The following is a 144,179-nucleotide window of genomic DNA, read 5'->3' on the forward strand; positions in this document are numbered from 1 at the left end:
TTTAAATTGGACGTTTTCACAAGACTAAAAAAATAATCAAGGACAGGTGGTTGTTTTTATGGGCTGCATGTTGTTTTTGCAGGAACAACATGACTTGTTAAGTTGTCCTTGGACAAAACACTCAACAATAGCTAGACCCAGAGGTGCTGCTCAGTTTAACCTCTGACCTCTTCGAAAACAAGAGGATTTCCCTGGGATGAAAAAAACCTTTTATCAACTAAAATTCTTTAGGATAAAAAATATACTACATCTTCTAAAATCCACAATGAAGGAGGCTTAGTACTCTCACTGGCATGTGTTCATGTGTTACTACTTCCCCTTCAAACCCACAAAACTCCCAGTTTACCCTCCACCTGGGCACGCCTGCTTCTATCGTGTCATAACATTAAGGTCCTATAAGAAGCACGATTGGACAAAATGATGTAAGGGTCATTAAAATAAGTCAAATAAAGCACCTGCAGCAACCTATGCAGTGTGTAACTGGGCATCTCCCATTAGTTTACATTCATCATCTCAGTAAGCATTGACTTAAAGTGGGCCTATATGCAACGTTTGCTGTGGACGTTCGCGGCACATGCTTCAATGTAGAGAAGAGTCATATTGATGTCATATTGATGTTGACTGAAGCAAACATTAGCCATAAGATATTGTTGGTACCAGACCAAGTGGTCCCTGAGTGAAATGAGCAAGGGCGTGTTTTATTAGCTATTAATTCAACTTTACATTTGTAAGATGATGAATGTGTTATTTCTAATTTTAAAAGTCACACATTCTCGCTTTGAATTTGAATAACTGCGGAGCAAGAATCCCCAGTGGTAACGCCACTTTAAATGTACTGTTTAGAAATTGTGGCACTTAGTGTTTTAATTTTTTTTAAATGTACTTTTCTTTGACAGGTCAGTCCTGTCCGGGCTTTAGAGTGGAGCTGCAGAAAGTCTGGACCTCGAAGGCATCCAGGAAGAAAGATGTGGAGTCCTGCAAGGTAAGTGAAAAAATGTCCTTACTCGAATCAAAAATGATGAGATGGCTTTGGGGAGAAAAGACCATAAAGATTTGATAATAAGAGATGCTTTAAATTTGGGGAAAGTTAATTGGACTTTTTAATGGAGCGGGAAAACTCGCACAGCCAGCGAAAAAAAGAAACCCTTTAGATGTCCCCTCGAGGAGTTATGAACTCGGCAAGTCCACTCCTCTCTTTGTTTGTGTCTCTGACTTCAGTTGGTGTGTTTCTACAGTTAGTTCTGAGCTCACATCAAGGTAGGAGATCCTCCTGGGCCCCTTTTGTCTGCAGACAGACATTATTAATCTGCCATCCGTTCCCTTGTATTCATCTCTCTCTCTCACGAGCCAGACTCTTCCTGTCCCTGTGTGTGTGTGTGTGTGTGTGTGTGTGTGTGTGTGTGTGTGTGTGTGTGTGTGTGTGCGCTATTCAAGGTGTTTTCAGTTCACGCCACTTGATGAAATGAAAATGGAATTTTGTTGTTGTGCAAAATCATATTTAATTTATCTGTTCTGAGTCAGGCAGCTATTTTAGGTCTTCATCCGTGACATGTAAAGCTTGCGTCGGCTCGTCATGAAAGAAAAACAAAAAGGAGTTTACAGCGAGAGAGATAAGTAACCACGAGTTCCACTGATACAGCTATTAGCCGCTCTCCACAAGCGCCTGACATTGATGAATTACAATGCTCCGAATATGCTGCATCAGCCATGTGGGTACATATTAAACTTTGACCCCCCCCCCCCCGACCCCTACCTCTGCACGAAGACGAAGTGACTGGACCGCAAGTAACGTGTTGCTAAACCTGAGAATATGGTCACAACATGCTTCCAGCCTTGTGCACGTCTCAGGTCTGAAACTGTCCTGGAAGCAAAAATATGAAATAAAAGGCCTTGTTTTCTCCACACAAAGCGGGGCGACGAATTGTTTGCAGTTGCTTAATGATGCATGCACCACCTAATGTACGCCAAAATAGACATCCCTTGGTCTTTAGGGATCATTAGCCACGTTTTTATTTCAGGGCCATAGTGGTGCAAACCTGTCATGTTCCAAATTAAGTATTCAACGATGTAAAACCAGATATTGTTTTTCATACAACATAACTGTCAATGTTTAGGCTGGTTAGGTACATTTTGCATTTGCACTTGTGGTACTTTGTACTACCACTTAGCTTATTATATCAACATGTTAGCTGTCTATTTGAACCATTTATTCATTATTTTTAGTTACTTTATCAATTTAAAGCTATGTGAATCATTATGTGTTCATTTAGGCCATTTATGTAAACCACTTCTATAACTATTACACCTGTTAGCTATCTATTTCAATTCGTCTGTTACTTGAACTGTTTATTAACTTTAGCTTTAGCATAGCTCTGTCACTTGCTAATTACTTTTCACACATTACGTCCTAACACACAGTGTTACGGTGTTACTGACCCTGTAGATATATTCCAATCAGTTTGTAATTTCAACTTTTTTTAGGCCAGTTGAGCTACTCTACAATCTTTTCACGCATTCCCTGGCAACTGCAGAAGTACCTCATGCTGGGAATATGCTGCGAATTAACACTCTTGTTGCCTGAGTTGTTGAAAGCAGGTTATAGGTTATTCTTTTTTAATATTTATGCTTTCCTCACAGGGTCGATTAAATATATCGTTCTTTGTAAAGTTGTTGGCCCCCGGAGGGGATATTGATCCGTATCCTCTTCACAGTAGGTTGTTTTTCAAGGGCACTGCTTCTTAACATGTGCAGCCTCCTGGCACAATGCACATTATGTATCAGCCAATACAAGGTTTTGGCCTCGTGATTATGACCTGCTGTCGTAATGAGATGCTCACCCTGCGGACGATCTCGTTATGATCCGAGGCCGACAGAGAGGGCTTCAATATTAATGACACAAGCTGTTGATGAGTATCTACCCGTTGGTCCGCTGGGGCTCCGCTCACAGCTTGTTGATATCAGGCAGAGCAGAGACCTTCAGGTGAAGGGAAAAAGAATCAAAGTCTTCAGAGGGACATGTCCTTGCATATTATCAGTAAATCTGATGTTGTCTATAAGCTCACAGGCAAAGTCGATCTGGTTTGAAAATGCCCACCAGACAAATTTGGTTCAATCAAATTGTGGTGTAAGTCATAAGTTGTGTGTGTTTGTGTCAAATGAAATCAATTTAATTTAAACTGATTGATTAGGTAAGAGCCACAACAACAGGAGAGCTGCTGTGCGGTTGTAAAGAGTGAGAGGAACTACCAGAGGAAGCATATTTACGGGTATAAAAACATCTGTTCTGTCATTGGAGAGCAGACGAGGAGTGATGCGAACAGTCACGTCAGGTGCATTCAAACAAAGAGGACGTTCGTGTCTATCTGTTCAATCTTGGCTGGATTCAAGTTTATTTAAATTCTGTCCAGTGAATAAGGTTCTTATTGATACATATTCGTTACTGTTGTACTCCAAGTTTTAGTTGCACAGACCTGAAATATCTTCAAATTTATTTGCTGTTGTCGCCAAAAACATTTCTTCAAATTCATGTGTTTTATGCTACATTAATAGATGACGTGGCATAAAAAATGTAAAAAAGAAATAAATTAATATATATATTAAATTATGTTGCACTAGGCTCCAATCGTTGGGATTAATTGGAAACCTGGAAGAAATAATTGGAAACCTAAAGGTTGAATGACGCTTTTCTTCATGATTCGGTTGCACCTGTTAAACAGTGTTTTAGGAAACATTTTAAACCTTTCTTTAAAATCTTTGTTGAGTCTTCTTCTTTACTTTTTCAACTTTTAAATCAGGTTCATTTAACATTTCATTACTCTACCAAGTATTAAAAACCAGAGCCCATTTCCAACAACATAAACTTTCAACTTTGCAGATTCCTTGTGCATGTTTCCACTGCCACACACACACCAATGAACACATTTGGACGGTACAATACACAGAGGAGACACAGAGATCTAATCACAAATAGACATGCAGATATCATTTGTCAAACATAATGAAATAGAGTTATTCCATTATGAACACCATGGTGAGAAAAGTGTTCACTGGGGCAAAAGCTAATGGGGATCTGAGCTGAACTAAAACTGTAAAATAAATGCTTACACGGAGAGGATGAAAAGCCAAATGTCACCTCTGAATGGCATTTAATCCCACATCAGCCTCGCAGCCTTTTACCGTTCTTGCTGCATTTTCCTTCAAGTGAAAAGATGAATTCTTCCTCCTGCAGACGCTTGAAATTATGAGATAATGAGTCATAATGGTGAAATTTAAAAAAGAAAAGGCTATTTAGAGTTGAATACATTACATAAATGCATTTCAACCTGAGCACTTTCCCCCTTTTTATAGAATGTATTCTTAAATGCCATTCAACTTTAAACAGGAGGTGGGCTCAGGAAGTATCAATCAAGGCCGCACAGAGAGAAAGGTGCTGAATCCTGCTCTGTAGCCGAGGCTGTACGTGGTGATTAATATGCTCTTATTTATCATTTAAAGCTGCACTAATCAATATTCTTACAGTAACAATGGATCAAATGACTGTGTAGTGTGAAAGAGGTGGCTCATAGTGATAAAACCCACAGAGAATTATCACCCAACTCTGCAGTTCCTCTCGTTTTAGAGCCTTTTAGCGTCTTTTAGCTCATTGTTTTGGGTATATATCCTCTCAGCTTTATTAACCAATCCACAGAGAGACAAAGCTAGCGATAGCTGCCAACAACTAGCTCAACAGCCCACATGCATTTCCCCTTGTGAGTTAGCTGCCATAATGTGATAAAATGTATTGACACTGGTGTGTTATTAGCTGGCTTTCTCATGGCCAACATGGATTAATCATGCTTTAAACCCCTGCCTTGAAACAAGATGAAAGTGTTATCTTACGTTCAAGGCCATGAAAAGCTTTTGGGGAGCAGAAGCTTTCATCGCCAGACCTGCTGTGAAAGCAGACGGTCCGTTTGTTTAGACTGTCTACGATTTTAAATATACGGGCTATTTGCTCAAAGAAATACCCTCAAGCTGTATATTTTTAAAGGGATGAAAAGCAGAGGAGCCAGGTGCCTTTATCCCGTAAGGCTGTGCAAATAGCATCCTCATGAATTAGAGCACTGCAGGGTCCTCTTCACGGTCCCAACTTTTTCTTTTTAAATAATGCATTCATATTATTCAAGCAGGCTGTTCTCATCCAGCACTCGACGAGCACTGAAAAGATAGTAACATGCGAAGTGGCAAGGATGTGGAATTCTGAGTAGCTGTTTGTGGGTTTGTTTGGCAAGAAAATCAAACACGGATTTGAAGCGTAGTCCAGCTCAAAGTAACCTCCGTGGTGTAGATTGTTTCATCTGGTGTTGCAGACGTGAGGTTGTTGCAGAAAGTAAATGATGCTCGAATCTCCTGGCGAGCTTTTCCTCGTGGTATCCCATCCCATCAGAGAACAGGTCTTTCTCTTCCTCTCTCTGCCTTCATTGGCCCCATCAGGGTGACAAGTGCTCTGCTGCTGTTGTGCAATATTGAAGACAGGGGAGAGGAACAGAGGGAAGAAATTCCCACACAAACCGCCGTCCTACAATACTGCGACATGCTTTCTTATGTCATTATCACGTCTTCCTCGGATGGAAAAATCGAATCTTTTCAAAGCCTGGTTCTGAAGTGACAGAGGATAAAACAATCTCTCTGTCCACCACAGACAGAAGCGCAGAGATGGAACTTCTCAGAGGCCGTCTTTAATGATGCCTGAATGTGGCGTTGGTGTATAGACACGTGAGTGCTTTGATTTGTGGAGAAAACAAGGAATTCGAATTAGATTCGAGACAGATTTCATTTGATTTGGAGAGAGACGGGCAGGAGAAGGAAGCACAACAAACAACAAACAGGGCAACACAGGGCAACACAGCCCATCAGCTGTTCTGTACCGGCACATCTTCAGCTTGCAACAGTCCCACAGGTCAAAGATGAAAAAAGGGAAGTGCGTGCAGAATCTGACATCCCTCGTCAAACAGCGAGCAAACGGAGGAGCCCTGCCAGCATCAGAGAGCAGCCTCAGCAGCAGCCGGATCTCTACATGAACCTCTGACCGCTGACAACCTGCACTGCTGTGTTGATCACACACAACAAAAACAGCTTATTTTATTTTTCTTGAAACTAAAATGGGTTGCCAGTTGTACCAGGAGCACTGACATCTTGAGACAGGATAAAATGAGGGAGATTGCTGTACTAGCAAGAAGAAAATTCTTCAAACAAGCTGATTTGTTTTGCAAAGAAGGAGCATAATTTCCCCCTATTAGCAGATGATCTATACTTTTGTAAAGAAACAAAGATTTTGGGACTCATTAGTAGCCTTAATGAATGGACAGGGTGGAGATTTTGGCGGTCGGATCACGTTACAAAAAAACGTTTGACTAAAAATAACTTGAAATTGGATTTTCTTCAAAAATATATATTCATAAATATATTCACCAGTGTGGTTTAATGGAGCATTCGTCCAGGCAGAGTCAGAAAGTGGTGCTTGTACCAGCTAATTGGCTTCAGCTGTAACATTTATGTGTCGCCATCAGTGGCAAATTCATCAGCTGCTTAGAAACCAGCCGACTAGTAACAACTGATCCCAATCATATACTTTGGTATGGCAACCTTTATAACCTGACACTTCTCTATTACTGCTCTGGTGATGCCTTTATGCCTTCAGCCTTCATGCTGCTGCAGCTCCATCTGTCACCTCCACCTACACATCATATGCTAAGCTTTTGTTGTTGTTGATTCAACTAAGACCTGATGTTCATGTGTTTTTTTGTTAAAGGCGACTCAGTTCTTGAACATAATGCTTGTTGTTGTTGTGATTCTTTGAGAGCCGCCTCAAAGAGCAGAGCCTTTTCCACCAAATATATTATTAATTAAAGCTCGTTTCTGTAACGCACATAAACTCGACAAATAGCACTAAACGTAGCTACTGCAAGGAACTTTTCCTTTTGTATTGATTTTGGAGGTCCAAAGCAGTCGTGTCCAAAGATTCGTGGTTTTGAGTGAAATGCCTCGCCAGCTATTGGATGGATTACCATGAAATTAGTTTGATGACCAAATACCAGCCTCACATGGACTTTGTTTAGTGCTAGTTAGCGAATGTTAGCATGTACGTGAAACTAAACTGTACGTGCTAAAGTTCTGCCTCACAGTCACTATGGATAGACTCCAAATACAAACTTTTTACTACTTTTTGCAACCTGAGAAGTCGCCCTCTGATTGGCCAGTAGGAAGAATACAAGTTTAAGATATTTTCGCATTGTCTTCACTGTTCAGAACCGGAGATTGCGACTGATCGTCATTCAAATTACTCTGAAGATAATAGCCGAGTTTGATTTAATTATTTTAAGTCAAAGTTTTGGGAATCTCAAAGTCACTTGGAGGGTCCCCCCCCCCCCCCCCTCCCAGCCTTTCACAGCAATTGTGTTCGATGCCCTTCACCGCTGCCACACACAATCAGCCACGGATTCATGGGATGCCACTGCCTGACACATTTGTTACTCCTGTCACCAGCTGCAGGAGACATCTCATAAATGGGGTGGACTGTGTCTGTGGGTGTCAGTGGATGTCTGTCTTGTCACACAGCAACATTCAGGATTGCTTATGCCTACACCACCTCTTACCTTCACCACCACCTACCCCCACCTCCCCTCGCCATCCGCCTCCTTCCCTGCTCATTGTTACTGTATGATCAGACGAAGCCATGCAGGTTTCACCAGAAACTCCTTCAGCTCAGATTCCAGCAGGTTTTGGCTATAAAAAATAATTTACTTAATTTGAATGTAAACGAGCCAGGGTTAGGAAATTACTAGCTTTCATCTTAGCATGATGTCAACATGTTCCTACTTGCAAATATAACGAACTGATTCACTTTCATTGATTTGTTTTACCCGTGCTAGCTGCATATGGATGCAATGTTGGGCTGTCGGTCAGTCTCCAGAGGACGACGTGTATAAATAATGGATGGATTAACTCATACATTTTCAAGGTGTTTCATATCCAATCCTTAAAGGAGCTGTATTTAACATTCAGAACATTAATATAGCAGCAAACAACTATTTTCTGTGTAAAGGTAAAGTGATGTACATGAGCAGAGAGTGAAGTCACACCCCCTGTGTGTGTAATGGTCAATACGGCGGTATTCCTACTTCACTTGACAAATCTTAAAAGGCTGAAACAGGCCAGTGAAGCATCTTATCACCATCAAGGTGTAGAGAACGATGTAATGAACACGTGGTCAACCAGGCGGTTTGCTGCAGTTGCATTTAAGAGTCATAAAATGCCCTTTTACAGCAAACCAATAACCCCTGCAGACATTAAGGCAATCAGGGCTGAGCACTGAGCATGACTTGAATTGCTGGAGTTATAATAACCTGGTGAAGAAAAGCCGCTTTCTGATTAATTAAACCTGGTCTGCACGCTTTGCTATCTACAGCTGAGACATGAGAGGACTCGCTGTGGCTTCCACTGAAGCCCGGGGCCACATGGCTTTATGAGGACTGTAAATCAAAGTGGTGCTGAAATGTAATTTATATATTTTTTTACTAAGTCACAAAGTTTACTTTTTTATTGCAGAACTGCCGGGATGGATTGTCCTGGTGGTGTACCTGCTGCTCATTTTGGTGAGAAAACAATGAGTCAAATATCAACTTAAGGGCCGATGATATATTTTCCAGCGTCGGCATCAGCTGCTGTGTGAAATCATAATTAGCAATATATATATATATTACCTCGAATATGATTTTCTCATTAAATATCAACCATCTAATCAAACCAAAGATTGTTTGTATCATCAAGGGTGTGCGGTTAACTCATACACTGCAAACTCTGCTGATACCAAGACAGACATGGAAACACAGATCTGATGAGTGAAATATTTAAAAGAGAACATTTTCTGCTCCCTTTAGTGTCAAACTGCTTTTTAGGATAGTGATGGGAATAGGAAAGATTGGAATATGTCTGAGTCATGATATTGCTGATCTCCCAGATACAGAACCTGGATTTAAAGGTCATCAGGAAGCGGCTCGTGAAAGCCTGTGAAGAAGCCACGAGTCAGTGATCCCGGGCTGAGCCTCGTATCCCACCGACAGAGAGCGGCGGAAGATACGATTGGCTCGTCATAAAGCTGTCAAGCGACCGGTCTGATTATGTTTTCTTTAAAACCGAAGGCTTTCTTTGAATAGTTGACAAGAAGCATTGACGCCATTGTTTTTTTTTGTCTCTCCGCCTCGTCCCGCTCCTTCAAATCGGTTTATTTGGCTATTTAACCATCACGTTTGGTTCTGGTGCAGAAATTGAGCTTTGTCAGTTAGAATAAATCATCTTAGCAGTTTTCAGTGCAATTTCACCTGTTTTGCAAAACTGATATGCGGTGACATCCTCTAAAGAAATAAAAATGCTGATTTGCATGGCAAACAGTTAATAATCCACCCAATTATGACCGTATTTCATATTTTAAGACTTATTACTGGACAAATTGACATGCAAATTTGGGTATTTTTGCTCTATAGGAAGCTTAGTCAAGCTTTGTTTCTTTGCAAAGCTCCCGTAGTATTTTTTGAAAATCCCTGTTACATAAAAAGTGCATAATGGCACACGGAGCCATGGAGAAATCTGCCAGTACAATAAAAGATATATAAAAGTCTTGATGTTTTCAAAAAAGAAGCACAAAAGATAAACCACAGTAACTACACGGCACTGGACAAAAATACCCTGAGTGCTGTATTTCTGGAGGAGCGGAAATTAGCTGAGGTGTGGGATTGTGATTAATATTTTCAGTCACTAATGAGTCATGACCAGAGAGCTACTCGCTGATGAAAGCTAGATAACCCTGTGAGAGGCGCCTGATCTGGATATATGGAGAACCGTTTACTCATTATCATTTGTTGCAATCTAGCAGTGACTTCCCTTTTCATGACACTAATTCAGTGAAAGATTTAAAGCAATGGTGGGAATAGTTAGGAAAACCCTTAATTGCTATCTTGCAGAGTAAGAGAGGTAAGGAGATTGATACCACTCGTGTCTGTGCACTAAATATGAAGCTAGGGCTGGGAGTTGATTAGCTTAGCTTAGCATAAAGGCTGGAAGCAGGGGGAAACCGAGACACTTTAGTTTCGGGACTGTGACATAACCAGCAGACTCCAGGATTATGTACGGATTCTTTTTATATATCTTCTTCCTCTTGCTTCCAGACTTTATGCTAAGCTAAGCTAATCTTCTTCCGGATCTAGAGCTGTATCCGTCTTCTCATCCGCCTCTTGGCAAAAAGCAAAAATGTCAAAAGTAATGAAAATGCTCACTTCAGGCTCCCTATTGAGCGAGAACAATAGGACGCAATATCCAGCAGGACGTGGTTAGCAGTACAATGGAAGCCGGCACACAATGCTGACCTGGCCCAGTTATCCGCTCCACATTTCTTAGATTTACATATTTTATTAAAATAGTGCCCCTCATTCATTTCTGGAACTTATTAAAAACTAACTTTATCAGTAACTTCATTGACCTTTTTTTTAAAAAGTTTGCAATCTTTGCCTTGAAGTAAAGTTGCTTGGAAAAAGAACACATCTGTTATTCTGAACATGCCCTCAAGCAGTCAAATGACACGTCTGACTTACTTTATCATGTTTCATTATGCAGCTCTCAGCTCATGCTGTTATCTATCTTACTAACTTACACGGGGGACGACTAATTAGCGTGCTCATGGACCTTGTGTCAGGACTTGCCAGTAAAACCATGCCAGAGATTTTGAAGGATTACATGTCTGGAAACATGTGCATCATGCAGGGTATAGGCAGCGATAGTCAAAGGGCCTCTGCTCAGACGGGGGTTTGAAGCTCACAGGCTTCAGTGTGCTTCCTGCAACCGGTGATAACCGAAGATGGGATTTACTGTAGCGTCGGTATATTTTAAAAAGAAAATGAATGATGCTCTGATACCGAGTGTCTGATCAAGTTTACACCATTTGTTTTCATGACACATCACGCTTATTTAACAGATGGAAGCAATAACTGCGCGGGGTCCTGTAATAGCTTGCCAAAGTCGAGGTAATCAGTCCTTTTCATGAACTTATTTATGGAAGCTCTCACCGAATCACAGCCACCCCCACCTCCCTCTGCTGCCCTACATACTGTACTCTAACAGCTGCTGCATGTCTGCACTCTGGTAATCAAAGGTAAGAAAGGTTTGGGCAACCTTTGATCAGAGCCCCCGTAGTTTTCTTCAGCTTTGAGATGCACTCGCATGACACAAGATGCAGAAATCCACCATAAAACACAGGGTTACATCTAGTGGAAAAAAACAATGTAAAATATCTCAAAAATGCTTGGCTGAGGTGCAAAGGTTGGTGCATTCATAAAAACTGAATGTGAAAAGGTTCAATGGAGACTGTAACCGTTCTCAAATTGATATAGGAAACAAACAAAAACAAAAAGAATCCAAATTTCTATCACGTTATCCACATTGTTTTTCTTCATTTGAGGTTTGATTGGCGCACCTTCAATCATCAAAAGAGTCATCTTGTTGTGCTCTCTTCTTCTGCAATAGATTAATGGCATTAGCTGCTTTTCTGATCACATTTGCACTACATTATATTATAATACAGTATAATGCTCGACTGACGTGACAAAACGTCAATGTCCTCTTTTAGTTTAGCTCAGGACACAGGCAGCGGTCTCCTGGATGAAAGTCCTGTGTTTCTCTGACCCACCCGCCCTGTGTGGACTATTTCCCACTATGTCAGTTGCTCTGACCGTGAAATAATGACGAGGGTGGGTTTACATTATTATTCAGGCTGGTGTCATCCGGCATTCGTAGCAAGAAAAAGCATAGTATTATGTTATATATTATCCAGGTAATCATGAATGATGAAGAATAAAGAACCCCAAAAGCAGACAGAGGGCGGGCGGGAGTGGAGGTGGATGCGTCCAACAAACGGCGATCTTTCAGCCAGGAGACCGCAGCTCGTTCCACACGTGAGACAAGAAGTCAACGTTGATGTTTTTGTCACGTAGCTTTCGTACTTCAGTAATGACATGGCATGATCTATTCCTAAACTTACCAAGTAAGAGTTGTGAGTGACACCGGGTTGAATAAGTCTCCACTTATTTGAATGGATGTAAAACTATTTATTTGGCAATCAAATCTGTCAACAGACCGTGTACGTGGACACACACAGGGAAGGTAAGTGGAGGACTCACTCTCTCTCTCTCTCTCTCTACACCCTTTTTGTTGTTTCCCTTTTCTCATCATTTCATCTTATTTATTCCCTCATCAGAATATTTGTACAGTACATCCTTGAATGCACCTTAAAAACATACTCTCCATTACGTCTGATGATGATGATGCCAATCACAGATGTTAATTGTCATGATGATAATGATGATGAGGATAATGACTGTCATGATTACTCTGATCAGGTGCATTTTGTGTGGAAATGGGTGATCATGATGATTATGATTAATATTACACAATTATAAACTTCACCTACTACACATGACTTTCTTTGTATTCATTAAGCTCAGCACAAAGTGTTCCCTGATTGTATTTGGTACAAAACTAAATTACAAACTACACAAAGTAGAATTAAACCAGAGGGCCAAGGTCTCCATAAGCCCATTTCTCAATAAATTAAAGACCATTTCGTGTTTTATTGCCCATTATATGCCGATTTAAGGGTTATTTAAGTAAAATATCCTTCAACTCTAATGGCCATTTCTGGAGGAATTATTTATATTTTTAGTTTTTATTTAAAAGGAGTTTTTTTGGGGGGAATTTTTATTTGTCGGCCTTTAAACAGGAGACAAAAGTCTTGCTTTGCAATATACTGTAATGTGTCAGAAGTTGTGTGAGTTTCTGACAAATGTTTCTGTATTATTGGTACTACAGTATGTGCACACTAACCAACCAACCAGCTACTATTATAAACACAGACACGCAAATAGACAAAGGGAAAAATACAACACCTAAATACATTTTCACATCCTAACTAATCATTTGAATCTGTGTCTATATGTCCTGTTTTTATAACTACTTCAGAGCTCTGTCTGACCGACCTTTTTTTGTGTTGTTCTTGCTGTGTCTTCCCTCAGCGCCCTCAGTTCTTAGGACCGTAAAAAGCAACAGCACAGAGTAATGCTGCTGTACAGTCATCACACCACAGCTGACACCTCTGTTAAGGTGGGATGCAGTAGAAGGTCACGTAAAGGGCCGACAGGCCCCGAGGGTTCCTCTCTGTTCCCGTCTCCTTTCTTTTCCTGTCAAAGGAAGCCATCAGTCATCAGAACTGGTGCTCTCACCTTTAAAGCTGGGGCAGGCAGTATATTTCTTTGTCATCTTTTGGCAGACAATTCCATCATAACTTTAATAATTATAATTCAAATGGTCTGAAAGAAAACTAGACTTCTACGCCTCCTCTCGGCTCTGTTTCGGGAGACTTTGAACAACTGCAGGTCATTTCAGAGACAGGGCGTTCCTATTGGCTGTTCTACAAATGCAGATGTGCGTCCCTTCAGATGCTGAAAGTGACAGCGGACTTACCTGCAGGGATCAGCATTGGCAGCAACTGCATACACTGCAAAGCAACTCCAAAAAAGGAAGACGGACTTATCAAAAAGAGAGACTGGCATTATTGGCGAATCGTTTCAGAGATGGAGAGAAACTGTTGATGGTTCAGCAGCATCAAAGTGAGGCTCACGGCTACAGTAGCTACAGTAGGTTGAGGGAAGCCTCATTTGGTCTCCATCTTTGTAATAGTTCAGCCCTCTGCGAAGGTCACAACAAGCAATGTTTTCTCTCCATCTCTGAAACGTTTCATCGATATTGTAGCTCACTAGAGCCTCATGAGTACTTCATCTCAAAGGGCTTTATAGGCCCATAAGTGTGCAAAGAAAACACAAGTCGCTATGTAACGACACCAGGATCACGATCATGACGGGATGATGTTTTGAGATAAATGACTCGTACTAGTATAACTTCCTCTCTTAAAACTGACCGACTCTCTTCACCATCAACCCTGAGCAGAGCTACTCGCGGAGACACTGCAGGCGGAGCAGATATCTGACCTCAAGTGCCAATCAAACCAAAGCTTCTCGTTTGGCTTCATGGCTGATCAATCACATCTGTGACTCATTACCAGTGGGAGCAGCTGTCACTCACCAGTGAGCACAAGCTTTTTTTTCATGTTGGCTAAGCTTTAGGTTAAGACATCTGGAGAAAAGAGTGCAGCCTCATCTGCATTTCCAGGCTTCCAGCTTAACAGCGAGAGGTTTGTAGGTTAATCCACGATAAAGCACACAACTTCAAGCAAGTCTGACAAAATGATTTAAACGTCCATTTACCGGCTTTTCCAAAACCTTTCTTGAAGACATAAAGGCGCAAGATTGAAGATTGGGAGCATTGCTATAGTTTCTTAATGGCTCTCAACATGTAGACGACGAGCTGGAAGCTCATAGCTAACGGTGCTAACAGCGCAATGTACGGCACAAGTGCTGACAGAGCTGTTTACCAGAAGGGGAACCGGAGGGTGGGCACTGCACGATGACACTGTCAATCAGGACGGCGTTATCAGCTGTAACCGCCATACGAGAGCAGTGCAGAGCGGAGGCCATGAGCCAACCAGCGGGGCACGCTCACATGCACGAACATCAACTCGAAGCATGTCAAAGAAATATTTAGTATGTCCCCAAAACAGACTGTGTCAAATGCAGTGTACCAAAAAATACCAGGATGTCCTCCTGCATCCGCTCGCATTTTGCTGTATAAAAGCCAGCGTGCTCTTTCTGACTATTCTGACCCACAATCCTCTGCGCAGCAGATACATGAGCGACAGGGTCAAAGTTCAAGGTGCAATGTTTTGACGAAGCAGTCTGTCCCAATTGAATACTGGATGCAACAGTACGTACTTTGTAAGGCAGCTGCAGTAGGCAATAAACGTAAAAAGAAAAATAATGTGTTCAACAATGCGCCAACAAAGACGGGGAAGAAGGAGACTGCTAGATTGTAAATGCAGGATTCATAGTATAGTATATAGTATAATATATACTATATAGTATATAAAAACACATTTCAACTCTCAACACATTTATCAGAACCCAAGGATACAATTAACAACTAAAATACTCGTTAACTAGAAAACTCAATTAAGATCCTGTTTGTAAAAGCTGTCACACTCCCGCTTCTTAAAGTCATGGTTCCACTTTGACATCTGGAACTCTAAACAAAATAAATTCACTAAGTCAAAGACAATACAGCAATATAAAAAATGAGAATATCAGATATTTTTTATCAGGGAGGATCAGGTCAGGAGTCATTCAAAATAAGGACAAGAAGCAAAGAGAAACCACTTAATTGGAAGTAAACAGTCACATGAAAAAAATTGTGCTTTTGTTCTTAATGGGACAGTTTCTGAACCATGAAATATATAAAAGTATTAAACAGTACTCTCCTTCAAATTCCGATCTGTATTTTGCAGAAAAATGTAAAAACGAGAAACAGTGGGAAGTATGGTCATCAGGACATGAGGTCCAAAGGAGGACCCACAGTACCCGAGCGTCAAACCTCCACACAGGTGTCAAAGAAACTGGGCTGCAGTGAGACAAAACAAAGTTCAAGCAGGCAAGTGAATTATAACCAAAGGTTCCTCTAGATTAGAACAAAGGCTCGCTAGACAAACAAACCGTGCTGAGACGCACAACACACAGAGGAAACCAAACTACAGCAAAACTCTCACCAACAGAACCAGAGCACACACATCAGAAATGTCAGCAATGAAAGCAGTGCGTGGATGTGGAGCATGTGTGCTCTTATTCCTAATCAAAAGGCATTTTGTGTATATTGATTATTCAAGGTTGAAACCATTTAACACCAAGTCAGCTAGCAACTTAAAAAGGTGGCATGCCAGTGGATCTTGATTTACTGTCTGATTTTCCAACTCATATGTAATTAAACAAAAGGTCAAATTAACCCATTAATTCTATAAAAACGTTGTAAATGGCTTCGCTTCCTGTACATAGTAGCTTTTAGCACCTCTGTGTCTCCTTTCAATCCACTTTGTGGATCATAAATTAACAAAAAAACAGCTGCAAAATTGAAATTAATTTACATTGAAATGTGGACTCAAACCACTGCGGCTCTGCAAATGTGAGGGAAACAATCCACCCTGGAGGAAAAATACCTGCTTTCATCAGAGGATGAACACCTCTCTGTTTATTGCTGTTGGCTTTTAAAGGCAGCGGCTCATCAGGCGTTCCGGGAAAGAAGCGCACAGAGTCACGCTTTTAATAGACTTTATGGCTGTGATTTATCCTGCCGCTTCCTGTGTGATCAGCACCACACCGGCAGGCCTGGTACTCTGACTGAAGGCGCAAGATGACAGAGTAAACAAGCCCCCGAAAAATGTACACCAAAGACCTCATTTTCAGAATGAAATGTTGCGCTTTTCGCCTGCAGAAGTGAGTCTCTGTCTTTTACTTTTTTTGCGTCTAAAATTGCAAACGGACGGCTTGTGGCGTCCGTAAAGCAGGTTGCAACACGTTTGGTACACATGCATCAAACTAAGCGGCGATATGGCACGACGCCTAATGGTTCCGCTATTTTTTTCATGACGCAGAGCCTCTATAAACATCCACGCACAGAGTCCATTAACTGAGGAGTATTTCCTGCTGGGAGCCTCATAGTGCCATACGCATTATGGTCCCCATGTTCTAAACGCAGCACAGACGAGGCAGGCTAATGGACTCCATCTGCAGAACAAATTAATGATCGTGTTCAGGGAATACTGGATGTATTTCATAGTCCCCTGAAAAAAAAAAAAAAAAAAACATTCCAGTCGTGTTACTTAGAAACATTTTTATTTTATGAAAGTATTTTTCTCTCTCAGGGTCAAGTAGGAAATAGACTTTACAAATACTATACAAGTCAGTTGTTCGATTGAAACTGGAACACACCGCAAACACAAATAAAAGAGAAACGGGACGACTGTCACACTGTGAAAGGATGAACTGGATGTGCTGTTGGTTGCAGCAGGTGAAGGTGAGGGCAGAGACTCAACCAGACATCTGCTCTGCTGCCGGACAGATCCTTCACTGTTTGGAAGCTTTGTCCAGATGCCAAACATTAACGGTTCAAATGGCAGCGAGATGGAAGCGTTTGATAAAACTCCCGCAATGTGTGATGTTAGTAAAGTGCACGCAGCATTGGTTATCTTTACCAACCAAAGGACACCCCTCTCTGCTTGCTGCTCGTTACTTTGAGGTTATCTTCCTCTGGACAGACAACTAAAAAACTTCAATTGTGGAGAAAATAATTGTCTTTTTGGCTCATTTTCGGCAGCTTTACACTGTATAAGCATCTTGCCTCGTGCAGGTTTTAAAGGGTTCGCTCACCCAAATAACCAAAAACATATTTTCTCTCTCAAGCTATATCTCAAAAATAAATCATCTGCTCGCTTAGTTTAAGTTCCATATTGACGTTTATTTGTTTTCTACCACATGAACCTCCTGGTGGCTCCGTACCTTTGTTCTTAGGTCAGACATCTCAGAGAGGAAAACCTTAAAACAAGACTAATTGAACACTAAGATAACACTAAAGGTAAGCGAGAAAACATGTTTTGTAATTTGGGTAAACTTACCCCTCGTGGTACCGAGGCTTCACAAGGGGTTTAAGCTCCAGTGTACACAAGCAGAGGCTGAGTGAGAGACGCCTGTCCTCAACTGTACGACAGCAACAGAAGAGACGGGTCGACAAAGGTGAGCCGACACGTATAGAACACATGAAAAACGGACACAAACTTAAGTGCGATCCAGTCCACGGCGAATGGAGAAGCTTACCTTAGCATAACGTTATCAAACGTAGAAACACAATGAGGAAGAAATGACTCAGAATAACCACATTCAAACGTCTAGATCGGCTGGTTGCATGTATGAGCCTAACAAACTGCTGCGGAGGCCAGAAAGAAAAGTAAAACTGGAAGTCCAGAGTAAAATATTTAGCTGCACGCCTCGACAAACCTGTTCCAAACTCTTTGGCATGTACGACCACCTTATCATTTCATTTATCCTTTTCTCACCAATATAAAAATCGAGATAGTAAAACAAACAAAAACAAGAAGTATCAAATGTTATGCCTCCTACGGTTTATCTTACAATAAAATGTGAAACATCAAAATGTTTTCTGCCAAAAGAGGCCATACATCAATGCTACAAAACAACCTAAGCCTTTATTTACACGGCAACACTTCTGTACAGGACATTCATCGTGATCGCGGCACACATTCATGGCTCATACATCCTAAACACACCGATTCCAAAAGCAGAAAAATAGGATTTTTAGGTACCACTTCTTCTTGTTGTCGCTGTCCTTTTACTGTGAATGAGTCTCTTCATTTTCCACGTCACATAAAGTCGTTGAGCTCCAACTCCAAGGCTGCGGCCATCTCGTCCGCCTCCGAGCTGCTTCCTCCTTCCTCCTCGTTGGAGTCTTTAGAAGACTCGTCGGCAGATTCCTCCGCCGCCGCCTCCTTAATGTCGTCCTCTTCCTCCTGGGCTTCATCGTGCTTACGTTTGTGGCCCCTACAAGAAAAGCACAGAAGACGATTTAGAAAGAGAAGTGTACAGCTTTAACCTCACAGGAGAAACATGAAGGTATCATTTAAAACATCGATACCTAAATGCTGCATGTTGTTTTTTATAGAACAAAACCAGTCAAATTGAACAAAGCCAAGGATTACAGTCATTTACTTGCTCTGTTACTTTCAGGAATACTTTGATAGATAGATGGAGTATACCAGCATCTGTAAAGATGAATCATTACGGCGTTATCTTCTTTGTTTAATCTCTATTATCTGTGGAGGCGTTTAGGATCATCATCAACTCTATCCAGTTAGTTTTTATAGTGTAACGTTTGGCTTCTCAGCAATAATTTATAATGTTTAAACAGGAATAAACTGACAGAGACACAAACACCCACAGTCCTCCTCGGGTGGTAATTCCCCCAAAAAAGTAAACAGTGACACGTTGTGAATTACTCCCGGCCGAGTTTAGGTCCAGCTTACAACAATAGCTTTTTACCTTAACTTGGGCCCTGAGGACCGGACGATTCACTCGAAGATGTTGGAACATATTCGAAGTGTCGGACCCCCGTGTGAAGTCACTTTTCAACGCCACGCTTTGCAAATTGGATATCCATCTTCTACAACTCTCTGGTCTGGTCTTGTAGATATCTACAAATGCTCCCACCGTGCCAATTTAAGGCACTTTCTGGTGGACACAAGGCTGGAATGTCAGTTTCCTCCAACGCTCCAAACCAAACGTGCTACGTGACGCCACAATAGATATTGTAGCTTCCATCGTTCTGACGGTTATGAAACCGTCCCGGCAACACTAACCCTAATCACGTTGCGGTTTTATTGGGGTTCAGATTTACTAACTCTAACAGATTGATCCTAGAATAATGCAAACACACAAGGAAGCAAACATGTCCCCTTTGAGAAAGTGAAACAAATATGTCGACTGATTTAACATCATTCGACCGTTTAAAACAAGTTGGACAGAAATCAACCTCGTAGAACGGAAGATTATTCGGAGAGCTTTGAGAGACTTGTGCTACGCAACATGTTCCCCGAATCTCAGCAACAAGGACGGCGAGGGCAACATGAGAACAACAACTATGAGAATAAGACCAATGTTGAGAAAAACAAACAACATATTTTCCTTGAAGGCAGACCATCATCCCGTCCCACACCTGATCGGATGACTGCGGCTCCACCAGCTGTTATTGGTGCAGAAATGCACGGTGTCCGTTCAGGAAATCAATGTTTCTCTAACCCGCCTTCCAACATCTGTTTCTGAACGAATGCGATGCAAGAAAAAAAAAAAAATGCCTGGATTTAATATTTTCAGAGGCGATGATGACGGCTTCTGAATCTAAACTAAAGTGGATGTTTCTCCACCGAGCAGCGAAAACTGAGCTCTTGAGATGTTTGATAGTGAATAAAACAAACAAACAAAAGAACAGTTGTTTCACATGAACATGAAAGCACGACGGTATACTCCCCAGTTCAAAAAAGAAACTAGAAAAGGAAGGGAATAACGTGTACTGCACCGCATGTCCTCTTGAGAATCACACAAAGCAATTAACATTAACGAGCTAAAGACATTCACAAAGGACTGAGAGGAGCTGCTGGGAGATGGGAAGGCCCTTCCATGTTGAAGAACAAAACAGTGCTGTGGTGGTGAAGGATTCAGAAGAGTCGGTAAAGACGGATAGGCGGAGATACGAGGAGGAGATACGACGGTAACACCTTTCATGAGACGAAAGTCACTTTGGAGAAAACAAATCTCGTTTGATGCACCCGAGCTGCACTACAGCTCCAAACCCGTCTGGAGATGGTCACATTTAAAAGGGAAGATGCCACGTCTCCAATTAACCAATTAAATATTCCATTGCAAATCAATCGGGCACCTTTGTTTGTAAAGTTTGCTGCTAAACACCACAAAGAGACCAGAACAAAGCCGTCCTCTGAGGAGTAACAACTGAACGCTCTCGAATGATTCAAATGTGAAAACAAAAGAAAAAGCTCAGCATCCTGACAAACACCTCTCAACTAACACGTTGTGTCTTGTTTGTTTAACCTGGACACAAACACTAAACAGTGTTAACAATGGATCTACTTTCTTGCTGCATATTTGGTGACTTTTAAGACGCCGTTGGCGCTTTGCGATGTTTTGGGCTGTGGCTCTCTGGAGCTGAGCTCTGTGTCTACTGTAACAAGCAGACATGGTTCTGTTCCATACCCAGACCTATGCTATGTTCTTTCTCTTAATATATCCATTTTAGTTGAAGTGGGTTGGAGATTAAAGCGCGTTGTTCCTACGTGGCTAAAGAATTCTTTCGTATGGCTGTAAACATGCCTCTTTCCACTCCAGCTTCTCCATGACATCCTCTGCCTAGTGGCTCATCAGCATGATGCTAATGAGGCGTGTAGGTGTCTTTCTTTCTCTGTGGTTATCGTGGAGGACTGACACCGGCTCTGCTGAGAGGGCCTCTCTCATTAGGCCACACTGCTGTCAGACGGCCTTCGCTAACCTCCCACAACAGCACGGCTCTGGCTGAGTGTTCATTAAAAGGTCAGATGTCGGCTGACATCGGCGGAGAGGCTCGGTTGACATGTTTACAGCGGACCCCTGCGGACTGCGTGCTGCGTGTGGGAGGGAGAGGGTCGGGTTTGTGTCGGACGTTTCATTTTCAGAGCCGCAAGACCGAGGCTCCGGTCAGAGGGTAATGTGAGGCTGGGAGAGGGCGAGCGATTAATGATTACTTATTTGGCAACAATGTGAGAAAATGAGGGGAATCCCCGATGTGCCGCCATCACCGACACCGTATGAGTCATTGCAGTGTGCGCATATATATATACACACACACACACACACACGGAGAGGATGAGTAAAAACCCACCAGCCTGCTCCTATTTCCAAATATTAACAGTTGAGACAGCGGGGGGGGGGGGGGGGGCGCGTTCCTCCGATGCTTTCTGCTTCGCATCATTTCATCCAATCGAAATCCTCGTCTATTAATCCAACCGCCCACAGAAACAGACAAACACTTCCAGCACGTTCACTCACGCCAGCTTCAGTTGTAATCCACTGTTATTAGATCTGTGCTGGTTTTAAATGCTGTTAAACTGCAATGCTACAATACTAAATGGATACTAAATAGTAATGTTCAGGCAATAAATGGTTAAAGAGTAGATGAAAATATTGCAGGAGGAGAAGCAGAGCTGGACCTTCTCACCAGATGAAGAGGTTTTATCCTAATTCTGGTGAGAATCAGGGACGCACCCTTTCAAAACCGCTGAATGGGCATTGTGACAGATACTGATCTTTTTAAGGGTCTTTTTTAAGCTGTCAGTGTAGTTCAACACTCCACTCCCTCTTCACAGAATACAGTCCTGTTGTTTTAAGTGTCTGAGCCACAAACCAACTTTGAGGAGATGAAAGTGAAACGGTTCACAAGCGTGAGAGACAACACAAGGGGAAGCTGAGGCTTCCAGAAGCGCTTTGCGCAGCAATAGAAGCAGTACAAGATGAAAATGGGGCTGTCAAGAATAATCTGCCATCACAAATTCAGCAAGTTGCTGCAATTGTAGGTCTGGGGCAACTCGTAGATTTATCTTGAGAAGATGTCTTGAACTAACGTCACAGACTCTAAAACGTTTCCCTTGTCCCACAATGATGCCATTAAAGGTTTTAACTGCATATTACTCCAAAAATCAATCCATGTCATAACCACTTCAAGAGTTTCTATCACGTACAGTGATTCAATGAATCGGTGCGTCGCAGCAATCCTTTCGAATTTAAGGTCCAGTATTTTTCTGATCATCAAACAAATATACAATTTACATTTGTTTCTTCATTTAGAGGATCGATCCCCGGCTCCAATAGTCCATGTCGATGGGTGAAGACACTTAAACCCAAATTGCTCCCGTAAACTGTGCCTGCGGTGTATGAACGGGTAGGAATGGTTAGTTGAAGTCCTGATGGACAGGTGGCACTTTGCATGGCAGCCCCTGTCATCAGCGTATGAATGGGAGTGAATGGGTGAACGATGACATGAAGTGTTAAAGCGCTTCGAGTGCTCGGAAGACAAGAAAAGTGCTACACAAGTACAAGCCCACTTACTGTTAACTGTACAGAAACACTGGCCTGTCCGGAAGTTGTAAAACGTTGAACGACTCGAGTCAAGAGGAAGGTCGGCCCCAAGCCCCGAGAGAGCACTTTAAATCAGGCTGCTGTCAACGACACAAGAGGCCCAGCAGGCCGACCCGTCAGGTCGTAATCATCAACTGGACTTCTGGTTATTTATGCAACTATTAGGAGCTCTGTTTGGGTGAAAACGGAGGACCAGATCTACTGATTTATTGGTGACATGTCACATTTCCTGCTCTCTCCAGATGGTTTTTTCGAAATTATGTCACAAAAATGGCACAAATGTCTGTTTTGTGGGGGCAAAAAAGGTAATAAGGTGTCGGTTACTATAGACAGGGATGTTAAGGTCATCACTTGGAGATGTTATTATCCGTTTGCGCTATGGGAGTGTGATTGCATTAAGGGGAGACGAGAGGACAACGCCACAGAGCGCCTGGCTGGTGAACAAACAGCCTGCAGCTACAGCCGCCTAAACGCATCGTTAGAGATACATAAGTGATATAAAATGACTGATATAAGTCAGGCAACACGAGATACATTTCTACCAGACTGTGTGTTTAGGTCCAGACAGCAAGGGAGCGTTCAGAAGGGCTACGATGAGCAAAGACGTTACATATCGGGCTAGACTACGGTTTAATCTCCCCACGCCGAGTAACTATCACTTCTGATGAAGAAGTGAGCTCTTACTGAAGTCTGAGGCTGTGAACTCCACCTGAGGCATCGGTTGAGGAAGGAGGCAGAGAAAGACGAGGAGAGGAGGAAGCCCTGCAAAAAGAGACTTCAAACGCTTCTGACAACTCTGCTTACAGCAAGAAGGGAAGGAGGGGCCGAGGGAGAGAGGGAGTAAAAGAGGCAAATGGAGGAACTAAAGTGTGAAAGAGGAGGAAACGGAGCATGGGCGAGTGGAGGTAATGAACTAAATAATGAACTAAGCGTTTGGGACTCTGACCTTCTGGGTTCCCCTGCAGAGTTTCCTCTGGTGTAGGGGGGTCAACATGCACTGACCTCATCAAGATCAAGAGATCTCACTGAAACAAGGACACGAATAACTCCCCACGAGGAAGAGCAGTGCTACATCTTTTCACACTTCTCAATTGTTTTCCATTCATATGAAGTAATTAGTGACAAAAGCAGCTGCTGTCTCTGTATCAGCCGCCAAAAAAGGCGGTTAGCGAGTTATTAAAAGTAGTCTAACAAGGGCAGAAGGGATACTCCAGGTCACCTCCGTCCCGTGTCATCGCTCCCTCTCCCCCCATTATCTCATATCATAGACAGCAGATGTGTCAAATACAGTTGTAGTTAGATGCATCCCCCCCGTCCCTCATGCTTCTAACAGCTCCATAATGCAGCGAGCTGATAAGCGGTGCAGTGAAACGATCGGCGCTTATCTCCCCCTCCTGCTCCTGAATTAGATTATCTTACTATGAAAACTGACAAACAGGAGGACAAAAGGACGAGCGCCGTTGTGTGTGTGGTGGTGTTGTTGTTGTTTTTTCCTTCTTCACGAGGGACGTGTCAGTTTTGCTTAACGAGGTTTCAACAACAAGCAGACGTTCAACGGCGTTGCAAGGAAATGAGAGGCGGAAATGCACGACGGTGCAACAACAAGCTCTCAACACAAATGGCGACGTTGGAGTTCTTTTTAAGGCCAAAAGCTTTTTAAGGCTGATGGAGGAGATGTGATGTGCTTGTGTCAGAAAACAAAGCGATGACAGATGTTGTTTTACAGCACATGTGCTGAATTTTGGATCAATTTGATCCAGTGCCTTTTGACAAGACCTCCCCCCCCCAATTGCCACCGGGCATTCCGCACACTGATGGTGAATGTCAGGTGAAGTTTTATGAGGCTTCAGCAGCGCGAGCTACAAAAATAAAGTGGATGTATTCCAAAGTTGGTCTTTTTAAAGCAGAATTCCCTCTTTGTGTTACGATCCCTCTGCTGTGACTCAGCGCTGCACACAGAGGGGATCTAATGCCAAACGCAGAAGCTTGATATTAGGTTCAGTTCAACAGAGACGGTAGATTTTGTTGCCCATCATTTGGAAGTCTTGAAATCATTACAGCAAGCAATATCCGTTTCTGTACATATGGGTACGTTAATATTGTTTTAGGACCGACTGGAGACATTGTGATTTAACATTAGACTGGACTGAATACTTGCTGTATTGCACATAAACCAGTAGCAGTTTGGATATTAAAATAAAGGCGAATTAGGGTTATTGTCCTTCACAACGTTTCACTAGACTGTACTAGACTAGACTACACATGCAGAAAAAAACCCACCCTTGCCAAGGTAACGTCCCCGAGCAACGAGTGTGACAAAGGTGTGATGCAGCTTGTCAACTGTGTGATTCACTGTCAGTGTCATTTATATCTCCCCAGTCACCCATGTCTGCATCAAACCACCCCCCATCGCTGGCTCAGCCACAGGCAGCAGGATCACATTAAAGCTCCCGGGCGTCCTTTCATACGAGACGCTTCTTTTCTCTGTGTTTTGACAAGGCTGTGGGCATCTTTCCGCAGGAGCTGGAGACGGATTTGGACTCGGAGCTCTTGACCCTGCAGCTGCTTCAAAGAGTACAAGGAGAAGAGAAAAAGAAAGGAGCCGCCTGCTTACCTTTTACAGGTTGGCACGGTGGGACATAAGTCGTAGACGTATATCCCGTAAACTAGTAGATCCTTGTGACGGCGCGGTTAATGCGCAAATAAACAACAATAAAATGTCAAAGGAAGTTCTGTTTGGGCCAGCTCCAAAGCTGCTTTATTCATTTGATTGCTCATATTGTTCCCTGCTCATAAGATATTAGAGTTTTTGCTTTGGGGCTTTCCATCGCTAGACTTTACCGGAAGTGTGCAAACGTGTTAGCTTGTTAATTTAGCTTGCTATCAATGGGAATTACAATGAGTTCACACAGTTTGTTCATAAGACGTCTTTGTACCATCGATGAAGTAGATAACACTCCGAAAGTAAAATAAAACATAAAGGACCGCAACACAGCTAATATGCTACGGTAGCTTTCTCCATTTTGAAGTCAAGAAGGCTTGCTATTGGTCAACGGTGCAAATCTACAAGTGAAAGTTCAACGAATATGAAGTCAAAGCCAAACAGCATTGTGCGTACAGACTGCGCCTCTGAAAACCACTCCGATAATCGTGAGGATTACATTTAAACGAATTAAAATCGAAGCAAAGTTTTGCAAGCCCTTAAGCCTCCAAACCCGTGTATGCGTCACTGTATGCATGTCTCATTGGTACCTGAAGCCCACACCAACGCAGCCTCCTTGTGTCGTTTCAACACAAAACATCAATGGTGCACAATGCACCACTGTTAAGGCTGTGGGGTATGTCATGACTCACACTCATCGTAGTCATGGTATGTATATATATATATATATATATATATATATATATATATACACATATATATATAGACTTTTGGATGATAGGTGCAGCGCCCAGTTGTGAGGCACGTCGACTTAATGCACATCCAGAAAAAACTACATTTTCTCACAGAATAACCCTTCATATGCACTGTGTACATACCCTGGTAACATGTGACAGAGGTGCATAAAGCTGGAGAATAAAGGTCATCACATGCAGAGCAAAAGCTGATTTTCCTGCATACTGTATGCACTTCTGTGTGTGAGGAATAATAGCTTACGTCCGAGTGATAAACAATGGGCCAGCCTCCCCCTGAGATGCATCTCTTTGCTTCACAGCGAGATCAATCCGAACCAGGAGCATAAATAGAAAAACTGCCTGCATCACCAGGTTGGAGCCACGAGCCAGCAGGAAACTGGGTCAGATTACTTGCAGTTTTATTTTTTCTACTTATGTATTCCTCCTTCCTCCTCTTTGCAAATATATGAAAAGGCTGACTAAGCATTCCTATCCCACACAGCCTGCCGCCTCTCTCGCACCGCTGAGCTTTGTTTATTAGGGAGCGCCGGGATCATTGTGCCGCTTCTCCGTGCTGCTCCGCTGGAAAAATCACATACTGTTGGATTCAGAGTGCTCACAAGGGGAAGCCGAGCAAAGCGGACCGCTGTCGGTGTCTTTTAAACCCATGTTACATGTGGCATCTTTTCAAGGCACCTGTCGGGACTCAGGTGTCAGGCTTCATTGGCAGTTTAACAGGACGGCCGTGTGTCGCCAGACAGACAGTCCCAGCCAGAGTGACGGACTGATCGACTCCGTTATCGCTCCCAACACATTCACACGGTTTACTCACACAGTACTTATGAATACCTTGAAGGTTTTTAGTTGCGGCGCTCCACGCCACACTGCGTAAACCAATAAAAAGGTGAAAAGCCATCGTCCAACACCGATAAACTGTGAAATGGAGCACAAATACCGTCACTTATAGTTGTGTTTTATGTGAGTTACAACTCCGGGAGCTGTCGGGAAAACATAATGGTAGAGCAGGAAACAACAGCGGAGGAGCAGAAAGAACAGTTTCACATATTTGATCGAGACTGAAAGCACTGAATAACTTTACAGCTAGACTTTCAGCCTCGGGGCTGTGTGCCTCCGCCAACCAGACAAGTTCCAGTTTACATCCATGTCTGTTCAAAACGCCATCAATTGCTCCTCGTAGACAGTTATTTATCTACATGTATATTTGCCTCATTGTGAAGAACTTTGAAACTGTTTTTAAAGGCGATATATATTATCTATAAAATCATCTGTTGACCACATGAGCAGTCGGGAGTTCGGAGGCTTGCTCAAGGGCATCTCAGTGGGAATGATGAGGGAGGCGCAGGTGCTGCTGTTGTACTTTTGTCACTTTAGAATATCCTAAAAAATCTCTGTGGATGAATATATTTTTCCTTCTTTTGTAACACAGATGTATACATTTTGTTTTCCAAACATTGCAAACACCTGAACTCTAACCCCCACCTGTCTGCTACGATGCAACAATGTGACCCTGTGGTAGAAGATGTTGTTAACCATGCGGTTTGTAATCACTATTTCTAAATCACCTCAAACATGTCTGTGCTGCAAAGTAGTCACTTATTGGCGGATACTTACGCTAAAACGGATATACCTGCGATTGAGCTTAAATAGTTCCACAATGCAGATGTGTTAGTAGGGCGTTAATGGGCAACATCTGCTGTAGCAGAGTTCCAGTTTTCAACCATCCAGCAGCAAACCCTGTTCTACAGTCCTGCAACGGTTGATGTCTTGGGGGAACCACTGTGCACACTCACACAACTTACCAACAAATCTGACAGCTGACCTTATAGCGACTCCAACAAACTGCAATCCACCTTTCCAGCAGCCGCTTGTCTGAATACATGGCAGAAGGAAATGGAGGCTTTGTTCACTGAAACAGCAGCGCAGGCTACAGCTGCCGAATAGTGTCCGTACCTGACAAATCACATAATCACAGAGCCCAGCGTACCCGAAGCAGCTCCCACTGCATTTCACACAACACAAAAGTGCAGCCAGCTTTGTTTGGACATAAATCAGATGACGAGGAAACACCGTTTTAAATGACAAGCTAAATTCAATTAAGCTGTTTGCTTCACACCGTCCGACACCTGCATAAATTCCAGCTGTAATGGCGTACATTTAATTAATCTGCAGGAAGCAACGTGCCCTGCAGCGGGGGGGACAGATACAGGAGCTCCGTCTTCACAGAGAGAGAGCGATTAAAATTAAAATAAAAAAAGGAGAAGCTGTGGTACGACAAAGTCACGTCTATCTATGAGCTGGAAACAGTGTTCAAGAATGCAAATAGAATAATTTGAGCACATACTGGAGCGATGAAGTGCTATTACAGCAGTCTTAAGGGGTCTAATTCTTAAAAACAATTACCCACAACATGGCCCTCGGGTACAGACGTTCTAATTGGAAATCTCATGGAGTCTAACTTGCTTTTAGATAACAGTCTTATTTTCCTTTAGAATATTTTCCATTAGAAAATGAGGAGCGAGCCGTTTCACGACACCAGATACTCAAATGTAATGAACATCACAATGAACCTTTATTGGCAATTTCTTTACATCTAACAAAGAGCATGAGACTATATTTAATGTGGAGAAACGTAGACGGCAGCTTCAAACATCCAATTCATGACTTCACCCTCACCTATGAAAATACATATACATCTAGAAAGATGCTGTTGAGGTTTGAAATACTTGTTCCAAACTTAAATATTACTTTATTCATCTCTACCAAGAAGATAGTGCAGCCTGTATTTAGTCTAGGAGGCAAAAAACAAGCTGAGATTTTGAAAACTACATGAGAGGAAATTGTGAATTAAGCCATTTGTTGTTTCTTTCTGGGCTGACTTATTCAGCAAAGATTAGTGCGTGTTGTGTTACGACCAAGAACACATTCACAGAGGATAACAGTAACAGAAGGCACGGAATGATGCTATCAGCAGCGGAGCTCAGCCAACGTGCTTCCAGCTCCCGTGTTAACTGGCAGAAGCTCTCACCGCTTATCTGCACGGCGAATTCAAATTGAGCAGTCACTGTTGGAAGAAGCTCTCTAGATGTGTAGGTTGTTGCTTTGTTAAATCAACTCAGTAGGAAAAAAAAAAAAAAAACATTTGCAAAGAAAGCCAATAATTTGAATATACAATGTAATAATACATTGGAATTCTTTACAGCCTTCATACGGTAGAAAGGTAATTGTTTTTACACTGCTTGAAGTATAATGCCTACAAATAACCTGAGAAATACAGGAAAGATTAACAATAATTACATAACGGGCTCTGCCAAGGATTTGAGATTTCACACTGAATGATTAAAAGCAGTAAAATAAGGACATTTCATGAGAACATACAGTCCATATACACAAGGCTTTCTGTTAATCCCCAGTATGAGGGCATGGTGCTATACTACCAGCACCACACAGAAAACTATCCCCGGAGAAGAAGAATAAAACAGAACAGGAGAATATGAATAACAAAAGGTACACGGGGTTGGAGAAAAGAGCGACGGAAGAAAGCGAGAGAGCCCAATTCACAGTACGCCAAGATGGGCTATACTTTTATTTCTCCCTTTTATCTCGGTCAAAGCACACACTGAACAAAAGGCGGCAAATGCTGATAAGTGCAACCGCACTGGGCCACGTTGTTTCTTCTGCTCTGCTGTTTGCAGAGGAAGAAGATAAGCCGTGGGATTTAAATAATCTGGTTTTTCGGTGGTTCGACGGCATTTTATGCCGAAACAACGGCGGAACGTTTTAAGATCCGGGTGAAGTGTATTTCCCCTCTAATAGAGTTGATTAGATGATCAGCGGTATGCTCTCCATCAGATGCAATTATGAATGTTTACTTTCACATGAGGAGGGATAAAAAAAAAAATGGAAACACGACACATCGTGTTATGTAACCACGCCATTACCGAGCGAGAGCATCTGTAAACATCATGAATCACAGAGTGTGTGTGTGTTTCTTGTTTAGCCCTTTTTCAAATAAACTCTCAAAAAATAGATTTTGCACAGAATGTGGAAAGCTCATTTTGTCTTATTTTAAGTGGCACTTATGAGCAGGCCACAACAGAATGAGCTGGAGTCATATTGGCTAAGCTGTGAGGGGGCCGCTGCATTGCAATTTGATGAGATGATGAATGTCAAGTATGGTAATTTACTGTGGCTGCACATCGTGTTTATTGAGAAAGGTTGACACTGGAGAACTTCCACGGTGTGAAAGCATCCATTATTTAATTAGGGATATTTAAGTTCTGGTGGGCGGTCAGGGTTCACTGCAAACAAACAAGTCTTAACTGACAGTCAGCAAGACTGCAGTGAGATTCGGGGAGTGGGTTTACATTGAGCATTCGTTTTAAGGATGTCAACGAGGGATCTAGACTTAAAGTGCCACTTGGTAATTTTGAAACACCAACTGTCTAAATACAGTTGCAGAGAAAACCTGATTCTACTCCTGTGACTGACAGCAAAGATGTCCCCAAACTGACTCCTGATCAACATTTAGTCCCATTTTTGCATAATTCTATGCAATTGCAATAAGAACTGAAGACAAAACTCCCCCGAAGAACTGATGCCACTATTGTAGTAGCTCTGTGTCATTATTAGTTGGAGAAACGTCACAGATCATGTAAAGAGATGAATAGAGGTTGATGTGTGAACACAACTCGTTGTGGCCTAAATTACAATTCTTACGTGTCCATTTCACCCTCACTGAGATCCTGTGGATTTGCCTTTTTTGACCAGAAATCACATGTAGAGAATAAAAATGTCTCCTGCACAGAGAATGACAAAGTGCTCTGTCCTGTTGGATCTTCTGCCTCTCTTCTCAAAGTGGCTTTTTCTTATTGTTGCATGAAGCATCACAGACCGGCCGGGGTTGGCAGACGTGAGCATGTTGTAACCAGCTTACTGACGTCACACAGGATGATTTCAGTTCTCGGAGTCGTCAGTTTAACACTCTGCAAATCGATTTTTTGTGGTGTCCTGCACAGACATGACCCCACGAAACAATGGTGCAATCAGCCGGAATGGTTTCATCAGGTCCAAATCGTCACCAGGACGGAGGTGTGGAGCCTGCATAACCCGAGCAGTCAGGAGAACATAGAGGTGAAACATTTTCCCCTGGAAGACAATTTGCACTTTATCGAACAAAGAACAAGAAAGTGGTGCCGTGTGGTGTCTGCACAATGAATTGGCTTTCCGTTGGAACAAGGGACATCTGAGAGCAGTGCTAAGGATGAGGTGGATTTAGTTTCAGTGTGTAGATGGGGACGCAATAGGTTCTGTGTTTGTATCGGGAGCTTTGATTGGACTGCTGCCTCCTCTTTATGCGAGCAGCAGTAGCCTCCATGTAATACAACGAAACTATTTCTGCATTAATAAGTGTTATTTTCTTGATGCTCCTGACAAACTGCCCAACGTTTCAAGCAATTTCCCTCTAATGAATCTCGGATGCCAGGAACCACCGGCTGTACTTGCTGCTGGAAATACAACCCCGAACCAAGAAATGAAGTGATGATGCCAGCGTGAGAGAGATGACAAATGAATGCCGGGAAGCAGAACTGGTGGGAGAGAACGGATATTCTGGTTCACAGATACGGAAGAGAGGAATTACTTTTCACACCAGGGGCCACCGTTCATCAAGGTGTGCTGCAAACCAGAGCTCTTCCGCATGAACGCAGAGATTAGCAGCGCGGTACGAGACGCGTATATACAACTTAGAGAGCGGCCATATTAAGTGTGACCACTAATTTAAGGTACAACATTTGGTAAAATGTACATGAGTGGCAGCCGTCCTTGAGCCTACAGCACACTTTTAGAAGAGACGACAACTGTGTCCAGAGCAACATTAGCACTCAAAAAACACAGTATTTCTGCAGTCTTCAAATTAAACTTTTCAACACTACACAGAATGCAATTTACAATTTTTTTTCATGATCATACCGGCCAGAAGTTTGACAGAAAAGCATGACAGCAGGGCCAAAAAGGCAATGCTGTTCTGCACTGCTCGGAGACCAGTTCAACCGCTCTGAAAAAGCTAAAACTTCTGGAGGTATTTGAAAGAAAGAAAAGCACATCGCCCTCGAGAGCGTCAGGCCACGAGAAGTCTCCCGGCTACTTACGTATGCATGTAGAACCACCGATGTAAAAGCTTTGATAATTCATCTACACATATTGCTAAATCAGCACAAACAACTAATGGCTCAAATTCTCCTGAGGTGTGCTGTTTTCCCTTTAGTTTACCGACAGCGGCTCATTTCTAAAACAAAATGTGCCTCCGGTGTATTGCTGTGGCACCAACAACATCCACGGAGAGAAAGTGGACATGCACCATTAGGCCAAACAACATGTAACTCAAGGACAAGCTGACTAAGCACCTTCTGGTTCAGACTGCATGTCCACTCAGACCTGTGGTCTCTTTGCTTTTCTCAGCTTGATTTTGTGAAAGCAGAAACCTTGCTCCGAGTCAGATTCATGAGAATGAAATATTAATGTTGACGAGCGTCAAACAACCATTAACTTACAACCCAAGAGGGGACAAATAGGGGAGTAAAATAATATGCAAGCAGGGCAGTTATACGCCGTGTCAACGCAGAGCTTAAATTCCTAATTGTGACAGAATTATCAATGAATGTGCATTTTACAGTAGGACTTTCAACTGCAATGCTCATTCACTACATTGCAATGTCTTAAGCTGTAAGTGGTGAAAATATTTTAGTTGCTGACCTTAAGGCTATGATGACTAATGGCTCCAGCCGTGTCGAATTCAGCCCTTCCATGTGAAGCAGTTTGTGATATATACGGTATATTGCCACTTATTTAAATGTAATGGTTATTTATGAACTATACATACTGAGTAATGTCAATACTGGTGAAACAATTTGATAATCAATTAATCAATCAAGACAAAATTGCAAAATAAATACTTGTTAAGTTGAGTAATTTATGAAGCACTCCTTGTTCTAAGGTTCCAAAGTATGAGGATTTCAGTTTTAATAAATTAAACATCTTTTAGATTTGAACTGTTAGACGGAGTGAGCATTTAAGTCAAAACAGTGTGATGGGCACAGAGATGCACGGTTTGAATGGGAACCATTCACACACATGCCGCATGTGATGTGATAGTTTTACTTTCATATGTTTTGATGCAAATAACCGCTGTAGATGGGTTAGTTTTGATGGTTTAGACTGACGTCTGGAGGTGGTTAAAAGTTTGCCTGGAGCCTCTCTGTCACTTGTAGTTCTTGAAAGAACACCGGCAGGTCAGAGTTTATTAATGGCCATGAAAATTGCAATTGGTGCATCTTTCGATGGCCATCTTTCACTTTTCCTGTCATTTTATGTATTGAACAGAACGTTTCATGGCTACATTTATTACTTCAATCACAGGATAGATCATGTGTAATACTCTCTAGGCCAGGCGTTTTAAATCACAGAAAATAATCTGAATTGCTATCGCAACTGTGGTCAGCAAAATTGCAATTCGATATATTTTGCATTTCATTCTGCCCAATCTTATGTCGTAAACCAAATGAGCCGTCTGCAAGAGAGCTTAAGAGCCTTCTCACGTTACATTCCTCAGCTGCTCTCACAGCTTACGGACAAAATGTAAACGCTCATGTGATAACGTAAGTGAAATCTGAGTATATCTCATGCCAAATTAATTGAATTAATCCCAAAGGGGAATCTGGGGCATCGCAGGAGAAAAAGTTGGAGAATGAGAGACGTTGCAACAAGCTCATTGCTCATTGTCCTCTGGCTTCATTATCAGAAGCCTTCAGAAAGGCTTGTCCAAAAGCCTACAGGTATGTGACTACACCGATAACGGCTTTATGATAAAACAATTAACAATAAAATCCTTTCTCAACATCTGGCAATCCACAGCCTTGATCCCTGGAACTACAGACAGCCCTCCTCGGCTTACCAAAAACTTGCTAATGGGGATAAAGAGTGCAAATCAGGACTATTAATCCTTAACTTGTGACAAAGTGGAGCATAATTAGCTTTTATCCTCCACTAGAGTCAAACATCTATTCAAAAGGTTTATACTTAAGTCTGAGTTGCCACAAAAGAAATGGACAATGAGTGACTAACAGGGAAGTAACATAGTGAGAAAAAAAAGTTCTTCTCGGTAGACCCGGGGCGTTTTGCTGCTCTGTGTTTCATTAACAGCATTAATAAGCACCTCTTTGATATCACACAGTGGGTGCAGTCAAAAAGACGACGTGACTTCATGCTCTGCTGCCCCGCCGACCTTTGATTCCGACATTAATGAGAGGGCACAAATCGTTTCAGGAACTTTTAAAAGACCACTTCTCAGACTGAGCTGAGGAACATCTGTCGTTAATTACCTCCCTGAATCGGGATGTTTGAATATTTTAAACCACAGCACAAGTTTCAAGTTTTCATTTCTAACATGAACGTCTGTATTCGGGCTTTTATGTTTTTGTAGAAATTTGACAAAAAAACTAAACGATGTAACAGCAGCAACCGACTGTAAACTACTCGCTCAGCATCAAACATGAGACGTTTGACTTGAAGTCAGTAAAAACAATCTATTTTTAACGTTTGACACATCCAACGAATAGGGGTCAGAAAAAGATGAAACACATTTTGAATTTGTCATCCTGAACGGAAAACTTTACAACCCCATTGGCCTCCTTCATCACCTCCGCTCCGGCGATGTTGTAATAACGTGCTCACTCAGGCTGACATGTTTCACACTTTCATTTTCACTCTGAAATAAACACACTCCAGAGAAACAGTGTGTGGGGAAAGCGGCGTGATGGAGCATCTGAAGAGATGCGTCTCACCTTTGACGGACGGGAAATTAAAAGTGAGGAGAACTGATAACCGCAGATGTGTTTGAGCGTTGAACGGGTCGAGTTGCTGCAGAAGTCACGACAGAACAACGTGTGCCGTAAGTAACAAATGTTTGTCGTCCCTGATACCTCAGCATCTGACATCCAACACAAACCGTACGTCCATATTGTGACAGACTAAAAACGGTACAGTCCCATAATTGGCACTTTCGAGTAAACACTCTGGTACCTAGTGAATCAGGTACCTTCATTGTGTTCAAAAGACTAGAACATGGCAGCTAATTGTGCCCAACGATTTCTGTCCTTCATCTTCACCAATTAAGAGAACAAAATCACTCAATCAACCGAATCTGTAGACACCGACAGCCACTGAAACACTACAAACATGCATCTGCAGACATGTTTTAAGGATACTTTTGACTGTGAAAGTGTAGCAGTAGTTAGGAGTAAATCCCTGAGCCATGCATCACTTGGCACCAACAGTTCCTCCACTCACTAATCCTCAGCTGGAAGCCTCCGTTCGCTGTTAATCAGTCTGCGGTCTCAGAAGTCTCTCCTCATAAACCGAGTATGGTGCTACACCATCCCACATAAAGTCACATTGCACAAAAAGATCAAATGGAGTAAATACATAAATGCAATCACTGCATAGATGACACAACAAGGTCTACCCTGAATCTTTAAAAGGTGCATAATACGAGATTGGGAGCATTTCTATTGCCTCTTCAGGGCTCTCAACATGGCGACGCAGCTTGAGGCGAACGGTGCCAACAGTGCAAAGTGCAGACAGAGCCAACCGCGTTTGCCGAAGGGGGAACCGGATAGTGGGTGTCAGCTGTAAACGCTGTGAGAGAAGTGCAGAGCGCAGGCCGAGAACTCGCTCACATGCACCAACATGCACTAAAAAACACACACTGCTGGCTCAGGAAAGGAGAAGCTTGGACACACACACACACACACACACACACACACACACACACACACACACACACACACACACACACACACACACACACACACACACACACACACACACAGTGTGTTACCTCATTCTCTGCTCAGGTTCCTCCACTTTATCTTTACAGAGCAAATAGTGGTTTACTGCCACATTAGTTCTCTGAATGTCGTCTATTGCACCTTTAACGTGGCAATGTTTACGATCTAATTTAAATAAATGTCTGTTAATTCACTATTCATGGCCGAATGAGGTAACACAGGGGTGATTGAGGAAAGTATTGCAAATTGTATATATTTGCAATATCACAAAGTGGTGACATTTCCGGAAAAGTGCCATTTTCGACTAAGAGAGAGAGCGAGACAGAGAGACCAGAAATGTTCAAAAACCCCAACATTGGGCCCAGCCTTCACTAACAACCTTTGCTTTGTTACATGTGCCATGCAGTGTTGCAGTTCCAACCAGAGAGGAATACCCGTCATACTGTTCATATCCCTTTAAGAATAACTTCTCTTCAGAGAACTTATATTTTCCTCCTGTTCCACTGACTGATACCTGATGTACGAGACACACAATGAAACGAAGACAAAGACATCAAAACAAAACATGAAAAACCTTTAAGTAAGGCACAGAAATCAAACCACTCCAGCCTGACGAGTTCCCTCCAGCAGCAGCCTGGAACTGTGAGCTGGTGGGAGCTGAAGGTTCATCCCCCTCACCCTTCAACCTTGCTTGTTAAATCTTAAATATGTTAAGAGCCCTGAGAGCCACTGCTCACCATAAATCATTCACATCAATCCAGACGAACAGTTAATGACCTCCAACGCACACACAGGATGAAATACCAGCTTGCTGGAAATTGCCAGTTTACAGAGATGCATCTCACTCACATCGAAGCCTTTTAATGTCAAGGAGCACAGACAGGAGCACAGACAGGAGCAGAGACGGGAGCACAGACGGGAGCACAGACGGGAGCACAGACGGGAGCACAGACCGGAGCACAGACGGGAGCACAGTAGACAGAGAGTTCAGACGGTTATTGGGTTGAGCCACTTCAAGGCTGATTTTGAACCACGGTCAGTAAACTACTTTTTTGCTCTGCAGCAAATGAGGGGAGACAGTTACGGAAGGATTTATGCTACAACACAAAGAATCCTGATTACATAAAACCAAAAATATTCATTAATCCTTTTGATTTGCATAAATGAACACAAATGTTTGCAGAAACAGGATGAAGAACAGAGGTTCTAACAAAACAAGCACATCGGTCGGGAACAGCTTTCAAGCAGCATGCTCGAAGTGCTCCACACATTAAACACAACCAAGAAGTGTTCGCCTGTATTAAACAAAACCTCGCATACCTAATTTTGGGAGCTTTTATTCACAATTTGCATGAAATCCTTCATTCAAGTGAGACTCCAACAAAGCCAACAAAGACGGTCCTATTCCAGGACCAAGAAAGACACAAAGTACCTTTTAATCCCATTAGTACACATTTAAAGAAGATATGGCCTTCAAAATAACAAACGCTGGTTTTAAACATTAAACATTAGGAAATCCTCTTTTCTGAAGTACTGTAGTGTCTTCAACTTTTGTGATAGTTCAGCTTTGTCTGGTAATCTTCTGACTATCTGCCCTTAAACTGTCAACACAACGTTCCTCACAACACAAGATCAGAGGAAAAGATTGCATCAAGATGAAATGTGAAAATGATCATGACAGAACACACACACACACACACACACACACACACACACACACACACACACACACACACACACACACACACACACACACACACACACACACACACACACACACACACACACACACACACACACACACACACACACACAGCTATACTTTAAATTGGCAAACAAACAAAAACGTGAATCATCCTGATGTAGATTCATGCAAGCCCATCATGCATTCATGGGTCTTAAGAATAAAGACCGAGCACGCAATGATCCGAGTGAACAGATTTATAGGACACACCGTGCCGAACAATGTCGTGAAAGGAACCGTCTGAGAGAACGATGTGCAGGGATACAAATCATCTTTGGATCTCCTCTGTTGAAGCCAATTATTTTGATCTGACTCAAACGCCGGTCGTTGGGAAACACGGCACTGCTTAACGGTTACTCGCTTGAACTGCGAGGATCTCGATCGGGAAAAAATAAGATAACAAACAATGAAATAAATAAGAAAGACGTTATTATCTGCATGCTGTTAGCTGCCTAACAGAACACAAAATACAGAGACAGAGCAGAAATAGGAGCAACGTTGTTTCTACAAGAAAGAAAGTCAGGAGCCGACACTGAATGATGGCGAGAACAAAACAGAGACACATCACTGCGGTATCTTAGCAACAGATGTATGTCTATTTCGTGCCAAATATAAGAAAGTGGGGAAGCCGGGGATGGAGAACGACAGAAAGGCAACTATTAAGACGGCTCCCGGAGGAGCGGAGGTCCCACAGAGTCACGTCGCGATCGGGAAGCCGTCTTCTGTAAAGTCTCACGCGGCCTCTAATGGCCCACTGGGCGACAAGACAGACAGGAGAATTACCCCGAAGCAGACTCCGTCTCTACAGAACATCACTGTAACCTGTGTCGATCCTTAAATAATACGCCTTATACTTCCTACACAGAAACGTTTGACATTTGTAATAACTAGACCTGGCTCACGACATCATGGCTCATCATCCAAATCCTCCATTGTGAGTACTTACTGTTGAGCTCTATGGGAGACTATTCCTGAAGAAAGATGCTATCAAGTGGAATTATGGGAAATGTAGTATCCAGCGTTTCTGGAGCGTCACTTATGCTAAAGACAAAAGTCAGAATATCTTGGCTTCCACCTCTGGGAACTTGAACATTGTATTTTTAATCTGCCCCTTGTGAGTCCTGCAACTTTATGGAAGAGCAATACTTAATAGCCGGAGGAGACCGTTAAAAGGCTACTACCTTTGATTGCTTTCACTTGTCCTTCATTCTAGGTTATAAGGGTTGCACAACGGATCAGGAAGTTATATTTTTAGTTTGAGTAGGCCTTTCAGCAAACTTTGTGGTTCAAAATAAATTGCATAACTGTACAACATAGCTTTGCGAGCATGTCTTTCCTGCTTTTGAATCTTTAATTTTTCTGTTGCTCTTATAGCATCTAAGGACGTTGGTTCTTTTTGCGGTGTGTACAGAGGTCCTATAGGAATATGTGAGGTAGAGCAGAGATAAGTGTGCACGCTACTGATGTTTGAGAACTGACTCAAACCAGTTTCCATGAGATATACCAAAAAGAAAAGAAAAAGACAGGAGGAAGTATAAACTGGTCAGGCAGGGTTGATGCAGAGGAGCGCATACAAAGCTGTTAAATGTAACCGTATCAAGCATGTCAGGGCATCATAGTGGGTTCAAATATAGATATAAGAGAAAGCCAGAGGTGTGATAATATTAGACCACGTCACTGGACAAGACCTACCTGCTAACTTCCCCTCAGCTTTCAGAATCAAACCCGCTCCCCCCCCCCCCCCCTCCCCGGTGTGTCAGGCTGCCTGATCAATGTGTAGCTCCTCTGCACCACCGCACTGACTGGAGGTGGACACCCGGAGGCCTCTCGACAGCAACCGAGCGACACAGATAACGGATATTTCAGGCTCGACTCATTAGCAGCAACCAAAGGTGTCGGACCGGGACTCACCAAAAGAGGCATCATGCTGCTGCCTGCTGAGGCTTTTTTTTAAGCTCCAGCTATCAGAGCAGTGAGGCTGAACATGGAGTTGCAGACATGAAACCCAAATCAAATCAAAGAGGTGCAGTGGCTCAACATTTGGACCCGAGGACTACAGGCTGTGACTTTTTGTTTGTGTGATGGCTCCTATCCTCCATCTACTCTCCAGTGAAACGTTGAGTTAAAGTTGAATAGATCGTTGTCACACCAGACACTTGGACTTGTCACACACAGGTGTAACTAAAGACACGTTTAACTGCTGCAGTGCACTGCAGTGGCTGCTGGGACGGAGCAATCGTTAATGAGATGTAAATGACACAACACAAATCACGTTATTCCCCAGATCACAGTGATTCATGATGCATCAACTAATTACTCATCATATCATATTATTTACTCATGATTTGCTAAAGGTTTAAAGATGGCTGACAGCACATCTGTGATATGTTACCGTATCACTTATTAATCATTTACATATGTTTAAAAATGTGTTGTTGGTGATTAGTCCATTATTTAATATTTAACTTAATCAATAACGACTGATTGATACTACAAAGTGTTGCCGAAATCTCAATTTAAAGCTCGCTATAGAGTAAATAATTGAGCGTCTATTACATAGGGACATGCAAATGAGTGAATGAGTTATTTTGGACACGTTTTCAGAGGAGCATGAAAGAAATAAGAGAAAACGCTGATGCAAGCAACAAAGTCTATTAAGATTCAGGTTAGCAAAATGTATTCAAAGAGATATAAAGTAGGAGATTGACAGTGAAGAAAAGACGAGAGTGAGACAGCGTCCTCACCCTTCGTCACATGTTCAGGTGTGGAGAGAGGAGAAACAATATTATACAAATGCCAAAATAAGAAGAAAAGTATGGAACTTATGCAAAGTTGCAATGATGACACCGGAAGCCATAACTGTAGAAATGCACTTAGAACTGTGTGTCAGGGGATTGTGCGACGTCGGCACATTTTGGTGAGATGTGAATGTAGCTGTGACACGGTGTTTTACTTTGGTCTGGACTAAAGGAGAGATTACTTACTGAATGTTAAAAGACACCACACAACATTTCTAATGAATGCACGGGCAAATATTAGAGGCTAAGGACGCAGAAGATACAATGAAACGACCCGTCAGCTGTGCTCAACTCAGGCCTAACCCGTCAGCAGTGAGAGACTCTCCGATGTGTTCACAACTCTCCGACTGCCTGCTGTCTGTTTCAAATTTGTCTCCATCGCAACGGACCAGACCGTCTGGCCTCCGCACAGCTGATGGAGTGCTGCGTTGTGATAATAGTCAAAGTAGATGCAAGACCTGGAACCATACAGTACATTTGTGAGGATTCTCAACCCCCGGACGTATTTATGCAAGATCGTTAGCTTCTGTTTTGGTTTTATAGAACTCAGACGTCGGTTTCACCGGGACGTTAAGAAGGGAAGCTGAGGTCGAGACACACGAAGGACTCGGAGTGTCGAGACGGATGGATTTTGAGATGGTGTTCTGTGTCTCACCTTTTAACACCGTCCTCACTGGGTGGTGTCTGGATCTTCTCATCTACGCTCATTGCCTGAGGACCGAGCTCTCCTCCTCCTCCTCCTCCTGCTGCTGCTGCTGCTGCTATCCGTCCAGCGCCTGACTGCTGCTGCTCCCCTTCATCCTCCACCTCCTCATTGCCTGGCTTCTCCTTCCCTGGGCCCTCACTTTCGTTGTCGCTCTCCTCGCCCAACATGTCGTCCACCTGTTTTTGGGGGGGTGGGGTTTAAAGAGGGAGCTTTTGTGAGATATTGTTCTAAGCTTTGGACAGGCCTAATGTGTCAAACAGCATATTGTGCACCAAAAGAGTCAATTCCTCTTTCTACTTTATGGAAGTGTTGCTGATATATTAACAATTTCAGCATGCATACATGTATATCATAACTGCCAAAAATATCCTCACACTTTGCATATGGACCGCTCAGAAGTGCAGATAAGATTAATTACTTTCTCTCATTCCACTGAATACAAATGAAAGAAATCCACCAAATTAGAGCCAAACTATTACTTATTTGTAAGATGTCATAAAAGAGAAACTAATGAAATGTATTTAATGAATAATATCTACTTAAAGTCTCACTGTGTGCTTCAGTCTGTTTCCTTCCAGTTAATCATCAAATTAAATCTGGAAAGTGGATTTCCTTCTCAAAATGATTGGGTTACATGATGTTCTGTAATCTGGGAAGGTGATTAAACAGTTCAGAATGTGTCATTTAAGCAACTAAAGACTGAAAAGTAAAAGGTTTTTAAAAGATCAACATAACCCACAACATACTGTACAACCGATGATAAGGATCCCTTAAAGGAATAGTGCATTTTAGGAGATACGCTTATTTACTTTCTTGCTCCGAGAGTTAAATGACAAAGTTGATAACAAAAAAAACTGTGCCTTGTAGCTGCAGTATCATTAACGTTTAAGTGAGGAGAATTCACATTTCAGTTCGACTTTAAAAGTAAAGCATGAAAGTGGAAATTGTTAAGAACACTTCTCTGACATACTTTTGAGCAAACAGGGCTTCATGTGCAGAACAAATAACAGGACAAAAGTCAACTTCTCTGACACTTTTTCCCAGAGTGTATAAAGTATTTTCTGAGCACAAAATATATATATAAAAGGGCAAAACACTTCCAAGTTCTGTGAATGCATCAGAGAACTTTTTAATCTACTGCTGACAAATACCACTGAGGCACCGTACAATATCTGGGCGGAGGAGCAATTTTTGCTTCCGATCACAACCTTTTAAATAAAATGTGAAGTTGAGTATGTCAGGAGGGTTCTTACAACCATCGCAGTAATGGGTGCATTAACAACCCACCGCCATCAGCATCCTTTTCCTGGGTGCAATCAAAGGCCAAGAAAAGAGACCACCGTGAAACGTTTCAAAGCACAGCATGGCACCCACGCACAGCTACTTTACAGTCAGGTTATTGGTCTCATCACTCCAGAGTTTAGTATGTGTGCTTCCAGCACATGGAATACCTTTTTAGCACAACGCTTCAGTTGCTAAAGGTTCTCAATATAACATTCAGAGAAACAATATAGCAGCAAACAACTATTATCTATGTAAAGATATAGTAGAGTAATGCAACAGCTGATAAAGCCGTCCCGACCAACAGTAAACACTATCAGCTCTGTTGCCGTTATTTGCGCTGTTAGCACGGTTAGCTGGGAGCCGGTGGCTGGGTGTGGAGGCACTAGATAAGCTCTGAACTTTGGATTTAGCCCCGTTAGAGGACGGAACAGCAAACATGAAAGAGAGGAAGGTGTTTTTTCTGCACTCCGAAAGATGCTGATTATCGTTTCATCATCCGCCTATTATGCACAAAAAGGCTGAATATAATGGAGCGGACATGAACACATCAACACACACACACATCGATAAAAACGAAAGCAGATTAGATGTTTCCTGTCCAGCAAAGCTATCACGATTTCCCTCCTAAACTCTGGACGTAGGCCAGTTTTGAATGTGAAGTAAATCTGAGGTCTTACTTTTACTGAAAGATTCATGTGCGACAAAAGCAGCCGGCAGTCATTCATTTTAAATGAAAGCCAGCAATTAGGAGGAGCTGTTACTGTGGGAGCAGTGAACTGCTGATGCCCAGAGCGATGAGTTTCAGCTAGAGCCGGGGCCAACTACAGGAGAATTTGATCGAGTTCCTGCATATCTTACTCCGTACTAAATGTCTGTTACACCGTGACAAGTTAGTGCCTCAAAATCTACACATTTTTGTAATTTTATCCCAATTTATTGCCATACATGTGTTAAATAAAATTTAAATATCAGAGAATGGGGAAACGTCCACTACACAATGTGTGTCAACGTTATTTAGTTTTGATACTTCTTGGTACCGAGTTCTTTCGGTGGATACCTTAAAAGGCATCGAGTACTAATACCCAGCCCTGACAGTTAGGCAAGTTTCAGGCAAGCAAAGGATAAAGTTCCCCTTAGGTCTGACTTTAAAAGAAAAACATTAATGTCTAAGTACATTAACGTAACTTGGAAGAGACACAGTAGAATACCTGCCAGTAGAAATCAGCAGCAGAATAGGTGAGGCAGAAACTCACAGTGAGAGCTCGACACATTTCCATGCAGCCAGTCAATCAACGTCCTTAATTTCCGTTTTCTGTGTTATTATACAAAGAGCTCACGTCTTCACCAATCTATAGTGGATTCCAGCTGACGGGGGCTTATACAAGCTTCACTCTCTGTAACAACCATTGAGTGGTCATTTAATGTGGGCCCAGAGGAAGATAAGGGATTCACGTTTATAGAGAAAAAGCTCACCCTGAGGACCGGGCAAAACGAAGCGAATACAAACTGCATTTATCGTAAGTCAACCAACAAAAGAAAAGTCACATAAAAAGTGGTGAGGTCGGTGAAAACAGGAGCACAAAAAGCCTCCGATGCCACTTCGCTCATACCTGTAGTCACATGCATCAAAGGCCGAATGCCATACAGCTACTGACTCAGAAGGCAAGTCCCGTTATTCATGAACAACCGCAACAAGAATTCACAGCTTTACTCCACCTGAGGGAAGAACTGTAGCATCTTTTGAGGACAAGCATTCTTCAGCGTGAAGATATTGGCTTCTTTTCACCATCATTTCACAAAGGTTAGTCAGGGGTTGTTACATAACGCTGCACTGAAAAACATTACTTTGGAAAGGAACAGGCTCAGACATGAAATACTTCAGAGAGTTAATTCAGAGACTCTGGTGTACTTTTCTCATTCTGTATGGCTTAGAAAAAACGTCCTGACTGAATTGCTCCTGGTAGAATGGATGTTTAGGACCCAAACTGGACATCTGGCCACAGTGAAATGACTGAAGATATTTCTGTCAGGGGCTGTGAGCAGATGGAAACAAGAGCAGGGGGGAATATTCATAGCGCTCCCGCTTTAGGGACCGGCGATTGAATCTGGTTTGGATTATGCAGCGGCTTGTCTGGGAGCAGTAATTTGCTGGTTGTGTCAGCATGATGGCTGACTGAACCTGACTCTTTTTTTTTTTTTTAAACTGTGGCTGTGAAATGAGTTCACATTTTCAGGACCACGGACAGCACCGCACACTCTGCTTACTGCGACAGAACGATGACTTCACCAGAACGATGACTTCACCATTACTGTTGCATTCTGAGCTATTAATCGTTTTTGTCATTTTCACAAGTACAAATGCCAAAAGGTGAATTAAATCCAGCTTCTCATATGTAACAATTTGCTGGTTCTTTTTCTCAAATATGATATTAAACACAAATATCTTTGGGTTTTAAAATGCTGGTTTGGCCAAAACAAGCAATCTGAAAATGTGACCCTTGCCTTTGGGAACTTTCTATTGTATTCTTACATGTTATGGACCAAAGGATACATGAAGAATATTTTCATATTTAACTAATTTATGAATTTAAAAAACGTAGTCTGCGATACTATATCTTAATAAATGAAAAATATTCCCTAATAAGCCTGTATATTCTGCAGACTCATGCAGAAGCTTGTCGTCTCCAGTACCTCCTGAGGAGTCTATCTCACCATGGATGCGGGAGATCAATACCTGAAGGCGGAGGGAGAGCTGAGATCACTGTGACTGATGACTGAGCTAGATCTCCTATGATCCCAGGCCTAATGAGCCACGTCTCTGAGGGCCCCCATGGTGTCACACGAGCACTGACCCGTGTCTAGAGCTTCACCTTGCCGTGTATAATGATCATTCACAACTCATTTGCTCATGTAGCATCCGGATTTGATTTCATTTTGTGGGATAGAACAGTTGGAAAGTTTTCATGAATCCACAGATTTTGTAAATACTGAATCAGACATACACTGGCAGATTATTTGAGTAATCAATATGCAAACATCACATGACGAGACAAAGGTCTGGTGCTCTAGTTTTCTCATCATCGCATTTTAGAGTTCGCTAATATTATATTTATGAGGCATTTTAAACACCATCTATTATACATTTGTGTTTTTTTTTTGGTCTACATGTCCCTTGGTGCTTGTGTTAAATGCAAGTAGAGAGAGAGAAAGACCACAATGCAATGCACCCACAAGGCAATGTTGTCTTCAAATCAAAGGAATATGGTAAAGTAGACGGTAGGCATGGTTAAATATTGCATAGGTTGGTCTTACTCATCGTATGCCATGTTGTCCTGTAAACTAAGCTATTGTTCTGTTTGCTGACCCTTAATGGAGAAAAGTAGCGACTGTAGCCGGGCTGATACTACAATCATGGCAACCGATTAAGCAGGAATACGTGGAAGACTTTTGGATTCAACGTCATGGATGGATAATCGGTGGATAAAGGGAACGCTCTGTGCCGAGTAATGTCAGCTTTTTAGTTTTAGGCTACACGGGTCGAGTTCAAATGAATTTGAATTAATGATATGTTCATTCTAATTTGTCTTCAATGAAAAGACGACTACACAGAGCATCCTTTCCTGACTAACAACATCTAACGGATGACCGATAGTCCGTACGGTGCACTATGGTGTAAGTGAAAGCAGAAGATGGAAGCCAATGCAGCCAGTCCGAGGCGTCACACAGCCAACAAGAGAGCAGCAATTTCATAGAAAGGTCACCCAGTTGGTACACCGCCGGGATTCTTTGCCGGCCAACTCGTGCGCATGTTGCTCCAGGTAAGCTGACACATACCAGCATGTAACCACCGGTGACATTTAAACGCAAGGCCGTCTGCCTGACTCAGATGTGCACTTTGCTCCAGCCAATTAAGACAGGATCTTTCACTTTGCCCCTGAAGACCTAGAGTGTTTGAAACATCACAGGCTGACCTTTAGCTGAGGCAGTCCGAGGAGGGTGACATTTGAAATACAGTGTATCTACAAAGGACCCTTCCTTGGAGTGAACTCCTTTACATTTTATACAGTACAGAAGGATTTAATTATGCTTACAGGAAGTAAATAGTCCTACCCTCAAATTATGATAGAAATTCCTCAGCCTTGGTGGTGGTAAGCGTCCCAAATCACAAATTTATGAACCATGTTGTATTACACACAGACTTTGCCCGATAAAAAAGCCCCTAAAGGCGTAGTCACTTATCTTTATTCAGGTACATAAAAACCTGTTTGGGCCTGCTGCTTTAAATGGGTAATGTCAGCCCCAAGGATCTGACATTATCGACATTATCGAGCAGTGTTTCATCGCTGTTTTGTGCATTTAAAATTGGGTTTCATGTTTGATAGCAATTTGAGCACTACACTGGTCATTTTGCCGCAGTAGTCTTAGAGCTTGACGTTTTCTCTCTGCGTTAATGAGTGTGTTAATTCACCACCTTTTTGTTGTTGTCTCGGACGATATTTGTCAATGAATTTTACTTTAAAAACGTATACTTAACATCAACAATTCAACTATTCAACTATTATATAAATGTTGTTGAGTTGTGTATTTAAATTATCCTAAATCTTTCCAACATTTTTTCAAACCTGGAGAAGTAAATAATATTAAACAAGATAACAGTACGTTTTATTTGATCGCCTGCCAATGGCGTCATTAAATAATTTACCTTTTGTCGAGTTTTAAGCCATATTTTTACAATGCAGTTAACCGTTAGCTAGCATAGCTGTATGTTAGTTCCTTCTCTCTTTGACTGCTACTTTTTTGGGTCCATGCTTGTCATGTGTTGGCAGTAGATATGCAATGGCCATAAGTAAGAGGGAAGAATGCGCCTGGTGAGCTAATTGTCCAAAATAGACAAAATAAAGTAAATCTGTAGTCTGTGGTCGGTTTCTGGTCTGGAAGTCGTCGGTACCAGTTGAGTTCATAAAGTGTGTACATTTTACTCTCACAACAATTAATACATTTAAAATGAGCACCTGACATTTTCATTTTTAATATATTATGAAATTAAAAGCATTTTTAAGTCTTCAAAATGAAATAGAAATGTGCTTTTCCTGAACCAATAGAGGGGTTGTGCCTTTTTTTTGGAACAAACACAAACAGAAGAGACAAAATCTTCACTCCGCTTTATGCTCAAGCATTTTAAATGTCACATTAACACATTAAGTGCTGCTGGTGTTTGGGGAACAATGGCCGGTGTGAGCACCGAGTACCTCATTAACCAACTCCATCATGCTAAATTAAAAAGAGGTTGGGCCTTCAATTAAAATTGAAAATGAATGTCCATGCTACCACGAGAAGCCACAATAGTTCTGAACAAAAACCTAAAAGCAAAGTGCTTCTGCACTAAAAGACAACAAAACACAACATTATGTCATATATGTAACAATGTTTAAATCGTCACATAGACGAAATTCAACCTCTGCATTCAACCCATCCTCAGCATTTAGGAGCAGTGGGCTGATCCGGGTTAAGGACACTTTGACGTGCGGACAGGAGGAGCTGGGGATCGACCCACAAACCCGCTCCATCCCTGGAGCCACAGCCGTCCCCATTCAGTAGATAGATTACCACATTAGTGGCATTGACTCTTCATAAGAGGAGACCTCCATACTTTCGTGATAAAACAACACAAATCATAAGTGGGGACAAAATCGATTTGAGATCCATTATTAATCCATAAAACCCTCACACATTCAATTCATCCATGTGGTCTCCAATGACTCAAAGATGTTCTTTACCACAACATATCGACAACATTTGCATTAGGCCGATAAATAAAGGGAACAGAGAGAACCTTCTTCAGTCTAACCACCTCAACTCAAACACAACCCTACAACAAGCTTGACCCGACCGCTGACATAATGCACCGTTTCCAGATTAATAATAGAAACACAATTTCCAGTCTGCTTCCTGCTGCAGTCGTCATCATGTCTAATGGGCACAAACTCAGACGTGGTCTTTGAAAATGCGCTCTGCTTTTTGCCTTCGCTGCCGTAGAATGACGGACAAATGGAGCTGCACAGAGAACAATTACCTCCAGGATGATTGTTTCGTCTGCCACTGAGAAAGGGAGGACCACCGAGTCACAATTAACCTGACCGGCCAGACGGTGTGTTACACAGAACCATCTCAGTAAATGTCACTGGAAACTGTTTGGAAAAGGCCAGGTAGCTTAAAAAAAGAATACTTGGCAGGAGATTGGATGAACCAGATGTTCATGAAACTCATCCTGAAGTCAGTAAGAAGAAGAGCGAAAACATCGAGAAAACTCCGTGCCGTTCTTCTCTCTTCTTTTAATAAAGAAATACTGTCCAGTTCTGATATAACTGACGCTGTGTCTACGCTAACCTCTTTAGGAGCCGCCATTGTTGTTTTTGGAACAAACGGCCGCTTCTCTGTGTTGTTCCTTACACACCTAAGCCCCGCCCACAGCGGTCAGTAGCTCCTCTCAGGATGCTGATTGGTCAGAGCACCGGCTAGCCCGACACAAACATTACTCGTGTGATCTCGTGACCTCACGAGCAGCCGTGGAAGGTAAGGCTCCGATACCATGAACTCGTTGTTGATAATCTAATTCCAGTTTTAAAATAAATGCATTTGATTTATGACTTTGAGACTAACGGTGTCCCATTGTTCCGGAGACGATAATGCTACATCGTGAACAACAAATCCGTGTTGAAATCTGAGAGCTAAGTTACGTTAGCAGCTCGTGGGCAGCACAGTCGGGCTTGGATAAATACAGAGCTAAAAGCTAACGTACACATTGGTGACTTTCTTTAGTCGTTCCAAGACACAAAAACAACATAAAATAATAAGCAAAGACAAATATCTATCTATAAATCAACATTTATATTAAATCAAACGAGTATGTCGAAGCTTCAACCTCAAACACATGTTTATCATCGGCCTCTTGAAAGCTTAGAGATATGGATATAAAACAAAAAGAGAAATGTTAAACAGCCGTTTGCTTTGGCTGTTTTCTATGTCAGTATATTTGCATCTCCTTCAAACATATAAGTGTAGGAGAGAAAAAAAAAGAGAAGAAAGTCTATTTCCAGAAAAGGCAACGCACAGCAGTTCTCAGGCTGAGCCGTCGCCTGCAGCTACAGAGTCACTTAACTTCAGAGTTAATAACCGGGCCGGCTGTTTTGCATCCCAATAACAGGATTCGGTTCGTCATTTAAAGCATGACCAATCACACCGACGTCCTGATTATTCAATTAACTTTAACTTCAAGTAGTGTTTCCTAGCAGGATCTATAACCTGTGTTCCATCCTTATGGGGAGGATTGACTTAATGTATTGATTTGTTATTTATTAATCAAAAGATGAATTGTTTTTTAAGTTTAGCATATACATGGCTATATTTTTAATTATACATAGATCAACCCCACTGTCACTGATCCTGCTATATGAGTCAGGATCGGCCCTGATACGTATACGATATCGGTGAATCTCTATTTTACACGCAGTCATTTCATCCGTTGTCAATATCAATTTGTGTAGCTTTAAGATGGCTTTAATATATAGTGAATCAGATTCATAATAATAAACAGCACTTTGTATAACAGAATGTTGCATACCGCTACCTTTTGAAAGTAAATAATTACCACCGACCAACACGTGACTTCGCCTCAAACATGGCTCGTCACGTGTCATGTCCCACGTGAACAAGCCATGAAGCTCTTTCTTCAGAATAATCACCCGCCGAGTGGCCCTTGACAGATCTCAAGGATCCACTTTGCACATTTTTCCCCCACTGATGCATTAGCAGAATCCAGACTCCATTAAAGAGTATTATCCAAGTGGGAGGTTCAGAGCACTCAGACGTTCGTAATCACTTCACCTGTCGATACGAAACGCAGAGCGTAGACTGATGTAAGGATTTGAATATCAGAATAGGTGGCACGGCGTAAAAACGTAAGGAAGATGCAACACTAAGACACATCGCGTACAAACGAATGACAAGACTAGAGACACAGGAAGTCGACCTGAAACATCACCACAAAATGATGCAAGGACACAAAAACCTTAAAAGCCCTTGCTGCCCGACTACACAAATATCCTTAATTATATAAAGTAGACTGACCACCAAAAGCGAGCAGACCAGAAGGCTCACATCAGCTCAAGTTAAGTCGGAGTGGAAGAAACGTAGGAGGTTTGCATCTACACTCAAAGTGAAACACAGCAAGTCCTCCGACAATCGAGGCGCTCGTGGCGACATCGAGAAAGCCCGTTTGATTGCGGGGACTGGTGCCGCTCGGCCCTCCGACGCGCAGCAATAATAATGCAGGTGGATGCACTTATACCCCTGCTGTGAGGCTGCGATGGAAATTGAAGTCTCGAAAAACCACGCAGAGTCACTGCTGAGACAAGAGTATGTCATGGTAACCGTATATATAAAGTCTCTCGCAGCCTTTCTTACAGACCAGCAGGTAGTCCGTGTCAAGCATGATTGCACATACAAGGAATGTGACTTAGTGATTGGCGCATAACAATAAGGGAAAGTACAACAGTATGAAGACATAATCAAATTGTAACATGCAACAGGCTCTCCAGCCTTTTTAGGCAGTTTTTGTTTGCTTATGAGGGCAGAGCGACACCAGGCTAACGTACCTCTTTGTCCATGCTCTCTAGATCCTCCTTGCAGAGCGTGTATAGAGGCATAGATTCCGACATGCTCGGCTGTCGTTTCCGACGGGACGGTCCCGGCTGCTCGTTGTCCTGGCTGGACCCCGCCGCCTCATCTTGCTGGCTCTGTGAAGTTCCCCTGTGGTAACATGACGGACAGATGAGCATAAAACAACACGATGAATGTGAACCGCTTTAGTGCAGCTAAAATGGACTAATAAGCTAGATGCTTAAATAGACAGAAAGACGAATAAATTATAAAGGGTTATCATCTTTAGAATTAATAAAAAGGAGGGCCGTCTTCACAGGAATCGCAAGAGGAACAACATTCATTTGCAAGCACTGATCATACATAATCAGCACTTTTTCCTCACAGCACAGACTATATGCGGATGCGGAGTGCGAGGTGAAAGAGCGGCGGTTGAGGCTGGAAACCAACGATGGGAGATGTGAAGGCTCTCCCTCTGAAACCGGGGCCCATTAGATGCAAATCGTATGCAAGTGGGGAGAGGAAGGTTCCATGTTTCCTCCTGGCGGCACTTAATTGAACAGATCTTCTTTGATGATTAAATCCAAGTTCATGCAACTCGCTGAAAACTCTGCTGTGCCTCCAACCCATGAATTATGTGGGCCAGTTATATTCCATGTGTGCGATTATTAATTAGTGTCATCATAAGACATATTCAAATGACCGTGACTGTTCAGCAGAAAGAAAAAGATGGTTAGTTTAGCTTTTAATCCTCTGGAGTTGTGTGAAAAAACAGTACGATACACACAGAGAGGAAACATTCAGCATGTGTGACTGAGAGATGATTGACAGACGGAGTCACCGAGGTGACTTTGTGGAACTGTGAGGCCTTCCTTGTCAAACTGTTGATGAAAACTAAATGAGGACATGACTGGAAAATCAAATATATATATACAAGTGGATGAGCATAAAACATTTTTTAAGATTAGTATTTTACATTTTCGCCCTCGTCGTATAAAGTGACCTGAGTTTAATTAGGATGTTATTTACGACCCAAAGTGCAGAAAAAACAACACGAGTTTGGAGGATCGTTTTATCGACAATAAAAAGCTCTGTTGTGGGGTGGGTGTTATTGTGCCTCAGTGGATAGCTGAAGACGCTGCTGTCTCATCTCCACTGACTGTAATTCATAAAGTAGAATAGCGCTGCGCCGACTACTGCTTTACTTCACAGAGAAGGGAGCGATGGAAATGAGGCCCAGAGGACAAATCAATACATTTAAGATCTATTAGAAGCCATTCTGCAGTCAATACATTACAGAGAACCATCAATTGCATAACTCACATCTTTATTTTATTTATTTATTTACACGCTTTAGTTCTGCGCTACCCACAAGGGTTTTTACTGGTTGCAGTGGAACATGATGTCTATTGTCTACTCTTTCTGTCAATGCATTAAGTATTGTCGGGGGCAAACACTGCACCGATGATACAATCAACCATCAGTTTACCCATCACTGAGGAGTAGTGTTGTCAAATACATTGGATACATAGTTGTAATGGTAGGAGATTGTCACGGTACAATAACTATATCCCCGTTTCACGGTGTGACGCTCTTCTTCTTTGTAACTAAAGCATTAGTTTACATGTTAGCAGCACTATAGCGTGTTCAATTAACTGCTAAATGAAACATAACATCAGCTGTGAGCTTTTAAAACAATGGCCTGTGATTATTAACTGCTAAAATATACTGTAAGTCTGACACAGCACAGCCAGACTGCGGTTTCAAAACTTATTTTCCGCAGTATATATATATATATATATATATATATATATATATATATATATATATATATATATATATATATATATATATATATATATATATATATATATACACACACATACACTCACACTCGGGTACCAGCTGCACTTTCTGTTCTCTCTTCCCTGCGACAGCGAGTTGACAAACACGCTGCTATTTATCTTTTAATAAGGATCTAAAATTGTGTGCCCTCAATGTTGTGTCAAGTATCGTGACAACACTACTGAGGAGCACCCCTCCGCCTGTGAAGACTGTTGTGTAACGTCTTATGTGGCTCCAGAGGAGCTCCGTTATGTCATCCGGGTCATCTCAGCTCGGGCTTGAAGACTACAAGCGAAGTTTGAAAGACGTGAGCATTTACTATCAAACTGAAAATGCTTTCGATTTCAAAAAATCCTGCCGTTTGCCCGCCAGAAGAAGAAAGTTGTATATCGGTATCTTATCATTTTATTGCACGGTTCCACTTCTGTTCCTTACCTGAGACAAGACTGCTCTCCGTGAGGCCCCGGTGCCTGGAGGTAGGACGGCGGCCGTGGCACCTGAGGGCCCCTGCGGATCAGCTTCCCCGTGACGGGGTCGTAGGTTCGAACCTCGGGGGCTGGAGGCAGAGGTCTGTGGTGGATGGGAGCCGGGTGGAAAACATGCGCCTGCAGGGAACCCTGAATGTCAGGGAATACTGCCGGACTGTTGCTCCTTGAACAGACAAGAAGAAAAAAATATATCAGATTTTGATGCATTATTTAAGTATTTTCCAGGTCATCAGTTCACATGTACTGGGTTTGAAGTGGCCTGTAAGACCACAGGCTCATTTTGAGTCCTTTACCGTGGCATCTTGGAGCAGTCCTCCTTCAGCGGGTACAGCTGCTCCTCCACCCTCTCCCAGCGCTCCAGACAGCTCCACAGCCAGTCGGGGTTCACAACATAGAGGTGCTTGCAGCCTTGAGCCTGACGGACCTTCTCGGTGCCTGGGTGACAGGAAGGAAAGAGGAAAATGAGAACAGGTTTCGACCTGACAATCAATTACCAAAACAACACACACACACACACACACAAAATAATTGCCCGGTCAATATTATTGGAAAGATAACAAGGAAAACGTCTCTTTTGGAGTCACTTTCTTTTCACTTTTCAGCCAACTCAATAGTGTTCTTAGGAATCCAGAGAGCCGTGTCGTGTTTGGTTGAATCCACAGAGAGTAGTGTTTCTGCTTGAATGAGTCTCATTGATGTTAGAGACACTAAATTGAATCCTTGAAACAAGGTTGTTTTTACACGATTACATACACGGTTCAAAATGAACCTTTTGTCTTACCGGCCAATCTGGCTGGTAGATGAAAAAAAAAATGTACCAGCCATTCTCTGTCAACGCTATAGTAACACTATAGTAACACTAACTGTACACCCTGAAATATGAAATCATTTAAAAGCCATATCGTCCACCACCTAAATTCAAGGCAGGAGCTTTTTAAGAAAGCCTTCTTACATCTGTAACACCTCATCGTATGAATACCTTGTGAAAGATATAACAGCAAAGAGAACATATAAATCGGAGAGTTTTTAAGAGAAATATGTGTCAAACGTGCTGCTTCTCAGCAGCTCCTTCCACATTAACCGACCTACTGCTCGTATTGACCCCGCTTTCCATCTGCGGCTGATTTTTCTCTCCGTCTGACGCACAAGACGAGTGATGGCCGAGTGCTGCTCACAGCGGAGAGCCGAGGCAACGGGGCCTCGGGGCCACCTCATGTGCTTGTTTTGCAGAAGGTAAACTGGATTTGGTAGCAATACCGGCGTGAATCCGCTTTCTGCTGCTCTTCAGACAGAATCGCAGGCGAGAAGCCGCTTTGACATTTTCAGTGTCACGGGGATGAGTCCTCAGTTGTATTGATTGTAACTTGCGAACTACCAGAAGGAGTATGACTGCAGCGCTTAAAACAACGTCATCCGTACCGTATCAACACAGCAACACAGGACATTTTGCAACAAACAGGTTTGTCTATCAAGTCAGTACATCACTTCTGCATAATCTTAGCCTGAAAATTAAAAACTAGCCTCCGCAGATTACATCCATGGGGGAGAGAAACACAAACAGCCTCCAGCCTTCAAATGGTAATCGAATGTCAGAAATGCAGCGAGCTGTGCTTCTGTCAATCAAGCGGGTCTTATTACAGAGACGCAGCAGCCTCAAGGAACGTAAATCAATTGTGAGCTTTATTATTTAAAGCTGCATTCATTCATTGTTGGCCACAAGTGAGCAGGAGAACTTCCAAACATGCCCACGGGTGAGAGGCACAGAGACAGATAGAGCCTTCACCTTTAAACAGGCCTGTGACTTCTCTTATTAATAGATTATGACTTTTTCTTGACCCCAAGAAAGTGTAAGGCAATCAGTGCTGGAATGGCTGACCTTATGACAGTGTATTCCATCTCAATTATCTCTGCTTATTTTAACAAGGACTGAGACACACAAACCTGCCAATATGTCAGTATATCTGGCATTTAAACAATCCTAACATGACCCTTCTTGAATTCTAGCCTCATTAGCAAACCATAACTTGCATTAATTACAAAAAAGTTCCAGCAAACGGCTATTAAAAAAAAACCTCAACTATGTTCAGTAAAAGGAACAAAAATGAAAATACTCCGGTCAGAAAGAAGTACTAAAGGCTCTGAAAAGTCCTCAAAATCCATCAGTCGGGCTCTAAAAGGAACTTGTGTTTAAAACAGATTTTATAAAACTATGTTTGAGAATAATACCTTGAAAAGACCAATTCATTATCAAATAGAACAGACAATGCTACTACTGCATGTATGTTTAACAGCATACATACATTTCTACGTACCGGCTCTTGCTGCGATGAGATGCGTTGTCTGATCGGCATCTTGGGAGTTAAGAACCAGATGCTTGCCGATCTTGGCCCCCAGTGCTTTGGCGTGGTAGTACTCGCGGGTCCTCTCCATGGGGTAGTTGGTCGGGTACAGGCCGCTGAACACTATCGTGGTGCCCGCCAGCGTCTTGCTTTTCAGCTCCGGGGAAATCTTGCGCATGTCCGGCGTCTCGGGGGCCTCCTTCCTCAGGTAGGCCTCGTAGCGTGCGTAGTACTCGGCGTGGATCCTTTCCAGCACTTCTTCCAGGTAGATCAGGTGATCATCCTGGTCGATATCGGCTTCATCCTCCTCATCCTCCTCCTCCTCCTCCTCCTCCATGCTCTGGTCCAGCAGCTCCTCCCCCATGGTGACCCCGGATTGTTCGCTATTCTGCGACTCCGTTTCTGGCTCTCTCCGGTCTGAGCAGCCGTTTCCCAGCTCGGGGTCTGGGAGGAGAACTTCTGACGGTTCTGCTGTGTCAGCGCTGGTTTCTCCTTCACCCCGGCCTTTGCTGTCCCCTTCCCCATCGCCAGGTGCGACTCCTTCCTGCCCAGATTTCTTTGCCCGGCACGACTTGGCTTCACTATCGCTCTCTGATGAGGGAGGCTTTTCTGTAATGGAGTCATTGTCACTGTCACTAGAAAGATCAAAGTCGAGGTTGTTGGGCTCGTGGCTCGGTGCCGAGGAGTTTGCACCGTCCTGCGCCTCTTGTGTCACCAGTGTCCTGTTGCTATCTTCTTCCTTAACATTCTTACCGTCGCCCACCTGAGTTTCCCTCGACGGCGGCCCAGACTCCGCCTCGGTCTCTGACCCTTTACCTTGTCCCGATTCATCCTCCACGGCCCCTGTGGGGTGCGTCCGTTCATTCGCTGGTACTCCCTGAGAAGACGGAGATGTCGTGGACTCCTCCTTCCCAGAAAAGCTGGGGTCTTTCGCCTTTTTCCTGGGGCCATTATTTTGCTCATCGGCGTTCGGCGTCACTACCGGTTCTGTGCTCTCTGCTGGTCGACTCGACGGGCCTCCTGCTGGAAGAAGACAAAGCAATCACGCAACCAATAGGTGAGGTAGAAGTATGGACAGCTGCAGATACAAGATACTTCACTAGTAAATGGTAATTGTTTGGTACAGCATGGTAGCTCAGTTCTAGTGCAAAGAAAAACAGAAGCAGCAGACACCATAAACCTGGATTCTGGAGACAATTAAGTCATTTTACATCAGGATCTTTTAAACGACCTGATATGAAGTGTGCAGCACAGTTTGGTTTAGATTTCACAAACCATTTGACACAATAAAACCTCACTAGCAGTGACCGTTGTGGCCCTTTTCATCATGTGCTTGGCACTAATGCATTCGGGGAGGTCTGTGAGCTTGTGATTAGAGCCCTCTTCATAATAACCTTCCTAACATTTCACTCGAGTGCATTCTACCAAAGTAACAACTCAGATTTGAGCTGCTCTGGCTGCCCGTGTTTGGCAGACGACTCTTGCTGTAGAGTCCTCTGGGTACACGGAGTCACTCCAGTGCAAGTGACTCTATTTGAGCGTGAAATAAAACTCTCAAGTGGCAGCCTGTCGACAACACAGAGTCATCCACAAGACACTGGTACGGATACTGAGACAGGCAAACCTGAAAAAAAAACTGCTTTTTTGGAGTATCCTCTCATTTATAGATGAGATAGAACTTACATTGTCATGTGTACGGTGACGTGGGGTCGCTCGCAGTGATGAACGCACACAGAGCTGAAGGGAACTGCTGAGTCGGGTGATTATTCTATGAAACGTTTTAGTACATCTCAGCGGACCAAACTTGACAGTTTTGATTCACTCGCTGCCCTCAACTTTTCACAAGTCATTCTTGTGTTTCCAGCCTCTTGTGCTGCACTAGTGTGGCCACAAAATAATAATTATGCATTTTTTAAGATAAGCTGTTTTTAGAATCAAGCGCCTTCCTAATCCTGCTTTGTTTTGAAAGATGCTTTACTTCCTGACCAAAAATCATGTATTACTTCAAAATGTATATTTTGTCTTAATTCACAAACTCCACATCCCATCAATGGAGACTGTTTTTTATTTCATAATGCATTTGTTTTAGAAATACAAATACAGTAAAAAAAAAATACAGTAGCTGTCATCAAGAGAATTGCTGATTTAGTCAAATCCTTTATGTAAATGTCTTGGTCATGTGACAGAGATTACTAGAACATGTTAACTTAAACTATTTGACTTACAAAGCAGCGAGAGAGGTAAAACACGTCATATTCCAGCAGTTTGTATTTGCATTGGACAAAATCAGCTTTGGGCAAATTGAAGCTGGTGTTTTAACCACATGACCAACCCTCCAGTCTCTTTTCAGTGCATCAACAACATTGCTGAGCCAGGCGGATTGTTGTTACATGGGATGAGTACAACCACGAGTTATCAGTTACTGATGTAACAGCCTGAGAGTGGGTGTAAATGAAGGGCTCCTACAAAAGTCCCCACGGAGACACACTGGCTGGCTCCAAGCAGCTCGTTTCCTGCGATGATAATGAAGAGAATCACACTGCGAGTTCAGCCCAGAGGGACGTACAGAGGGGAAAGGTCTGTCCGTGTTTATCGACAGGTACGTGTGATTCGGGAGGAGGTTGGTGGATAGAGGTGTGGAGGCTCATCATGTAAACTCAGGAAGCAGGTGGTGCAGTGTTGATGACATTTACAGTAAGATGCTATTTCTGAATTTGTTTTATGACCGACAGCCGACCCTTGTTAACTAATCATTAAGCGATTAGTGCCACTGCCTTGCATGCAGGAATGCTGTGGTTGAAGAGCCTCACAAGCCGATGCACTAACACGTTAACTCCATCATTTACCAGCAGCTGCAGTGTGGGCGTTACAGTGTCGTGTGCACCGTCCTGGAAACATGCAGCCACTTTCCCACTAAGTGTGCACCGCACCATATAGTTTAGCGTTATAGTAACGTTACACCTGTGAACGCGGCAGCGCAGTGGGAGTACACAGTTTATGAATGCTACAACTCTTTAGGACCAAAGACAAGCTCTTGTATCATGTTTGCCACCAGCTGGTTTAAGTTAAGAGGGTTAGCCCCGAAGTTAGCAACAAATCCAGCTCAGACTCACACAGACTTTAAGGTGGTCCAGCTATTCTCCTTTCAGCTTTCTTAAATTTTCAATATTTCTTTTAACCGTTTTTTAAAATTATTATTGTCAGTTAAGAGTTAATTACTAAGATCCCTAATTTATATAATATATAATTTGTACATACATAAATGTCCAAAAGAAATCCGAAGCGTCAACCAGATATTCAGGCCATATTCACTCACATGGTAGCTAACATTAATAAGGATATTTTACATCACAATCGAAATAAATAATATCCGATATCCAAGTGGGACTTAAACTATGAGTGTTCTCCAAATCAAATTTTTAACAGCACTGAGGCAATAAACAAGGCCCCAATGCATCACCAATTAAAACTTCATAAATTGCATTGAATCTTTCAACAGTGTGCTCAGAATCCGTCTTCCTATTGCAATGTCAGTGAGATAAAGTAAACTCTGTGCCTCTGTAACGTTCAGCATAAGAGCTCAGCGAAGCCACTGGACCGACTTGCTCGTTAACTTCAGCTAAAAGTGCCTCTCACAGGGAAGTGTGCATAGTACTGGAAGTACTGGTTCTACTCAGTGTTGCATAAACCGTCAGCAACTTTGTCCTCAAAGGGTCTTTCAACAAATGCATCATGTTATCAAAAGGTTGCGAACCCGTGTGGTCCACTTTAACGATGTGAAAGCCGTCAATCGAAATCGTGGCGAAGACCAATAACCGAACGGATCTGAAAGGATGCAGTTAAAACTGCTGTGCTTGCATCAGACTACTTTGTCAGTTCATTTAGTCCATTAGAACGTTTGTGGCGAGGTATGTGGAGACGCCTCATGCACACTTTTGTACAGTTCTGCCTCTCTCCCCCCGTTAGTCATCATGACACACGGTCGATTTGCAGTCTAATAATATTAATGATGCTTATGACAAGTTATTTCTTCATTAGCTTTTTGTGACACCAAAGAACATAAATACAGAGATCAGAAGCATTGAAGTGCTGCACAAACTTCTGTCAGCCAATGGAATTCATTTGCAAGATGACATTTGCCAAAAGTAGTTAAAAAAGTTATCCGCGAGTCTGTGTAGCTTCATGTTTGCTCCTCTGGGTTTGTTTAAAAGAATAAAAAACAAAGAGGCAGTGTGAACAGGAACCGGACCACAACTAAAATGCAACCAAGCATGTATTTTATTCCCCTTGTTCCCGGACCAAATGAACCTCACTACAGGTGTGAAAGCACACAAAGACGAGTGGACACTGTACCTTTCTTTGCCATCTGAGCTTCCCGTGATCCGGGCGGAGCGTTGATGTCCCCCGTGCCCTGGAAGTAGATGTATTTCTTCACGGTGATGAGGTTAGGCGCAAACTTCCACACGTCCTCTCGGTCGTCGATTATGGAGACCATGGAGTCGCCACACGGGAACAGATTCCTGTCAGGAAGATCACAGCACAAACTGAATCCAGATGAACACGGCGAGGCGGTTATTTATCTCTCTGTGGCTGTAGTGAGCTCGCAGTGACCGAGACTGTGTTTAGCTATGAATCAAAATAAGAGGCACTTCAATATTTCTTACACCATCAGCACAATTGTTCGTTATTTTATTTGCAAGGAGATGTCATAGACAGCCGTTCTGCAGGCAGCAACACTGAGAGAGAATAATAGATCTCTCCTCTTTGTGCTCGGCAACAATCACTGACAATATGGACAGAATGTCCACGATAACGATTACAGAAGCGAGGAAACAATTTGGATAAAGTCACTGCTGCCAACAAGCGGTGTGGATCATCCACCAACTGTTCCATCGTTACCGAACGAGACATGCTGTGAGCTTTAGAGCCTTTTTGTGCTTTAACAGATGACACAGCAAATTCATTTAGTACCTAAGATTCCCCGTCTTGGAGAAAGGGTCGATGCATTCATCTCTGGAAAGGATCCGATGAGAGAACAGCTTCTTTTCAGGATCCAGAAAGCCTAAAAAAAGGGAAGATTGAGGGGCGATATGAAGAGAAGGTGAGTGCACATTCAACGGTATCTGCAATCTTCCTCTCCAAGGTCACAGTGGGTATTTCATTTCTATTGCAAAGATACAAATTCTACAGCGCCTGCAACAAAACGTGCCATTTTATTTCCACGACACATTAACAAAACCATCCTCTCATGAAGAGAAAAGCCTTCCCTCCCGTGTTAACCTTGCCACTACCTTTCGCCCAGCATCGAAAACAGTCTCAGGCTTTTCATCGCCGTGTCTAAAGAAGCACGCAGACTGATTCGGCCTCGGCTGTGGATAGAGACCTGCAGCTCCTTTAACCCAAGCAGCAACCGTCAGCGCTGAGAAATGAAGCCAACGGGGAAGAGCTGAGAAATGGCAACTCGAGGCTGGCACCAAAAGCGAGTCAATCCCCATCGAGCCCCATGTTAAAATGCTTTATTTAAACATGTTTACAGCCTGGTACAAAGAACTGGTTTAGTCTCAAAAGCTAATTCCTCCGTTCAGGACAACTGTACAGGATGTGGTTTTTAATATAACTGTTCAAAACCTATTTAAATCATATTAAGGCTCAAATTTAGGCACGAATGAGGGCACTTCGAGTGAAAGGTGGCCCGACTCAACTCCACCCCGTTGCCCATTTTTAGAACAGCCTGTTCTATAATCGCAAAAGAAGTTGTCAACAGCTGGAACACTGGCCTGAACAATGCCAGTCGAGCAATCTAATTCAAAATGCATTAAACATTCATTATGTGGAGGCAGAACAGTGCTGGGCCAAGGCTGCTTCTATTAAATACAGTACGATGAAGGAGTGCACCCTGAATACCAAAAAGACAGCATATAAACAAACTACCTTCACTTCAATATAATCCAGCCTTAAATCATAAACAGGAATATTTTCATCTCGAAGGAAACCAACATTAGTCAGCTGCCAGACATACGCTGCTAAAACTAGAAAGGACTAGGAATAGGACGGGTTGTCTTGTGTACCTTGTTACCAGCCAAAGTGTTGACATGCATTTTAAAGAGCAGCACCACTGCTACATTTTTAAAGTGGTTCAAAGTGCTTGCAGATGACACACAGAGACTTTAGATGCCCAACAGTGATCCAGCATAAAGTCAGCTCAAAACATGAGCGGACACTTCCCTCTTATGGACAGCGACGGGCAGTACAAGTAAAAGACCAAACTGTCACATTTCCATACCAATGAAACTGTGGATTCATGTAACCGGCGCTGACAATGTTCGGTAAAATGTAAAAGAAAAAGAGTCCATTACCAGCAATGGTGTGTGCATAAAGGCGGCTCCCGAACGTGAAGACGTGCAACTCATAGAGTTTGGCAATTTTTTCCAGGAAAGCCTTGCAGTGTGGGCGCAGTCGTGTGTGGAGCATCGGCTCTCCTCGCCCGAGCTGGAAGTGGAAAATACCCTGAAGGGAATAACAAAAAAAAATGTGTTAACTATGACGCAATGCCTCAACGTCTGCTCTTAAAAGGAAGATTTTGAATACGAACTTCGGTTAAAATAATGCTGACAGGCTGAAAACTGTCAACGCAAAGTAGTAGTCTTGTTTATAATGATAAATGGAGAGTGACCCAAAAGTGTGCAATTTACAGCATGACATTCATTTCTATTGAGGCTTTGCCATTAAAGTGATGTAGCTCTTGAAACTAAAGTCTTTATGTTTTGTCATAGAGAGGGAACGACGCAAAACTTTAAATACGGGGACGACATCGACTCTCCTGGAAGGCGTTTACATTGTTGCACCCAGTTGTTCACATGAAACATGAATGAAATAAATAGAACTTTACATTTTACAAAGTTAGGAGTACAAAGGTCGAGCCTCTGTGCCCTCTCCATCACAGTGAAGACAGTACAGAAGAGCGGCGTGACTGAGGAATACCTTATTGGACATACGCTGGCAGTGCTGTTCAGTGGTGTGGATCAGCGTCTGGTCCAGATCCACCATCAGGACCAGCTTCTTGTTCCGGTGGAGTCTCTGCTGGTCTTCTCTGCCCAGCTGTTCTGCTTGCTTTTTGGGAGTGAATGAAGACAATGAATGAGCAACCACCACACCACTATTAACAAAGCGTGTGTTACCAGAATGTCACGCATTGGTTTTAGCTTCCATCTGTTGATCTTTTTAAGCTTTGTGGTGAACGTGTGTGTGTGTGTGTGTGTGACCTGGTCTGGGTAGCAAGCTGCATGTAATTGCCTAAACATTTGTATTTAGTTAAATGGAACTAGTCCTGGAGCATAGGGGTTAACGAGATAATGAGCAATCCTACACATCCACCTTAGATATGGTACAATATGTTCAGGTGTTTGTTGACGTATTAACTGCATATTTTAAACTTGACATCGATACAAACTGAGACTTGAACAGACTCTCATCCATGACTATGTTGTTATCGTTTGTTTCAGCTGACAGTTGCGTGTTCTGAATACTGTAACAAGACTTTCCACCAGGAAATTCTTGAAATTCACCAGGAAATTTGTAATCATTTGATGTATATATGCATCCCCATCACATGACTCACCTCCGAGCTGACCATCAGCTCGGGGACACTGTGCACCATGGAGACGGTTGCCGTGGAGATGGGAGTTTGCTGGTTCCCATTCGTGCCCTGCAGCCTGAGAAGAAGAAGAAGACGAAGAAGAAGAAGAAGAAGAAGAAGAAGAAGAAGAAAGAGTGGGTGTGATGGATTTTGTGGTTTGAGTATCTCTCAGGTCCTTGAACATATTGTGACTGAATAGAATAGGGGCTTCCACAAACTATTTAAGAGCAGCGAGCACAGTTAGCAAGTGGTTTTGGTTGATTGTTTGTCTATTAATATATAAAACATGTCATCCCTGCTGTAAAATATTTCACTGTCATTCTCATCATGTGTAATGTATAATGCAAACGTTCAAAAACAACTTTTCCCTCACAGTCAACAGCCTACTGGCTCTTTACATCAATAAAAACAACAACAAATGCAGCTTCTCTTAGACTCTAAGCGACAGCTGCACATGTTTACGTCTTTATCTAATGGACAGCAGGAGAGAGCAGAGTGGGAGCACTTGATTTATGACCTCAGTTGTATTCAACTCTCTCTGTGTGATCTCTGGTGCCACCTGATGGTATCAAATAATAAAGAAGCCACCACGAATACTTTGGGTCAGATACAGTCAGTTAGTTTGGATGCACAGGAACATAACATCCTTAAAAAGATCAATTATTAATCAGCTCAAAATTGAATGTCAGTTGACGTGTGTGAAAATGTAAGCATTAAATGTTACATTCTTTTGGTAGAGATGTTTTTGCAATCAGGTCCGTGCATTGTGAGGGTCATAGTGTGAGCAAAACATATATTATCTGAACATTGAACATGAAATTGAAAAGATATTTCTGTTTCGGTATTAAAATAAAAGTGGCTGTGTTTTTGGATTTCCTTACTGAGTCAGGTCCTGGCCACACTCGGCACATAAACCCTTCATTACTATTGGATGGCTGCATTCTTCTATTCGGACGACGACACCCCTGAAAAAAAGACAACAAATGTTAGTGTAAATACGTACTTTACAATAAACCAGTGATAGTGCATTCCATAGTCCCGTCTGTTGGCAGGATTCTCAGTATATGAACATTTGCTTCATGGCATGCAAGGCCTTGGTGTAAATTCAGTTTATTAGATTAGATTTATCATAGATTAGCCGTGAGCCTTAAAACTATAAGTTAACGATTTGCTTTGAGTGACAGGGAAGTGATTTTACTTTGAGAACAAGTTGTAAATCAAGTCAACTAATAATGTCCAAATTTACAATAATGAAGAGCTTGGCGCACAGTTGCTTTGCTTTGTAATTAAGACACCACAGACAGGCACTTTTGACAGTTTTCATTTTACTATACATATTATACACTATTTTTATACTGTACAAGCAGCAGGGACTTTCACAGCCAGGAGTAGAAGTTTACAAGGGGCACCTGAAGGCAACACTTATTTTTTACACAGGCGTGACATCAAAAGTTTTAAATCAAGAGATATAAAATGTTAATTGATGTCAGATGAATGTTTAAAAACTATGCTGAATAGTACATATGCTGGTATTCAGTTCAAACTACATGGGACAGCAGCTGCCTCGCGCCAGTCCTCTACCTGTCAAACTACCCGTCGTACTTCTTCACGTGATTACGCCTTCAAAATAAAAGCGTATACATGTTTTGGCTGTAAGCGTGATTGCGATTTTATCAAACTGACAAATAAGACCGCATGTAATGTTTACTTACAGCTGGTTTTCATGCCCACTATAACTGCAACGACTAGAAATGTGCAGAGACAAACTATCTAAAAACAACACTAATTTATTTTGAAAGTTTTGGCCAAACGTTTGCTTGTTTATGTTGACTGACTTGATGCTGGTACTGCTAGCAAACAAGCTAACGTTACTTAGCACGCATAGCAATGTTAGCTCGTTAGCTAGCTAGCGTCACACTACAGGTGGTCACTACAACAGACATGTTGGACCTGCAGCCTCTCAACAGACTGACTTACCCGGGAGGTATGACTTGCCCAAGTTGACAGCATAGCTCCTTGACTACTCCAGCACGGTCCGACTTCACCTTTCTCTCTGGCAGCCTGGCCGCCTGTGCCCCCTTCTTCTTCTCCTCCGGGGGTATGGGAGCGCAGAGAGCGAGCACGGAGTCCAGGTTCACCAGAGACCCGGGTTTGACTTTCCACTCCAGGAGCCGCAGAGGGAGAGCCCCCTTCGGCCAGCAGATATCTGCCACCTGCACCGTGGGGCCCTCCGCTCCTCCACCACCACCTTCACCACCACCAGAATCTGCAGGAGGATCCTCCATCTGTTCTGCACTCTCCAAAAAATATATCCCTATAGTTTCCAGCAACGGTCCCACTTAAAACGTATCCAATGCCCCGTGTATCATTTAAAACCTGCAAACCGTGAGCATTGAGGAGAATTTAAAACTAAAACGTGCTGTCGATTTTAAACACAGTCGCCTCGTCAGCTACGTTCGCTCTTCCCGCCCGTAAACAGGAAAAGCGCAACACTGCAGCGACACTACGGGTCGCTACAGCTTCCGGTAGACCATTCAACAAAATGTCCTAATTTTTCAAAATAATATAACCCAAATGAAAAACAAGCGTTTTGTAGTTTATTGAAACGTTTTAAGAACTAACATGTATCTATGTATGTAATTATTTTGAGTGTTTCTTTGTGGGTATTGGATTGCCCACATATCTGTTTCTTTTTTGTGTAAGTTAACAATGTTACAACCTTTCTTTTGAAGGCCATTCCACGTTTCCGGTTCGTTTGGGCTAAATGTTGCAATTAACAGAAATAGGCACAACAAAACAACAACATATACAATAAACTATTATAAAGATAAATCCCAACAAGATCTGTTAAAAATGACAAAAATCCACTCAAGCCATCGTAGCTCTTTACTTGTTTTGTCTTTATTACAACTTTCAATAAACTTTGAGATGAGAACTTTTGAACCCACAGAGACCTATAAGTACCTGATTTAACATAAATATAATAATACTAAACCTGTCTCTTGTCACTATCAGGTTACAGTTATTTTCCTGTGACTGCAGCATTTACTACAATATACATTTCAACTTTAAACGTGCATTTAAGTGGATCTGCCGAAGTGAGGCAAGTTTGAAAAATATCATACTGTACAGGTTGCTTTACCTACATCACAGCCATGTAATTATTAATTGTTATTGTGTCCCATATGCTACTTTCAGTGATTCATTTATTTAGGTGAAGTCTGGGCATATGGAGGAGACTTAATGAATACCAATAAGAGGACACAAGGGCATTCTTTGAACCAATCCGTATAATCGTATCGTAGCGGTCCCTCCTACCAGAGAGTCCAACATCAAGATGACTATCTGCCCTCCATGTCCACACGGGTCCACGCGCGATATTTAACAAACTTCGTCAAACACTTGTTGTGCTCCTTCAAACGGACAGAGGCAATAATCTGTCGAGTGAATACCCAGACATGAGGACATGAGGACACAGAGACACGAGGACACAGAGATAGGACGACATGAGGACACGGGGACAAGAGGACAAGACAACATAAGGACATGAGGACACAGAGACATGAGGACATGAGGACACAGGCACATGAGGACACAGAGATAGGAGGACATGAGGACACGGGGACAAGATGACACAGAGACATGAGGACATGGAGACACAGAGGACACAAGGACATGAGGACACAGAGACAAGTGGACACAGGGACAAGAGAACACAAGGACAAGAGGACACAAGGACATGGGGATACAAGGACATGAGGACAAGGGGACACAATGACATGAGCACACAGGGACATGAGGACACGAGGACACAAGGACACAAGGACACAGAGACACGTTCACATTTGAGACTTGAGAGAAAATAGTTAGACCTATGAGCAAAATAAAGATCCCAATGATGTCGAATGAACAGGATTAAAGCGAAACCGGAAGTGAGTAAGGAGGAATGCCCCCTCCCACTCTCGTCCGTACTCTTTGGCATGCTAGCTGCCGGTCGATTATGGAGGTGGCCCCAGAAGGGAAGGGCACTTTGGATGTTAAATACTCTCTGAGAGCAGAGCTGTTTTACTATTCCAGGAACCATGGCAAGAGAGACCACCCGAGCAGTAAGTCAACAATATTCAATCATGTTTTGTTTAGCTTGGTTTAATAGTAGCATTAGCTAAAGTTAGCTAGCTAGTTGCACAACAGCCACGTTAACTGTAACGCTAACCTAACTATAACGTCAGCGTTACTGTAACACCAGCGTTACTGCTCACGCTAGCAACATAAATCAACAAACCGATGCAACGTGTTAAGAGTAGAAGCTGTATTTGTTTGTTTGTGCAAAAGACACACTGGACACGTGGGTGTTATTCAAAGAACTGTGTGTCACAGTCTTTCGCAATATTCCGTTACTATTTGCAGCTGTGGTTTTACGTATTTTAACATAAAGCAAAGATGCGCCTCTATATTAAAACAAATCCACAATTATCAGCTACGTTACTGGCGCACACTCTTAACTGATATTAGTGTGGCTCAGATGAGACGTAACCGCTCACTGTTGTGGTGACGCAAACACTCCGTGTGTGAGTGACGGACTGTTTGTTGATGTTTCAGTGTTCAGGTCCCTGAGATAAACTAATCTCAACATCAATTTGTCAGCACTGGAAACATTTTGTCCCTTCGCTGTATACAGCGAACAAAAACAAACTAAAGTACCCCGGCTGGTCGTATTGGCCTTGCTCTACCCCCCCCTCTCCTTCCCAGTACACACACACACACACACACACACACACACACACACACACACACACTACCGTGATCTGTATGTACATGAATATCAGATCGATCAATTAGTCAGTCGATGAAGAACAAGGAACTGGCAACTTTTTTAAAAAACAGCTCATTGTTTTAAGTCAAACATGAGTTCCTGCGTTATACTCTAAAATGAATATATATAGTTTTTTGGACTATATTTCAACATTTATTGGCATTTTATTGACTAAACCGATGATGGATGTGATCAGTAGTTGCTGTCCAGCTTTGGCGAAGTAAGACCATCACAAACGCACAAAGAGCCATGGGAGTCTGCAGGGAGCCTTTATAACCATTCTTTGTTTTTTTAATAATACAAGGGTGCACCCAGATTATAACAAGTGTGTCACAACTCAAAAGTGAAACACTGTTGCTGCCGACATGCCCACTGGGAAATCTGCAGCTATTGCAAATGGACTTTTCATTCCATTGTTTCATTTCTGCCTGCTCACTGTGGTTTATCATGGTGTACTTTGTACTCTGATACTGTGCATCTATTGCATAAGCCGTGCATCTTCATCCAATATTAATTTACGAGCCAATGACCTCGGAATGCAACTGTTGCAGGCTTTTTTTATTTATTTATTTTTACATTCGATGGTACGGTTTGGTGAACGTGACACTGCCGGCAGTAAAAAAACAAAAAAACCAACACCAGATTCAATGAGCCATGGTTAAGTCAAGAGTTCACTTGGTTATCAGATGACCAGTATGTTTTCCTCTTTAGTTACGGTTGTGTCTCCATCACATGGCTCTGCTCCGAAGACCCCCACATCCCGCCGCATCTCTCCAAAGAAATAGACCCTTCAGCTCACTAAGGTACCGAACAGCGGCCGGGCCATCGTCGCAGATCAACTTCTACCCACGGTAACGTTTCTGTTTTGATGAATTCATTTTTTTCTTCCTGCGTTAAGGGAAGGTAAGCGCCGGGGGCTGTTATGGAAGACACTTGTTGGCGTGTCTGTCGGTGTGCCCGTGGCAGTGGGGGTCCGGTATGCTGCGTCCGAACCCAGAGACAGGAGGAGGATGAAGGTTCTGACTGAAGGATTTGGTCGCTTCTGCAGGTTTGAGATGAAACCCGTAAACCGGTCCTACTCGTGTTTAAAGTGAGACTACGTGGCTTTTGCAGCACAGCAACCACTGTGGCTACAAGCGACAGTTCCCGGATGACATCGTGTTACAGTTCTGCAGCAGTCATCCCTTGAAATGACTCCGTGATGTCAGCGATCCTACTTAAAGTTAGCTAACATTAGCCACCATAAGCTACTAGACCATATGAGCTTTACATTTGTAGGAGGAACATGTTTCGTCTTTCAAACATAGTCTCACTTTAATGCTGGTCGTTTTCTCCTGGAGATGTTACCATTATGAGCCACTCACATTCTTTTTCATATCACGTTGAAGTCCCATCGACCCTCTTCGTCTGTGTGTCCTCAGATGTCTCTCTGTGGGAATCGTGATCTCTGTGGATTACTGGTGGACCACTAACGTGGCTCTTCGCGGCCAAGATGAGGTAAGTTCTCAAATACAGAAATAGGTTCCGTCTGAGCAGGTGATCTCAAAGAAAAAAAAACAGTCACGGCAATAATTACTTGCACTCCTCAGTGGTTTCTGAGGTATCACAATACAGAACACAGATGAAGGCTTAGAGAGAAAGATGACTGGTGTCTACGAGGTCGCGTAACGCATCCTCAACTCATATCTGTCCACGGGAAAAAATGCCACACAAACAATACACTTGAGAGTCATGTCTTGCTGCTGTCCTCCCCTGCTAGAGCAGCCCATCCTACCTGGCCAAGATGTCGGCCTGCCACCAACGGGCAGCCGAGTGCATGGTGGGAGGAGCCCTGAGCAACGGAGGAATATACATCAAACTCGGCCAAGGTCTGTGTTCCTTCAACCACCTGCTGCCCCCCGAGTACATCCGCACCCTGCAAATACTGGAAGACAAGGCCCTGAACCGGAGGTACAAAGAGGTGAGAACTGCAGCGCTAACAAAGACACGTGGTTCAGTAAATGAAAAGGGGGGGACGGCCTGAAATGTCTCAGCATTGTGTCTGCTCCAGGTGGATGCTCTCTTCCAGGAAGACTTCAACAAAACCCCGAAGCAGCTTTTTAAAGAGTTCGACTATGAGCCCATCGCTGCTGCCAGCTTGGCCCAGGTTCATAAGGCGGAGCTGTTTGACGGGACGCCCGTCGCCGTGAAGGTGAGCGCTGAGTTACTCTCCGGCACAGACGGTAAAACGGTCACATGGAAGAGATCGCACAGAGTGTAGAGAGCAGAATCGGACCATTCTGATCGAGTAACGCTACACGCTTTAGCATCCTCTCCTACATGAAAAGAAGGTCCCCCATCTTGCTGTTTTTGGGAGGTGGACAATCCAAACTGTTTTTATTCTATTGCCCACAGGTGCAGTACATTGACCTCAGGGATCGGTTTGACGGCGATATCAGAACATTGGAGATCCTGCTGGATGTCGTGAAGTTCATGCACCCCACCTTTGGATTCCGATGGGTTCTTAAGGTCAGGAAGCAGTTGTATTTCCTTATTAACCATATGTATATGTATATACCATATACATGTATATCTGTTTGGCCTGTTATTGATTCTATTCTACTTCATCTAGGACTTGAAGGGGACATTGGGTCAAGAGCTGGATTTTGAGAACGAGGCCAAGAATTCGGAGAGGTGCGCGGAGGAGCTGAAACACTTCAGTTTTGTTGTCGTACCCAAAGTGTTCTGGGAGCAAACCAGTAAGGTGAGGTCATCATCAGTGGTAGAAAATAACTAGATGTCCGACCTTTTCCTTGGCTAAACCTTTTCTCCTCTCCAATTCAAAGAGAGTGATGACGGCAGAGTTCTGCGACGGCTGCAAAATCAACGACGTGGAAGAAATTAAAAGACAAGGGTTGAGTTTGAAAGATGTGAGTTGATGCACTCGACACGGCAGCTGATGTTCAGAGTGGAGTGTTACCGTTGAAAGGCCATCTTTTAAAAACGCCTCATCAAATGTTTGCTTTTGCAGGCCGCAGATAAGCTGATCCGAACATTTGCCGAGCAAATATTCTACACCGGTTTCATCCACGCCGACCCGCATCCGGGAAACGGTGAGTTCATCGAGCACGTGTCTGTATGCACGTGTTGGACCACGACAGAGAAGATCATTACTCGTATTCAGCAGCAGCAGCTCTAGTGCTTTTGTGTTTTCTGTCAGTCTTGTATGAACTGCAACACCTCTGGGTCGTCAATCTCTCGCTTTCTAGAAGAGCACAAGCAATATCGGATTAGCTAATATTAGCTTATTGCTCATCAGTGGCGGTATTTAGGTCGGTGAATACATAATTACAGAAATCCTAAAAATATGTTCAACGGTAATTAAGAAACCGCTATTCTATAGTTTGTCCACCAGAGAGCACTGACGAGAACTGTTCAACTGTGAAAAATCCTGCTCAGTTTAAATCTGTGACAATAACTTCACACTAATTTAAGGGGATCCTCATCGTGTGTGTGTGTGTGTGTGTGTGTGTGTGTGTGTGTGTGTGTGTGTGTGTGTGTGTGTGTGTGTGTGTGTGTGTGTGTGTGTGTGTGTGTGTGTGTGTGTGTGTGTGTGTGTGTGTGTGTGTGTGTTGAATTCTTTGTTTGCAGTTCTAGTGAGACGAGGTCCTGACAACAAGGCACAGTTGGTCCTCTTGGACCACGGCTTGTACGAACACCTCAGCCAGCGGTAAGATTGGTCTCCGTCATATGACGACCTGAGAATATTTAGCCACGAGCTCGAACTCTAACCTTTTTATACCTTTAGTGACCGAGTGGCTCTCTGTAAACTGTGGCGGTCCGTAGTCCTGAGAGACGAGGCAGCAATGGAGGAGCACTCCAAAGCACTTGGTGTCAAAGGTGAGCGTACATCTGTTTGGCTATAAAAATCTAACAAACTTTTTTTTGTTAGAAAACTATTTATTTACATTTCGTATCTAACTTGCTGTGCAGAGTACTTCCTCTTCTGCGAGATGCTGCTGCAGCGGCCCATCAACATGCGTGAGCTGGGTCTGTCCAACATCCTGAGCCGAGAGGAGACGACCTACATGCGCGAGATGGCCAGCGAGCGCTTCGACAGCATCATGCGCGTGCTGAAGTCGATGCCCCGGCCCATGCTGCTCGTGTTCCGGAACATCAACACGGTCCGAAGCATCAACATCAGCCTGGGAGCGCCGGTGGACCGCTACTTTGTCATGGCCAAGAGGTCAGTGTCGAATTTTAAAAAAATCACAATCTTCATCGGCACGCAATGCATCTTGGGATATGTTGGGCCGCGAAGGATCCATCGGCTGTGTCTGTCTGGGAGAAGAAGGCTGCATTTGGAGGAGTCTTTGAAATGGGACCGCCGCTGGATTGGGACACAGCTGATGAAGACTTTGCTACATGTTGACGTTTTCAACTTGTAGGACTTGGTGTCCTTTTGGGATGACATTGAAAAGAAAGAGTCAGCCATTTAAGTTACATTTTAACAGGCCCTTTGACTTCTGGTGTTTGCTGAGTAAGTGTTTCCACTCACTAAGTGTTGCCAATTTTAACGGTGTTCTAAACTCACCAAGCTGCTTCCAACAGTCATTACGCAGTAGGTTAATCAGCTATCGGCATTCATCCAGCGTGGAGAAACTAAATATCGACCGTCATGTTCAGACATGAAGCAAACTAACAAACCGTAGCTTTTTTTTATTTTAGTTTTAAATCCTGGCTGCAGCAGATAAAGACTGACAGCTGATTGGACTCTAAGCCCCTTAACTTGCATTGTTTATTCTTCGGTAATGGTTGTGTTGCTGAGTGTCTCAAGCATCTTGGTCCCTCTTGTCTTCTAGTGCGGTGCGAGGCTGGGGGAACATCCAGGCAGCGAGGACGGGGGTGCTGCCCAGGCTCTGGGTCTTCCGCTGGGTGAGGACGACATGGGAGGGCCTTAAGTTCGAACTGGCTTTAAGGTAAAGACTCGTTTTAGTTTCATCAATGATGAAAATCGTGTTCCGTGATTGTGAGCCGCCAGATGTGAACGATGTGACTCTACAGGTGGGAGATGGCAGCGATGAGTCTGACGCGCTCCTTCCTGGGCCTGCTGTCCTACGTCGGTCTCGTATCTCTGGACGCAGACGTGTACGAGTACCTGAGGTAGTGCGCAGACGTCTCGCTACGAAGGAACTATTCCAAGCACAAGTTGATCCAACAGCAAGGAGTTATTTCCACGACTGTAGCAGCTCTAAATGCTGCTAGTAATGGTGCTGCTCGCGTGTGTCACGCGGATTCAACACCAAATCAGCCGGGACTCTGGTGTCAGACTGGACTCCTTTAGAACGGGTGAGACTGGACTGCAGGACTGTGAAGACCCAAACCCACTGTAGTGAGGCCTCCCAGAGGCCAGAACTTTAGAGCTTTACAGCCTATCGTAAGGCTTTGAATTAAATCATATTTTTGGTGTTCTTTAAATTTTGTTTTTGTGTAATCATAGCAATTGAAACACTTTAAACTGCAGATTATGTTTAAAGAACTATTCAGCAGTCGATGTATTCTGAGTTAAGTGGAAGAACAAGCTACACAAGCCGATGTTAAGCTGCAGCTCAACTATGTGAGAGAGTATTATTAATAAATATTTCGGTGCTCAAAGTGTGGGAAACCGCGGCTTTGATGACAGCAATACAGATTATAGGTTGTTGGATTAACCGTTTGTGTTCTGTGTTACACGGATGGAAGCTTCGCTGTCGGTGGTTTGGCTTCTTTTCTTCTGAGTCCACTCAGTCCAGTGCCAGCTAACCAAATGTTGTTAAATTATTTTAACAATGTAAATAAAATGTTCTACCTCCTTCTTTAAGGCATCATTGTCTTTCCAGCTCAATAAACACACACGAGCCTTGTGTAAATTACTTTCACAGTAGTGTTTTTTTTTTTTTTTGTTTTTTTTATACAAAATATCCTAAGAAAACATGGCTGCCCTCTTTTTTTTTTTTGTCCAACAAGTAAGAAAAACAAATCAGGTTTGCACAAAGATGGCCGTAACAAAACGTTTTTCTCCATTCAATATAAAACGGCGTTCAGTGGACGAGGCGTAGGAATGTGAATCTCAGAAATGAGCCGTTACTCTGTCCACCTCCAGAAGGTCATCCAGGATCTAGGGAGGGAGGAAACGAGAAGGAGAGTTGGAACAGGAGAAGCGACCTCACTGACATCCTCTCTCCCGTTAGTGCACACTCACGATGTCTTGAGTGGTGCCGATCTTCTTGGCCAGCTCGCTGCGCTCCATCGCACTGAGGTATAGGTACTTGTTGAGGAGTTCTCCGTCCAGGATGTTTCTCACAGCGTTCTGCAGCGTTCGTCTGTCGCTCTGCAGCATTCTGGAAGATACAAAAGGTTCATCACACAGCTCAACCTAAACCTGTCCCCACCCAAAAGGTTCATCACACAGCTCAACCCCCTTTGCATCCCTGTAAACACTGAGCAGTGGTTTCTAAAGCGTGACGAGCACCTGAAGGCTTTTGGGTTGAGACCAGCATGATGAGGCAGCATGGAGTTCAGAGCATTTTGCAACATCAGCAGACGGCGATACGTCTTCTCCTGCATGGGGAGGAGCAGCCCGACTCCTCCGTCCAGGGTCGCTGTGTGAACGCAGATAAAAAACAAACAAGGTTTAGTCCACATGGAGCAGTAGTATTGATTTCTTTATTATCTATTTCGATACTTTTTTTGTAAATTAGATCCATCAATGCCTGACAAAGGTCTACAACAAAAACATAAAAAAACAAACTATATATAATTTATTTACCCTCTTTAAGTTTATATTTGCTTGCAACTTTTTAGTATTTTTTATATATTCCCGAGTCTGTCAGCGTCGCCAGATTTAACACCAGTGACACTTAGATTTACATCCAACCATAGAAGTCGCCTGATCTGTTTTCCGTCGGAGACTCGCTGGCTGACTGATTCTAATCCTTCCGTTGGCTCCGACATCGTGGCCACTTACCGAACCATGTGATGTGCTTGTTGTCATAGGTCAGCGCCTTCTTGCTGCCGGTGTCCAGGGCGCCTCTGCACGGCATCCGCCAGAAGGTGTTGATGTTGGCTCCGGCGTTGAAGTCGGCTCGCCTCAGCAGGCGCATTCCTCCAAAGCTCTCTTTAGCTGCAACCACAGAGCGCTCATCACACAACTGCATGTGAATGAATAACAAATACTTCACATTTGCACATTGTCCACATTGCATACCTTCAGGTAAATACATGTACACGCTGAGGTTCTTGTCTCGATCGGAAACTACAAGGAAAAGAAAAGGTTAATGAGAACACGGGAACTTTTGATTGAATTTGCTTCCCGAGGGCATTACGAACATTACCCAATAATCCGAGCTGGTTGTTGTCCACGATGAACTCGATGCTGTAAACCTCCAGAGGCTTCGCGTCCTGTGGCCAAAACAAAAAGACAAACTGTTAAATCCCGTCAAAGACAGCTTCAGTCCCTGAAGAGCTGCGCTCTTCTCTTCCAGAGACGCACCATCAATACTCACTGAATCAATAAACACTCCATTGTGTGGAAACGATCTCTGCTACATCAGACACCGAGGAAAGTATTTCTCACCCTGCTGACGAGCGACAGCGTCTTGCTCTCCTGCTGGTAGCGGAGCAGCGAGACGCTCTTCATCAGATCGGCAGCCAGGATGAAGTTCTTGATGCTGAACATCTGGTGGATGTACAGCTGGGTGTCGATGAAGGCCATGCCCGTCAGGTCGTTGTCCTTCAGGACCCACAGGAAGATCTGCAGGAACACGGAGGAGCTTACAACCTTCATATTTACACGTTTTCTGATTCCAGCTGTGTGAACTCCTAAAGTTGTGATGTGAGAGTTTCGGGGTGAGACCTTCTGTCCGATGGCCGACACCAGGTAGCCATGGCAGTGACACAGAGCCGTCACCGGCCCCTTCTGCTCCTTCTCATACAGCACTTTGAACTTGTTCTTGGTGAGCGGCTGGCCGGGCTCTGGCACCACTTCAATAACATCCAGGATCACGATCTGAACAAAAGACATCAAACAAGAAGCCGTCAGCAGATGTTTTCATTCCTCCTTTTGCTCACATGAACCACGACGCTGCACTCAGAAGAGCTGTGAGAACGCAACGGTCCGGATCGGTTGGACGGGACATTAGCTATGTGGCTGCGGTGTATTTGCGTAAATTCCGGCACCGCCCCTACGACCAAGTATTTCCAGTCGGTGAGAATGTGTCCGACACCGACGGTCTCCTGTTGCGTGCTACACGTGTAAAAGGGGAAACTCGGGACAATGTCCCGACCCGGAGTTCATACGAGAAGACGGCTTTATTTTGATCACCGTGTGGGTTATAGTGAGAAGGACGTTTTTTGGTGGTAAAGGTGTGAGCTGCTCACCCGGCCCCTGCAGGTGACCTCCTCCCCCTGCATCAGGCAGGTCCCGGCGGCGATGTAGCCCTTCAGCCCGGACACGGTCTCCTGACTCCTCAGAGCCACCGTCTTCATGCAGGTCACGTGTTCCCACTCGTCCAGGTCGTACCTGGTGGAAACGGAGAGAGAAGGCACATTCACACAGCTGTTCAGTGTGTACTACTTCGGTGCTCCTGTCTGATAATTCAGATTATACATTACGTATTACGTCATTGCCACAAATATATTTAACTTATGCTGCACGCCCCCTCTTCTTTTGTTCCATTGCCTGTTTTGTGTCTTAGCTACCAGTTGCTATCACTGTCTAATGTCTATCAACTCATTCTCACTCTCAACTAGCCAAACATTATGCTCGGTCAGCTGCCCTTAGCTTCAGACTAGGACGCTTTGGTTCCCCTCTGGAGACAGTTGTGGACGTGTCAGAGACGGTGCGTCAGTTTCCACTCGTGACATGCAGAGTGTCTTCTCAAAATAAACTTCCATCTTCACAGGAGGTTTAGGTTTAGGCAACACAACCACTGAGTTAGGTTTAAGAAAAGAGCCTGGTTTAGGTTAACTTGACTGACGACACCAACGACTCAGGTGTTCACTAAACCTGCTGATGTTTACTTTGCTGGTGTGGAATCTGGTGGAATTAAAATGCAGACCTGACATTTCCATCTGACCCTCACTGAGACTAAATTAATTGTCTACATTTGTCTTTGCGAACTGGTAAACCTCAAAGAGAACTTCTTTTACCGCGTGTTGGGAATGGTCTCCCAGCTGACTGGAGAGATGAGCTGGATGGAGAACTTCTCCTGCTGCGGGTTAATGTAACGTTCATCTGCAGTGACAACAGGAGAAACAACAGTAATGACTCAAATGAAGACAGACTCAGTTTACTGACTGCAGGAGTTATTTCAGAAACACTGTGTGAACTATTTTGGGAATATGTGATAATCGTGACATGTAGTTTTCATATTGTTCTACGGGTGCGTATGTGTTCATGTCTGACCTCGATCTATGGTTTCAAACTCCTTCTCCTCTCCCGTCATCCTGGGGATGCGTGTGCAGGTCTCCTTCACACTGGTGCATATAGCGTACACCTAAGAGGGAACAAAGCCAAAAAGTTCACATCAAAGACTAATCCCCTCAAAGTCACCCGCATTGATTTTCTTTTCCCTCTCGCAGTAAGAAAACTTTAAGGCCAGAGGGCTTTCGTCTCGAACTTTTCAAAGCGGCTCGATCGATACGCTTTTATTTTGCATGGCGTTATGCAGGCGGAGGTGTGAGAGTCCGGGGCATGTGTTTCAGCTTGAATCTGTGTCATGTCGCTGCCTGTGGTGCTGTGTGGGCACAGTGAGGGGAGCCTTGCCTTGGATTCCACGTGGTAGGAGACGTAGTGGACGGTGCACCTCAGCGGGATCTTCCTGACCGGCCATGGAGCATCGTAGGACAGATAGGTGGGCAGGACGCTGATCCTCAGCTCGCCCTGCGGGAAGACACATGCACACACACACACACACTGAAAAGGTTTCTAGAAACTAGATGAAAGAATAATAAAACTGCACTTTGTTGTGTTTCACTGTCTCTAGATTCTAATTCTTATAAGAGTTGAGTTTCCCTTCATAGTGGAGTTGACAGAGAAGAGAACACCTACACTATTAAAGTGAGAGTGCGTCCTCTGTGTACCTGTTTGTTGAAGTAGAGGAAACCTTTGGGGCAGTTGATGTTATGGAATGGTGAGAAAGACTCGATGGAGCCATCGATGGTCATGGGGTGAAGCCTGATGGCCCCACGAGAGGTGACCAGCATCCAGTGAGGAGACGGACCACAGATGAACACCTGTGAAAACCACAACATGTTTTATGTGGTTAATCACAAGAGTACGTGACGGGATGCAACGCTTCACAACAACGTGACGCTCTAAGAGAATGGCCTCCTCACCCCCGAGTATCCAGAGATGTCCTCAAAGTATCTGAATCTGGCAATCCGACTTTTCACAGCTGCAGTCTCCTCGGCGGCACCGCTCTCTGCCTTCTTATCTTTCTTCAGCTTGGATTTCTTTTCCCTGAAGTTAATGTTGTGGGGCACCTGTGCGCAGTGCGAGCAGCACAGTTAACATTCACCTCATTCATATTTCACTTGTGGTAATTCGTCTTCATCGGTCTCGGCTCTTACCTTTTTGAAGCGCACTTTCAGGTTGTTCTGTGGCTGCTGTTGGTCGTACGGGAACGCTTCGTAGATCAGAAGCTCCTGTTCCACGTGGACCTAGAAAATGAGAAAACGTCTTGTTAAACCCTGTTTTCATTCCATGTTACGTTTCTATTTTTATGGAGTGAAACACACAAACGCTCACCAGTAGATAGGGTCTGCTGTAGTTGTAGCCGAGTGAAACCAAAGACACTTCTTTGACTAGAGGGATCTCTCCTTGACGCGTTACTTCTTCTTTTTTACCCTCCCCCTGTGCTGCTGACTGGCCAGACGAACTGTCCACCAGCACCCTCTGACCAACCGGGAAGTTCTTCACCAGGAACACCAAGCGCCAGTCTGGGATCTGGTAAATCTGTCAAAACAAAAACAAAGGCCGTGGGGAAAAAGGAAGCCTGGAAAGCAGCATTAACGTCCTGACTAATATAGTGTTTGTATCCCTGTGGTGTAAGATACACCCCGTACCTCCATGACACCATTCTCCCTGATGATGATGCACCAGTGGCTGGGCTCCGCTTTGCTCGAGCTTCCGTCAAAAAGCCCTTGTGCCCCGTAGCTGCGGCCCATCTCATCCCGTCCATGCGCTGCGCTGGCGTTCGAGTCTCCGTACAGCATTTCCTCCTCATCGTCCACTGTGTTACTACACACACACACATATAACGTGAATCGATCCATAGATAAATAGGACGTGTAGCGACTGGTTGGATGTTTCAGCGCGGCGGCGACGCTCTTACCTGAGGTCGTGGATGACGGTCTCTACTTCAGACTGACTGCTGATGACGGCGTCCTCTTTGACGAAGGAGCTGCTCGCTTTGTTTTCTGTGGTGAACATTCCGCTCACGTCTCGGTAAGCACACAGCGCGATCACACGGGATTGCTGTTGATTGGGAGGCGGTTTTAAACATGTTAATGAGTGTTTCATGACTGTAGTTTCTAAATGATGGAGTGTAATACTGCTGTGCATTTGCATGTTGCTCTGAAGTGAACCGAGTGATACTAGTGAAACTGCAGCACCAGAGACTCTAGCACATAGACTGAGTATAAAGATGGACGAGGCGTCTCCACTTCCTCCCACTGAACAAAAGTGAAGCCAAAGCATCCCGGGTACGAGAGCTGCAATCTTCAGATTTTTATGTAATTTAGAGCCCGAAACGGCGCAGTATTGGGAGTAGCGGAATTAGAGGTCCATCCAAACACCCGCCTGAGCAAGTCACCAGTCGAGCATGACTAGAGCTTGTCAGTGGGAGCCACTTAGCTGCTGCGTTAGCACCACGGTAGCCGTTTGGCTAGAAAGAAACAACAACCAAGCATTATATCCGTTTGGCCCAGCTCCCATTCGCTAACATGGAAGGAGCGGGATTTATGCTCTACCCCAACAGCTGCAGTCTGTCCACCAGGGGGTGTATTTGACTGATGAGGAGGATTTACTCACAGCGGGGATCTGTGGTTTCTGCAGGGCCAGGCGGTGAGTCTTCCCCATGTATGTGTCGGTCTTCAGTGCAAACATGGTGACAACCCCCTCTGCAGTCATGATGACCACGAAAGGGTCCGCCACGGAGCAATGCACTATGGGAGAGCCCAAGTCCACGGGGATGAAGTGGAGCTGTGTCACTGAAAGCACAATTGAAAGAGAATGTGTCAGTGAAACAGGATGGCATTATGTTTAACGCCTTTAATTTGCTCTGATATTATACAAGTGTACTACTTTACTCCGACAGCAGTTTGCTACTGCAACAACCTAACGTTGTTATCCTTCGTTACCTCCTTCCAGTAGCCGGATACCCATGGGGGAGACTTGAATGATGTACTTGTTGTCTCCGATGTTTCCAGCAAACACAGTGGGTCCTTGGGTAGCAAAGCCACTGGTGTCCAGCTCCATGATCTCCTGACCTGTCTGGAGGATCTGCACAAAAACACAACCAAGTTACAGAAGCTATCATCCAAATTGCATAATAAATAGGTTTTGTTTCCCCCATAACATCTTATTTATATTCAAAACGTATATATCTTTGCATCTGTTCAAATGAAAATGGCTGAACATTAAGATGTGTAATGACGCGTGTTTCTCACCATGGTTGAATCCTCTCTGCTCAGAATGAGGAAGCCGTGCTTCTTCGTATCATCCTCCAGAGGAGGCTCTGTCTTCTCCTCCTCCTCCTTCTCCTCCTTCTCCTCCTCCTCCTCCTCCTCCTCCTCCTCCTTCTCTTCCTTGTCCTTTTCTGCCTCTTCACCATCCTCGCCGGTCTCGGTCTCTGCCCCGTCCTCGGATCCATCGCTTTTTGCTGCCTGAGAGAGGAGCGAGAAACATCTTACTGTAACAGAACATAAACATTGAAAACGTGCGGCTGTTGAGCAGAAAAGAAACGCGGTACTTTTTTGTCTTCCTTGACTTCATTGGAGATGACTGTCCACATGTCGTGGCAACCCGGCAGCTCAAACGTAGTGACTACCTGGGGTCGGATGCTCCTCTGAGAACAGAATGGAAGTAAGTAGCAGATGTAAGCAGATAGTATATGGTACACATATATATATATATATATATACACCACACATGCTGGTGCTATAAATCCCAAAAGCATTTAAGAGCTGTGATCTGATGTGTCTGGGGTGTTTACAGGCTACTCCGTGGATCTCTGAGGCAGCCCTGGTAGACCCAGACTTCTCCATGCTTACACCTGACCAGGTGCACATGCTTTGAAACAACACATGACATCAGGGGGACAACTTACCTGGAGTACAGACAGCGCACCGTTCTTGCCGTAGCCAGAGCACACCACGACCTCCAGGTCAGGCTCCGGGTTGTTCTGGAACTGAAATATGAACATCCAAGTCAGAAACCACAAAGCACATCTACCAATGAGGAACGCTAGAAAGTGTTTTAATGTGTATACCTCTTCAGACAAGAACGCAGGTTCACCCATGGAGGCATTTGCACAAGGTCCAATGTTGAGTATGCTATCACACACCTGCACGTACACAGATAATCAATCATCCTCCACACAGACAAGCATTTATATAAAAAGCAATTTAAGCTTTTCTTTTTTCCTCTTTTACCTCAAAGGAGTATGTAGCCAGCTGGGTGCCTGACTGGGCCTCACTTCCGTACACTTCTATCTCATCCACCTCATCTGACAAAACACAGAAGTTCAGTGAAACACAGATTGACAGATAAAACACACACACACACACACACACACACACACACACACACACACACACACACACACACACACACACACACACACACACACACACACACACACACACACACACACACACACACACACACACACACACACACACACACACACACACACACACACGAAAAAGTAAACTGCAACATACCCGTCCAGTTGGTGGAAGATTCTACTCTCTTCTTTTTGCTTGGCGGTTCTTCCTGGAAATTATAAGCAGTGATTTAGTTTATAGACAAGACAACACCGAAGTAGCTGCAATTACACAAACATAACTCAAGTGACAAGAAAGATGGCATTTCAATGGTACTTCACGACAAAAGGCTTTGTTAAAATTGACATTTCATGCAATCACAAACCTGTTTATCTTTATCCTTCTCTTCACTTTCCAGGTCATCGTTGCCCTCCTCTGGTGGCGTCTCCTGAAGTTTCTCCGTGTACTTCAGGAGCAGCGAGTTGCCGAGGCGGGAACCCAGGAAAATGTAGCCGGGCTCCATGGTCACCATCTGGAGGAGGCGAGCCGGGAGCGTGAAATATCAGTTTCTATTCTAAATCCCCTGAAGACTGACAGACTAAAGAGGTATTCAGTATTTACTCCACACCCTAAAAGGTCAGCCAGATATAAGAAACTACCTGTGGGTTTTGGGTAAAGTCTGGAGTGTTTCTGTGGTATTCGGAAGCTTTAATCTTGAAGTGCTGGTATTTCTAAACCCTGTCAGTCAAACCTTAATCCCTCCAGCCTTTTGTGCTCTATTGTGTTGCGTTTGTCCACGGAAACATAAAAGACTACAGAAGATATAGACTTCCTGTCTCATCAGACCACTGCGGCTCACAGTTGCGGGCAGAACTTACGCAGGTTGTCAGGACGCTGGCAGCAGCTTTGTCAAAGTGGAAAGCTCGGACACTTCTCATGCCGTCAGTTATGAGGGTCAACACGTAACTGCAAGACGACAACAGTCAATCAGTGAAGAATCGTAAACTGCCACCATTGTTTATGTTCATTCTTGTGGTGATTACAATGACTCACATTTCTCCTCCTTTCAAAGAGATGACCATCTTGTCATAGGCAATAAAGTCAGACTGGGAGCAGTCTAGTGAGATCTTCACTTCATCCTGTACACCTGGGAAACCAAGACATGTCATCCAGTGATGAGCATCACAGAGTATCAAATGATATGTAACGCAACGAGGCCAGATATCAGAGATACAAGTATACGTGTGTGTGTTTCCGATGGTAATGCTTACGCAGAGGGAATGCTGTGGTCCCATTTGTCTGAGAGTTGAGAGAAACTCCATATGGTGGAACGCTCTGGTTCAGATACAGCAATGAATTCACAGCAAACACCACCACACCACCTGGAAAAGATTTGATATGTGAGCAAAGAAGCTACAACGCAAACACTAGAGTCTAAATGTATATTTAACACTTAAGTGACCACACCGTTCATAAACAGAGACAAGAGAGAGAATTCCCTGAGCTCACCGATTGGCTTGGGAACAGGCATGACCTGCGTACAGTCAAAAGGCAGATTACTGAGGGACCAGATGACAGGATGCACCTTCTGCATTATGTTGAGGGAGATGGCAACGATGCTACAAGTGTCCTGGCGCACAGCCACACGCCTGGCAGAATGAAAACAAAACAAGGCCATATTTATAGCAAACAGCAACTGGTTGAGTAAAACAACATAAAAGTGGTGGTTAAAGCTGATAACGTGGTGGACTGACCCGGGCCATGTCTGGTTGGGCTCAAACAGGATGAGCAACGTGGGCTCGTAGTAGCCATGGAGGAACTTCATGTCGACGATGTTGAGCAGCTTCTCGTCCAGCTCGCGGACGTCAATTATGTAGCTGGGTAGGAAGCTGGATTTAGGTCTGTAGATGAGATACAATGACAGAAGTGCTCGCAGTTAAACCATTACACTATCCATTCATGTCAGACATGGTTAGATAACTACGGTCTGTGTAAACTTTAACAGCAGCAAGATTACGGTGGCCTTTTTTAGTCAAATGGCAGTTTAAGTTATACATTGAAATGTGAATTTCCACATTTAGTAACAACCAAACAGTTTATGGTTTTGTGACACAAGTGCCAACCAGACTCTGGAAAACATTCATGAGCAGAATGTATAGTGGACAGCAGGCGTACCCTTCTCCAACTCCACCCTCCTGTTCATCAGTTAGAGTGTCCTTCCTGAATGGCAGCACCACAAGCTGGGTGCCATAAACGAGCATTACAGCACAGCGATTCTCTGGATCTACACGGACAATGGGAATATGTACATTCTGTACAAAACCATCCTGAAAGTGTAAAAAAGAGTTGCAAATTAGCTTAACAATTAGTTCACTCGTGTATGTCAACATTTCCTCTAATTTAGACAGATAATGCTGCCGAACATACTCTGAGCTCTGGCTCCTCAAAGTAATGGAGGGACAGAGTCTTGAGGTCGTGTGTGCCGGGATCGTACTCCACTACAGACAACTGGTGAGGGAACAAACACAACCACACTCAGGTCAAACACAACTTTAAGCAGTTTTAAAATGTTGTTGGGCAGTGCGCAGCCTAGACAATGATACCTTGGCATCTTTGAAACTGAGAAGGAGTGCATCTCTGTTGGCTCCCACAAGCTGCACACTGGCCATGGACATAATATTGCCGAAGAGAGAAAAGGATGCCACCTGCTCCAGCTTCTCCTTACGAGATTTAGAATCTGTAGGAGGAGAGAATGACGTTGAACCACAAATGCACTCATTTAAGTTGATATCATGAATTCACAGTAAAATGTGTACTTTGAGTGTGATGTCTACACATACCTGTAGACTTGTCAGCCTTCGACGTGCTCTGAAATGACGACATAGATGTTACACATATCACAAAAAGCTGTTAATGCTTGTATTTAAAAACGTGGTACAGTGAAACAGACTTATAGTTACCTCCACATCGTGAATAATCCTGTAGACGTAAAGTTGAGATGTCCCAGCGACGACCAAATTCTTCTCCTTGCTGGATATAAAGTTGCAGTAGACGGAGAACTCCACTGCAGTGGGTGTGTGTGCTTGTCTGTACACAGCATACATCCTGAAAGGGTTACCTCAGCATCTGACAGGTGAGAACAGGCATGTTAAGATCTCTTAACATCACTTTTGAGAGCCCCTGTCCAATAAATAAACCCAACATTTGTTCTCCAACCCTCCAAATTAAACTGGCTAGCAGCGTGAAACAATGGCTAATACTGATATTTTGCTAAGTTTAAATGACCTACATGCAAAATGTAATATTACACGCCCCCATCAATAAAGTAGTGCTTTATTTTGTAGTCAATGCATGGTTGTAATTTACGTTATCGTCCCTCTGAGACTGCATATATTTCTAGCTACATTTAATGGTTTTATCTGTGGTTATTCAACACAGCAGGTTAAAGTACTTCTATATGAATCAATACTATTAATGTGAACATTTGCTCCCATCATAAACAAACGCTGGTTAGCGTATAATTAACAAAAAGGTAGCGCTAAGTTTTGGCAGCTAGCTTAGATAATTAGCTTCCCCATGTAGCCTAACGTCTATTTAATGACGCATGCTAGTAGCGTTAGCCCATTCAGCCATGTTGTTACTTGTTGTGACCAGCGTGTCTCCGCCAAGTTATCTTCAGATAACCAATGTAACGGAAAAGTCGTTAGCTATGTTAGCAACGCGCGAATGTTTCCTATTTCTAGCTAGCATATTAGCTAGCATAGCACAGCGCGTGCACCTGACAATATTTTTTTGGCATGGTTTTTTTTTGCAAATCGTGAATTAAACTTGTCAACGTACCTATATCAAACACGTTATAAGAGTCTGAAGCTTTATTGTCCCTTCTTCTGTTAACATTTAGGGTGTCATAGTTTGTGGGTTTACTAACTTAAGCTAGCTTGTCCAAGAGCCAGGTAAGCTAACCGTTTGTAGGATGGATGGGTCAGTTAGTTGTCGTTATGTTGTCGGTGTCTTCTTCGTCCCTTTCATTTTCGGCAGACTAGCTGCTCCGAGGTGTACTGCTGCTCCCTACAGTTCAGGCGCTGAACTCCATCAGTTGATGATTGTCCATTTTAAAGAAAGGGAGACGATATTAATTTCTTCCAATATCTTTAAAATAAGAAGGCGACATTGGGATAGTCTCAGGTCACACAAATTATTGGCATGTTTTTAGTAAAATGTAGTTTAATCTCTGGTTGTTTGCTGCAATTTAGCAAAAGGAAAAAAATATACAGAAATTACTCATTAAACGATACATTTCACTGTCTCTTCTGTTACAATCCTTTTAAGAATCAGTTACAATTCTACATATAGAAAACAATTAACAGTGTGATGCAAATTAATAAAAGTATAAAGAATTATATATATGGCCATCTAGTGATTACAAAGTTTAACCAAACGAAAATCCTATTCCGAGCTTGTTTAGTGTTTTAATTTTGCTAAAGCTCACAAATGTCTGATCCCCAAAAAATGTTCCCAAGAAACACCTAATTGTATCTCATTTGAAGCAGCTTTATTTTTCTTTAAAATAATAATGATCTTTCTTTAGACTGCAATGTCTTTATGTTTTCTAAAAAACAAAATGATTTTACTGAATTTGTAATAAAAGAAAAGAAAAGATCTTTGGTAAATATACTCCCCAGCAGAAGTCACACAGACATAAGAATACTCAAAAATTTATGATCAAAGCGCTTCACTAATAAAAACTGACTCAAAAAGGCACATTCATCAAATCAAATGATGGCAGCGAATGCAGCCGGTTTACTGCATAAAGTAGGAACAGGGAATCAAGACCCACCACATGCTTTGCACATGTACTAACTCAGATTATTCTGTTTTATTTAAACAAGAATACACATGTCTCTTAAGTGCACAGCGGGCTAGATGTGACAGTTATGTAAGGCTAAACATTTACAACATAGATAGCTTAGAAATAATATATATAATTGTAGTAATTTTCAACCGAGGCCTAATTGTTCTTTTTGTAAACATGGTTATTGACTTTTAATCACATTTTCTTTTAGGTGCAGCAGTGGACTCGAATCTCTTCTCATATAACTAAGAAGAACCTGAACTCTTCAGAGTAACTTCAGGGAAACTCAAACCCCAGAACAATACATATCATATTCTGTTCGTATCAAACTTTTTATGTGCACAAACTAATGACTGGGGAAGATAATGGTTACACAGCAGCACATCCAGCATTGTCAGCAGACTAAATAGTTACATATCCAAAACTTTGTTCTATCCACATTTTCTGTATGAAGGAAAATCGTGCAGCAAATCATTTATGTGTGATTTCTAAATCATAAATACAACATATTTCAGATGCTTGCGAGTTAAAGCAAGGAGAACCATCATGCGAGTGTGTTGTACCAAATGAATTGTTAATTAAAATGAGCTTCTCTTGATCAGACTTGACTAAACTGAAGAACTGAAGGCGGAGCCACTCAAAAGCAGTGCTTGATGACATTTCAAACATGAAAAAGAACAACGTTCACTATAATTATAATAATAATTAGCCCTTTATAAACCAGATTCTCTCCAGATTTATGGTTATAAACTGACAACTCGTCCGTTTCCTCAGCGGTGGATTCTCTGGCACGTGATGAGATATTCAGGAAACGCTTGCGTATCGTTGAAGATGACAAACATCCCCGGCTTGGTGATGTCGTCGGTCACGCTGTCGTATCGGAGGGGGATGTCGTCCGTCTCCTTCAGCGGGGCCGTCTTCATCGAATGGCAGCCTTTGGTGTAGTCTCCTGTTAGAACCTTTGACACAAAGATATACTTGTACCCCTCCGCATTTGGGGGGGAATACTGCTCCTGGACGGACAGCGCCGAGTTGACAGCAAAATACACGCCCTGACCGAAGACGGTGGCTGCGTGGAAGAAAAACAAAGACGTCAGAAATCGACGCCCGAGACGAGACAAAAGTGGGTCAGACAAGAGAACAGCGGCATCACAAACATACCGTTCTTTCCACAGAAGCTTCTGTTGAACCCGTGAACGCAGATCTCTTTCACACTCGTCTCACTTGTGCCGTGATAGAGAGTCCGTTCAATCTGCGGATACGTGGCGCGCTGCAGCACGCTCGCCTTCTTCAACTTGTACTGATTGTATAGCAGTCGATTCATGAGCTTCTCCACCTGGTGGGGGGGGGGGGGGGGGGTGTTAGTGTTATTACAGACACACAAAACAATTTGTTGGAAGATATGCTGCCATTTTTGCTTGTAAGTCACCTTTATGATTCTGATTTTGCTGTGGTATTCCTGTATGGTCTCATAGAAATTCTTCACCACGTTCTGAAATTCGTCGGATTCCTCGTCGACTTTGGTCGCTTCGGGCAGATGTGACAGCAGAGAATATTCCTCTTCTGATAAAAAAGGGTTTAGACTTTGAGTTGTTGGATTAGATGTTGTTAATCTTATCATTCATATCAATTATCAACAGAGACATTTAGCAAAAGAACCTGGAAAAAAGCAGTAAAAGATGATCTGACGAATCCAAAATATAACTGAATACATTAAGAAATTATACCGTTATTCAAATAAATAAAATGGAGCAGCGAGCTACATAAGAGCAACAAATTCAGCTGGCAAGTTTAGAGAGAAATCACAAAATTACACAAAATGTCAATGAAGGTAGAAGCATGCTGTCTGCGTTAGCTTTCTTTAACATAATGGTGCATTCAGATATATTCTTGTCTCATAATCTTTTTAAATAAATACACAGAAGAATCCTCCTGCAGGAAACATAAAGCACTAGAACACTGTAAACACTTTACCTGGTACATCAGCATCCAAATCCCCTAATTCGGGCAGCTTCCTGGAAACTTTCACAGCTTTCCCTGAAGCTATGTTGTACTCCTGCATCTTCTCAAAGTTGATGATGTGGGGCTGATTGTCCAGCAAGATATCGACCGTTTTCAGCCTCATCCTCAAAGCGTTCTCGATGAACACGGTGGCCTCGGGCGAATAGGGCGTCGTGTCTGAAGAGGCCGGGTCGTGATACACCCACTGGACCGTCCTCAGGATCTCCCGGTCGGATATGGCACTGGACATTTTCTCCAGCAGCAGCTTCAAGTCACACACTCCTCCGGTCACGTAGTCCTTGAAGCCAGAAACGGCGATGATGGTGCCCTGAATTTGGATCTCGACTGCGTGCTTCCTCTTGATCATCTCCAGGCACTTCCTGTGGTACTCGGACATGTTCTTCACACACCTGTGCTCCAGTTTCTCCTCTACCTGCCTCTGGCTGACCTTCTTCCCGAAGGCTATGTCCACCCGAATCAGGTCGCAGTTATAGCCGGCATACACGAGCATCTGTATGGTGTTGGCTGCCTTGATGGCGTCCTGTAAGGAAACATCTGCGCCCTTCACCACCTTGGGGCTCTTGTCACTGCTAGAAGAGGCCTTGTGTTGGATCATTGTCTTGGATAGCTCCAAGGCTTGCTGCAGCTGATCCTCCTCCTCCTCCTGGGACCAATGACTGGACTCCATGGAGTACTGGATGGCTAGAGACATTTGGGCCTCTTCTTCGAGGGCGCTAGAAAGGCCGAGCGCTCCATCATTCAGCGGGAGTGACCCAGTTGTGGTGTTCCCTTCAGCCGAGAGCTGGGAGTCATCCACGACCATCACAGAAGAGTCCTGGTCCGTCAGGCTGGTGGGTCCCTCTGCCGTGTACAGGTCCACGTCGACCATGTCATCGGGTTGGTCTGAATTGGTCGCCCCCTTCTCGATTCTTTCATCGACGGCTGAGACGATTCTCTTCGCCTCCTCTAAAAGGCCTACAAAAGAGGTCAACAGACTGTTTAAAGCTGCACAGAAATATGGGACATTATTGCAGACAGATATATTACCTTTGTCTGCAGTTCCATTATGATCAGTCTGCATTGAATCAGATTTTAAGTCCTGTGGAGAATCATCCAAAGAACCTTTCTGGAAGTTGCTGTGGGACATCAGGTTCCATGCAGTTTGAAAAATGTCCTGGAATAAAACAAATACCGTGTTTCAGTAGCAGGAAACCTGAAATAATTCACATTTCATTTCTACAATATCTCTACTGATCCGAGTTCGGTATTCTGTATAGTGTGAAGAACGCCTCCAGCTGTTACAGATGTTCTCGGTGTCTCTGGGGCGCAGCTGCAAAGTCTGTTCGTTCTGTGGGGATCAATGGCGTTCAAAAACGTCCTTGTTCTTATCGCCTGTGTTTGTGCACCCATTCACTTCCATTCACACACTGATGACGGGGGGGGGGGGGGCTACCGTTCAAGGTGCCACCTGCTCATCAGGACTAAACTAATTCACATTCACCAATGGCCTCTGGAGATATTTGCCTCAAGGACACATCGACATGGACAAGTGGAGCCAGAACCGAACCGCAAATTTTCAGACTGATCTTCCTCAATATTTCCTTCATTAACGTTTTGAGAGTTTATTTTGTTTATTTATCCGACGTAGCGAAATCACCGCGTGCACGCAATTTATCCTGGTACAGAGGCACAGCTGGCTCGCTTTCAGATCAGTCAATAACACACACACACACACACACACACACACACACACACACACACACACACACACACACACACACACACACACACACACACACACACACACACACACACACACACACACACACACACACACACACACACACACACACATTTATCTATCGAGTGGATTACAATTACCATCAGCACTGATCGCATATCCACATAAAAAGGTGGCAAATTGACCCTTTTATTAAGTTATAGATGACAGTCTGACTGGATATTAACCATAACTGCATCATACAATCTTTTTGTACGGTAGAAATGAACATATCTAACTGAGAATACTTTACTTCACAATTAATGACCAAGTTTTAGGGTTTATTTCTACCTTCCCGCTGATTGTCTCCGTTCTCAAGCTTGTTTATTGGCTTGTGGCATCCCCAACACTAACTTTTATCAAATTTACATTTTCATTGTGTGGCAAGAAGGAAGTGTTCTGAAAATCCTCCCTTGTTGGTGATTGCAAGGAACATCTGTCAAGCTATGATAAGACTGGAGGCTAAGCGGCAGAAAAGCATCACATTGGCAGAACAATCAATCCCAGAAACAATAAGCAAAAATGGAAAAACATTATGTAAATATGGTACTCCCCCCCCAGTCACCGCTCCTCATGTTATTACTGTGACAAAGGAAAACCAAACTCTGTGCTCTCGAAAGCAAATTGTTGATTCTCGTGACTGGAGCGTCAGAAAATGCATCAATTCATCAATCTTACAAATTGTTGTGCTTTGGAGAATAGCCAGCAGTGGTGCAGTTAATGGTCTGAAACTACAAGTATGTTTTTTTTCATTTGTATAACACAGCATGTAACGCACTATCTGATGTGTGCCTCGGATGTGCAGTAATGCCTTTACCGCACCAGTTAGCCTGATCTTAACAAAACATTTTGAACATAAAACAGTTTTTCATACGTGTGTTTGTGTGTGAGCCGAGGCTGGCAACAAACGAGCAGTAAGACCTGAAACATCAGTGTTTCACTTCTGCCTTGTGTACGCTGTAAACTCGGCCTCAGGCTGTGCTGCACCAGGCCTCAAGACTGCTTGTCAAGATGAATGACAACTGGTTTGACTGGCTAACTGAGAGGAAGTATGAATAAAACAGAGGACACAACACACGAGGAAAAGCTCCGCTCTGCTCCATCGTTACGTTACCTGGTGCGGCAGGTATTCCCAGGGCACGTGCTTTGGGTTGATATAGACCGTGAACTTTGTCTCCATCTCCTTCAGGATGCTCTTGCACTCCTTCTCGTTTAAAAACCTGGTCACTCCTGGGACATTTACTGTGATGGTTCTGGTGCAGATAGAGGACACGACACCTTGCAGCACCTCCTCTGCCATTTGACAAGCAGTAGCGTGGCCATGGAGCTGTCGGGTCAAAAGCAATGTTAAAACGGCAACAGAAATGAAGGAGACAGTAGCTTGAAGAGCAAACATTCAATCACCAGTGGCATCAAACCACTGCTTCTTACTCTGCTTGGACATGTGATACTGGTGCATCGCATACCTTTAACCCACACACGTCCTCTGCTTCCAGGGGAAAAATAGACACCTGGTCCATGTCAGCCAACAGCTGATGACAATGGATCTGGATGTATTTCAGCATGCCCGGCTCCATAGGGATGACCGTCTCCCTTTCGATGGGCGTCGTAAGAAACTCCATGATTGCCATCTGCTTCTCGCTCTCCATCCCCTTCAGAGTGAACACATCAATATTCCCGGCTTGTTCCGACACCTTTACGGTGGAGAAACCCAGAGCCTGCAGGAACTCGGACCACTCCCTGCAGTACAACATGCACTCATATTCCGCGTCCACCGGTATGCTGAGGTGACACAGCTGGGATTTTAAAAAGCTACACGCCTGGTCGGCAGAGTTCTGGCATAGGGAGGTTACAACAACATTACAGTCTGATACGGTGTACATGGCAGGTGACCCAGTTTGAGTCATAGTTTGCAGTAGATGCTGTTTTACGTCTTCTCTTGTGATGAGCTGAGCCTTTTCTGGCTCGAGGGTGAAACGAGTCTTAGCCATTTTGACAAAACAGTCCAAGATGGCGTGTCTTATCTGCTCGACCTTTTGTCTGTCGGTCCCTGCAATGTGCACGCCATTGTCTTGGATTTGGATGGTGAGATTCGGGTGAGCATTTTCAGTGTCCCGTCGAAAGGTGCCGAGTTGAAACAAAGCAAGTTTTACTGGGTCAGCGATAGGAATATGGCTCGATAGTGTTTCTTCCTCCTCCGTTTGCTCCTCCATGACTTCCTCTGCCGCCGTCGCCTCTTCTACTGCTTCAGGGGCAGCAAGAGGCTTTGAGGCCACATTAGAGGAGGACTGGCCGTCTGCATGGACCACCATGGGAGGACTGGTCTGCATCTGAATATCCTCAGAGTTTCTCTCAGTCATATCTTGGCTTCCAGTTCCAGAGCCCTGTGACGTTAAACTTTCTGTGGGTAAGAGGAAGTCGAAGTACGGTCTCACGACGAGATCAGCATCGTCCAGCTTGTGCGGGTGGTCGAGAGTAGGGCCCACCGCTGTTAGAAGGAAACATTTTGGTTAATAAAGAAAACGATGACGAAACAATAAGAGTTTTAAAAAGGTTGTATAACACTAACTTACATTCATAGTTGACAAAGGACACCTTGGCTGTACCAGCTGAAAGCATCGTGACGTCCTTCACCTTCTGATTCCCACCTCGCTCGCTCTCAAAGTACAAAGTGAGCAGGTCTGGAGAGGTGCTGGGTTGCAGATTCTCCACTAAGACGGAGTCAGTCGGCTCAGTCTCTTCGAGAGTTACCTCGGCCCCATCAAGTTTCCTCTTGGAGATTCTAGCACCAAGGTTTTGGAAATCTACCAAAAACAAAATAAAACATGTTAAACAATGCTATGAAAAAAGATGACAACCTGAATATTTGGAAGCACAAAAGCAAAAAGGAAACCGTGTGTTTAGTACACCTTTCGAGAGGGGTTGGCTGAGTTGAATGAGGATGAAATCTCTCCCGGGCGAGGGATACAGAGTGTAGTCAGGCATGTTCAAGCCCATCATGTTCTCCACATAGAGCTCGATCATCTCCGTGCTGGTGTTGGGGTTGATCCCCCGCAGCAGCAGTCTACATCGGCCCTTCGAGGCCGGCTTTCTCACACTCAGCTCGACATTGTGCAGAACGTGGTGCCCTTTAGACAGCACTCTGGCTGCAGCTGTCAACGTGATCCCAACAGAAATGAAAGGCAGAATTAGCATACGGTGCTTTAATGACAAATTGAGACACGGTTTCCATTAATCATCTAGAATTAGAACTTCTTATTTGCACAGAAATGTTTTGTTTCTCCTTAAGTGTGACAGGCTGTATAAAGAAGTTGTGATACTGTAAATATTCTACCTTTCACAAGTGCAGACTACACCAGAGTTGACTATGATATTGTTTGTTGATGTTACTTTGTTAAGAAATTGGACATTTTGAAGCAGCTAATGTCAAAAGTTATCAAATCACAAAATATTTATGTACATATTTGCTAAAAATTCCCCCGACAAATACTCCTATGTTGCCACTTGCCTTCTGCCTCTTCAAACAGCAGTATGGCGCGGTCACCGTTCTTCTCCACAGAGACGAGTGGACCCCCCCCAGAGCGCCGCTTATTCTCAAAGTACAGGAACAGCAGCTCCTCATCCACGAATGCCGGCAGCGCCAGCACCTCCACCGTCCGCTCCTCGGGGCTTTCAACAGGCATTCTGAAAATAAATATGAAACACATGTAAACACATCGTTTATCATCTTTGGGTTAGGGTCAGACCAATCCTGGAACACATCTGTCTGACAACAATTTAGCTTCTGGGGACAACTGCCAATATCTCAGGTGTACAGGAGATACAACGAATATCCAGGTCATCACCTTCCATGTCAGTGTAAATAACGCTACACTGTATATCAAAATCATAATGTTTCAGACTTCGACACTTAAAATATATCAACACTGTATTTTACAATACATTTAGGAAATATATATTTGGAAAATTAGGTGTTTTATTTTGTATAATGAATAATAAGACATTGCATTTGACTCAAATGAACTTTATAATATTCGTATAGACTTCCACACAAGAGTACAGGTAAGTTTCTGGGTTATCTATAAGCAGTTCAACAGAAAGTTGCCATTTAAAACATATTTACAGCAAAACAACATTTCAACAAGCAACAAACACAGTTCCATTTTTAAATGTGTTTAAGAGGACAGAGTAGATTAAAGCCTACACACACACACACACAACACTGAACTGTCCACCGCTACCTGACAGGAAGCTCGGCCTCTACAACAGGTAACGTCACAGTATGAAATGTAATGGTGGTGCACTGAAGAGACATTCCACTTCAACTGTTTACCAAATAGAGTCACCTATTCTTCGTCTATTGTTCCTCTACTGCGTGTAGTTTACCTTAAGCTCGCGTCTGCTCTTTGCTATCGTTAAGCTAGAAAGTGAAACTAGAAAGTTAGCTAGTAGCTACAGCTGCCATGTTTTAAAACACAGAAGCTCTGTGTGTTTTGTCGCACATGGTATTTATTCTCAGAATAATAATATACATTTCGCTAAGGATATACAAGGTTTGTTGGAGCATTACTTACTTGGGCTACAAGGAAAGCATTTGCTCATAAAGTCGTTCTGCGACAAACGGGTGGACCGAGAGGCGGAGGACTTCCGTGTTGTGCTGCTTGTCGGGCAGAGGATGACGTCATCGGCTACAAGATTTAAAGGGGAACGCACCGCGATTCAAGGTTCCCGATTCCAATGTACCCCCTTAAGACCTTAAACCCTGAAACCTCAGGGACTTACTGGGGTCACCTGGTAAATGGTTGGCCTGATCCCAATGTCCCCCCCCAAGGCCTTAAACCCTGAACCCGGGTCTTACCGAGGTCATCTGGTAAATGGTTGGCCTGATCCCAATGTCCCCCCCCCAAGGCCTTAAACCCTGAACCCGGGTCTTACCGAGGTCATCTGGTCAATGGTTGGCCCATTCCCAATGCCCCCCCTCTAAGGCCTTAAACCTTGAACCCTCAGGGACTTACCGAGGTCACCTGGTTAAAGTGTGAGAGACTTGAAATGGTGTAAATATATCACGTTCCGATGACAACGTCAAAAAATATTACGTACAATTGTGGGTATTTATTTTATATTTTCTTACTCCCTGATTTGAACGTCTTCCAGGCTCTTTCCTCACAAGATGAGAGGTAATTGTCGAACAATCTTTTTTTACTCGTTTTTGTCAAAACAGCTTCAATAACAAAATGAAATGTTTGATGTGTAAAAATCCCTGCTTTTATTCCTCTGATTTCATGTGTTTTTCTCTTCCATCTTTAATCATTAATGTTTCTGAGTAAATGTAATTTGCCAGGCTGAACACCCATGTGCCGTCCTCATGGTTTACCTTATTGATTTTTTACGTCTCCATGCTTCCACTGGTAGCCCTGTGATTAAGGTCACATTGCTATGAATTGTGGGTAATTCCCGTGTGCAAAGTCTGCAGAAATGTGGACTTACGAAAAGGGTTCACAAAGCCCTCAAACACTCGACGATTTGACAGTGGGACAGCCCTAAACCCTCACGGACTTTGCGGGTCTGTGAGGGGTTTATTTGACTTTCTTATGGCTGCAAGTCCAATAGACTTCCATACACGACATCATACAGCATTTAATTATGAGCATATGTGCTTGATCAGTTCTCCATACTGAATGTTAACTTCAATAGAGTTTGCATTGTGTATCTTATGAGTGAGTTCTCAGACCCTATAGGCTGTAATGCAACTATTATATCTCATCAATTATAAATGTTTTCATTAAAAGTGGCGTATGTACAGTCTTGGATATGGGATTTATTCAAGTGTTCTGGAAAAGTGTTAAAGAAGAAATTGAAAATGAAAGAAGTGGAAATCTGCTTAGATCCATTGTCATTTTGGTTAAGATCTGCACCCAAGGAGATATATGGCACATAACAGAGGTACTGCAGGTACTTTTATTGATTGCCAAGAAAATTATAACTGTGAATTGGAAGTATGTTAAACCACCAATCACACTGAAGCAGGTTATTTATTTATTTATTCTGAGGTGTGATGTCAGGGAATGTCCTGTTCTGTTGAAAATAAATAATTGGCCTGTGCATGATTGATTCATGTGCCACGCTGAGTATAGAGTGTGTTCTAAAACACGAGCTGAGATATAAATAAAATAGTGGCTGAGCAGCCTCCAAGTCAATGCTTTCTATAGTTCATTATCTTTCCATGCCATTATTATGAACGTATACATAGATAATCAGTAGGCCAAGCTGAGCATTTTGAAATGTTAATGCAACATGTACATAAAGGCTGAGCTTCAAGTACAGCGTGAGTGAATGGAACTCCATATAGCCTTCAATGCGTGTCATCATTATAGGTTTTCATGTTAGAAAAAAGTTTGTGCCGTCTACTCAACTATATATTATATACAGTATATCTAGATTCAAAATTGAAAAAAAGGATAAAGAATTAATAAGAAGTCTGATTTCTGATTCAGCAACCGCACTAATTATACTAATTTGTGAAAAGGAACACGTTTCTCCCACAGCAGCCTCAAAACAGCTGTACTGTGAAGTCAAGCTGTGCTGCGCTGAGCTGCTTCATAATGAAGCAAAAACAGCAAAGAAGTGTGTAGCAGCGGGCAGGGCCAAGTCTGCAGGGACAACAACTTAAAATGTTAATCTCATTTAAGCTTTCAATTTAAAAGTCAAACATCCTGCTGAAGCACAGTTTACCATTCACTATTTATATTTCGTGTTACATTCCGATGGTATCTCATCATGTGTTTAATATAGATTATTTCAGAAAAAAAAAGTAATAATCTTGAATATTAAATGGAAATAAGAGAAAATAACCACAACAACCTGCTGGTATTCACACATTTCTATTACAAGTCTATTAGTTGTAGTGTGTAATGGTGGATGAAACAAACTTACCGCATAGAGGGGGGCACTCAACACCGTCTCTCTAATCATAGTGGACAAATGAACATGTTTCTGATTTCATCCTCTAAAGTTTAGAGGTTTAGAGTCTCAACGAACACAATTTAAATGATGGAGATGACATGAATACCTAGAAGAGGAAACACAATATGTATTATACATGTATAATAAATTAGTTCAAAGTGGTTGCCCAAAGGCAAAACATATTGATGTTTATAGAAACAATCATTATGCTGTTGAGAACCAGTGAAATGTTATGTATTTCTCTAAAAAAGAAAGACATCTTTTATTAAATCATCAAAGTAAATAATTGGGTCTGTGTATACCAGTCTGAATACTGTACAGGCTATAGCCATCTTCATTACAGCTTCCCACAACATGTGTATATATATGTTGTATTATTATTTATTAATAAGCGTCCTTGTCCTTTTCAAATATTTTTGCAAAAGACTCCAATTATGTGTTTCTGTATTGTGGGAGTTCACTGACAACTGAATAACTGAACAATGCATGTTTTTCATTATCCATCCCTCCCACACAAGTCAGTATCAATGACCTGAAAGTGAGAAATTACACAACGAAAATAAAAATGTTAATTTTTATAAAGGTGCTGCTTGGTTGGGTTTTATATAAGTATACAACAATGTAAACCTCAACTGGATGGAATTGAAGATCAAACACGGGTGTGTAGGACAGACTCTGTAATGTTTGAAGTTTTAAAAGTGTCTGTAATTGCTTTAGCGTCGCATCGGTCTTATAATGGACAAATCAAGTGACGTTAATGCTGATACATGATCTTGTCCACTAGGTGACAGTGTCCCCTGCAGAACAGATGTACACCACTCACTGTCGTCTACAAGGTGGCTGTCAAATTTGAATTATTAAACAAATATTGTGGCATCAGCCTGCTCTCACATGGAGAGGAAAAACATCATAAAGACACTGAACGGGCAAATGTCCCATTATGTTTCAAGGCACACGGAGCAAATCATGGCCTATTTCATGAGCGCCACCAAGCTGAATTCCTGACAAGAGTTACAATGTTTCAGATCAGATTCTTGGATGAAAACGATAAGTCATAAAGCATTCACACATCTACAACACCTTCCACTCACACATCTACAACAATTTCCGCAAGTGCAGCTAATGATTTAAAGCCTGGACAATCACAGCTGTGTTTCGTCAAAACTGCAGAGCCAGATATGTTGCCAACCCAACATTTTGTTCTGTGGCACATGCTAAACAATCCTACTGACAATTACTGAAGTGGTTATATGTTATGTTTCATGCGCATGACGCTTTAAAGATGCAGTGTGCAGGATTTGGTGACATCTAAAGGTGAGGTTGCAGACTGCAACCAACTGATTGTCCTCCCGCCTACCAAGCATGTAGAAAAACTAAGGTGGACGACGAGAACATTTGAAAATGGCCCTATCTAGAGCCAGTGTTTGGTTTGTCCCTTCTGGGCTACTGTAGAACATGGTGACCAGCTCCGGGAAGAGGACCCGCTCCGTATGGAAATATAAACGACTCATTCTAAGGAAAACACAACGATTCTTATTTTCAGGTGATCCCACGCTAAAGAAAGCATACTCTTCTACATTTCTAAATGATACACGCTGTTCCTTTAAAATAGACACTACACAATAATAACACACTTTTAAAGGTTGCAAACAAATTTAGTAATACAAATGAAAATAATGAAAATACAGTGCATTGTGATGGTAAAAACCTCCCATTAAAGGCACTTAAAACCTACTTTTTATTAATAATATGTCACAATGTACATCAGAAATGTGCAGTATGGATTTTAATGATAAGGCACCCCTGTATATGCTGTATCATATGTCCAGTCTTCGTGATAAATGATGAACGTTTATAACTTCAACAACAACTTGTTGTTCAACAAAGAACCTGGTACAACACTGATGAAAACCTCATCGATGGCTCCACTACAGCACAACTCTAAAGCCATCTCTTGCTGCAGGTCTACAGTAATAGAGCCCTTTAGGGCTAGTGGACATTCCAACAATCAGCCCCAAAACAATGTTTTACTATGTAATGAGCCATGTTGTTAAAAAGATGTAAACACAAGTAATCTGTGATCCTAAATTTCTTGAATGCGACCTTTGACACTGCTTCAACGAAAGTTAACGAAAGTTAATAATAGTTACACACTTAAATGTATGCAAGGTGTGTTTTAGATGGTCTGATTTCAGTATGTTTAGACTCAGTATATTCAAATATGAGTTAATACATTTTAGGTGAACAAAAAAATAACATAAGTGAAGAAAAATCAGTATTGCTTGACCTTGATTTCTGACCATAATGTTGAGAAATAAAATTCACAGAAATATAATAGAACAAAATTATGACAATTTGAATAACTTTTCATATGTTTTTCAAATTTCAAAGTGGAGGTGGCGGTTCTGTAGTGCAGGTAGTTTATGAGAATTTGGTCAGATTCATTCAGCCTGACGAAAAAAGAGCTGATTGTTATATCTGCCATTATGGTGGAACGTTAACATGAAGTGATATTTACAGTATAGTCAAGAGGATAATTAAAATGCCTTTACGTTTGTTATCTGTAAACATGGATGTGTGGACGGCTTCCAAAATACTTCTTTGCTTTGTCTACACATCAACAGAGTTTCCATGGCACTCTGTCAACAGATCTTATCTGTTGTCAGTGACCATAAACATACAAAGCTTAAGGTGGACACAATGCTAGTAAATAGCTAAGAACTTAAAGAGTATGCACATACAATAGTACAAAAGCTGTTCATGTACAGCATGATAAGTGACACATTTCATTCGGGGGCGACGTAAACAAATGGCAGTGCTTTTGTGTTGTTCATGGCCTGGTCATTGTCTTCGTCTGGGCACACAGAGCAGAGAGTGAAGCTCTATTGGTTTGTCAATAGCATTTGAATCAGGGGACGAAAAGGAAACAGGGCGGACCAGAAGAGTTCATGCGACAACGTCTTTCTAAATCATGACAAAAGCACTCTTCTTCCAGCATGAGGCGAATGAAAAATAAACATTTGAACGGCTGCTGAGGTTTGTTTGGTGGTCACCCCGCTGCACACAGCTCGGTATCATCTGCCTCTGAACATTTGAATCTTGTGCTTGTCTGCCAGCAGCAGGGTGACATTATATTCGTGATCTCCATCATGGACTCCCGTGTGCCGGAAAGCTCCGGCCAACTGGTTCTCCTCCCAGTAGTGGTGCCAGTTTCCGTACTGGTCTGCACCGAATCCAAACACGCTGACCTGGAGCAGACGAGGAACAAAAGCACCATGTCAGAAAAACATCAACCACACGGGATTTTGTTTGATTTTTCACATCACTTCAGATTCCTTATTTTTTCCAAACACATTGCAGTATTCTGAAAGAGCGATGTCGAAAGTCATCCCACTTTACTGAGGAAATCCAAGCAGCTCTTGTTTGTCAAGGTCGTGTTGGTAGTACAGTGGCTCAACTTACTTCATCACATATGTGGACGGCCAGCATTAAGCTGAGGAAGCCAGTGGAAGGATATCGTCCATGACCTTCAAGCCAAGACTCGTAGACGTATTTCAAAAACGTTGGACTGTAAATCAACACCTGCAAAAAAGACGTATGGATTTCTTTACTCATTTGTAATTTAGTGAAAGGGGAGAAAAATATTTCCCAGTTACATTTATAACTCTGTATTCTATCTTGTTTTAGTGGCAAATACCGATTGTAAGTGGTGTGTCACTGCTCTGCGGCTGTTCTAATGGCACTTAAAAACACTATGACACAGTAATTAGGAATGAGATTTTCAAAAATCACAGTCAGTGTAAGTGTTAAAAATCTCTGTATGACTCACCTTATCTTTGTTTGCCTTTATCCTGGACACAACAGCTGTATATGTGCTGTAACACAATAAAAAAACAGGAACTTAAATTATGGGCTTTTAATTGCCTTGAAAATCCCTCAAATGTTGTTTTTGCTAAACACTACTCTGCTTATTTGTCTGCAATCACTGTTATCAAATCCACAATCACAGTATGAGCGTCCGTCAGTTTGATTTAATGTCTAAAAATAAATGCCCGGTGTCATCACAGTAACACATGCGTATGCTCGCTGTCCAAATTTTGCCATTTTGCATCGTTCATCGCGTGACGGCAGGCAGTGCCGACTTGTTTGCCGATCAAGGGTGTTGAAGAGTTACAACATGAAAATGGGGGAGGCTCCTTGTGTCCACATTCGGTTTGCATATGAACATTTTCATACGCAAAACTGAAGGAAGAAGCTGTAAAAACAATCAAACAAAGTCAATGTAAATTCTACACCGCGCCTGTAGGAAATGCAAAGGGTTGGCATGCTAATGACTGAAGTGAAAAGTAATAATTACACTGTGAGATACAATCCAGACAAATGTTTCCAATTAAAGTATGTTTTTTTCTATCAAGGCTATTGCCATCGCAGCACTGTGTCTCATTAAAATTCAAAGATTATGCAGAGGTTTAATGCCGTTTGGAAATATGTGCTGTACAATATAGCAGTCAAACCAATTCCTCTACATTTCGTGGTGAGTGAATATGAAAATGGCCTAGCTTGTGTCTGTGGCATTGTACTACACACAACATACACCCTAATGTTAAAAAGTGCACCGTTCAACACACACACAGGCTTGGCATTTTTGCTCAGAGAAGTGCTTAAATTTCATGATTTCGGTCGGTCCTGTGTGTCTCCACACGGCTCTGTCCTTTCATAGAGCCTCGTTCTATTTAACAAGAATAGAAAATGTAACAGAATGATTTCCAACACTCAGTTAAGATCTGCTGGGCTAATGCTGACATTACTGCCAGGGAAGAGAAATTGAATGATGCAGAATGATTTGCTTTGGCAGAGTTGGAAGACAACAGAAACATTTGTTTGGATCTACTCGTCCTTCTACTTTCCAACATGTTGGCTTGAGTTATTGGCAGCAGCTTCATTTTTGGGGCTGTCCAGTAATGAGACTAATGATTATGGGTCATTGAGAATGAAGCAGCTGAAGGTGAAATTTACTGGAAGATTAACTTTGAGTGATTATCCATGTTATGGCAATCTGACAAATAGGAATACTGAGGGAGTGTTGTTGTGACAATCTGGTATTTGGAGAGAGTAAATGGATTAGGGAGCGCAACACACGATGCATCGTAATGCGTTCAAGCCTCTTCAATTCCTGGGACAGTTATTGAACTCTGATTTAATGGAGAAATGGTGCGGTAAATGAAGCATGTATATTTTAATTTTATTTATTTGGAAGTAATTATGGAAATTGAAATAAAAATTAGAGAGCATCTTGTGTGAGATCTGTGTCTGGTAAGTGAAAAAGAAAAATTAAAACCGTGGAGTAATAGATGTCTTAATACATTCCTATGCATTTTGGACTTTAGGCATCAAACCATTGCCCCTTTAATAATGTTGTTGTCTGCTCTTTTCATATTTTACTTCTTGCCTGTGTTTTTTCCTTAAATGTCTGTCGTAAAATGTCTTTTTCATCAAATGTAATTTTTGAGCATTTTTTAATGAACTGTAACACACCATTGACACATAATCACCTCATTAAGTTGATGCAATATGACCAAAGTTGCTTTTTACACATTCAGCAGACACAGAGCAAAGTCCAATATTCATTTTTTCACCAGCTAGTTGCTCACCTCTTTAGTTTGGTACTGGGAAGCTATAGCTTACGGTGGGTATACCAGTTTTTTTTGCTGAAAACAGCTGTCTGTTGTGGCTTGAAATGAGGTTAATGAATTGCGGGCCATTAAACCAAAATAATGAGCAAAAAAACGCTAAAAAGCTCCGTAGGGCTGAGGGGAACTGCAGACTCCAGTGATAATTCTTTGTGGATTCATCCCCTTTCACATTACACAGTCATTTGATCCATTTTTCATATAAAAATATTGATTAGTGCCGCTTTAACAACCGATAAGTACACTTACTGTTTAATGGTGCCCGTGGTCAGAGCACTAATGATCCACTGCAGATCCAGAGTCTTGAAGGGGATCAGCACCAGGCTGGTGGTGTTGTCCAGGTCTATGGCACTTTCTGGATACATGACACGGTGTGTTGTTCTGGTGCCCACATCCTCTTCAAAACCAGAGGTGGGCCCCTGGTTCATTCTGCGGGGACAAAGAAACAGAGATTGTTATGTTTCCAAGCTTTTTAAAAAGAAAAAATCTTCTCTATCTATCTTTATCCTTTCCAGGAAAGTTTAAATTGAGGTTTATTTCACCCACATGTTACAAAGATGGGAAACATCTGGTTTTTTGTTGTACTAATCCATATGGCACCGAGACCATGCGAAACCAGCCATGATTACAATTCGGAGAAAAAAATGTAAATACAAAAACATACAAAGACAAAAAGCACAATGTGTCCTCCTTCAACATGTTTTTGGAAATACAAACAGCAATTCAGAACAATCCAGTGTCCATTTAGAGCTCAACAATTACAGCTTGGCAAGGCGTCCCTATTATTATGTCCAACAATACACACTCTGGAGCAGTAATTGGCTGCTATATACAGTGGCTTGACAGTGGCAGTTGGTGTCGGTCAGCGGAAGGAAGTGACACAGAGAAGAGAAACCATAAAGCAGACCCCCCATGTGGCTAGCATCATCTGTTTGGGTGCTCCAGTCTGAGCAAAACCACACTCCTCATTACTGATTGAGATGACAGATATATAACAACTTGACATTTTCAGCCGAAGCCTGTCAAGAGTCACAAACAACCTCCTGCAAGAAGCACTTTGTGTCTGCGCTGTCTCACAGCTGATGAGATTTGTTTTTGGTTGCTATTTCATGTTGCAACGTGTAAGATATAAAATGACGTATAAGATGTCGCCTCTTGGGTTGAGATGACCTTGCGCATTTGGACAGAAAACTGAAACTAAAAGACAGACTTGGGCAAATAAAATGAAAGTGAAATGAGATTTAAATGGATATGGTTTTGGGGGAAATGGGGCAAGAAGTGTTGACTTTTGTGCTTCATGCTAATGCTAAAACACTTGTTGCAGCTCTTGCGCCATGAGATAGACCATTTAGTTACATCAAATAATAATAAGGAAGATATGGTTGTATTTCATCAATCAAGTCAAAAACACCACACTGATATATCAAGGTGATCACACAGAAATATGTGAAATGACCACGATATCCTAACAGTGCATTACGTGTTTGTGTCACATAACTTGTAAAATGACGTCCTGCCACCACAGAAACAGTCTAACGGTAGGTTTAGGCAACAAAACAAACATTAGTTTTAGGATAAAACATAATGGTTGTGCTTAAAATAAGTAATACATATAATAAATATGTGAACACATCACAAACGTAATGACGTTTCACGGCCTGCGCATCGTGTACCTCCGAATATTTGTAACTTGGCACGCCCACGACCAGAGCTGACATGACTATCACTAATAGTTCACTCTTTGCACTGTCAACACTAAGCACTATAAATATATCTGAGGATTTTACACAGGAGGCAAAATTCGTTCTAAACCGGACGTCTTAAAAAAAAATCTTCATTTGAGTAAACATTTTGCAGCCAAACCAAATTGTTTCCAGGATATTCAACCTTTGTGTCTTTATAAAGCTTTCGATACTTGACTTCTATATTCCCAGTGCTCATATAAAGGCAATAAATAGTCCATGACTAAGAGATATGAGTTCACAGTTAACAACAATTTCTCTGTAAACTGTTCAGGAAAGAAGAACCAGGTTTTGCCACTGCTGCATGTTGCTTTTGCAACGTATGGAAGAAGAGAAGTATTGGCAAGAGGTTTTATGGTGCAATATCTCAATAGAAAAGAACAGTTTTTGACAGGACTACGATGGTGGATTTCTCTCTAAATGGTAACTATAGCTTCTGGGAATTTAAGAATTGCACACCAAATGGATCCCTGTCGTCCAGGGCGGATGAAAAAGGACAGCAGTGAGTGCAGAGGAACACCATGCCACATATCAAAGAGCATAATGTGCAGAATTCATCACTTCTGCCTCGAAGGTAGCAGCTACTTTTTCTGGTGCCTACACATCGCAAAACACAACCTATAAAACTAGACATGAAACACATAGCAATCTCTTTCAGGACATTTTCAAGACAAACAAAAGTCCGGTAAAATATTACGCATCACGACACATCAAATTGCAGCGGTAATCAAGATGAGATAAACTGTGTCACTAGCACTCTAGAGGCTTCAATATTCCTTCATTTTCTTAACTATATGATCAATGTTTCTCCCACGATAGCTGCATCGAGTGTGAGACCACACACATCCTCGACTCAGTCCGCAGAGCCCTAATGCCACGCCCCCGCTGTTGCGCATAGCGCCACCGCTTGTTTACTAGAAATATCTTAATATTGAGCGTGTCGCGTGTCCAAATTGCACCAACTTTCCTCACTGCACATCCTTTAAGTCTCCAGCAATTCACCTGCTAAGTGTGAAGTAAATCGGATGAACGGTTCTCAAGATATAGGAGGGCCATACAGTAACTACTGACATCAGAAATGAATAAATATAAACTCTGAGACCAACGGCTGGTTCTGCCTGGAAAGGATCGGCTGTTTGGGAGTCTTTCTGAACTTCCTGATGCCCCAGCAGGTCACTGTGAGCATTTAGGGGAAGAAAAGCTACCATTAAAAAACACAGACTGCATCCTCAGCACATTCAGAGATATCCTACTTTAGCACCACATTACTTTGTTACTTGTTATAGATACCTTTGGTTTGTCTTGAGCTTTACGTAATCTCCTCAGCAAAACAACAATATACCTTATTATCTTCTTCGACTGTGACTTATGGCCAAACTATATTCCATTTGACGTCTTGCACAGCAACTTAAAAAATGTAGGGCACTTTTCTAACGTTGAACTGCACAAAATTGTCATTCGCAGCCTTTGAATATTTTACCCATTTTTCGTGTTACTCAAAAGCTCCCCAGGAGATCTGTACCAAACTGCATGGCTCTTGCAATTACTCACTGCAGGGGTCAACGCTATAAAAATGCAAGTCTGTAAAGGCACTCAAGAAGTTAACTCTGGTTGTTAAGTGGATTCAGTGGGCTGCTCCTTCACTTAATCTTGTGGGGGCGTGCGGTGTCAACTGAATATTTCAGATTGGTCTAATCAATATTCAACTTCTGCTGTAACTCGTCCCTGGCGCTGGAAATGTGTACCAGATGGACTTGAAACAAACTGGGGCAGATGTATTGAGCGTGTGAAAAGCGCCATCTCAACAACAAGATGGTTTGCTCATGCGCTGGAAACCCGAGGCTTTTTGCAAATAGCCAGGAATGTGAGATGAAGAATGATTTTAACATTAAGTGGGATTATTAGGATCAATATGTTGTGCATATCAAATACAAGCTCATGTGAAGATTTTGATGTGGCTCTCTTATCTGTGATAATAGGTGTGAAAAAATAAATCATAAAGGGTCTGCAGCACCTTTCCAGGGAAACCATGAAACCAGAGCAGATGGCTCAGTGAAATTCAGAGTGGAGGTCTTTTTACCGACGGCAGATATGTTGACGAGTGAATTTGTAGCAGGGCTACAGGGAGGCTACGAGTATAAAGTGCCATGTGATGGACTCCACCAAAAAAAAACATCATGAAGAAAAGGCATGGATGAAACATCACAGAGGCAGGTATTTTATTCGTTTATCAGGTTCCACATCAATGTATCACTGCTCAGTTTAACGTCGTTCTTCTGTAACAGGCTGCCGTGGGCCTAATTATGGGCTGCTGCTGGGACGTCTAAGCGATTCTTGGTTGATTGCGCTGGCATCAGGCCTCGCCGTGCTTCGTGATTTACAGATAACATAAAAACGGAGTTCAAATTACAAGGGAGCCCTTAAGTAAAGAAAAGTTTGTGTTTGGGGAAGTCTCAAAAATGTGAAAAATGATCAACGATTATCTCAAAGCATTTCTAATGCTCTGGTGAATGTTACAAGAACAATTAAAATCGAATTAAACTCCAATGTCCTGAGAAGTAGTTTTAAATGCATGCTGCTGCTGTGAGCACTAACTGATGACTAACTGACCTTACTGTTCACGACCACACACACCTCTGGTCAGCCACAACACATTTAGAAGACAAACACCTCTTCCACTAACAATGACTTTGTTTACGCGCTCATATTCCACAGTTATTCTGAATATGACTCATGTAAAGATCATATTCAGTTTGGATATTTTAAAGTAGGCCTTATTCCGAATGGAGCATTTTCCAATTAATGTGGGACGTGCCGATATTATTCTGGGTTTAGGAGCATTCTTTGGACATGTATGCAGCGCATTCGTAATATGCGTCTCAATAGGGGTTTTTAATGGCACTTTGCAACACAAGGCCTCTTTCCTGTTTACGACCAGCTCTGTGCGTCGTACACAATCCAATAAGCAATAGTTTGCAACACTGAAGTAAAGATGATTGCCCAAAAATAAAGCCCACATTTCTGTTTGAAAGGAGAAACACACCTACTTTAAAGCATAATGAAGGACTTGGATATCAGCAGGTTTTTGTATATGTGAAAATATCGCAACGCCGACCTTTATAAGAAGGTGGTTAAAGGAATGAAAAAGGGAGGCTGTGTTTGCTCGGTCCAACAAGTCCGCCACCGATGGAAAACTTGCAAAAAATGCTGGAAGCTCTACCCATGCTTCAAGGTGCAGCCGGCTCACGCGGCATGTAATAGCCACCTAACACTTTAAAGGTCAGTGGCATTTCAGCACTGTCTCATTTCTTCACATTCTCACTAGTTCGCTGCTCTCCTGTGTAAGCCCGAGTGTGTGTACATTTTCAAAATGCCTTTGCAGTTCCGGCTGACTAATAATCATGATGAGGAATGAACACTCTGTATATTTTATATTAGGTAGGTGAGGCAGTGGGGGCCAGAATGAGGCAACATCACCAAATGAGATGAAGGCACAGAGTCTCAGGTGGGGTTTTAAAGCTCCGGGCTTTGTAATTATAAAAAGGCGAATACTAAACTTGCAATGTGGCACTCAAGGTTGTTTTGAGAACAGCGTGGTACTCTGCCTGTAAGCTTTAGATGGCTTGCAGTTGTCCTGAAACCACCGCTGACATTATCCACCCGGTTTGTAAGTGAAATACCAGCAGCCTAGCTCCGTAGTCTTGCAGGTAAATATTAATTATTGATCTAATAGTGAAGAGTTGGAAGAGTAAACCCAGACAGCATCCTTCAGTTCTGAAAAGTGAAGCCAATGCAGAAGTGTCTTAATTAAACGCACATGCCAAACCCTCACCACGCCTTAAAGGAGCCCTCATTGTGCACAATGGGGGGGCATGTAGCGAGTGCTCAGGCTCGTTATCTTCTGCATCACACTCGTTAAGCATTTACTTAATGAGGAGGTCGGTAATTGTGCACGCACAGTTTGTGCTCTCCTCTTTGGTTTGATTTAAAAATATGAATGAAAACATTATTATTGCAAATTGGCTAAACTTTGGCTTTGGTCTCCCTTGCAGCTGTGCAGCTACATCTTTAAAGTTATGGGTAATATAAGTAAGTTATAGTAATATGTACTCTCCTGTTGGTCTTAGTTAATACTCGGGCAGTAGAATTTTAAATGAATTGGAGATGGTTTATTGTTTTCTTTGGTAGACGGCAAAGGAGGAATGAATGCCAAAGCTGAACAAAAGCTATTCGGCCCAGTTTGAGTACATTTTTCTGAAGCAAAAAGTTGACTTCTGAAATGTTACGTTTGCAAGAAATCAGGCTTATCTAAGCAGCCAGAATTATTAATGCTAGCATGCCTTTCAACAACTTTCAAATGCTTTTGCAGATTGTGCACAGTAAAGACAACATGAAGCAGGTTGGAGAACAGCTCAGCTATCTCGTCCTTTTCCGTATTACACGTCTAACAAAGCCATTTCTGCAAACCTTCTGCTGGCAGCGACTGTCACTCTCTACAATACACGTGTCTAGCGAACTACAAATCAAAACTCATGGCGTTGGTAAATATGACGGGACCCCAGTTAACCCTCGGAATCCAGTTTGTCACATTCGAAACAGTTGAAATAATCAAGGCTACTCTAATTTCCTGCAGGAGGAATCATTCACTGCCAATAACGTCAAGGTTTTATTCTTGTTTCACTCTGTGTGGTTTGAAAATAATTCTCACGAATGCACACATAACATTTCACTCTGTCCCCCATCAACAATGAGAAGAAATAAAAATGATCTGCACTAGGGCATTCATACAAGGAGCCGAGTTACATTCTAGACGATAGACTCCACAAACAGCCTACAAATAAAAATGGCAGTCATCCGAATTCATGTCACAAAATAGGCCTTTGATTGATGCTCTTAAGTCCCTTACAGCGCCCTGACACTCATTCGTAGTGTAGGGCCCAAATGGCAATCAAGCCCCTGAACTCTATTTGTTATTTGTGTCACAATAACAAATGGAGTTCGCTGAACAAAGGACGGGATTGATTGCAGAGTGGATTGAATACACACGAAAATGAAGTCTTAATTGGACATTTTAGTGATGATGGATCTTTGAAAGCACTATACTAAAACAACAAGCAGGAATAATGCAAAAACACGCTTTCAATACGCAAGCCCTGCTTAAGCTTTAGGGCACTGATTACAAACACAAAGTGCAGCTTTTGTGTCCTCAGTCAGAGGTTGTTGATGGGTAAGAGGCACTTGTGAGGAGTGTTCTGGTCGTCCGTGGGCCCTCAGGAGGTGTGGTAATAACACACTCACAGAGAAACGGAAAAAGAACACGACTACCAGTTACGAGGCAAATTAAAAAGACAGGAAAAGCTAGAAAGCTTGTGTATTAGTTGTGTGAAAATCTTGGCTTCAGAGCCAATTTCAAACGGGGATTTTTGAGTCACAAATATGATGTGCCTACCTATTACACCTGCTGGCTTTAAGATCCATCTTAATGAAGTCTTTTGCAAGGGCTTACATCATAGCATAGAAGATAAGCTTGGCTGATCCTCAATTCAACAGAGTAAATATGAATGATGAGACAATCACATAACCAAGACAGCCTCCTCCTTTTCAAATAAAATATGCTGTTGTGCCACAGAGCAAACAAGAGGCACTGAGAGAATGTGATCATGTGTTCAAAAGAGATGCGAGTGATTATACGAGTTCATTCTGGATTTTGGAGGGACCAGCGTTTTTTTATAAAGATGTATTCTGGAGAGCTGGCCTTTTGTTTTGTGAAATATGCATTCACCGTAGTGTTCCACTGCTTGTTTCGGCGAAGCTAGAGTGACCTTTTGGCTCAGCACTACGGCTTCCAACCGAGCACGACTCCAAATGTGATGCTCAGGCTGGAATAAATAAAGAAGAATACTGCATATTTCCACCATGCTCCGGCAGGAAACTATTCTGCTAATGGCAAAGAATAACTCTCGTCTCCTGCCATCCTGTAATTGAATTGGTAGACAATGGCATGCTGCTGTCACAGCGAGGGGGGGGTTGGCGAGAAGATAAGTGCAGTAATGTGGCTTTGTACAGAGGCAACATGTCACAGCAGGTTGACAAAAGCCACGCTGTGATGAATTAAGAGCCATGCAAGAATACTGCGTGGAATTTGCTTTCGGATATTTAAGTGGCGCTCAGGTTACTCTCTTGATAAGATATTCGTCAGCCGCATCATCATGAAGCCCATTTGCCATCAATCTTAACAGAATCTTCTGTCACTCGGAAAAGCGGTTAGGCTATAGTGACTATTGTCTCAGCTCCCACACCATTGTCCCTCAGACTCAAACTACGGTATCCAGTGTCAACTTGGTGCCTGATTTCGATGTTTTAACCCCTCCCTCCGCCATTGTGTCCGACAGACTGGGGAATCATTTTACTGTGGTCTTTGAGCAACACCTTAGTCACCTTTTAAAATTCCCACAATGGAACGGGGAAAAGCTGTGTCCTTGGCACAAACACAACTTTCTGCTAACAATCCCACAATGCAATTACAGTTGTGCAACACACGCTTTCATTAGGTGTCTGAAATTACTGCTCACGAAAAAGGGATTTAATGAGTGTCCACACACGTTGAAACTATTTGGTTAGGTTAAGAAAATAAATTGTGGTTTGGTAAAAAATTGTATGTGAAGAAGCCTAATGGGCCAGCTGTGGCTTAGAGGTAGAGTAGGTCGTCTTCCAGTTTTATTATAAATATCATCTGTGACACTTAGAAGTATTTAGTGTGCAGACAAGCACTCACATACTTATTCTCTTTGTTGTTTTTGTCTTTTCCATTATGTTGCATCATTTAAATCAAGTCTACTCTGTTTCTGCTGTGTTATTCATGACATATTTACACACAATTATAGTTTTATTACGCCCCTCACCTTGAAGTTGCACTTTCCATTACACTTAATTGATCACGATGCGAGACATGCGCCTACATGGCCAGTTTTGTTTGTTGTTTAGACCAAACTGTTCTTCCTTATCTCCCCCGTGTGTCCGAACTACAGGAGAGATGCAGTGTGAATCCACTATCTCTGTGTCTCCAACTCCATAAAGTTAGCTGTACATATTTTCACATTTAGTAGATAAAAGCATCGGTGTCTAAAATTAACTTTTTTTTATTATCAATCAAATCAAATACAAACTGGAAATGGTTATGGTATGTACTTTTAAGTTTCCCCCCGATGTCCAAAGAATGCATTGGCTTGTCAATTAGTATGTCTTAGAAGAACTAAAGCATAATTCAAATCTAATTTATGATGACTTTTTTTTACAAGTGCTTCAAACAATATTGAAACATCATTATGATTGAAATTCCATCAAGCTTATTTTTGTCAGGCGGATGAAAAGGCTCTCTTTATGATTCAAATCTATTTTACCACTGCAATCTGCTGAGCAAACAAGAGGCTTTAGCTGATAGGCCGATGCCATTTAATATTCATAATGGTCTAAAAAGGAGGCTTTAGAGGATTTTGGGCGAATTGCATTATGGATGTATGAAAGGCATTGGTTTTCAGTCTCTGTACACACTCGCCAGACTGTGTTCCCATGTCATTTCTAAACTGATAGCCTATCACTGTCATTGACTTAATACATTTAGCTTAAAAACGAGTGCTATTTTCTATTGTCTACGATAAGTATCTTCTTCAAGCGTTTACATCATCCATTCTGTGCAGAAATAATGTCAGGAGGCTGCTATGATTTTTATTTACGACAGCAGACTGTAACATTGTCCAAAATTGTGATATAATATTCAAAGAACAATACCAATCCTGTCTTTAGGAATTTGCATATTCCACCCCTGCAGATCAGTATTTATTCAGACTAAACCTGCAAATAGACGGCCAAGACTCAAATCTGTGACTTGGAGATATTGGATAAGAGTCTGAGCGAGAATGCTTGTTTACCCTTTGACGTCCAAATTAGCTTAATTTTTTTTATCATAAAGCCAACAGCTTTAATCTGCAGCAGAGAGCACAACCACAACCCCTTCAGAAAATCTCCTTGTCGTGTTTTCCATCTTTTCCAATTCATTCTCTGCAGAGCTGCAATTGGTGTAACAGATTACAGGGAGCTACAAACTCCTCTCTTGATCCCTGCCGCCCTAAGGCACCGAAAAAAAACACTTGAATACTCAAACTCTGTTGTTTTTATCCGTTTCTTTGTCAGCATAATTTTCTAAATTTTTCATGGAGCCCAGAACAAGGGTGTGTGAATGTCTGAGCGCATGCTGCGGAGTGGCAGAAATCAATGTGAGAGAGAGACGTGGATGCTACACAGGGAGCAGAATTAAAGCGTTTGTCTGCCACTCAATAAACATTGCCGAATGCATATAATGTGATGGAAACCTTGCAGCTGATTTGTTCACATATTTGTTTCAGAACCGATCAGTCCTGCAGGAGACGGAAAAAATAAAAGCACCTAAAAATTTCAAGTTAAAGCCTATGAGTGAAGAATGAGTCCAGTCAGTTGAAGCTCAGTGTCAAGTGGCCTATAAGATGCATGCACTGTGATAACAGTGTCCCGGGGACATTGTTGCATGTCAGCCCCCCTCTCTCTCTAATTCAGGTCTATTAATTGTTTCAGAAAGTGAAGCCAAAATATGCTAAATTTGCTTAAATGTTAATATTTGCTTTTTTTCCACAATTTTGAGACAGTAAACTGAATATCATTGTGTTGTGGGTTTGTAGATCCCATAGAACAAATATTTAATATGTCAGGTTGGGTTCTACCATTTTTCACTATACATCTGACATTGGATTTACCTAATGATTAATCAAATAATCTCATCTGCAGATCAATCAATAATGAAAATAATCAGTAGTTGCATGTACAGTTTTAACCAATTGGGTCTTATTTTTCTATAAACCCCCAGGTTGAAGGTGCTCAATATGTATTGTAAACATGTATCACCGTTTACAGAACTATTTTCCAGTTCACCTTTGACCTACTGTGCTTGCTGTAGTTGTGTACACACACATTTGTCCTGGAACATGAGAGCGGGACCATGGCCAGGATTTTAGAAATGCTGAGGTCAACCCCAACCAATCCAATCCAATTTTTCTGTATTCACGTAACTGTGCAACTGTGTTTTTTTGTAAATCTCCCTGAGCGATGGTCTAAAACGCTCGTTTAAAGCTTTCTCCACACTGATATTATTGAATAATTCAATATCACAATGACCCTTAAAAACAAACAAAAAAAAGCGGCATAGCAAACGTCAGGGTCCTCAAAGGTTACTTTCTGCCCTGACTGAGGAAGTATTACCAGTATTTCGTGGTGCAATCTTTCAGTTTCACCTCCAAACAAAGTGGTTTAGATAATCTGGCTAAATTATTGGTTCGTTCGCAACCTGTTTATCAGCCTTCCTTAACTTGTCGTAGGAAAAAACCTCAGCATTTACTTTTTTGGGAACAATGGTCATCATCAGAGATCATGTCAAGTTTGTGACTGCAATATTCTCAAAATCACACCAGGCACCGAAGTGTTAACTGACCTTATGATGAAGTCACAGTGGTCGATGAGGCTGCCGTACTGGGCCCCCTTCAGGTTCCCGGAGTTCCCCACCACGGCGCAGGTCCTGCAGCGCTTGGGGCTGGCGTCCATGTACAGCACCTCATCAGGGATGACTTGGAACAGCTCCTCCACAACGTCAGAGAAGTTGGCCGGCTGCCTCTCTGACTGCAACCACTGGTGACACAGCAGAGACAGACCTCAGAGAGAGCCACGGCTCCAGGGCCACTTTAAGTTGAAGTGATTGAACAAGGGCAGCGGAGCCCGAGACACCGAGCACATTTCTGAAATAACCTCAGGGGCGGCTTAGCTCCGTCTGCGGGGGCTCTTTTGGCATGGCCTTCTTCTGGTGGCTTTGAACTCGGAGAGACAGAAAATAAATGCAGGAATGTGTGTGCACTGTAGACTGTTATATATTGTGCTGTGGCAGCTGGAAACACTGAACGGATACAGAATGTTCTGCAATCTCTCATGAGTTTTAACGCAGAGTTTTAGCGACTCATGCTTTAAGTACGACAGTAAAGGGGTTTTCACCTTGACAATACAATTCTGGGGAAGATTTTTTTCCTTTGATTCAGCATTAATTACGGGCAATAAGATATAATTGATAGAAATATGACTTTCAAACTTGAGGCTAAACTCTACTTTTGTATAAATCTTCAAAAAAACAAGATTACCCAACACATTTTCTGCCTAATTCGAAACTCTCCTCTACGGAAATTACATTTAGCCGTGTAGCATGTAAGCCCTGACATCCCCTCGGAGGAAAGAACCCGGGTCCACCTGGAGGTCATGCCCTTGCCTGGCAGCAACGCAGCCCGAACCATCTGGCCGGGCTGCCGTTGATATGTGACACTTGCCTCATCAAGCTCCTGGTGAGAAGCATCTCCTGAAATGAGCAGTGACAAGAGGCAACCTTGCAGTAATTTTTCTATTCTTGCCTCTAATTGGACATGGTGTGAGGTGAATGTGGGAAAGCCTAAGGTACTGGATGCCTTCCAGACAAAGGTAGGATAATTGTGTGACATACATTTTGTGAATAGGCTTTTCTAATTTAGAGAGCTGTTCTCTAATAATGTGGCGTACAGAAAGTGCAGTATATATATATATATAGAGAGAGAATTAAATTAAGGCTATACGTAATAAGTTATACAGCTGACGTGAATTCAATTTACATCAGTGGATTGGAACACGCAAGCTTCCATAAAACACTGAAACAGCTATTGTATTTAATACTTCTGGATTCATTTTTATGTTGGTTGTGATCCCTGTGGATGATTGGCCAACTCTGTCTAACTCTGCAATAAAGTGAGCGACATGTCCTCTCACACGGATATAAATAGGTGACTAAAGCCATCATCAGATATATGTCATCATTATCAGTCATTAACAAGTCTTTAACATGTATCATAAAATAATACAAAATGCTATCCAGAGGCTGTTGTAACATATCCACACCTATTCTTTGGAATAGCGTGATAAGCAGAAGGGGCGTAGTTACATTAATTCAGGAAGAACTATAGTAAATATAGTTGTGGTAACATCTATACATATACACCTATTGCTTCAAGTCATGATGGAAAATATCTCTGTTCGTCTATAGATGTGGGAAAAGATGGGGAGAGTAAACAACAATTTCCATTTCCACCATCTCCCTTGTTAAATGAGAACAAATTGTGCGTGGGAGTTTGCTTCACAACTTGATCGTGGTTAAGATCCCTTGGATTCAAAACAATCGATGTGGCGAAAACAAACACTTCTTAGGAGCATTACAGCAGCGTGTGATCTCTGTTCTTTATTCATGATCTGTCTCGTCAGCACCTCGTCTGCTCTCAGGCGCTGAATGCGCGTGTTTGTTTTTCCCTTTCTTTTAATCTTCTGTGGGATAGCAACGCAAATCCCCCGAACACATCCCCCCCCCCCCCCGAGTCTTACCTGCCACCATTTAAAGGTTTCATCAGAGAGGACGCTGTTCTCCCTGGTCATCAGAGGGTGGTTGGACTGATTGAAGCGCTCAGCAAACCAGGGGTCGTCCTCCACCTCCGTCATGCACTGCTGGCAGGCACAAAGTCCTTTGGAGAAAAAGTTATCCGACAGGCGAAAAGCGTGCTTGAAGAAGTAGACCGACGGGTCCCTGAAAGTGTAACTGAACAGAAATGTTGTAAATGTAATGACGCAAAACAACAAGGCAAAAGTCCGGATTTTCCTCCGCTTGGGGAGAGACATGTTGTCAAAATCAATGGGCCGGGATCAAATATATCACTGCTGTCCAATGAGCATATCCTGTTGTTATGCACACAACACAGGATCGGGTTCATGAATGTCCATAATGAAATTCATCGATGTGGCTTCTTTGCAAAAACCAAAGGAAGGTAAATCCACGGACTCTGTCGGTTTGACGGCTCCTGGTTAGATGCAGATGCAGCCAGTTTTTACTGACTGCTCAGATGTTGACTCGGAGAAGTGAGTGACTCATGTGATCTCCATTCTTTAATGATCCACCTGGAATGCAAATAAAAGGGCGTTTTTGTGACACGCATGGTGGGAGAGACAGGAAAGAAACAGCTTGTGGCTCTAAAACGGTTTAACTTTAAATACAAAAGGGAGTGTAAATTCTAACACTAGTCTTGTAATTTCACAGTACTAGCAGCTCCAAGATGAAACTGTCTACGTTTATGTAACATCACACTACTATTTTCTGCGCATCACCATGGACTGTGTCGCTATTAGAGCTTTGTTTATTGCTCTGTTTTTCTTCCAAGCCAAATTACACAAGGCGTGTTAAAGTCTCTAAGCTCTTATAACCACAATCAAACGCCAACAATTGTACGGATCGATTGTGGAAATGATTGCAGCTCTCCTGGAAAAAAAAGAACAAGCAAAAGCCCTCCCATGTTCAGCAAATGTCAATAACTAGAAACAGCTTTTAACTGAGATAAAATGAGTCTAAATGCACAAGTCATTGACAAACTGGGGTAACACCAGAATGAGTCATTGATCCTGTGTCAAACTCACAAACTCAAATTCATTCTTATAAGTGTACATTGTAGAGGGATAGTTTACACTTTATATGCATCCAATTAAAATGTAAAAACTGTTAATTTAAAAGGAGTTTTTATTCATTTATTGAACTTTTTTGTGTGTTTCACTGGTGGAACTTGGAAAAAGCTGTTATTCTACCTCTCTAGCGACACACAGAGAGTTTAATATTAACCTTTTCAATGTTTGCGGAGAGTAACTTTGACCCCTGAGCTGAGCCGGAAGATTTTGAACATTTTAATGATTAACCGCTAGATGCGGTCAGGCGTACTCTGGAGTGAAAATCGGGGGAAAAAAATGTTTTAATCAAATATGCATTATTTACCCATGCATGCACTTTAACAGGTTGAATACGATGACCTTGCATGGAAATAAAAGTGTTGTTCTCGTAATAGTCATTTCCATAATGAAGGGTGGTGTGTAACAACGAAAAACATATCATCCAAAACATTTCTTTACCACTTTAGACAATTACCACATTCAAGTAATTGGCCACAAATAGGGCCTGTGGGCAACTTGCACACAGCCTAACAATATATTACAATATTACATGATACCTTTTGCAACGTTTTTTTGTGAATTAATTTGATCAATGATGAGTTTCTATCGGTATGAGGCGAGATGTTGTGAACTGTAGTCGCTGTGACCTTATTCATGTTCTTGCGTTCTGTCAGCTCTTATTTCACTCATTTTGAATTCAGGATAAAGCAGTAAAGATATCTTGCTAATGTTATTTTTACGACACTGGCTGGTTCTTCAGTGTGAACACACTTTCCGCCTCGTGGTTGTATGGCCTCTGCCAACCAGTCAAGTTGCAGTTTACAGCCATGCCTGTTTGAAATGTCATCACTTCATCCTTTTATCCTATCAGACGTTTGTGTCACATTGTCGTAATTAGCATATGAATTATTGTGTTATTTGCAGAAAACCTGTTTTGTGAGGTCACAGTGACCTTTGAACACCAAACTCTATCAGTTCATCCTTGAGCGGATGTTTGTGCCAAATTTGAAGAAATTCTCTCCAGGTGTTCCTGGGCTGTGGGGCTACGTCTGCCAAAAAGGGTCGGGAACCACTGCTTTAAACCATGTTCGACTACTACAGAGCATATTTACAGTTAGTCAGGAACCCGCTGGAGACAAAATTCCCAGAATAAAACAGAGCAGGGGAGTGTTTTTATTTTCATTCAGACACCGGCTTTTCATGACTGACAAAGCAGGCGGACCTCCTGGGGTTTCATTTTCAACATGAAAAGGCCACCTCTCGCTGCCTTTAAACAGGGCCCGGGTTTCATTCTGATGTGCAGCTGTGTTTAGGATTCCACAAATACTTCTATATATTTAGCTAAGGGCAGATCCACGCTGGAGATAAAGTGCTATCATCGCCACACGTGAGGAAATATGAACAAGCATACCTGCCCTTTTGCTCTCAACAATTTCCGAGTGAGCCCTCCGTATAAAAGATTTGTGGGAAAGTCTATCGCTATGAGAGAAAGGCTGTGAGTCTTTCCTGATTAGAAATTGATCAGGTCATTCAAAATTCCACCCTGGAGGGAAGCAAAGAGGATTGGAGTTAAGACTGAGAAAGGCTGCGCAGCGACAAAGCTTGCTGTTGATTTCATTCTCCCTATCAGAGCAGAAAAACAAACCGTGCAGCCGTTTATCAGCAGCACGGACACAGGCCAATGCACAGGAAGGCTTATAAGTGATCCCGTCTGCTGTTTGGAGCTCCGTAACTCACAGCGGATTTGCATGCAGCCCAAGGTTGGTTATTGTCTGCAGCAAGGTTGACAAGAATACCTGGGGACACTTATAATAGACACTTCAATGAATAGGCCTATGTCTATACAGAAGGCTGTTGACTCAATCATCGTGAAGCCCCCTGGCATTAAGGGTTCAGGTAGCTGTGAGGGCGAGCTGAATGTATTCTCAAACAGGTGGCAACTCCCCACTTTTGACAACACGCCGGCCATCATCTCGTTCCCCGCGACCTTGTCCGAGTGAAGGCTGGCAACCCCGCGCTGATCAAAGTTCGCTAAGCTGAGACAGCAAAGCATCTGTTCACACTTCAGAAGGGAGGGAGAAAGAGAGGGGGTGGCAAGCAGCAGTGGGCGAGCTGTGATTTTCACCCTAATCTTCAGTTTTGAGAAGTCATCAACTTTGCAGGGTGTAGTTACAGTGAAGTGTTTTCCTTTTTTCTGTTGTGTGGAAATTGTTTTTCTCCCCGGCTTAGCCGTGCTTCTTGAGAGCAATTTAAGAAATAAAATTCTGCAGTTTTTAAGACTCCTATGTACTGCATTATACACTTGATAAAGGTATCTCCGCTGAGCCGAGAGAGCATGCTCTCTAAGAAATAACGCTGACACGTGACACAAACATGCCCCTCAGTACACGAATGTGACGGCGATTCAACATGTCAGCGTCACGTCTTCATAAGCGCCTGAGTAACTTTTGCTTAAAAGTCACGACGGCAGCAGCACAAGGTAAAACACGCACAGAAAGAAATGAAATGCACGGCTTGTTGTCAGCAACACTCTATTAACGTACGTCCCAATTATCATCTATAAACTAAAATCAGTAACGCACCAAGAAGCACACGGAGTGAGTCCATTTTAAGTGGTTGAGGATCATCTGCTCTTGTTAGATCGGTCTATATTAAATATTTTTCCCTTATGTAAAGCAAAAGAGGTTAAAAAAAAGAGAACAAAACGTGAAAAGAGACCTTGCATGAATAATAAGACCAGCTGTCTCCCCCCTTTTTTATTTAAATGGTCATTCATGGATGAATTTAGGAATATCAAAAAAATACTGTGAGCAAATGAGAGTCCCAGTTTAAAGTCTACCCAGAGCTTGTGCACCGGTGTAACAAAATAGACATTACCAAGACGAAGATGAAGCCAGACATGTTACGTATTCTGTGTCAAAAAAAAGGGCCGTAGAAACCATTCATGTAAAATTAAAGGAGATTAACGGTCCACTTTCTTAACATGAAGAATATTATGTCAAAGAATCTCTTTTATCATCAACATTCAATAGCTGAAAATGCACCAGACGGGATGAATAAGAAGAGATGTTAAAGGCAACACACACGAAATCCAGAGGGATTTTCTGTGAAATTTCCTCTCCATAACTAAAAATATCACTCAGGGAATAAAAAATGAAAAAGCTCCAGATTTCACATTCGATGGCATCACATCTATGAATCTAGTCTCTGGCTTTGACGGAGAGTTTTTCATTTTCACAGATATTGACTTTCAGTTCTTGCTCGAGCACATAAAGAGGATGCTAGGGCTCATTGAGAGATGTGAAAGGTGTGGGGGCGAGGTCTTCTCACAAGATTTAAATATATGGAGGAAGGTCTCCTAAGTCAGTTCACCGATCGTCAGTCGTCAGATGTAGTTCATTAAACTGAAGGTGGATTATTTAAAAATACAGTGTAACCACCAGTACTTTTTGTGCTCTTAAAAATGAGAAGCTAAAACCATGGTAACTGTAAAAAGAAAACATCAAACATCAGTCTTTTGATTTGTATGCTTTTATTCGTGGTTCTCAGAGGGCTGGAAACAGCGTGTGACCCCTGGTTTCATGGAACCTTTTCAAAATCCAGAGGACAAAATAGGAGATGCAGAGTGGTCAAATTTAAAATGGAGCCTTTTTCTCCGTGTCCTGACATTCTGAAGGTGAGAGGGTTCATTTCTGCCCGGCAGCAATGTGTTATTTATACATTCTTTTCAAACTGGCATAGTGTGCTTTTCTAGCAATTGATGTTTATACGTCCTGATTTGAGTATGTGACCAGCATCCTCACACAGAACATCAGAGAGAACAAAACTGCCCTTTATCATCAAAAACAATGACTTAACAAAAGTGACCATTTGCTTTTGACATGAAGGCTGGAAACCACTGCAGGCACTCTAACCTTCTATTTGTTAAAGAGTAAGATATCTTTCTTATTGTCAATAAATCCCTTGAGAAGACCAAACAGCAGTATTGTCTCTCTAACTATGCACAGTGGTTATTTGAGCTGAATGCTAACGCTAGCCTGCAACACGTTCACAATGACAGCGCTAACATGGTAAGGTAATGCAGGTTGCACTGACATGTTCATTCATTACGATGAACATGGACACTGTACTTTATTTTAATTAAATTGCACGTACACCAATTAAGCGCTGCTGTAAATACTGAACAGTGCACTAAATGTGTATTAATCCGCAGCTGAAAATAGTCCCCCCAAAAGTGCTCTCTCACTAACCCTTTATAAAAAATAATATAATATCCTTAATATAATATAATTTGTGAGCCATTTTAAAAATTTTGGTTTTTAGGATGGGTATTGAGAGACCATTGAGAAAAAACATTTCTGATTACTTCATTTCCACACAAAAAAATTAACACTGAGCTGATTAAAAAAAAGAGAAGTATAGAAGTAGAACAAGCAGCTCTTCTTGCAGACAAAAGGGATACAATTGAAGGAGAGCCAGTGAGTCTAGTAGGTAAGTGCGGCTGTAATTAATAGTGTTGGGGTGAAAGATTACCCACATTTGTGCTTCGGACAGGATTAAAACCACCTCACCTTCCCTATCCAGTTCGAATGAGGCGAGTCTTAAGCCAAGCTATAGTGGCCCTTTGAGGCTGTACTCAAGCACAGCGCTATACTCTCAGCCCAATACTGATGTTAGCATGCCAACATGCAGATGTTAAGGAGGTGTAATGTTCACCATGTACACCATCATCACAAAAGTCATTACAATTCATCCTAAGGGGAACACGAATGTGTGTGTCAGATGTTCATGGATGGAAAATAATTTGACTGCATGTGCATAGCATGTGTTGGACATGTAATCTCATGTGGACTTTGATGACACACTCATTCATTAGTCACTAGTGCATGGCAACATGTGTGGGGAAAGAAATGCTCTGTGTCCTCGTTGCTTTGTGAATTATTGCGGTGGTTGCCACACTGCTACAAAACAGTAGATATTCAAGATTGATTTTTTTCCATTTACATCATCCCCTGCTTCTTTTATGCACTTGTTGCCGTTAGCTTTATTGTTATTAACACAGCTCTAATGGACCTTTACTCATTTGCCCTGGCTCAGCAGCTTATTATATTTCCAACTTTGTTATTGCTCAATTGTATTATCCACCCACTTAGACGTTCTCTCATCATGTTGCCACTGATTACTGCAGACTCTTATTTGTCACGTCTGTCACACCCATCCATGTACCTGCAGTTGCCAGGAGCAATAAAGTTTCCCCGGTGTGTCGACTCCCCGTGAAGCTTCTTACTCACATCCGGCTGGATTCACTGATAACAAGCACAGAGCACTGCAGTCTGAGATGAACCTTCCCACTATGATGCCGAACAATTCCCCCCAGCTCTGACTCACTATCAAATCAAATCGAAAGGGATCAAAGTGAACAAAGCCAAAGGGACCAGATGGAATATGTGGAAGGACATTAGGAGGCTGTGCTGATGATCTGAGTGATGTATTTCAAAGACTATTCCTCTCCTTAGACTCCGAGGAAGAATTTTAGCATCATTCCAATACCGAAGATCAGTAGACCTAAAATCCTCAATGACTGGCGGCCCATAGCATTAACATCACCAGTAATGAAAACTCTGCAGAAAATTGTTGAATCACAAATGATGGATGTAACTGAAGCAGCTCTCACTTTGCGTGTCAGCTATATTATTTTGAACTCTGTACATGAACATTTAGAACAAAACAGCACATTTGTAGGATTTGTTGACTTCTTTTTGAGGACAATGCAACCTCAATGCAAATCCGGTACATCTTATTTCCATTTAGATGATCAACTCATCAGAATGATGGATTAGTAGATTTCTCACTAACAGGACTCAGACAGTAGTTATAAATAGTTCGAGTGTCTGAATCACTTTGCATGGCTCACTGCAGGGTTTTGTCCTTCCTCCTCTATTTCGTTTTTTAATCTGATCAGTATTTACAAGAATCAACATATTGAAAATTTGCTTATCATGTCTTTTCTCCGTCCGTCCGTCAGATCAATCAAACAGACCTATGATGCAAGAACTTGCGGACTGGTGCAAAAGATCTTTTTTTGGATTTTAATGTACGATAATGATGATGATGTCAACAATAGGCCGTCATTCGTAGCACAGGTGTTGATGACAGATTGAGATTCAGTGAAAATACAGATGTCATCGTGAAGAGAAGCAGGTAGCTCGGCAGTTGAGTGTAAATGTTGGAACCTTCCAGTTAAACTTAAGCATCTCATATTTCTGTTTTAAGCTTTTCACCCTGAAAGCTCTGAATTTGGACCTTCATGGTGCAGTCCGTCTGCAGAGCTGTCAAATGTATCATTGGGTACTTTTATTGTGGAAGAAACCGTTGCCCTCTTCCCCTATTTTATGGCTGTGTGATACTATGTGTTTTGGGGAGTTGGAAAAATTCTCCTTTCAGGGTATGACAGACAAATTTTACAGTAATAACAGTAATTTAGTTTTAGTTTTGCTATTAAAAACTAAAAGGCGAGTTTGCTTGTTTTCCATGTGCTATATTTCATCTGATTCTGTAGGAAGAGCTTGTGATAATATTTGATATGAATCATCTCATGCTGAATACAATGTTGACTACAACTACCGGCCTAAATCATAAAACAAATTATTGCAAGTGAAATGGCAACATCAGCCCTAAAAAATCAGTTAGATATTTTTCTTATATTGTTCAGGCCTACAGCAAAAACAGAAGAAAATACATGAATATGGTAATGAAACCAACACACATGAATGGAGGTAAACGGCACAGTTTGTACAAACCAATTGCTCTTCCCAGCTCAGTATCAGATTTTCCGATAGGAAAAGCCCCCGATGTAATAAAACCAAACTAATGGATAGCTTGCAGCTCCAGCCTCACCTGAAAATTGGTTTTGATGTTTTCTTTGGAATGGAAAACCTCAAACCATTCTGCATGAAGTCAAATGTTTTCTTTCCTGCACTTGCACGGATAGCACGGTGAACGGAATGTTAAGCAGCTCTGATTATTGATGTGTGTTGTCAGGCACGTTCCCCGTCCAAAATGAGACGTCTGTCCCATTAATCATTAACAAAGCGGAGGATGTGGGATGCCTCCGATGAAATTAAATGGGTAGTCCATTTGCGCATTTGTCAACACAGAATACGTGTTCCCATGATGCTGGCGATTTTCTTTTTCTCTTCAGTTTCTTCATCTTTGTCTCCATTTTCTGATGAGGTCATTTTGCATGCAGACAAATGTTTTTTCCTGCACGTCCACTGATAGCTAGATGTAGCCAGGAAGAGAATGTAAAACAGGTCTTATAGTATTAATGTGTTTTGTCAGGGAAGTTTTCCATCCAAAAGGAAGTGTCGGCCCCATTAATCATGAGCACCGGGGAAGGTGTGGGAAGCCTCGAATGAAATAAAACAGGCCATTTGCATTTCGTAGACATAAATATGTCTACCGTGATGCTGATGATTCTCTACGTTCAGGTTTTTTGTAGCAGTTTTTACACCGGAGCGATACATTTTGTTCTTTATATAGATGTGAAAATATGAGCTACAAATGGAGATCAGAAGGCAAGGCTGCTTGTGTACTGAAGGGCGACGACACATGGCAACAAAATGGCTTACAGTGTGAAAGAATCCTCCAAGGATTTCACAGATTTAGCACACAACTAGGAGACAATCATTTCCTTGTGCAAGCGGTCTTATTCAACTGCATGGCATAAGGGCACTCTCTTTGTTCAATTTCTGACAACCATTATTCTGACGTCTGCCGGGATGGCGGATCTGTCACTACAGTACATCATCCTTTCTGCTGTGCTGAATGAATTTCCCACCAATGTCAGTCGGATCCACTGAGGAGTTCAGTCTGTATCTGATCTTGTTCCAGAACCACTTCTGCATTTTGAAAAAAAGAAAAAACTCCACTTCTGTCAAGAAGAACATGAAAAGCAGACTGTCCTCTCCCGAGAACGACAGCATTGGTTGTTTACATGTTTACATGTAGTACTGAGCGGCAGCAGGAAGTGGTGGGATGTACTTATCGTGGTAGGACAATTAAGCGTGTCTGGATCTGGCTGGATGGTACAAAGTGTTTGCGTCACGTCTTCTACAAACACTCATTAATGGTGTCTTTGAAGCATGACCGTGATTTGTCCTTATAACCTTAACCAGGAAGTGTTTGTTGCCTGAACGTACCCAAAGCCGAACAACAGGGACAGCAGATCAGAAAGAAAAGCTCATGAATTGAACTGTCTATTTTGTTGGTTGGGTGAACAAGCTTATCAGGAAAGCAACCTCGAAACGCTTCACCTGACAGTTACAGATACAATCAGCCCTCTGACTATAATATCTGCAGGGTATTGATATCTCTGCTGATCAATACCAATGACTCGACAACGCTGACATTTCTGGCTTTCACAGCTCACTTTCTGGCTGGTGCTCTGTTCTGGAACAAAGACTCCCTGCCCCCAATGATCCCAATCTTCTCTCCCAACCTATACGCAGCTCTGCAGTGGAAGACGGTGCCATAAGTGAGCAACACATCTGAGCCGTAATGGTGAAAGATCTACCCTTTATACTGATATTGAATCATGAAATGTGAAAGGGTTGCTAATACTACTGAACCCAATTACCCACTCCAATCTGCACCTCTGTGCAGCTTTCAGCCACACTTCGACCTTTGATTTGTTATTTTTTTCAGCCCCCGCTAGAGGTGTGGCTCTGGGGATGGCAATGTCGGTCTATCCATCGGTCGGTCCACCTCTTTAATCCAGACTGAAATACTATTATGGGCTCGAGAAAATACAGGCTGGTCGTGTGTAAAAGTTGGGGAGTAAATAAGGTAATAAATCATTCTGTACATATGACATCTATTGCACTTCTGCCCATCCTGGGTGAGAGATCCTAAGGTGTCCACCCCCCTCCATGTTTTTTCGGGGAGTTTTTACATAACCAATGTGAGGGTCCAAAGATAGAAGATGTCGTATGTTGACAGATTGACTGTGATATCGGGCGATGCAAATAAAATTGAAAATTGAAACTGAAAGCTACATTTGCCTTTTTAACACAGATATAATTTTCTACGTCATGATTTACAAACTCTAACCAATTCAATTTTGCCATAATGTATTAATGGGTATAGCTGCAACACTTCCTGCGGATGTTTCACAACAAAAGACCAGGGAAAGTATTCTGCCAGCCGAACAGCTTTTAATGTGAAACAGATGAGTTTGCATGAGCGACAACAGCGGCAAAAGCAATTTGAAATTCCAAATTGGAACGCATACAAAAAACGGTTTGGCTTCTCACTAAAATATTCCCTCGTAGAACATTGTCTCAAGTGAAAGGCCAGTTTTTCGATTCGAAAATGTGTTGAAGGGAGCTGCTACTGAAAATCACAGACTTTCTGTCACTTATGCATTTATAGAAGTAGGTGTGCGTGTCCAAGCTCTTGAACCAAAAATGAAAATGCTATTACAGTCGCAGTGCTCTGCATGCTGTTCGCTAGAACCTTCGGCCTGTTAACTGGCGTCCTCGTCTCTGTAATGAAAATGCGACATGTGTGCCAGTAGCAGAGGAGGGAGGGATGGGGGAGACAGTGTAGAGGCTTAAGTGGGAAGAGATATTTTCAATCAGTGATGTTACAAATTACTGGTCCCCAAGAGAAATTGATAAAAACCACACGATGGTTAAGGGGCCAATTAAGATTTACTATATGTCTCGAGAAATCACGTTCAACTGATTGTTGCTTATTCTCAAAAGAGGCACATAAAACATTTTTTTATGCTCTTTTTTTTCACTCTCCTCGTCAAAAGAACCTCAAAAACGTTTTCAAAAGTTCCAGAACTTAATACACTGAAGAAGTACAAGTATAAGAAGTATAATTGTGTTGGGACCAGATGGACTTTTTGGCTGACTTTTCAGTGACAGTGTGTGGGATTAAGAAAGGCTGCATTAAATAACGTGAGCCTGCTCAGTAAGAACAGCCAGCACTGCCCAGTTTAATCTATTGCCACAGTGTTATCGGACCACTGCAGGTTGTTAATAATGTGAACACCCCCCAAGTAGTCGTGAGCGGGGCCGCCATGTGGGGCTGTTGGATGGACTCGGAGCCTTCTGGCGGTGTCCGAAATGAACCAACAGCTAGTTTGTTTCAGTCCCAACATGGCGGCAGTGCTGGGAGCAGTAAGTGGTGGGATCTGTCTGTGTCAGTAAGTAATACAGTCTGTTCGTCAGGATCTGATGAACGCCACATTAACATCCAGTGTGGCATTTTTATCGAGCAGTTCAAATCACAGCAACAATATAGCATCTTTCCCCGCTGTAAATCTAACAAAGGATTATCTTATTTTATCTTGATAATATAGTCATTGCATGCCATTTGAATAAAAGGTTAATGTAAAAAATTGTTAGTAACTGAATTATAATCCAGAAAATGTATTTTTGAATTTAGTCCAGTTTTGATAGGCTGTGCTGTTGATCAGCTGCTCTAACAATAGTCTTGATTGAAAACAAAATGGAGAATAAGTGCTTAGTTTCTTAATCACAAATGACAGTAAATCCAATCCCTGGGTTTTGGATCATTTGGAAAGTACCTCAAAATGATTCTTAAGTAGCAAACTTGAGTAAATGTTCAGATTCTTAAATAAATGATGTGTTTCATCCAATGAAAATACAAAAAATCATTAATTGCATTGAAAGAAAATAATTCCTCCATGATTTATTTGGCATATCTATATATATTTATATAAAACAGGTCATACACAGCAACATATTGAATATATCGAGGATAACACAATGAAGTTAAAGGATAACTTATTTATATTGTGGTCCTCTAGTTCCTGCTCATTCATTCCTCTAATAACTCCACAGCACTTCCTCTTCTGCTCTGTTATTTCCCCCCAAGGCCTGTGTGATAACTAATTCCACACTAATGTGAGTGAAGTACTTCCACATTCACATATCTTTAAGAGGGGGAAAACCAACCATCTCTGCTTTGTTAGAGTAAAGGTGCTCATGTCGCCATAGCAGTAATGGTGGCGTCACTGAGCACAACACATGCATTACCTGGCGGATCAGTCCATACAAATAACCTCTTGATATTAATCTATAAACTTAATAACCCACCACTGACATGTTATGGTCATTTTATACTATAGATGAGTACATGTTTCCCAGAAAAATACTTACTTCTCAAAGTCAGTAGTGTTGGGAACCTAGAGGAGCGTGTTTGGGTTATCAGCATCTAAGAAACTAAATTCTTGACATCAATAGAATTATTAATGTCAGTAACAATTATTAATGATTATTAATAATAACGGGGCACCACCCTGCGAACAGGGACCAATAACCAAACAATAAAACTAAGTCTCATAATTAGCGTTCACTCATAATGTCAATAGTCTGAGTACTATTACACATTCAGAGTGAAAGTGAAGGTTTAAGTTCGAGCACAGGCCACTACATCCAGTTATTATTACACACATATGCACAAGTAATCACAGACGACTGCTCTTTAAAATATAACAGAGTTTATTAAATCAAAATAATAAATGATCAAATCAAGTACTATCAAAATCAACAAACACTATCATACAATTATGTATCTAATACCTAAAGTCAAATGAATAAAGTGGGGTAAGGATATGTATATAGATATATGTACATGTGTGAGTGTGTGTGTGGAAACAAAGGGGGGGGGGGCCTACTCAAACAGTGATGGTACGTAACCTAAAAAGGGGCGTGTGAGCCTACAAGCAAAGATGGCGGAGTCTATTGACCCGCGACAAGATAGCTGAGAGGTGGCTACGTGTAACCACGTGGGACGGCGCACAATGTGGGTTGGGACAATAGATTACGCGACCACGTGTCTGAGAGGTTCACCCAAAATCAGTGAATCTAACTATGTGTGTGCGGGTTAGTGGGACGAGAGAGAGAGAGGGAGAGAGAGCTCTGAGCGCGGTGCTCGGCGCTGCAGTGAGAATGTGAGGAACAGCTGATCACTCGTAAACTCTGCGGTCGGATTCTGAACCGACCGGTCACGCTTGTACGGTGACAGTTGCGGTTCTAGATCTCACTCACAGAGCCGATTTAAAGAAGAGAGAATAAAACCAAACAAAACAAAATAATCCCCAAAACAAAACACATCTTTATCACTGCGGTGAGATGCGAGTATTGCTCTCTTATCACCCCGAAACTCGGTCGGCGAGACGAGGCTTCGCCACCGTGGTTTTGGTCTTTGAAGTGATAAAATCACAACCTCCACATCCACTAGCAGCGACGGATCTAATGCAAACAGTTACGGAAGGAAATACACAATATAACGGGACTCCGTGGTCCGCGATGCTTGCGCAATAACACGTTATAACACGACAGTAACTTAACGTAACAAGACACAGGAATAACAACGACATAACGAATAGGCTAAATTAAGTTAATGCTATGCTAAGCTAAGCTAGGCCCAGATACCAGTAACTCTTACTTGTAGAAGCTTCGTTCGGTAGGGTACGTTTCCCGTGGTGGGGATCACTCAGTCCTCGAGTAGCCGCTGGCTCTCGGTGGCGCGGCCTCGGGGCTGGCTGGCGCAGACTCGGCCTCCTCGCTGCAGAGAGGGGCTTTTTAACTTCGGCTGAGGGACGAGGTTTGGGTCGTCCTTCCCGGAAATCTTCGGCGAGGAAAGATTGTTTCCTTCTGCCGGCGGTGTGTACACAAAAAGGGTGGGAGAACGGGGCATAGGAGTTATCCGTTCTCGCACTACAGGATCCAAAACTCAAAATAAAACACAGTCTGTTCGACCAGCGAATGTTACATGTGACCTGATAGGATTTGATGAGGCCGCGGTTCCTCGTGGATCTTCTTGTCCCCTGGACGAGTCCGGGGTAAAGAGAGCCTTGTGGATCTCCTTACACCAGCGGTGTCTGGACGGAAGAGAAAGAATTCTAGCTGTGCTCAGGCTTATAAACCAGGTGGCACAACCAGTGGGGGGGCCCTTTCTTGGCCAATGAGGGACCAGCATCAGGTTTCTGCTGGAGCTGGGGGGTGTGGTCATCCGGCATGAGGTTTCTTGTAGACCCCATGTCAGGCGTTTTGGTGAAAGGAAGGAACATGGCTGCTCCTTTGTTTGAAAAGCACGTGTGAAGGTCTCAGCCAGCCAGGACAGCAGGGTCAGATCCCAACAGTAGCTTAGATGTAAACTGGACGATGAATGATAAGTAAGATTTATCAAAAGTGGCTTATGCCATAGGCACTTAAATGTAAAGGCTAATGTTGGTTTCTTGTCATAATTTCAGTTTTCAATAATCAATAATTTCCTGCATCATTAATAAAGACGTGAGAAACAAACACATCTCTACACTGGCACATGCTGGATGTACTAGAATAGCCTTCACTGATGCAAATTGAAAAATACTAAAAGTTTCTCCAAACCACACAAACTCTCTTCACTACAGCCTTAAACCGTATTGTGCTTACACGTATAAAATTCATAAAGCCTCTCCAGGTATTTGGTAATCAAACTCAAACTCCTGACACGTCAAAAATGTCCTCAAATGGATAAAATAAAAAGTGATTCTGCCTGAAGTACTCTGGCCTCAGGAGAAAATCCACAGTTACAGCACAAGTAGAATATTTGGTGTTAGGGGGAGGACCAATTTAAACATGTAATAAGTGCGTTAATTATGACCCTGCTGCATGTGTAAAGCCAGAAGATTAAAGTCGATAATGAGCATGATTAGGGGCCTCTGGGGGTTTTAGTATATGTTGAAGCTGACCTGCAGAAGCATCCTTTAACTACTAGCTCTTTAACTCGGACAATGGGGGGTAATTATTATTGCTGTTAGCAGGTAGTACTAGCTGCATCAGTCATCAAGCAGGAGGTCACTGATTGAACAGAAAAGTAAAGTCATGTTTAAATAACAGAGCTTGCTTTCCTTTTGTCTTGTGTTGTGTTAAACGGAGAGCTACTGTAAAGCGACGTACTGGTATGAAGCATTTTATATTTGCTGCAGTGTTCTTCACCACTGTCACTAAAGTATTTACATTGTCAAACAAATTAAATATGTCAGTTTCTCCCTCTCTCTGTGTGTCTCTCACACTATTTCACAATGTTATTTTCTCCCAAAGTATATTTGACACAACAGCAGATATTTACACCTGCTTTTCTCAGTCGTAAAATTTCCGACACAGTGTTCAGCCTGCGGTGATACATGCGGTGCGGTGGCTGGATACACTGTGATACATTTACCCACCTTTCATATTTTGTGCCTCTGAACAAGAATGCCTCGAAATATATACTGCAAGCACAGTTTTGAGTGCCGATTTTCTTTCATTTTTGCTGGCGCAAAACATCTCTGTGGTCCTCAAGTAAATAAGGACAAATATAATCTGACGCTTCACTGCCCAAAAAAGGTCAGTAGAGTCTAAGTAAATACTCCGATGTATGCAAGTTAGGGCAGAGCTGTGACGTAGTCTGTCTGCTGCTTACAATGCTGCTTTGTCATTGAGGTTTCTTTCGAAACGGCAACTCAAATATTTGAGTGAGAAGTCACTTGGTCTCTACAAAGCGACTCCTTCCTCAAACATGTTCTCTTATCAGTAGGCTTGGTGCCTCCGCAGAGACAAATGCAGGGGAATCCCACAGACAGCAGACTGTAAGAGGCCAGTCAAACATTTATCTCATAAAGTTGTTTTCATCACCGTCATGTCCTGTATGTGAGGCTTCACCAGTGTCTGTCTTTAAGATGGGACGAGGTGATAAGAAGACAAACCGGCGATAAGAAGACAAATAAGAGATAACCGGACAGCGCCGTGAGGTGGCCCTTGGAATGGTGCCAACCGCCCCCCGCCCCCCCTTGTTGGCAAGATAGCCTGTAATCCAGCTCACTGCAGGAACATCCACCTGCATCGCCCACGGCTTATCCCCCTGCACAGCACCAGTATGCTGTTAGAGGCACAGGGAGAAACCGAAATGATCCACGCAGTGCTATCACAGTCATCTTAATGGGAGGAAGAACTGTGGGGACGAGCCTGGAAGGCAAACTGACGGTGGGGGGGGGGGGTCCAGAGGGAGTCTCAAGAGGGGTCTGGCATGGTCCTGGAGAAATGCACCACTATTCTACAGTCACTGAGTGGATTTACACACACTCAAATAATCAATGCTAACCCGATAAAGGAAAAGCAGCAATGTTACATTTAGAAGTCTTTATCTGATTAGCTTAATTAGAGTAAGCATCCCATTATAATTAGAGATGCGCCGATACAGATAAACATTGGTATCGGCACTATAGGCTCAGGTATCTGTATCGGGATGGAAAAAGTCGGATCGGTGAGTTCCTAATTATATTCACAATATTCACATATCAATGCAATTTTTTTCCCTTTTGATTTAAGCAACTCACTATACATACAAACAAAAAGATTGTGTCGTCATCTTATCACACAAGGATACAAATACTAGAATAAAAGAAGATCAAGTGCTGGGAAAGCTGCTTTTCTAGCTGCTGCGTCCTTTCAGACCTTTACATCAATTACATGAACCCATTAGAGAACCAAGTCAATGGATTAGAAATCACATTGATTCCCACTAATCCAATGCTGTGTTTGTGTAAATCTACTGAAGGACTCCATACAGCTGGCCGGCACACTGTTCTTTTTCCTCTGTTTACATCATAAAACTTCACAACCAATAAGTTTTCTGCACATTTTTCTTTTGTTCCAATACACTGATGTTTGATACCTTCAGCTTTACCTTCAGTACAGCTTTGCAATTGAAATCAATCATAGCTCCTTTTCCACTGCAGAAATCGAACACAATATAAGGTGTAGCCGTTTTCATGGTTTCTGGGTTTGTTTTTATGGTTTTTCACTCGCTTTGGAGACGAGTTCCAGCAACTAAATTAAATTCCAGGTATTTTCACAGGTTGCCTGCACTGCTGTGCATCATCAAGCACATGTTTTGTCATCACAAGGACAGCGACAACACACCTATGTTGAGAGCTGAACCTACAGGGATTTGAGAACAAATTCAAAAGAATTCCAATTTGCTGTGAAACACCAACGCTATTAATAGCTTTGTCATCAATAAGCGACGAAGAAATTTCACACTTTTAATGAACACATTCAAAATTCTCGAATCTAAAAGGAGCTGGTGTGATATTTCATATCATTAGGAAGTTGGAAGCAATTCTGGTACTAAGACCATCTTATCCATAACTACCGATTAGAAGAATAACCAGCAAGCGCCACAAAGTGAGACACTTCAGCCCGTGTGGAGTGGAGGAATATTTCTGCCTTCACTTTTCTCCACAATTTCCTGAAACCTCCAGTCAGCTCAGACGGACTACTTTGCATAAATGTCAAACCAAAAGTCAAATAAATGTATTTCATTACGCAGCACAAGGAAATGTGCAAACAGAACACTTTTTTTGGCTGAGCTGTGGGACTGTAAGCAGAGGTTACAGGATACATTTATACCTGTTTGATTTCTCCAGAGCTCTTTTTTGGCAGACACATCTCTCCTGAGATGGGAGATCAGGACAGGGCTGATACCTTGAAAAAGGGCAGTCATTTAAATGTTTCATGTGTAGAAGACCAGCGTGCTTTTTACACGCTTCTATCCAACGCACTCCTTTTACTCATTGCACAAATGTCCCATTACTTTGGCTCACAAAATTATTCATGACGAACAGCGAGTTTGTTCGTCTTACTTGGTTTTGACTAAGTAATATATGTCTGCTTTTATATAAATGTCCTTGATTCTCTTTTCTCGGTCTTTTAATATTTCAAAGTGCTCAGTCCAGAGCAGAGCTTTATGATGACACTGTGTACTTTTTCCTCAAAGTAAATTCGCAAATAGGATTAAAATCTTCCATCCAGATGAAAGGGTATTCTGTTCTGTATGCTTATGAAAGCTGACAAATGATTGTGAAATATTGTAAATCAACTGCATATTTAAACTGTGTTAATAATAAAAGAGTACTGCATTGTTACGATGAGCTTGCTAACACTGTGGACTGGCTGTAAATGTCAATCAAAATCAAAACAGGCAGTCGCATTTTTGCCATCCAAACTTGACAACCCCTATAACAAGCACATGAATATATAAACTACATGTGTCTGTTATTTACAATAACTACAATACTGCTTTTTCAATTCCCATGTCTTCTCAAACAGACAAATAAGCACTCCTCTAATGCCTCTGGGTAATTACCTTCCTGTGTACCAAATGTTGTGGACATTGATTTATTATTATTTATTGATTTAGTGCATGTAACATGAACTATGACCAAGATCATGTGGGACATTTTACAGTTCGGCTCTGTGAGGCTCTACTAATGCCCAGCTTTGAGCTAAATGCTAATGTCAGCATGGTAACATGCTCACAGTGACAGTGGTAACTGGTGTGTAGCAGGTGTACTGTTTAAAATGTTCACATTGCGTTTATGACGTGTTATGACGTGTTTTTGACTTTATGGCCACGTATTTACTGCAACCGTGCACTAGGCTACCCGTAAAACATCTGGGTTGAACAGAGACTAAATAGCAGACACCGGACACAAGGTCAAAAAAAGGCTAGATCTTCAGTGGAGGCAGGTGGTCAAACACAGGTAATCAGTAACAAGCAGCAAACAAAAGCCGGTGTGGATATTCAAAGAGAGGAAGTAAAACACACGAGGAGTGAAGACTTAAGATCAATGAATAACATGAGAAAAGGAATAAAACACAACAAACAGAAAAACCCAAACAAAACTCTCGATAACTTATAACATAAAAAAACAAAGACAGATAAAGATCACAAAAAGAGTAGAATGCCCGATAGTCTTAAAGTCCGAGGGCTCTGAACATAGAGGTAGAAAGTGATGCCGAGGGACATGCAGACTAACGTGTTAAGAGATCTCAGCTCCTGCGTCCTGTCCTTGAGATAAATGTGGAGCACAGAGTGGGAGGCCGTCTTTGTTTTGATTTTGATTCGTCACTCTGTGCACCCCGCCTGCAGGGGGTGCTATTTTACATAAATCTTACATAATCTGCCTTTCAGCTACAAAGGGGAATTTATTTTCCGTGACATAATATCAGCTCCAAGTGCAGGTCTCATCCTCTGGAGAAGACAGTTTTAATATTTAGCAGGAAATGTATTTTCTATTTTCTGTTGGCAATCTCTGTTTGGCATGCCGTACCTTCCTGGAGCTCATATTCTGAGTCAACGGACCCCTCAGTGTACTCTAAATAAGTATAGGGTGCTTTTAGGGCACTTCAAAGGTTTTCTTGGGGGCCTCTGAAGGTTCCAACAGGAACCCTCAGAGGCTGCTCTCCAGTTTTTTGAAGAATAGCCTGCCTCTCAGCCTACCTTTCCACTCGCATTCACTTTTAATACAGCTCCAAAAGGCACTGGGAATACTTTTTGAATGTAACGTCTACTGTTTGTTCGTATGTATAGGTTTTCAGTCCCGAGCAGCCTAAGCTTCACAGTGATACATGCTGGTGCGAAGAAGTTTAAAATAAAATGTGTACCTTCTACGTTTTAGGCCCTTGTCAGAAATCCTGTCCTCCTAAAATACTAACCACAATGACGTTTACTGTGATCTTACATTGTGAATCAGCCAGAAAAGGTGAGCAAACAGCACAGCACTGCTACTTGCACACACACAACACTTCAAACCACTCCGTGCGTGCAGCCATGCACATCCCGTACCACTGATCAATAAGACGACATTGACAGGCTTTGATCACGGAGCGATGTTTGTGATCATGCCTCATGCGTGTGAAAATAAAGGATCAAAACAGTAGTGTGTCTCTGTGCATCGTTAACGCTTGCCTTGTGGCCAGTGGCGACAGGAACATTTGAGAGATTCTGATGGATGACCACGCTTGTTCATTAGTTAGACACTCTGTATTAATGAGAATGTGTAGAAGCAATTTATTTTCTGGCCAAGTAAGTTAATCAATTAGATTTTAGTTTCTCTTTCTCTGGCATCAAAGACGAAGAGGTTGCATCTTGATGAGTCTTTCTTGCTCTTCACATGCAGAGTCCTGCATGGTCAGGAAACTGTGTACATCTCTGACCTGCTCCATCCATAAATCACCGGCAGGTAAGTTGGCAAGTTGGACAATATTTTGGCCATGTGGGAAATCATAATGCAGAACTGCTCCGACAACAGGACAGCTGACCCAAATTTCTGACCTTGAATTGGAATTGACCCTCGAGGGACAGCTTTGTTTTATATTAGCTTTGTAAAGTGTTTTGATAGAAGATGTTACAATCAGCATCTTAAGAGTCAATCACAGACGGGGGATGAATCAAAAGTGGGGAATTTAAGATTTAAAAGCGGGGAAACCCGATGGGAGCAGAAGGTGCTCATAGATAAGCACACATGTATTAGAGGCTTTTATTTATCCACAATATGAGCGGCTAAAATACGTAGCACTTTTCAGGGATTTTTAATCTGCATTGAACAAAAGAAATGACATTCTTTTGATTCGGCCAGCGCCATACATCTTCTGCATGTCGATGCGGGACTGATTCCATCAAGGGTCAAAGGATTCATTGTCACAGTTATCATTATATATCATGAAACAGGAACTCGCCCCCAGGGCACGTTTCAATGGGAGACCATTCTTTCACGGGGGGGGGTTGAGAACATCACTGTGGTGATGTTCTCAACTCTGGTGGATACGTATAAAATATTTCATCTCCACAGTGTCCTTTGATGGACTCAGGAGGCAATGGGAGCAATAAAATAGAATAAATTCAATCGTCACAAGCCACTGGAGATAAGGAAGAACTCAATAATGGTGGTATTATCCTTTAAGATGATTACTAGCCCCTGTGAGATGGCGAGGCCTAATCTGACAAAGGGTTTGTGTGTTTACTTGAATGATGAGAAAGTTATGTGCATAATTCACATCTTTACTGGATCCAACAGTAAAGAAACAGTTTTCTCTCCTAAGGGCTCGGGTCATTTGATTACCTGGAGGTGAGGTGAGGTCTGTTTCATTCCCTTCACTCTGTGTTCCTGTTTCGGCAGCACCGCTTTGATAGCTACACATCTGTAACACCGGCTTCACAGACAAATCCAGCGGTTTGATCAATGAAAATGAAAACTAGTCTGAAAGGCACTAGTTTTTGCTTCCATTTGTACGAAATGAGATGAAGTCTGTCACGCTGGGAAGCTCCATGGGCGAGTGTGACGGTGAATCAAAGGTGGAGGAACATCACCAGCAGCAAATTTAACTCTTCACTCACTGGATTCAGGTTTTATGGTGAAAACTGGACTTCCAACAGTATTCTCAATCTCCACACATCTAGCCCGTATATACCGCCTGCATTTACATGGCAACTATGCTAAACCTCTCACTAAGTAATACTGATTCCACATTTGATTAAGTTGTATTTCGTGTGGACAACTTAAATGCTCAGCAGAGTCTTCGGGATGCCCTTCATTTGTTTGTGTCCAGAACAAGCAAATAAAGGCAGCCATGTCAGCTGTTTATGGGGGAGAATTTGCACCATTAAAGTACAATATCCTGCATTATTACCTAATGCTTTGTCTGTGTTATAAATTATTAATTAGGTATTCATAACATTTAATTTGACATGCAATGAGTGCTGTGCTGGGAAAATGGAGTTATTAAAGGGGACTGTTATTACACATTGCTCAGTTTCAGGTGGGGGGTGCAGAAGGGGGCCGACGGCACAATTTCTTGGCATCCTGTGTAGAAACGGATGGAGCACTGAAGCTGCTACTGTTCTGCTAATGTGCTGCCTTCAGTATACGCTTGCTGTGTAGACATTGTGTGAAAGGTCAACTCGTTCTCACTCCCAACCCTTCAAATCTTGTGTTCTGAGAATCCCCACTGCGTCACGCTGGTGGTTTTTGTTGCTGGGGCAATTTTCTGTCTGTACTCGACGCAGCTAAGACCTGCTGTGAGGTTACACCCCCGGGAAGACGTTCCAATGGCTAGAAAATGCTTATTTCAGTGTAATCGAGACCTGGACTGAATTTGCGCCCAGCTGGAAACGGTTAGGGTCTGTGTTTGATTCAATTGTGCGTAAGACGTAAAACTTTAAATTTAACGTCAAGTTTACGTTTAGTAAGTCTGAAGTTTTCCTTTATTATAAAGCCCTTTGTGCTGCATTTCTTGTGTGAAAGGTGCTATACAAATACAGTTTATGATTATTATCATTATTATGAAAAACAGATCGTGGTCAGCTTCCCCTTGGTGCCTGATACAGATGCATGGAAGCACCCTTAAGTGTCTGTACGCGATGCACTGCGCGTTCAACTAACTCCGATTTAAACGCTCCCGCGTAAGGATCTGACCTGTTGACGTGAAAGTAGTTTTGTTGCCTAAACCTAACTTCCTGTGAAGAAGGAAGTTTATTTTGGAAAGCCATGTGCATGCACGTAACAAGCATCTATATTGACACACTGTCCCTGACACGTCCAAAACTGACGGTACAGGGGTTTGTAGAGCCTCAGAGGCTCAAGCTCAGGAGCACTGGTTCTCTCTGAAGTTAGGCAAGGTGAGGTAAATAAATGTCATGTAGTATTTGAGAATGTATAGTACTTCTAAATCTTTTTGACAGGTCTCTCTTATTCATCCAGGTACTGATAGTGTCATGTACCTCTAAATCCACTGTGTCTCTTCTTTGCTTTTATGTAAATGTTTTTTACTGGGGCTCATTAGTAATTTATGGTACACCAAAATTACACCGTAATTTGTGGTTGTTAATTGTTGGTCCTATATTCGTTAATTAAAATTAGGGCTTCATATATTTTAAATATGCTATGATTGAAAGAGGGAAATAAGAAGATTCCCAGTCAGTTAACACCTGAAACACAATGAAAACTGTAATCACACACTGGAGGTGATACAGCAGCAGGATCTCAGCAAGATCAGGAGGTTCGTCTGAGATGAATGACTGCAGAGAGCAGCTCATCGGGGAAGCAAAGAGGCCAGCAGCAATATTAACAACCGCAGTACGCACTGTGTGCTGTGTGTGGATATAAAAGCTCATTTATATGTTTGCATGGTTTCTGGGCTGTGCGGTCAGGTGGCAAGACAGACTCCCTATAAATAAAATCCAGTTCATCTTAATTATAAAAGAAGGCACTCGGCATCGCGAAATGACACGGAAAGGCGTGTTGGGTCGGACTAGTTTAAACTTTCTGGTTTTAATTCCGAAGGATTTGATATGGGGCCAATACTGCGATTTAAATTGAGTTTTTGAATTGATTGTTTTCTATTTTATAATGTTTCATTCTATTACTATTATTCTATTAAACTCCTGTCCTTTATTTGTTGTACATCTAGTATGAAATAAGATACATTTCGTACCAAGCAAAATAAAAAAATGCTTTAGGGATTCAACCCAGTTAGTTAAAGCAAATGCAACTTCTAAGTGAACAACATTGACAATGACCTCACATGTGTAAAGATAATACATTATACCATGGTATACCATTAATGGAAATATATGAATATGGCAATAACATTCAAAATATGTATTGATAACAGCAGCATAGTTGGCCGGCTATGTTAATTGGGACTGCTGATAAGTTGCTGCTGGGGCTAACGTTAGCGTTAGCTTCACACAGTGCTACGTCTGACTGCTTCACAGTCCTGATTTAACTTTAAAGGTCACATATTTGTAAAAAGTGAGATTTTTCTTTAAGCAGGTCCAAGTGCTCTATAAATACTGTGAAAGTATCAAGAAGCTCGATCCATGTAGAAATACACACAGCCCGTATTCAGAGACTTTAGACGTGTTTAAAATCATATGATGTCCTTAAAGTTATGCTCAATGACAAAATCAGTACCACTCTTTAGTCTGTGTGGTAAATATGAAGGTACAGCCAACAGCCGGCTAGTTTAGCTTAGTATAAAGACTGGAAACAGCTACTCTGGCTCTGTCCGAAGGCAACAAACTCTGCCAATCAGCTCCTCTAAAGCTCATTAATTTACATATTATAAATGACGCGTAGTGGTTTTATGGAAGGTTATGCTGGAGTGTTGGCTTCGTCTTTTCCAGATGACTGTCATGGTCCCAGGTGTGTCTGCCTGGGCGTGGCCTTCCTTTCCCCCTCCTGCTGCCAATCAACTCACACACATGGAACTCATTCCCTCATCAAGCTCCCACAGTATATCTACTCAGCTCTCCCTCAACTCCTCGCCAGATCGTTTGTTCTCTCTCCGTGAACGACAGCTACGGCCTCTTGGACTTGTATTTCTTTCCCGTCTGTAACCTTGTGCTTCCCCCCAGCTACAGCCTCTCTGCCCCCCCCCCCCGGAACTCTCCTGGAGAACTGCCTCAACCAGCCACCAGCCCGCAGAGGACGCCAGCCCAGCTCCCACACCTCTCTCTGGCAAATAAAGAAAATTGTGTTTAACTCCGAGTCCTTGCTTTTGGGTCCAGCCCCGCACTACCATGACAATGACAGCCAAGAGATACTTTTTGAATGTTTCGTCGTCTCAGATAATTGATGTTAATTGATTACGGCTGTGTACATTTACAGGCGACCGTGTTTCATTCTCTACAGGTTGATGAGACAGCATTGGCTTGTTAATTATGTAAGTCAAAATTAAAATAGCTTCTTTTCAAATCCAGATTTTGATAGAAATACAATTTATTGGTCAGCCTGAAGCTACTGCATAATGAAAAATGAAAAGACATGTTCAAACAAGGACACACAATGCCACTGACTCCAATCACCCTGCACAGCTCAGCAGTGTTGCAAAGAGGAGCTGAGTGAAGGATCCCGGTCCAGTGTGGCATGAAGAGGTTTCAATGCCAAACGACCCCTAAGGACACAGTCCTTGCGAAGTGACTGAATAGGTGGGTGGGCAAACAAATGAACGATTATATGCAGAACTAATAGAGATTCTAAAATAGCACGCATTGCATAATTATTGGGGGCAAGAAAAGGCTCCAGTAATCGATCACTAACTGTAAATGACACTGGTATTCATTAAGTGTGCTGCTGGTGCTGTATCACGCTACAAGCCTGGGCGGGGGCTCTGGTTGGGATAGAGGGGAAGATAAATGGTTTCAAATACCAAGATATTTTGGGGAAAAATCCACTGCCCTCTGGAACAAAAACACAATGTTCAAGTCAAAGAAGAATTCCAATCTTTCAACTTGACAGCGGACCAAAGCCCACGGCCGAATCAACCACCAGCTGAGACAAAAGTTTATCCTGGAGATGTTCTGATACTATTTTTTTCCTTCCCGATACCGATTTCAATACCTAAATTTGTGCATTGAAAAAAAACCCATCTATCTATTATTTAACAGCTGTATGGATGTGATTGCTACCATTGTTATATGGCCTGGCTCTGGTTAAACCTTTTGTCAAGCATGAACAAATCCAGAGAGAGAATGAATGCCTTAGAACTTTCCTTTAACTGTCTCTGTAAAATACTGACAAATTGCTGACATTACACTCTCCGCCAACACGATCAGTACTGCGCATGTCCAACTATCAACAGAGATGAGAACGATTTCAGACGCAGAAATCGCATTCTGATGATGGAAGTAGCTAACGAGCGAGCGGTCGCTTATTTCTCATCTCTGTTGAGAGTTGCACATGTGCAGTAGCGATCGGTCTGGCTGTAGGAATCTGGTGACACGTGTTGTTCCTGTGTAGCATAAATGAGCAGATAGATTACACGATAACGTGATATTGAATCGGTGTATTGACTCGTGTAGTCGCTCATACCCAATCCAGCATTTTAGAATGTGTTGGAGGTATTCCCGATACTGGTATCTGAACAACTCTACTTTATCGTGGACTTTTACATTGGTACGAACTCTGTGGATTGATCCAAAGAGAAGTGTGCGTAGAGAAACCCCCTCAGTCTGAAGAGGGCAACTGGGGACAAATCCTAGATTCAGATGTACTCAGATAGTAGAAACTTGTCCAATAAGGTCGCAGTTGTTATCGAAGCAAAAACGTGCAGCGAGTTTTCATTTTTAATAGATAGTCAGAAATTAGCTGCTGTCATTATTACCTTTAGCTCATTACTTTGGCATATCCAAATGAAGAAAAAAAAAAAATCAAGTTTGATTTAATAGGTTTTCATTTCAGCCTTCAAGGCAATACAAAGTAGAAAATTAGACAGAGCCTGTAGACTTCTGATATTCATGGTGTATCCACACAGACACCAGCCAGATGTACTTCCAATGCTGATTACAGAATTACTGAAGACAGTAATTATTCATAACCATTATAGGAGCCAACTAGCATGTGTGTGGTGCTCTGATGAAGACGTATACGTGCATTCTGATGAGGGACACAGAAACACTGTGCAGTGAATTCAAACGGTTCTGGTGTCGTAGTTTAGAGCAATAATTAATTCTCAGCATCATAATCACCTGTGAATGCGTGTATAAGATAGTTATAGCTTTTTGGAACAGTTCAACACTTTGGAAAATATGGTATATCCTTTATTCTGAGAGTGAAATGAGAAAATCAATGTCAATGTAATTCTCCGTGCATTAGAGCAGTTATCATCAGAATTTTATTGTCATTTTAACAGTGGATCACATTACAGTTCCTCTCAGCTCATTGTTTTGGTTTTACGGCTCTTAACTTGGTTCACTCTCATTAGTTAAGAAGTTAAGAAAATACACCTAGCAGCCGTGTGAAGTTATTTAACACAATTTATTTTATTTGTTAAATCTGTACATACAGAAATACATATTGTGATTGTGCGAGTTGCTGGTGCACATTGAAATCATGTAGACCTGGAAGCTTATTACAGACTGCCAGAAATGAGCCAACGAGATGCAGCAGCGAAACTTGGTTGTTCCTCAGACTACCTTGTGTTGTGTACTCAAACAACGAGAAACAGTCATGGCTGCTAGTGATAGAGACGGCAAAGAAATGTGGAAAGGCAAAGCACCAGTGGATGGATGATGGCCGGTCATGTAATGCCCCCTTGAGCGGTGAGTAACGGTACAGTCATTTGAAAAACGTTTGAAACAGTTGTGCTGTTTTTTTGAAACAGTCAACAAAGTCAGTAAATGGCGAAACTGTCCGTTACATTACTTTATATCCATGTAATAAATCTACATACCTCACCTAATAAGGTAATATGCATGACAAATAAAGAAAAAGAACAGATATAAAAATCATCAGCTTATAACAATCAATGTGACACACGTGAAATGATCTCGATAACTCCATTTAACCTTTTGGAATTTTTCCAAAAAACTACTGAAAAAAGGCTGAATTGAAGGCAACTTTCAGCAATAACTTTCTTGTAAAAGAACATCCTTTTTTTTTTGACAAAGCAATAACAGCCTCTTTTTCACTCCACTCCCACTTGCATGAAAATAAGCAGCTCATTATGAGGCTGCATCTCATATCTGGCTTGTCTCAGGTATTCTAAGCGCCCCGGCAGTTAAGCAAAGAGAAGTATTTACATTTCTCCCGCTCATTATTCCTGGAATGACCTCCAGAGCAAAATTAAGCTACACTCTGCGTGTCCAGTCAAGGAGAAG

At 42.5% G+C, this 144,179-nt stretch overlaps 5 protein-coding genes and 1 long non-coding RNA gene across 11 annotated transcripts; 2 read left to right on the plus strand and 4 right to left on the minus strand.

The window, feature by feature from the left end:
• Nucleotides 1-16,839: 16,839 nt before the first annotated feature.
• Nucleotides 16,840-65,959, minus strand: ctdp1 (CTD (carboxy-terminal domain, RNA polymerase II, polypeptide A) phosphatase, subunit 1). 2 transcript variants are annotated; one of them, XM_076112943.1, is made up of 13 exons: nt 65,447-65,959; nt 64,351-64,434; nt 63,452-63,545; nt 62,815-62,943; nt 62,190-62,340; nt 60,805-60,895; nt 60,187-60,353; nt 55,807-56,853; nt 53,788-53,929; nt 53,442-53,657; nt 51,158-51,311; nt 41,169-41,395; nt 16,840-18,575 (listed from the first exon to the last, which is right to left on the minus strand). In XM_076112943.1, the coding sequence occupies exons 1-13, from the start codon at nt 65,752-65,754 to the stop codon at nt 18,398-18,400; spliced, it is 2,988 nt and encodes a 995-aa protein (XP_075969058.1). In that variant the 5' UTR covers nt 65,755-65,959; the 3' UTR covers nt 16,840-18,397. The 2 variants fall into 2 exon arrangements, with proteins under 2 accessions (XP_075969058.1, XP_075969057.1); XM_076112942.1 differs by having other exon boundaries at nt 55,807-56,856.
• Nucleotides 24,041-30,163, plus strand: LOC142972118 (uncharacterized). The gene is made up of 3 exons (XR_012959442.1): nt 24,041-25,335; nt 26,429-26,509; nt 26,611-30,163. It is a non-coding gene; the product is annotated as an uncharacterized LOC142972118 (long non-coding RNA).
• Nucleotides 65,960-67,360: 1,401 nt separating the features above from the next.
• adck5 (aarF domain containing kinase 5) lies at nt 67,361-74,179 on the plus strand. 2 transcript variants are annotated; one of them, XM_076112944.1, is made up of 15 exons: nt 67,361-67,575; nt 68,994-69,085; nt 69,181-69,330; nt 69,704-69,779; nt 70,042-70,242; nt 70,333-70,473; nt 70,677-70,790; nt 70,894-71,025; nt 71,108-71,191; nt 71,293-71,374; nt 71,913-71,991; nt 72,070-72,161; nt 72,255-72,507; nt 73,124-73,240; nt 73,326-74,179. In XM_076112944.1, exons 1-15 carry the CDS (start codon nt 67,552-67,554, stop codon nt 73,426-73,428), a joined length of 1,740 nt encoding a protein of 579 aa, XP_075969059.1. In that variant the 5' UTR covers nt 67,361-67,551; the 3' UTR covers nt 73,429-74,179. The 2 variants fall into 2 exon arrangements, with proteins under 2 accessions (XP_075969059.1, XP_075969060.1); XM_076112945.1 differs by lacking the exons at nt 67,361-67,575; nt 68,994-69,085 and having other exon boundaries at nt 69,267-69,330; nt 70,047-70,242.
• Nucleotides 73,756-86,125, minus strand: cpsf1 (cleavage and polyadenylation specific factor 1). Of its 4 annotated transcripts, none has more exons than XM_076112939.1 (38): nt 86,034-86,125; nt 85,031-85,196; nt 84,911-84,938; nt 84,674-84,807; nt 84,498-84,578; nt 84,246-84,397; nt 83,825-83,971; nt 83,580-83,719; nt 83,342-83,452; nt 83,124-83,217; nt 82,949-83,036; nt 82,456-82,602; nt 82,248-82,299; nt 81,957-82,030; nt 81,794-81,868; nt 81,632-81,712; nt 81,275-81,370; nt 80,973-81,188; nt 80,664-80,805; nt 80,335-80,513; nt 79,637-79,779; nt 79,368-79,542; nt 79,051-79,257; nt 78,873-78,962; nt 78,639-78,785; nt 78,384-78,536; nt 78,067-78,183; nt 77,707-77,797; nt 77,451-77,535; nt 76,680-76,821; nt 76,156-76,308; nt 75,877-76,053; nt 75,635-75,701; nt 75,508-75,555; nt 75,268-75,423; nt 74,773-74,902; nt 74,503-74,641; nt 73,756-74,418 (listed from the first exon to the last, which is right to left on the minus strand). In XM_076112939.1, the coding sequence occupies exons 2-38, from the start codon at nt 85,172-85,174 to the stop codon at nt 74,371-74,373; spliced, it is 4,449 nt and encodes a 1,482-aa protein (XP_075969054.1). In that variant the 5' UTR covers nt 85,175-85,196; nt 86,034-86,125; the 3' UTR covers nt 73,756-74,370. The 4 variants fall into 4 exon arrangements, with proteins under 4 accessions (XP_075969054.1, XP_075969053.1, XP_075969051.1 ...); XM_076112938.1 differs by having other exon boundaries at nt 85,999-86,114; XM_076112936.1 differs by having other exon boundaries at nt 85,911-86,069.
• Nucleotides 86,126-86,276: 151 nt separating this feature from the next.
• parp10 (poly(ADP-ribose) polymerase family member 10) lies at nt 86,277-95,377 on the minus strand. Its single transcript, XM_076112941.1, has 11 exons — nt 95,278-95,377; nt 94,212-94,387; nt 93,613-93,855; nt 93,277-93,507; nt 92,170-93,191; nt 91,818-92,030; nt 89,971-90,097; nt 88,897-89,898; nt 88,352-88,485; nt 88,084-88,258; nt 86,277-87,991 (listed from the first exon to the last, which is right to left on the minus strand). Exons 2-11 carry the CDS (start codon nt 94,384-94,386, stop codon nt 87,693-87,695), a joined length of 3,621 nt encoding a protein of 1,206 aa, XP_075969056.1. The 5' UTR covers nt 94,387; nt 95,278-95,377; the 3' UTR covers nt 86,277-87,692.
• A 5,363-nt stretch (nt 95,378-100,740) lies between these two features.
• Nucleotides 100,741-116,858, minus strand: LOC142931360 (CMP-N-acetylneuraminate-beta-galactosamide-alpha-2,3-sialyltransferase 1-like). Its single transcript, XM_076075252.1, has 6 exons — nt 116,568-116,858; nt 114,616-114,809; nt 103,606-103,785; nt 101,496-101,541; nt 101,129-101,248; nt 100,741-100,914 (listed from the first exon to the last, which is right to left on the minus strand). The coding sequence occupies exons 1-6, from the start codon at nt 116,856-116,858 to the stop codon at nt 100,741-100,743; spliced, it is 1,005 nt and encodes a 334-aa protein (XP_075931367.1).
• Between the last annotated feature and the right edge of the window lie 27,321 nt (nt 116,859-144,179).

Source organism: Anarhichas minor, unplaced genomic scaffold (assembly GCF_050575085.1).
Source record: "Anarhichas minor isolate MPS153535 unplaced genomic scaffold, ASM5057508v1 ptg000051l, whole genome shotgun sequence".
NCBI lineage: Eukaryota > Metazoa > Chordata > Actinopteri > Perciformes > Anarhichadidae > Anarhichas > Anarhichas minor.

What these genes read in the sequence shown, in the direction of transcription:
- ctdp1 (XM_076112942.1), bottom strand. Translation starts at nt 65,754, where the DNA reads ATGGAGGATCCTCCTGCAGATTCTGGTGGTGGTGAAGGTGGTGGTGGA. An exon ending in AGCTGATGGTCAGCTCGGAG is followed by an intron (nt 62,944 to 63,451) that starts GTGAGTCATGTG and finishes ACTCCCAAAAAG; the next exon opens with CAAGCAGAACAGCTGGGCAG. An exon ending in TCCAAGACGGGGAATCTTAG is followed by an intron (nt 60,354 to 60,804) that starts GTACTAAATGAA and finishes TCTTCCTGACAG; the next exon opens with GAATCTGTTCCCGTGTGGCG.
- parp10 (XM_076112941.1), bottom strand. Translation starts at nt 94,386, where the DNA reads ATGCCTGTTGAAAGCCCCGAGGAGCGGACGGTGGAGGTGCTGGCGCTG. An exon ending in AGGACGTGTGTGGGTTAAAG is followed by an intron (nt 92,031 to 92,169) that starts GTATGCGATGCA and finishes TTGACCCGACAG; the next exon opens with CTCCATGGCCACGCTACTGC. An exon ending in AAGCTTCTGTGGAAAGAACG is followed by an intron (nt 87,992 to 88,083) that starts GTATGTTTGTGA and finishes TCTTCCACGCAG; the next exon opens with CCACCGTCTTCGGTCAGGGC.
- cpsf1 (XM_076112939.1), bottom strand. Translation starts at nt 85,174, where the DNA reads ATGTATGCTGTGTACAGACAAGCACACACACCCACTGCAGTGGAGTTC. An exon ending in TCAGTTTCAAAGATGCCAAG is followed by an intron (nt 84,579 to 84,673) that starts GTATCATTGTCT and finishes TTCCCTCACCAG; the next exon opens with TTGTCTGTAGTGGAGTACGA. An exon ending in GAGACCATTCCCAACACGCG is followed by an intron (nt 76,822 to 77,450) that starts GTAAAAGAAGTT and finishes CGTTTCCACCAG; the next exon opens with GTACGACCTGGACGAGTGGG.
- LOC142931360 (XM_076075252.1), bottom strand. Translation starts at nt 116,858, where the DNA reads ATGTCTCTCCCCAAGCGGAGGAAAATCCGGACTTTTGCCTTGTTGTTT. An exon ending in ACCACGGGCACCATTAAACA is followed by an intron (nt 101,542 to 103,605) that starts GTAAGTGTACTT and finishes ATTGTGTTACAG; the next exon opens with CACATATACAGCTGTTGTGT. An exon ending in CCGTCCACATATGTGATGAA is followed by an intron (nt 100,915 to 101,128) that starts GTAAGTTGAGCC and finishes CGTCTGCTCCAG; the next exon opens with GTCAGCGTGTTTGGATTCGG.
- adck5 (XM_076112944.1), top strand. Translation starts at nt 67,552, where the DNA reads ATGGCAAGAGAGACCACCCGAGCA. An exon ending in GATTCCGATGGGTTCTTAAG is followed by an intron (nt 70,791 to 70,893) that starts GTCAGGAAGCAG and finishes TACTTCATCTAG; the next exon opens with GACTTGAAGGGGACATTGGG. An exon ending in TACGAACACCTCAGCCAGCG is followed by an intron (nt 71,992 to 72,069) that starts GTAAGATTGGTC and finishes TTATACCTTTAG; the next exon opens with TGACCGAGTGGCTCTCTGTA.